This window comes from Phocoena phocoena, chromosome 2 (genome assembly GCF_963924675.1).
Source record: "Phocoena phocoena chromosome 2, mPhoPho1.1, whole genome shotgun sequence".
Taxonomy (NCBI): domain Eukaryota; kingdom Metazoa; phylum Chordata; class Mammalia; order Artiodactyla; family Phocoenidae; genus Phocoena; species Phocoena phocoena.
The window spans coordinates 101,162,689-101,306,867 of NC_089220.1; the positions used below are offsets into that span (position 1 = coordinate 101,162,689).

General features: G+C 40.1%; 1 protein-coding gene across 4 annotated transcripts; it reads right to left on the reverse strand.

Moving 5' to 3' along the window:
• Window positions 1-15,762: 15,762 nt before the first annotated feature.
• On the reverse strand, window positions 15,763-109,745 carry ALDH1A2 (aldehyde dehydrogenase 1 family member A2). 4 transcript variants are annotated; one of them, XM_065872343.1, is made up of 13 exons: window positions 109,546-109,662; window positions 73,769-73,873; window positions 73,446-73,586; window positions 70,460-70,589; window positions 55,508-55,569; window positions 53,380-53,508; window positions 53,140-53,253; window positions 27,790-27,892; window positions 25,946-26,130; window positions 23,657-23,821; window positions 22,816-22,973; window positions 22,427-22,501; window positions 15,763-15,835 (listed from the first exon to the last, which is right to left on the reverse strand). In XM_065872343.1, exons 1-13 carry the CDS (start codon window positions 109,660-109,662, stop codon window positions 15,763-15,765), a joined length of 1,557 nt encoding a protein of 518 aa, XP_065728415.1. The 4 variants fall into 4 exon arrangements, with proteins under 4 accessions (XP_065728415.1, XP_065728416.1, XP_065728418.1 ...); XM_065872344.1 differs by lacking the exon at window positions 53,140-53,253; XM_065872345.1 differs by lacking the exons at window positions 15,763-15,835; window positions 73,446-73,586 and having other exon boundaries at window positions 21,872-22,501; window positions 109,546-109,745.
• Window positions 109,746-144,179: the final 34,434 nt, after the last annotated feature.

Below are 144,179 nucleotides of genomic sequence, written 5' to 3' on the forward strand. Positions count from 1 at the left end.
GAGTGGTCCAGGGAGCAGTGGGAGCCTGAAAGATGGCTAGGCTGAGGAGCCCTCGCTCCATCCATCACCTTCAAAGCAGCAGCCTGGGTGGGAGTGCTTACCAGGGTGGGCTCCGCTGGGCAAACAAGTGTCCCATTTGCATTTCTTTGTTGCACTGTTTGCATTTTGCACTTCACCACTTGTCAGTACCCAAAGGTAGAAGTTCATTAAAATATCCTCCTCCCTCAGGAGACAGGGTTTCACTTTTCCCATAGGAAAAGACTTCAGGGAAGTCCAAGGTGGCCCTTTTTCTTCAAGACAAAGGAACTTGGTGCTCAGAAGCTTCTCCTTTGTTTTCCGAGCCCCTTCCTCTTCTCATTTATATCTAAATTTCATGTCTCCTTGGACATATCTACCCCACTCTAATAAGCCTCCTTAGATTAACTTTGTGGGTTAGAGAGAGTTAAACACTTGACTCTATTCACATAAACTTTTGTATGGACAGTGGGCCTGACCAGATGGAGTGGGATCAACCAACACTTCTCTGCAGATACACACCCTGCGTTTGAGAGCTGAGCATCGTTGTTCCCAGAGGCATCTTCTGGAGGCGCTAAGCACTGACTCCCACAGAGAGGAGTATTTTTCTTAATATTTCTGTCATCTCCAGCTACTTCTGGACCTATTGACAGTTGGCACCCTGTGAAGGGGCGCCCCCTCGCATGGTTCACAGCATGTTTGGATGAGTTTTTGAAACTTTTCTTTAAAGGTTACTTGGCTCTATTTATCTACTTATGCTTATTTGCCACCCAAAACTAAGATAAAAGTGAAACAGTTGGAAATTATGATCACTGTTTCATAATGATATTTCTGACCTTTAATGAATCTTGGATTAAAATATTTCTCCGTAGGAAAGGTAACTACTTTTTCTTTAAAAGATACCAGTATGCAAATTCTGCCCATAAGGCAACATGTTTGAAAATGGCTCTGTTAGAGACTATCTACACAAATATATATTCTCATAGAGGATGTTTTAACATGTTTCTATCCCACCTCTGTAAAAACAACAAAAACTGTATTTCAAACCTTTTTCATTGTCTGGTTTTTAAAACTTAATTTTAAAGTTACCATTTAATTTAGTAGAAAGTTAAATCCTCTCTAAAACTCTTGGGCAAACTACTTAAACTCTCTGAGTCTCAGTTTCCCCCTCTGTAATTTGGGGATAATAATGCTACTTGCCTCCCTGAGTCTTAGGGACCAAATCAGATAATATGTGAAAGTGCTTTGGAATACAAATATTAATTGTTAGTGATTTCCTTGGAGCATTGATTGGGAACAAGAGAACCATCATAACCAGGATGTGTTTTGTCTTTGCCCTCAAGCAAAATATTCATGCCATGAGTTAGCCTTTTACTGGGGCTGCACTTTTCCTAAGGAAGTCTGGTGAGATGTGTGTAAAGAAAAAGACATTAACATTTTACAGGCACAGAAATGAAGCTGATTCTGAGTGCTTTTATGCCTTGGAGAATTTAACTTTGTATTATTAGAGCACTAAGCCTTGGAACCAGAATCTGAACCAGAAGCGTAACTGAATCTCTCTGGTCTTAGTTTCCTTATCTGTAGAATGGCATTAGGCTAAATGTGGGCCTTCCCATCTCCCATATGGAATGATTTTTGCTGACCCATTGTAGGAAGGAAGGTAATGACAGTAAAAGCTACATTACTGAGCCCCTTCTACATGCCAGCCACTAAGTTGTTCACATGTATTATTTCATCTATCTGCACAACAACTGCCCTTGGCAAGTACTACTATTATGCTTATATCAAGAATGAGGAAACTAAGGCAGGAGAAGTTAGATGACTTGGCTAAGCTCAGACAGAGTAAGTGGTGGAGCCAAGGTATGCACAAGACAGTCTAAGTTCAGAGCTGGAAATGTTAACCATACAACATGTTGAGATAAATTCTTTCATATATATGTGTATATATATATATATATATATAAACTAATCTACAAACACATTCTTATAAAAAATTGAAACTTTCCTGATAGAGCTAAAGTGCCCTTTGACAACTCTCCCCTACCAACCGATGGCAGGCCTCTCCCTGGAGGTAGCCACTGATAAACATTTGGTGTGAATCTTTTTCAGTCTTTTTCTAGACATTTACAAAAATACAAGTGCACTATGGACATATATAGTATGTTTGTGTGTGTGTTTCAACCTACATGGTATCATGCTTTATGTATTATTCTGCAAGAAGCTTTCTTCACTTAACATTATATTTAAAAACACATTGTTTTCCCTCTTCCCAGCATGTGCAAAGGAGTCAGTAAGTGTAATTTATTTCATGGTAGAGCTACATAAAAGTATACTTAACCAATACTGATGACATCTCACTGTGAATCTGCACTGCTGGGATTACTAGTAAGAATGAGGATCTTTTCATATGCTAACTGAACAGGACTTTATGTTTATTCTTCTATTATTTTTCTCTTGAAGAATATATTTATTCTTCAATAGTTTTCTATTGGCTTTTCTTTTTCTTATTGATTTCTAGGAGCTCTTTATATATTCTAAATACTGATAATTTGTCTTTTACATATATTGCAAATATTTTCTCCTAGTTTGTTGGGTACATGCTTTAAATCCTCATAGCACTGCAAACTATATATTACTCTCTCTTCAGTTTTACAGGAAAGGAACATGAGATGCAGAGGATAAGCATCTTGCCTCAAGTCATACACAGACAACAGAGTCAGAATTTGAAGCCTACCTGTCTTATTCCAGACTCAGTCTTACTATCACTCTTGACTTGTCTATTCTAACAGTTCCACTTGGCCAAATGCAAGGATTCTTATAACAGACAATGAATATACACTCTTTAATTCAACTAGTAAGTTCTCATCCCTTTTCCATTAATGTCATTTGGTGTGACAATATGCAAGCAGGTCCAAGAAGTATAAATCAAACCACAAGCCTCTTAAGGCCGGAGCCTAATCTTGCTCACGGTGCTACACCAGAGCCCACTGCAGTGCCTGGTATGTGGACGTGCTGGGAATCCATGGGGTGAAAGTTTCTATCTCTAGCAGGCAGAGTTTTACTTGCCTGGTGTTGCCACCCATGGAAGGATTTGTGTTCTTCGGTGTCCATGGGGATGTCTTTCCACCAATGCATCTCTATCCTGAAGCCTGGGTTAAGAGCTGTGTGACTAGATCTTGCCCTGTAGTGGGTTCCCTCCTCCTGACCGTTCACTGCTCCTCCTGGATTCCAGCAGAGCAGCTTTCAGTCCACTTGCCAGCCTGCCTGGTACACTAGACCAGGGGCTAAAGATCACAGAGCAAAGGAGAGTGGACCTTGAAATTGCATTTATCTTCAAGAGCCCCTCTTCCAGAATGTGCCCCATCCACCTCCTGCAAGGTCCATTTAGAATTTCAGAGAAGAGTGTGCAGTCACCCCTTCCATTTGTTGCCTTCAGTTCTTGGTCGCTTTCCCCTCCCTTTCTGAATCAGTCTTCAAGGCTCTGCCAGCACCTCACTGTGCTGCTTATGCACACTTAGAATCTATCCCTGTTTGGCAGACAGATATTTTCCCCTTGAGGTTGATTCCATGTACTTTGGGTTTTCTTTTGTGGCTTATATCCGCACTTTTTTTCCCCCTAGAAGTTACTGTCCCAGAGTCAGTATGAGGTTAAGTAAGATTCTGGGCTTTGGATATGCCTCTTAATCTCCTAGCTATGTGCCACTGGGCAAGTAAAAAATGCCTGCTATGTAACAGGCTACATGGTAGATCATAATGTTCTCACTCTCTGATCCCTACCCAGTATTCATCCTTCTAAAATACTTTTGGAAGCAGGGAGGTATTAAAAAAACGAAAATGTCACCTTCTGCATACAACGTCCCCCCAAACTCACCCTAGCTCCTGCTCAAATCAAGGTTTATCACTTTCTTCCGCTGCCTTCCCATTGCAAATTTTCTCCTTCCTAGTACAGCACTTATGATATTACAGTGATTTATTTATTTCTCTGTCTCGCACGTTAGACTGTGAGCTCCAGATGACCAACACTTCTCACTGGCTAGGTATTCCCAGCACCTACTATACGCCTGAAACCGAGCACAGGGCAATCATCCTGCTGAAAGTATAAATAAATGACAGAAAGAAAGGGGAAGTCAAGGGAAGTGGGGATGGGTTCTGGGTGGGTGGCGGCGGGAAGTAAGTGTCAGCGAGCAGAGTGGGAACAATAACAAATGGGTGAGCTGGGGATGGAGGAGGAGATGAGTGGGGGGATGTGGTGATGGAGATGTGTGGCTGGGCAGAGGCTGGGGGTTAGGGTCCCATCACTTCTGATACTCCACCCCAATGCCTGGAACTCTAGTTCATATACTGCTGCTCCTGAGCTCCTCTCAAATCTCACTGCCATCAACGAAATGGGACTCACGTACTTCCCTCTCAGGGCAGTGGTGAGACTGAAGTGGAACAACGCAATGTGAAGAAACTGCGCAGAGGAGAGGCGCCAGCACATGCAGACGAGGAAGCTGGCTCCAAGGGTGTGGCGTCAGTACACAGCCGGGACCAGAACCCAGGTGCCTGGACTGTTAGTCAGAGGTCCCTCCCACTGCAGAGGGCTGCCCCTATGGGAGTTCTAGAGTGAGGAACGTTGGATTTTAAGTAATGCGAAGGAATTCTTCGTATGCTCACACACAAAGCCCATACTCATGGCCAGCTCCAAGGCAAGCCAATTGGATGCTGAGAAACAGGAAACAACCAAGCTATGAAGTAAACTGATCCAAGTGTTGAAAAGATAATTTGTCCAAAAACAAGACCCCTCGTGAAGCTTCACTGTGTAATTTATTAGCTAAGGGCAGGAGTATGTGGAAATGGAGGGTTGCTGGGACCACTGCTAGAAGAACCTTAAGGCCATTACTAACTCAAATATCAGGAACGAAGGCTCTTTACTCTCCAGGATTTCCACCTCCTTTTCTGGGAAGATTTTTCAGATATGAAATCAGTCAACTTTGGGAAAAAATTCCTGCATTTAAGTTCCTGATGCCACCAAAGACAGAGAGAGGAGGGAAGGAGGCAGTGCCCATGGTGGAGCTCTTATCTTCCCAGGGGCCTGGGGAGATGCATTTTTTCCACCTTGCCAGGCTCCCTTCTGAGGCAGCACCTGGGGGTCCCAGTCATTCATCCAGCAATTCAGAAGCCCAGCCAGGTGTCTAGCTCTGAGCGCGGGAGACCCTTCCTGGCAAGGTTCCATGCTAGGGGCAAAGTCAGCTCTCCCAGCTTCAGGAGAGGAGAGAGAATCTGGGGCTGGACACACCATAGCCCATCAGTCCCATACAGCAGTGGCCTTCAGCAAGGCAATGACAACAGCAAGCACAGGCCTTAAGACACGCCAAGCACAGATTCAAGGGCACCGTACATCAGCGCTGCTGTCAGTTCCCAAACACTCCATGAGGAGTGATGTTTTAATGTCTGTGAGCTTTAGTGCCCCCATCTGCAGTAGGGAAGCTCTAGAGGAGACACCCCAAATACCTATAATCAAGCCAGCTGTACCACAATCACTTGGGCTACATGTTAAAAGCACTGATGACATCTTTGGAAAGATACCAAGAAACTGATATCAGGTCTACTTCTGGAAAGAGGGATGGGGGATGAGAGCAGGGCATTGGAAGGAAGCTTTCCAGTACACAAATACTTTTTTTTTTTTTTTTTTGTCTTTTGAGTTTTGAATGTACCGCATGTAATTATTCAAAAATAATTAAAATAACTCACATTTAAAATAAGATGAACCACAAATATAGATTTCCAGGTCCTACCTGAGTCCAGAGGAAATGGGGCAGTGTTTTTAACCAATTCTCCAAAATGACTCTGATGCCAGATTCAAGGACTCCTATCTTCGAGGATGACACTTCCCTCCTGACGAAGGACCCTGTTTTACAGATAAAACTGAGTTCTGAGAAGGTTAAGGATGAGGCCAAGTCACACTGTTGCTTAGAAACAGAACAGTAAGTAAAATCTAGGTTTCCAGTGCCCAGATCTTCAAACATGCTATCCCTTAACCCTCAATCCCACTAGGGCCCCCAGCATCTTCTCCTCTCAATTCTACTTCTCTACACAAGAAAGACTTTTCTTGTCTCAGATCCCTTGCCCTTCAAACCCTTCCTTCAAGCTAATCTGGTAAACTGAGTGATGATGCGTTTAGTGGGTAATAATGGGCAAATGCGCTCTATTAAAAGACACTCATGAACCCTTCTGGAAACATTTGCAATCAATGACTGCGTTTCACTTCTGTAAAGTAATATGGGGGATTCAGTATAACAATTTTTCTAAAATTCTATCCCAGGAGGCAGGGGAGAAAAAGCAACAGACTTAAGTTCCAAGACCTGGGTTGAAAGGTTTACCGTGTGGAAGTCATCGCTCTTTTTGGCTCATTTTCTACATCTGTAAAATGAGGGCAGTAGACTGAATAATTCAAAGGTCCCCTTTAATGCTTAAAATTCTATTATATAATCCCTGCCTAAATCTGTCTTTTCTGTTTAAATCTATATTTTCAACCATAGGCACTAGAAGATATAATTGTCCTTTTGGAAAAGAGCTCTCAGTAACTAAATACTTTGTAGCTCTGAGCACGAGTAGCATGGTTTTAGCCATTTCAGGATTAGGTGGGTGGCAAAGGGGACCATTCAGTGCAAATTCAGTCTTGATCACGAGAAAGAGGAACAGCTTGGGATTCGCTAAAAGAAACTGAAACCAAACAAAAGTTAAACATGGAAAACAGCCTATTAGAATAGGAGAAGACCCAGCACGGGAAGCTGCAGGACAGCATGGACATGCCTGATCTCTAGTGATTTCTGCTCCTGCTGAGGGAAGGAAGAAAGCCAGGTATACGTCTGAGAAAGAATGCTCAAGAAGAGATGCTCTATTTTTCATTCCCTTAGGTCCGCCTGTACCAGCTGGGATAAGGAGCCTTGATCTAAGGCTTCTCTCCTGCTAAAATGCAAGTGTCCTGAGAGCCAGTACTCTAAGTCTAATCAGCCATATAATCACCCCAAGTGCGTTATCAAGTCTTTTTATGAGTAGGGCTTTTAAAATTGTGGTAAAATATACATAACATAAAATGTACCATTTTAACCATTTTAAAGTGTATAGTTTAGTGGCAATAAATACATTCATAATTGTGCAATCAATACCACCATCTCCAGAACTTTTTCATCCTTTCCAGCTGAAACTCTGAACCCATTAAATAATAACTCCACATTTCCTCCTCCCCCACTGCCAGCAACTGCTACTCTACTTTCCATCTCTATGGATTTGACTATTCTGGTACCTCGTATAAGTGGAATCACGCAATCTTTGTCCTTTTGTGACTGGCTGATTTCACTTAGTACAATGTCTTTAAGGTTCATCCATATTGTAACATGTCCTTCCTTTTTAAAGGCTGAATAATATTCCATTGTATGTATGTAGCACATTTTGTTTACCCATTCAAGGACACTTGGACTGCTTCCGTCTTTACTGTAAATAACACTACTGTGAACGTGGGTATCCAAATATCTGTTTGAGTCCCTGTTACGACCAGGTTTTGGCAGAGTGGGAGAACCAACTCCCTACTTCAGGGTTTCTCATAGCCTTCTCGTGGCACAGGTCCCCCACCCTCATTGCTTTAGGTCTGTTCACACCCTGGCATCTATCACAGCAGATGGAGCCCCACACACCAGTGAGCCCTCGCTAGTTGGCAGCTGTGTCCAACACCCCCCCGCCCCGCCCCGGCTCTCCTTCCTAACCAGGAAGGGCCTGGAACAGCACAACTTGGTGGCCCTGTGGAACGTTTTCCTCACAAGCGTGGACCTTCCTGCCTCTTCAGCTGAGGACACGGATTCATGACTCAAACTCACGTATAAGAATATCTTCCGAAGTCTTAATGACCTTCAAAATAGGAAAAAATTTAATTGAAGGGTATGGGAACCTCTCTCCTAGAGTAGGACTTTAAAGGTTACCAAAACATTTCTGAACAATGTGTTGAATAGACAAGACTAAAACTGTGGTTGAGTTTCCTGAAAAGAATTCCTGACAAGCTTATTTATTACAAAGCCCTTGATGTCTCTGAGCCTTAAGTGGAAAAAAAAAAAAAAAAAAAGACAAGTGTTTCCAATATGGATGTGGCTTTGTGCATTAATTTATTTGTTATCTTTGAGAAGGAAAAGAAAAAAAAAGCCCAATCAGAATCCTGGGTCATCATGCCCCAAGCCCAGCCCTTGCGATTGAGTTTCCAGGGTGGTTTTATTTTCCCTAGGTTCTTTAAGGTTATTGATTCTTCTTGTGGGTAAGCCTTGTAACCAGTTTGTAAGAATAACAGTTTCTTGTGGGAATGAAACAGACAAACAGGCAGCAGAAGAATGTGTTCTGGGCATTTTTCAGGTTTGCTCTCCGTGGCCCTTTAGGCTTAGCTGATTTGATCTAGGTCCCTGCTTGGGACAGGGTTCCTGTTTCCAACATCTGGGCCTGAGCTCCTCTGAAAGGGCCAAGAACTTGCAGAGAGTCATACTTTGTAGCTTCAGGGAAGAGATCTTTCAGATTGTCACTCTTCCATAGGGGTTACCATCCCCTTCCTGAGAATCACTGCTGGGCTTCAATTTATATATTTAAACCAGACAAGTGATTCCCCTCCCAGGCAAAAAAGCCACCATGTTCCTTGAATTAGAGAACCATGACAACAACAATAATAATTTAATAATATTCTATTATTTTGTTACTATATATAATAAAATAATAACGTCAATACAGCTGCCATTTATTCAGCACAAGGTGGTAAAACCCCCTTCTGGGTTAACACTGGCCTCTCTCAACCCTGTGCCTCTTCTTGCTACCTGTGCTTTTAAACTAACGGGAGCCATGATATCCTGTGTTAAGAAATCCTTAGATCTCGATGACTCAGCAAAACTGACTGGGCACCGATGTGATTTTAAGTGGTGATTATCCTTCCAGCTTCCCAGCATTCACCAAGATTCCTAGTTCCAATCCCACCATCTAACACAGGTGTCCTCCTGCCTGGCTTCTGCACAAGAACCCACAGCCCCAATGTGCTAGACCAAGGCCGAGGGAAAGTGAGATTTACACCTTCTTTGGGACTATAGCGCTAGTGAATACTTACATATTTATTCATTTTTAATAGTTGCTAATTTTTTTTTTTTTTTGCGCTCTTACAATGGGAACTATTCAGCACTTTACATGTACTTTCTTTTTTTGCGGTACGCGGGTCTCTCACTGCTGTGGCCTCTCCCGTTGCGGAGCACAGGCTGCGGACGCGCAGGCTCAGCGGCCATGGCTCACGGGCCCAGCCGCTCCGCGGCACGTGGGATCTTCCCAGCCCGGGGCACGAACCCGTGTTCCCTGCATCGGCAGGCGGACTCTCAACCACTGCGCCACCAGGGAAGCCCCTACATGTACTTTCTTGTTCCACTCTTACAACAACTGTGTGAGGTAGATAATTTTATCACCCCATTTTCCATGTCAGGAAACTGAGGGTTGGGATGGCTAACTGATTTTCCAAGGGCACACAGCTGGTGAGCTGTGGAATACTTTAGGATTCTGCTCCTTTGGCCATTGGAGAAACTCTTCATGTTACTAACAGGCTTCCCTTTCCGGAATTAGTGTGTGAAATCTGAATTTAAAAGACTAACATGAGGGCTTCCCTGGTGGCGCACTGGTTGAGAGTCGGCCTGCCGATACAGGGAACACGGGTTCGTGCCCCGGTCCGTGAGGATCCCACATGCCGCGGAGCGGCTGGGCCCGTGAGCCATGGCCGCTGAGCCTGAGCGTCCGGAGCCTGTGCTCCGCAACGGGAGAGGCCACAACAGTGAGGGGCCCAAGTACCGCAAAAAAAGAAAAAAATAAAAGACTGAAGAGCAGGACAAAAGACAGAGGAGGGACTTGTCACCGGCAAAGCCCATTAACCATTCCCAGGAAATAAAAATAGAGTTTGGGTAATAAAATAAAGCCTAACCTTTTTTCTTTTTCTTGGTGCTTAGTCTGGTTGCTCTTGCTTAGAGGGGGCCGCGTGCAGAGGCCTCTCACCCGGCCCTTCACACCAGAGCTCCTAGTGCAAAACGGCGGCGCCCAGCACCTCAGCTCCGGGTCGTGAGCTGAAGCGCCACGCGCAACACTGCAATTCAAGGTGGCGGCGGCGGCGGCGGCGGCGGCGGCGGCGGCGGGCTGTGCGTAGAAACGCTGCCCCAGGCACTGAGATCTGGAGCCCGGAACTGCGCCTGAGCCTGAGCCTGCGCCTGCGCCTGAGCCTGCGCCTGCGCCCCACCCCACCCTAGAACCCCACCCCCTCCCAGCTGATAGGATCCCTGTAAAGCAGCCCCAGCCCGCCCCTGGCATGTCGGGGGAGGGCTTGGACTCCAGAGTCCGATCCCGCACCTTTCCCTTCTCTGATCAAAGAACAGAGTTCCCTTTGCTTCTAAACCTAACTCAGTCTCATTCTGTTGGTTCAGACGACACGGGGCAGGAAGATCCTTGTTGGGGACTGACTTGGGAGGGTCGGTAACAAAACCATGTAGTAAACGAAATTAGTCAACTCGAGCCGACTTGGCAAATAACATATATTTCATTCACGAGAAGGAGGACAGGGACCTGCTCTTGAGAAACAAACCAAAAAAGCAGGGCTAAAAGACCTTGAAACCATTCAAGGGCGTTCCTGCTCCAGCAGTAATGGCGCCTGGGCCATGCTGGTTTCAAGTTCCTCCTTGCTTCATAAATAGCCAAAGGAAACATTATCCAAGAGTTCCACATCAAAGGCTAAATGGCAGGCTGATTTTCCCTTTAATCGGTCCAATAACCAAATGAGGATTAGACAATGTACATGTTTAGGAAGAGGACTTCATGCCTTTCCAGAGTGGACTTCCCTGCATTCCCATTCCCAGCTGGTCCCCACTGAGGAGCAGTTGTTGTGTAAAACATTCAGGGTGGCACAGACAGTCGGGCCAGAGCTTGGAGGTCTTGTAATCACCCTATAGAATGTCGGAACAATGTACTGAATATACACAACCAAAACCTGGGGAACAGTTGGAGCTGTATTCACCGCCTTACTCCCAGCTGGCTTGAGGAGTTCAGATGAGGTCCACCTTTGGGAAAGGAGGCCTCCTGGAAACCACAGGAAACCCACCCTAAAGAGTCAGGTTCTACATGATGGCCTCAACACTGGATGAGAAATGATGGATTCTGATGTCCTATGGACTGAGCAGCAAAGCAACAGAGTCATTTTGTTTGCACTTTTTGTAGTTGTTTAGAGTTGTATGTGTGCAGCATGACGTCTCAGACCAACAGAAGAGATACATCATCCGTGATGTTGTTTACTCCTCACACAACGTTGTGAGGTAGGCAGGGCAGGAATGATCATCTGGATCCTACAGAGGAGGAAGTGGAGGCCCATGAAAGTTAAGTGACTTCCGCAAAGACACACAACTTGCAAATGGCCAATAAGGGACTTCAAGTGAGGACTTCTGATCACTTCCCTGACCCTCTGATGCTTTTCACTCTGCGATGTTGCTAATCGGCTATTTTTGTGTGCAAAGTTGTCACTCTGGATTACCAAGAGGACCTGGAAAAGGTCCTACATTATCCTTCCACAAATTGAATGTATGTGCCTGGCAAGGAGTTACAGCGAGATAGCAAAGCAAACTACCAACTCTTGGCTCTGAGTTGCCATATGAGACCATGAGCTTCACGAGGGCAGTAGCCATGCCTGGCCCGCTCTGTATCCCAGCACCTGTGCCAGCATCTGGCATAGTAAACATTTGTGGAGGTAGGGAAGGGGAGAGGACAGGAGGGAGGAAGGGAGGTTAATTTCTTAGGATCACTGGCCTGCGGTGTTGGCTCTTCTCTCACTAGATTATCAGATTTCCCTAAGATGAGTGATGATAGGACTTTGTAGAATGTGTATTTTCTGGTCTCATTTTGGCTGCATTTGCTTCTCACCGTGGTTTTGTTTTTTCCTTTACTCTTGCTTTTTAATTCATGTGATTTTGTTGTTTTCATTTTTTCTCTTATACTTTAAGCATTGTTGTTGCTGACTAAATATTTCTGGGATACTAGTCAACCAAAAAAAAACAACAACAACAACAAAAAAAACCCCTAGAAAAGTGAATAGCTATATAAACACATGTAAGTAACAATGGGCATTTCTGTTCTATTTGTGCCCCTCCCCCTGCCAAGAATGCAGCCCATGTGACATTAACAAATTCTGTGGGGAGATTTTTTTCCCCAGCAGTCTTGCTATCCCTCCTCTTCATACCTTTCCAAATTCTACTCACTCTTTAACATCTATTACATGGACAGTTTCCTCCTCCCTGACCTCAGCTAGCTAAATACAGCTCTAGTTTCTTCTAACTGAATGTATAGCATGTGCAACTTGTGAGCTCTGAGGAGCTCTGAGGCTGGCAGGAGCATGGGGCGGGGCAGGGCAGTGCCATGGAACTCTCTGGCCGACCCCCATCTGACCAAGTTACGGCACGTGGTACCTGCTCTTGCTGGTCCATCCCCTATCACAAAAGCATGCCTTGGCCTCCCTCACCTCTGTGCCTCTGCAGGTTACTCCTTTGAGCACGATTGCCTTCTTCTTGCTCCCTTGCCTATTGAAACTACATTCCTTCCTCAAGCCTAGTTCAAAACCCACCTCTTCCATTCACTTGTCTCTGACTGTCCTCTTTTCTTGGGTGCCTTCCTGTTTTAACGACACACTCCAGTAGAGTCCCTGCTCCTTTCTGTTCTTTACTCCCTACATTGCAATATTTTTGTCTTTTATTATCTAAAATGTCATTAAAAAGAACGACACTGTCAATATGAATGCACTGAGGGTGTTTCGGAGGAAAAGGTACAATGAAAATCTCAGGGGTTAACAAAAAGACTGTAATTATGTCGTGCTGATGACAAATCACCAATTGGTGTCTCTGTGTTGGTCTCATTAATGACACCTAAAATGCCACCTCTCTTCATTTTCCTTTATGTCAGCATCATAAATGGATGAGGTCTGACGGACTTTATGCCTTGAAGAAGTATCAAATCATGCCTTACCTTATTCCGGATTCCTGCTATCTATAACATCTACTTGGCACCTAACAAAGGACTTTTACATGATTACTCTGTGTCCATCTTGTTCTCATTTTCTCTCTGATGCCCGAAATATTGAACACAAGGTAAATTCGCAGAAAGCCTACAGCCTACGTTTCAGAGTTCACCCCATGCCCCAGGGACGGCATTCTCCGACGCCCAGTTTGTTCCTCTGAGGAACAAGATACCAGCAGTCAGAGCAAGGAATCCCAGTCCAGAGCAACATGTCTCTCCCCGGGTCTCACTTCCTTTGTGTCTAAGTCATCAGTTTTTGTTTTTGCTTCACTTGACCAGGACTTGGGTGGGGAAGCACGGTTGGAAGGAGGGGATGTGCAGGTCTAAAGGGTGGAAACTGCTCTCCAAAAGCACAACCCTGAGAACACACAGAAAGCAAACAAGCTCTGGCTGGTCCTATAGTCACCATGTACAGCTTCCTTTCTACAGCTGCAAAAATATTACATCAGGTTGTCAGTTTTTGACTTTGTTCCACTTCGGTAAATAAAAATAAAGCTACCGATAGATGCCATTAGCAAATGTGAGCTCTCATCACGTGGTCCATGTTTGTGAGAACAGGCCTGAAGACTCCTCTACGTTAGCTTTCACAGAGGCTCCTTTGGATGAAAATTGTCATTTCATATGTTTCATACATGGTTATACTTGTTTGCCACACAGAACTGTATGTATGCCTGGATTTTAAACAGTGTCAGAAATAAGGGTCTTGTTTACCTTACGGCAAGAATACCCCCCAAATTCTGCTCAGTAGCCAGAGGCAGCAACATACCTGAAAAGCCCAGCAGCTGAGAGAAGGACCTAGATGGACTCGGTATGACACAAAGACACTGATAAACACAGCCAAATGATCCCGAGGAGTACACAATATAAATGCTTTATTGCTAGCACAGAGGTTTCTTTTTTAAGTAAATTAAAAGAAATAAATCTTCATTTTCACATTCTATATTGCAGTTCAAAGGTAACTATCTGGTTAATGGATATGTTCACTGGGACACAGGCTATAGGAGGAGAGCATGACATTCACACGAAAGAACTCAGAAATGTGGCATCTCTCAAGGCATCTGGCCACTGTCCTTTGTCAATAACAGCAAGGAGAGGTTTCTTTAAAACATCATGAATAGTCAAGGGTTATAAATAGAAAACCAGTATGGTTAGAAAGCAGAAAACCATTAAATACAGAAGGCTATATATGTGTTGCCCATATTTCATATATTCTAGGTTATGTTGGTACTTTTAAATAAATGATCTTCATCTAGGTTAGAGAACGAATTGGATTTGGCAGCTGGAAAGAGGGAAAAAGGAAAGGAAGCTGACACTGCCCATGTCAGAGATGGAGCCTTCAGTGGAAAGCAGAAGAGGAATGTGTGGCTGGAGGAAAGGGAGCCAGCCTGCTTCATGCTTCCCCCTTGGGAGGCCAAGAGCAAGAGTGGTGTGTGGACAAGCCACGGGCGTGACAAGTGGAGATCTGGTGCAGCGTGGCAGTTGTGGCACACCGGAACTCTACAAATGGAGAAGGAAACCTCTGAGCCTGGCCAGATTTTCCAAGGTTACTGCCAGTTGACCTAGGGCATGGGAAGCTGAAGTCACACCCACAGCACTGGGACTGGGAGGTGGCGTGCACCAGGGACAGGGATGGGGTGGGGGTGGGAGGTGGAAGAAGCTATAGATTCCAACTGCAGAGATAATTCATTTAGTATGAATTGTCAGCAGTATTGGAAGTGGAATTATTTCTACAAGGCACCCAGCATTACCTTTTTCCAAATTCTCAAGCCTGCTCAGATCAGTTTTTGGTTGATTTTAAAGACAAGCTTTGGAAAAGATTAATCCATGAAAAACCCACCCCCTGACTTATTCCAGAATACTCAAGAAGGAATTAAATGCACAGATGCCCGCGCGCACGCGCGCACACACACACATCCCTCTCTCTTACCCCCTCAAACCATGCAGTGATGAGCTCCGAGGCTGTGAACTACACATAATGATCGCTGGAGCTCCACCTCCTGATCTTTCACTTCTGTTATATATGGATGTAAGAAAGCCAGACTGGGTCAGGAATATCCCAAGTTCTTTCTCCTTAGGACATCTGCAGTGTACCAGCTCCTGGCATTTTCAGTCTGGTCTGGCTCTAACTAAAACCATTTCATGTTTTGCTTTGAAGAAATGGATGACATGAAATGGTAATTTGGCTGCAAAACCTTGGAAAATTGTTCCCGGCCCAAACATCTGCCCCAGATGAGCTCAGCTGAGATCTCCTTGGAGGAGCGGGAGGGGTGCGTGAGCAGGGAGAGCCTGGAAGGGGGAAATGAAGACAATGGAAAGGCTACCTTTGCTCACAAGCAAAGTCCTTTGTGACAGAAGGCATCAAATAATACAGCTCCCTCACCCCAGAAAGAAATACTGGGTATGCCCCACAGCTACTCCTCGCGCCTTTATCCCACGTTCCCCAATGTTTGGTACTGTTAAGGTGATCCCTCACAGGGTGCCAAGAAACCACGCCCAACTGGTTTGCTTTCTTTACGCAGCGAATGGCCTGGCCTACCTGCTGTCATTTAAATCTTAAGTAAGGACTGAGTATCAAGTTTGGATTCCTGAGAGCTGGGCCCCACAGGGAAAGCAGAGGGGGAGAGTCGTGCAGGCCGGCCTTCACCTTCCTTCTTGGCCATCTTAAGAGTTCTTCTGGGGGATCTTTACTGTCACAGTCTTAACTTCGGAGTACTCTCGCAAACCAAATTCTCCCCTGAAAAACAGAAACGGGCTGTATCAGGTACCAGAGGCCTAGACAGCTCAACATGGGCTTTCCTCTTCAAAAACCCTGTTCCAACCACTGGACGCCCAGGATGTGCCTGTGCTCTAATGGCTCTCCTCGAGACCCAGTCCACTTTACCTGAAAGAAAACCACGAGGGTCCTCTTGGCTTGATGTTCTACATTCCTTCTCACTGGTCCTTCAGTTTAATAAGTGGCAACAATACCCAAAGGCCCACCACAGAAGAGTACAGATCACACGCAATGCCTTAAAGACAGAACCCTGAACAAATACCGTCTGCGGCCTCCACAGAGTCAGGGGAAAGAGGAAATCAAAACCACGGATGGGAAAGGAATTGGGAAGTGAGAGTCAGCTGTCTCCCGAGACTTGCCCTCGGCCACTTCCCCTCCTGGCTCATGGCACCCTCTGGGGCCTTGATCAGGGATTTCTGTCATCAGGCAAACGAACGTTTATCGCACTGTTACTATGGGGCAGCACCGTGCTGGGCCGGGTGCAGGAGAAACCAGATAATCGGCCCCGGCCTCTGAAGGGCCTGTAGGTGGCCGGGCCTGAGAGGGGGGAGGGGGAGCCAGGTCACCTGCCTCGGCGGCCCCAGGAGAAACAGCCCCTCCGACCACTGCCTGAAGGGTGCTGGCGCGTGGAAAAGCCTCACTGCTACGGTGCTCCTTTCCTTCACTTCTCTTCTCTCGTTCCTTCTTATTCCTACCTCTCTTTAATTGTCTTTCTTTCTTTTCTCGATTTCATTGTCACATCAAGCATGTTCTCTTAATTATTTTCTGCAAAATACTTGACATTTTCTTCTTCTTTTCTTTTCAAAGTCACTCCTCTGTGAAGCTTCTCCTCAAGTTCTCAGCAGAAGGAGTGCCCCTCCTGCTCTGTGTTCAGAGCACCTTGTACCCACCTCTACCACAGCCCCGTAATACCAGGAGGGAGGGCGGGGGTGCTCGAGTGCCTCTGTCTCCCCCACCGATCTGCATCTTCCTCATCCTGCTTTCTGTCCTCCCCCACACCTAGCATGCAGCCCACAGCATCAGGCTGAAAGAAAGCACTTGATAACTGTGGGAGCCAGGAAGGGGGGGCAGGCTTCTTCCTACGCCCTCTTCCCCAGTTCCACCCTGCTGACTGACCATCTCTGCCAGAAAAAAACATGAAAGAACGCTTAGAGATGTATTTGAATAAGAAAAGATTAAGACAGGCCGTTTTTAAAAACAGTCTCATATAAAAGGTATAAAGTCACTGCAACTGGGCTTTACAGCGAAGACCCGCTGTAAAGGATTCATTCTGCTTCCCTGGCCCGACACAGAGCTGCCCTTGCTGTGCCAGCAGCTCCTCTGAGTACCAGGGCACCTGAGTGGTCGCGCCCCCCTCCTCCCCCACAGCCCCCAGAACATCAGCGACTCAGGCAGCATGCTGCTCTCTCGTCTGCACTGGCCATTCTGCTTGCAGGAATGGGAAGAATAAGCTTGGGATTGCCCCACTCAGAATGTGGCTCCCTCACCGGCTCTGTCCAGGCTGTCTCTTTATTACCAGCTCAGCTCTGGCTCTCGCTGGCCTTTCTCCTGCCCTTGGGCAACTGTGCATGTGTCTCTTCATCACGGACACCATCTGCCTACTGTCTGAAGTGTGGCTACTCCCTTCTTGTTCCCTCGCTTGTGCACACACATGGGGCAGACCCTGAACCACTTTCCTCCCACTCAGATCTCTAACTAGGTTGTGAGAGATGTAAGAAAGTCTACAGAGCTAGAAACCTTGCTTTCGAGTGTGACTGCCGGATCCCAAATCTCTGGGTGCTCAAAGCAACGGAAAATTCTGCTGGACTGGAGGTGCTCCTCTCTCGGGTCCCAGGAGGCCATCTGCTGCATGGCCGGCACACAGCCTGCTCCGAGATGTTGGAGTGGACTCACATCTGCCGTGAAAGGAAAGACTGCCCATGGGCCCAGGCCTCAAGGAAAGCCAATGAGAGGTCTCAGGGCAGCGCGTGGAGCAGAACACTGAGGGTGGGGGTTGGCAGACAGGAGTGCCAACTCGGCTCTGCGTTAAACTGGCTGTATGACTCCAGCTGACTCTCTCCTTCCTCTTGGCACCCGGTCGTCTCTCTGACATCAGTTCCTGAACCTTAATATACACATATCACCCATGAAGCTTGCTTAAACTGTAGGTTCCTGATCATCTCCCACCAAAGATTCTGTTCCAGTAGGTCTGGGGAGGAGCCCAGGAGACCATGAGATGGGTGGCTATTGGACCCACTCTTTGAGCAACACTGCTGTAAGGTCTCTGAATCCAATCCCTAACATGTGGATTCTTCAGCTATTTCGCCATCTCATTCTAGGGTCCTTCTCTCAAATCTACTAAAATTTTTCTCAGTTAAATTCTGTGGCACATAGTTCCATAGTTAAGGAAGAAGTCCACTACTGCACAAAAGGCAGACGTATTGTTATTGACATGCCCCAATCTCTTTGTATAGTCACCTTTCCGGCGGGGCCACGTGTCAGGGCACAGCACATTTAGAAGCTTGTATTCCTGCTTCTTGGCCAGACTAGGTCATATTCCCGAAGATGAACCTAACTCGGCATACGTAAAGGTAAGGTAAGACGTTAGATTTGTGTGTCTCTCAGCCAGCCATTTTAGGAAGTCACTCAGACTCACGCATAAAACAAATAGGGATTTCTGCTTAGGGTGTATATTTCCCTGCCCTTTTCTTTGACTTACAGCAGCATTTCTCAGAGCAGCATCCCCAGACCACCTGCACGAGAATCATTCCAGAAGCTTGTTAAAAATCCAGGTCCTGGGCCCTAGCCCAGTTCTACTAAATCAGAATCTCTGAGAGTGGATCGCCAGATAGGCAGGGTTAGAAAGCCCCTCTCCCAGCTTTCAGGTGACTTTCTGTGCATACGCAATGCTGTGCACACACACACTGACTCAGAGCATCCGAACAACACTTCTCGTCTTCAAAGCGTGTGTCCTTAGTTTTTAAAATGCTGAGGTTCACAGCGTTCTTTCCATCCCCTAGGTTTGTGATACATATTTTATAGCTTGGACTCTATGACCCCTTGTCTCAGGAGAGCTTAAATGAGACGGAAAAGGATGGGAAGGCTGAAATAAATGGAATTAGCTGGACAAGCAGAACGGAGAGAAACTCAGCCCAAGTCTCTGACCCTGGGAATTAGAGGCCAGCTCATCAGATAACCTGTAGAGGGCAGCCCTCTCCACAGCTCTCTGTGGGGTAGCACTCAGGGGCTCCAACAGCCTTCCTTGGAGCTCATTTCCAGAAAATGCTACTTCCCTTCTCTGTTCCTCTTAGAGGTGGGCAAGGAGATGTCAGGGACCAAAGCTGCATGGAGCCTGCAGGCCATGAGATAAACAATTCTGTCCAAGTGGAAGGCTAAGCAGAGTTTCCAGGACTGTATTAAATGAGAAGAAGAGTGGGGAACCAGGACAGGGCAGGTTCTTTTATCTGAAGCATTTCCTACCACTCCAGGTCATTTAAGGAAGAGAAAACATGTTTTGGGGGCAAACAGGAACAAAGACTCATATAATTTAGATAAGATGAAGTGAGTCTCATCAAAGAGCACTGTTTCCTAATTATTTTTTAACTGCACTGGGAAGGCCAAATCACTACTGTGCCCATGGGACGAGTCGAGAAAGGCCACCGTTCTGTGTGGTTCTGACACAGCCAAACTGTCTCTTGGACCTTCTCTCTAGGCGAGGGCGATATTTCTGACAGGAAGAGACTGCGCCTGAACAACGTCCCAAGCCCGAATCCTGGTAGGAGGCTTGCCTGTGATGAGAGGCCAGGGCTAGCCTGAGATGAGAAACCACCAACCAGCAATTAGTTATTTTATGCCCATGATACACCCTGTTAATGATCTGTAACAGTCAATGTGAGCAGCATTCCCAGAGCCGGCGATGGCCCCAACATTTCAGAGACTGGGAGAGCACAAACACAGGGGCAGGAAAAGAAAGAAGTTGAATGCATCTTCAAAAGTGGAAGCAGAAAGTTAAGGCCATGTGCAAGTTAAGAAGAGATACTTAGAGTACATGAAGACTTTATAAAAGCTGAAGGAATACTAATAACTTAGCAAATAGGATCCAGACTGGGTATGGGTTCTGGCTATAAAGCAAGTGGGAGGTACTGAAGGCCAGAAGCAAAGGTTCAAGCAAGAGCAGTTTCTCCCTTTCTTAATACATTTATTAAGAAAAAGAAGGACTGCCTACATAACAGTCATCTACTTGATCAATAATGATGATAGTAGCTCACATTTTCTGAAGGTTTGCCAGATACCTTGCTGGCTGTTTGGCATACATGATTCTAACATTTAATCCTAACAGCAACTCTGCAGGGTAAGTACTATCTATCATTATTCCCATTTTATAGATGAGGAAACTGAGACTCGGTGAGATTAAATAGTTTGTCCAAGGCTGCACAGGTATTAAGCAGTAGAGCCAGGGTACATATCTGTGCAGTGTGATTCTAGAAACTCTGCTCTTAGCCTCAAAGCTATATCTACTTCATGGTTTAATGGCTCGGGACTAGAGATTACCAGCTACAGTATCTGAAGATGTAAATCCCCTGTGCTAGTCATGGGTTCACTGCCCTTCCCCCCAAACACCATACTTATTTCTCCCACAATGCCTCTGCTAACTCTTCCCCCACTGCTATCCTGTTTTGCCCACCAACCATGAAAAACGATTCCTCTCTCCTCATCTACTCAAATGTTCCTCTCCTTTAAAGGCCAATTCAAATCCCTATAAAAGATCACATCTAATGGTTTCCTGGACTTCTCCAGCTCACAATGATCTCTATCACCCCTGCATTCCTCTACCACTCCACAGGCTTTTCTGGAATTCTTTTGATTCTTTCAATGTTGTATATTTCATTTATCCAACAAAATTTTAAGTAATTTAATGAGCTCCACCTTCCCCTACAGCCCAAGCATCATGCTTTGCACAAAGTATGTATGTGCTCAATACTTTGCAGCAGATTGATTGCGAACTAAGCATTTGTTCAAAAAAGTATGCATTCAGTAATGCCCGAGGGAACAGGCATGGAAGATGTTTCCTCTTATGAGTCACAGAAAACATGGATCTAGCATGGATCTATCTCCTTTCGAAATGAGGGAAAATGAACGTTTTGGGGGATGAGGGGAGATGTCAGCTCAGGAAGACCCTAGCTACCATTCATTCTCCGAAAGCAATTCTAAAAATCCATTCATATGTGAAGTTGCAAATGCAATCACTCTAGTTTTCCTCTGCCACAGTCCCATTTTTCAGGTCCTCAGCATCAAAAGAGGGCAGCCCAGCTCTGATTCTGACCCGGAAGAGTCCTTATACCCGGTTCCCATGCTTCCTTGGCCAGACATAACGGAAACTAAGCCGCTAAAATTTAGGTTCAAAGCTCAGATCTGCCACTTACTGGCTGTGAGACTTGGGCAAGCTACTTAACCACTCCAACCCTTAGTTCCTCATCTGAACCATCTGTAAGATAAAGATAAATGTATCTATCCCATAGAATCACTGTGAAAAGCAAGTAAGAAGGTAAGAAGGCAGAATAAAGCCATATGCAGAGCAGGCATTTAATTAATACCTATTATTGTTATTGCAAAATCCTTGTAATGGGTCATCTTCCTGTGATCTCTGCCAAAACATCCTCTATACACCAAGAATGTTGGCCATAAGAACGTTGGTATCCCCTCAGCTCCCACAGCATGCCCTTTAAAAACCCTTTGAGATTGGGTTTAAAGCAACCTCTCCACTTGTATCTTCAGCAAGTCTCCTCCATGCATCCTGTACCCTAGGCTCTGCAGCCCCAGACTCAAAGATCCTATAGGCACTGAGCAGGTGACAGCGAGTGAATTGGCTATGTGTAAAACGAACACAGCCAATATTCAGTTCCCAGAAGCAGGCATGATGGGGAATAGGGAAAACTGCAGAGCTCACAGCTGCAGCAATTTTGCTTTGGGGGAATGAAAATATGTAAGAAATCTAGATTTTTATGGAAAGTCTCCCCATTTTGAATGTCAGGTAAAGGTTTTTAAATGTTATAAGGAAAAAAAAACCAAAACATTTCTCTAAGCCAGATTTGTCCCTGGGTGGGCAGTTGGTGACGTCTGTTGTAAACATGCCAAACTCTGTTTTGTGTCTGGACTAGTCTGTATTTGCTATGCCTTCATGCCTTTGTTCTTGCTATTCCCTCTACCTGGAATGCCTGCTCCTAAGAAACTGAAGTGTTATTTCCTCTGTGAAGTCTTCTGTGACCTCATCAGGCAAAATTGATTGATTTTTCCTCTGTACTTAACAAGATATTTGACATACTTGCATAATAGCACCTATTACATGGAATTATTGGTACATGAATTTTTCTCCATTCCCACTTAAGGTAAGGGTATTATTGTGTTTTATTCATCTTTATAATGTGTGCTTTGCTTATACATTTATGTTTTCAACCAAGTGTTTGTTTAGTGAATGGATGAAAGTAAGAGAATTCACTGATGCTGTGAGTGCCCCTCTATGCTGCTATTCGCAACCCTGTTTCTCTTCAGGCACCAGCAACTTTGGACACTTACATTTCTCTCCCATTTCCAGACATCTTGAATCCCCCAAAGGGACTCTGGGCATTTAAGGCATTGTAACAATTGATCCTGAAAGAAGAAAACATGGTACTGTTAGTGTGTATTCTGCTTACACAGAAACAATCCCACTGGCATGATATTTCTTTTATAAGTTCTATTTTTTAATTCCTTTTTCCCCACATGAAAATTTTATAATTTATAAGATTTACTTTGACTTCCTGATCTAGCCAATAGGAAGTATCCCTTCTCAGGGTGAAGTCTTCGGTCTCCCCCACCCTTCCAGAGCATATGCTTTTATTTCACGCAGGCTCTGGAGAATTACAAGCCCCCTCCCACCCTCATGGAATGTGTTATGGCCAGAACGAGACTGACTCTGGTCTTACCAAACAGTCCCAGCTTGCATTGCAGAAGACACCGTGAGGGCCTTGTTGATGTCATTAGTAAAGACAGCTGCTACAAGTCCAAAGTCTGAGTTATTGGCTCTTTCAATAACTTCATCCATAGTCTTAAACCTCAAAATTTCCTGAACGGGGCCAAAGATCTGCAGTAAAATAGGTTGATCCAACATGGTTGCTTCGCCATCCTTTCACCTGTTTTCTATGTTTCAAGGCAAGTTTATTCTGCCTTCATCATTTAAATGATGTTTAAGGTTAGCAGAACATAACTGTAAAAATATCCCAAACTTTCCCAGAATAAGATTACATAAGTCTACCCTTAGAGTTTAACTCCTCCGCTCCCCCACCCTGCCCGGCAACGCTTGATTCCACAGTGTGTTCTAAAGCTGTGTCCTCCATGATCCCCCAGGCACTGCTCCAGAACTGAGAACTACCGCTCTGGAGAGGTGGCTGATCTGCAACTGGTCCTCTCCTGCAGAAGTGTGAGGATGCTTGGGTGCTTTCTATTTCCTGATTAACAGCCTAATGACCCATATTTGGGGGAACTGAACTGTTGACAATGTATCACTGAGACCATTGATTGGCTTTTATGATGGTTCTGTTGGCTAATAACAATTGAGATCATAAAGCACATCACCGGGCCTCTGTCTAGCTTGCTTGCCTCTTTGTCTAACTTCTTTCTTGAAACTGGGGATTTTCATAGCCATGTTTATTGCTATTGTACAATGTATATAAAATACAAAGAACTAAACCTCTAATATTGTCTACTAGAAATGCCCTGGAAACCATCCCAAGGAAGATGTGGCTGCTGTTAAAATCTATGTGATACCTCCTCCTTGGCGATCCGCATGTCGTCAGTGACGTTGGAAAACACCGTGGGCTCGATGAAAAACCCCTTTCGGCCCAGCCCTTTGCCTCCACACTCCAGCTTGGCGCCTTCGGCCACACCACTCTGGATGAGTTCCAGGATCCTGTTGTACTGTTTCTTATCAATCTACAGAAGAAAGTGCCTGATGACTCCAAGTAAAATCTTCTATGAAAATGGAAATAAGCATGTGCTCAAGAATCTCTCTCATTTGTGATTTTTGGCCAAAGCTTCATTATACCTAGTCAAATCATATGGAACTGCTGTTAATTAACCATTTTGGACCTATGAAAAAGGGTAATTTTGTATGGTTCAACCTAATACATCAAGAATTCCAGTGAATGTACTGCTCTGATGATACTGACAAGTCATAAGTACCAGTTCAAGATTTAAGCAGTATTTCTAAATGATGGAGATACTGGCTAATTGATTATTCACTGTTTATATAAGTAAAAATTAACCTTATAAACAAATGAATATTGGGGTATATTTTTATGGAACTACTGTTATACCATCAGAGGAAAGGATTAAGTTTAAAGAGTGAGAGCTAGCATCCTAGTCCATAAAGTAAGGTCATTCTCGCCCCCCGCAAGCCCCCAAGTTATAGACTTATCACTCAATTATTATGGTAAATAAAAAAGAAACCTAGGGCTTCCCTGGTGGCGCAGTGGTTGAGAGTCCACCTGCCGATGCAGGGGACACGGGTTCGTGCCCCGGTCCGGGAAGATCCCATGTGCCGCGGAGTGGCTGGGCCCGTGAGCCATGGCTGCTGAGCCTGTGCGTCCGGAGCCTGTGCTCCACAACAGGAGAGGCCACAGCAGTGAGAGGCCCGCGTACCGCAAAAAAAAAAAAAAAAAAAAAAAAAAGAAACCTACATTCACCTGAGCTTGAATTGCTGTTACAACTTCAATCTTCTCTCAAATGGTCCCAAAACTAAGGAGATATTGCTTCTTATCAGGAAAACCCATGCTCTAGTGATCCAGATGAGATCTGGTCTACATATTCCTTTAAAAATTCTCAGTTCAAAACCAGAGTTCTAACTGGAAATATACCTTGATGACCATGGAGAACCTGCAGAGCTCAAGAGTGCAGCCAGCAGGGACCTTTGTGGCCCTCCTCATCCACCACAGTGCATGAAGCATTCAGCGTAAGAGAGAACCATATGGCAGAAGAGAGAGCAGACAGCTCTCCATTCCCTACACAATTACAAACTGCATGTGGTCATCCCAGAGTAGGTCAGTTTGGTGGAGAGAATCCCTGGCAGCTGGTAAAAGTATAAATGGGTTTCTGGGAATGAGAGATACCTGCCCTCCTTGACTGTGGCACCTGTGGGGATGTCTTGACTCCAGCAGTTAAGGACTGGGACTGGGTTCTAGTCAAGATCCATCTTGCCATGCCTGGGTCCTTTTTTGGAGCTGGGAGACTCCAACCTACCCCCAAAGTTCAAGATATCCTTAAGGCAATCCTAATCTCTTGGCTTTTCAAGGATAAAATTTAGAAACAGAAAGAGAAGCACAAGATGTAAGCAAGCAATGCCTCACTGGCTACATTTCCAGCCATGAAGACAGATGAGGAAGAAGAGTAAGGAGTCAGCAGAAGAAGGAAGATGATGCTTTGTCGGGTTCCACCAGAGTGTCTGGTTTCTGTGTTCATAAGAGATTAAGTAAAGAAAGGGCATGTCCAGGACATGGAAGCAACCTAAGTGTCCATCGACAGATGAATGGATAAAGAAGATGTGGCACATACATGCAATGGAATATTACTCAGACATAAAAAGAAACAAAATCGAGTTATTTGTAGTGAGGTGGATGGACCTCACTAATATACAGAGTGAAGTAAGTCAGAAAGAGAAAAACAAATACCGTATGCTAACACATATATATGGAATCTAAAAAAAAAAGGTTCTGAAGAACCTAGAGGCAGGACAGGAATAAAGTCGCAGACGTAGAGAATGGACTTGAGGACACGGGGAGGGGGATGGGTAAGCCAGGACGTAAAATAGATAGCTAGTGGGAAGCAGCCACATAGCACAGGGAGATCAGCTCGGTGCTTTGTGACCACCTAGAGGGGTGGGATAGGGAAGGTGGGAGGGAGGGAGACACAAGAGGGAGGAGATATGGGGATATATGTATATGTATAGCTGATTCACTTTGTTATACAGCAGAAACTAACACACCATTGTAAAGCAATGATACTCCAATAAAGATGTTTAAAAAAAAAAAAAAAGAACGGGCATGTCTGTGATTTTTCTACCTGGGGTCCCTGCTCGGTGGTGGGGTCAAAGGGGCTGCCCACTATGCGCCTCTTAGCCCGCTCCACGCTTCTTCTCACAAACTCTTCATAGATGGACTCCTCCACAAAGATGCGAGATCCTGCAGTGCAGCACTGGCCTTGGTTGAAGAACACACCCTGGTGAGCCTGCTCCACGGCATAGTCCACTACAGGAGGAAACAGCCATGCTCTCAACACTGCTTTGCCTGCGGAGGGGCCTAAGGGACCGACCCTCTTCCCTCCCCAAAGCCCCAAGTGTAATGTCATGCTCACCACAGAGCAGAACTGTGAGCAGCCCAGTGAAAAGCACTGGATTGAGAACACAACTTGGTTCTAGTTCTAACCAGACCCTGACGTTATTGGCTGTGTTAACTTGGACGTCTTCACTTCTTGGAAAACCTTTCTTCTGTAAAAAGAGGGATTAGACCACGTTATCTATAACAGGAGTCTCAAACCCCAATAACCAAAGGGGCTGTGTAGATAAGAGTAAAGCAATGTGACAGAGACTCAGAAGGAAAGTACTACCTTTGGCTGTTGCTATGCATAAACATAGCCCAGGGTTGCCAGATTTCCAGTTTTAAGAAAAAACGGAAATCAATATTTTGTGTAATACTTAGAAGTAAACATAGCCATGCCTTGCATTTGGCCTAGAGACTGCCAATTTGCAATCCCTAATCTATAGGACCTTGCAGCTATACTTTTAATTAGTATTTTGGCAAATTAAACTGTGACAGCAATGATCGTCTTTGAAGACGCTCAATTTCCTCTATATTTACATGGAATTGTATAGTAGCACATGGTAACTCGTTTTCATCTCATGTGAAAATAAGAGATACTAAGTAATACTCAATATAGTATTAATAAATCTGGTGTCTGCTAGTTGCTAAATGACTCACTGACTGAATGAATCAATGTACTGTCAGTGGAGTGCCTACACCTTAATAGGAATTTAGGTACAGAATTCTGATCCTCTTGACAACTAGTATAAAGCTGAAGCTGAACTTGCAAATTCCAAGCTGGGGCTGAAATTCAGGCAATCTGCTTTCTGTTCTCTGATCTCTCTAGTAGTGAAATTGAGGAAGCAGTGCTGCCTGGCAGGATGTGAAGAAGAAAAAGGATGACTGAAAGAGGTTTTGTAATTTCATTCCCTGGCAAGTTTTTCCAAACATGAGGAGCACACCCGTGCAGAGTGGACTAGAGAGCATCCTGCCTGGAGACGTGGGGTTTCTAGGTTATAGCTCTAGGCCTCTGTATAGTCCTACTGCCAAGGTGTAATCACCTCCAATTTAGGTCTATTCATACAGAACCGACCATAGTGTGTTGTCATCCTGACTAAGAGCCATGGGGGCAACAGAAAGGGGTGGGGATGGCTAAACAGAGAAGGGGGTGTGGGTTTGGGACAACGTTGGTAGAGCTAGTGAACTAAAAATTTTTAATGATCTACAAAGCCACCAGGCAAACATGAGACGTTTCAAGTTTCTCGAATCTAGGCAGAGGTTACGTTTCCAGTGTTCAGAGGCTTAGACCACTGCTCTTTCCACTATACAACACCAACCAGGCCTTCACCTCTTCTACCCTATTTTACAACAACACAGAGTCAAAATGGCTTATTATGTCTAGAAAACAAACTCTATCTGATTGTCAACTGATAAGTGGTCTTTACCAATATTATTTTGTCCTTAAAAGGAAGGGTCTAGATTTTTCTCCTTGAATGCCACTTAGCTTCAAAGACCTTTTTCTTAGTGTCCTGTTGAAAGTGGAGATAATAAAAGTGAGCACCGCAGGCCAGTATGCCAGGGCATGTAAGAGATCTGTGGTTGACTTACAATCAGCATCTGCAAAAATAATATTGGGACTTTTCCCTCCAAGTTCCAGAGTTACTCGTTTCAAATTACTTCTTCCAGCTGCTTCTTGGATAAGCTTTCCAACCTGAAAGAAGGGAAATGGAGAAAGGTTTTGCGCACCTTGCAGTTGAGACCGTCAGTGGCCAGAGCCAGCTGTGGGCAACAGTGGGACACAGCAGTAATGGATCCTGCAGGGCAAAGCACCCACCGGATACACAGGAACGAATCTGTGGTCAACTTGCGTGGACAAGAAATAAGTCAGTTGGGATGCAGGTTAATGTCTGTTCTGAAGTGAGCTGGAAGACTGCTTTAGTATCACGATGGAAGGAGCAAGGAAAAGGGAGTTAAACCTGGAATCTTAATCCCTGAAAGATTTCTCTAAAAGACAACTAGCAAGCAAAATGTAACTAGAGATTTTCCATCACTGCATTGTGGCTTTTAGCTTTGGACTCTGGCCTCCAGAAAAAGCCAACTGGCTCCACTTGAAAGACATGATGAGTGTAAAACAAACTCTTTAAGTGCCTCCAAAAATGCCAGGTATGACTTTAATCACATGGTCCAAATATATATATTGATGTGATACCTTTGCTTCTGCCTAGGGCTATAGTAAAAGGATTCCAGAAAGCTGAGGATCTGTCTTTATTTGTGCAATGCCTACTTATCTAGAATCCAAGCAAATAGAGGCTGAGTTTGAAGAAAGCATTTCCCATTGTGTAGATTCACAATGCTAATAAAATTGAAAGCGTCAAGATGGAAACACGGATGCAGCGCCTAGAGCCCCCTTTCAAGGAAGAACGCACTGCCTCAGTGACAAGGAGTGCTGTCAGCTCCTTCAGAGTCACCTCAGCTGAAAAGAGCTTCCCTGCCCAAGGGGATGCCCTCCTTCAGGTGTCCCACATCCACCACCTGACGGTGGCGGTGGTACCACCAGGCAGCTCTGAGAGACCACGTCCGCTCCACCACAGCCAGGTGCTTGGCTGAGGCCATCAGGCCTGCACTGCAGCTCAACTTCCCATTGTGTCAACTGCCCTTTGGCTGGGATCCCTAATAAATAACCTGCATGGCAAACTCCATCTCAGAAACCCCTTCCAGGGCACCTGGCCTGTGACAGGGTGCTGCCCTATTGGAGGGCAGAGGTCACTCTACGGCAAGTGCTGGGCCACCCTATAGCTCTTATAGGCAGTTTGCCGTTGTTGAGATGAAGACTGCTACTTATGCCTGGAATCCTACTGAAAATATTTTAAAAAGCTGGGGAAGAGAAATGCTAAACATATGCTGGACCCCTCTGGTCCCTGCGTGCGATCCTCAGGAAGGACGGGGTAACTCCTCAAGCAGTGTAGTAGAGCAGTGGTTAAGAGAAAAGGCTCTGGAGCCTGGGTTTTTTTTTTTTTTTATTGATTATATCACTTAACGACTGTTTGACCTTGGGAAATTTTTTATCTTCTCTGAGCCTCCGTCCCCTCCTCTGTAAATGGAGCTAGAAACAGTATCCACCTCAGAACTTAGGTGTCCTGAGGATGAAGTGATTTAGGGTCGACGGCCCTCAGAACCCAGACTGGCACGCAGTAAGCGCCTACACCAGTTAGCCGCGCACAGGTATGAGAGGCCAGGTCCCCTTCTTCCACGCTGGGCGCAGAGAAATGGAGGTGGCTGTAGGGGACAGAATCTTCCAAGGCAGGTCTCCTCCCAGGGCCCCTCCACTCTCTGTGCATGTCAATTACCTCAGGAAAACCCCGACGAAGCCTTCTGACTTGCCACCAGTCTCCAGTATTGCTCATTAGCAGGGCTAAATGCTTTACATGTTTTTATTGTTACTCTACCTTGTGCCAAAACATTTTTAGAAAATATACTCTCATTCTGAGGAAATCTAATTTTGGTGAAAAAATAGTGATGTCTCTGAAAGAGGTAAAATTAGAGTCTCTTAGATGCAGAACACTGTTACTCATCAAAGGTTTAAGAAACATCAACGTCTGGCCCTAAGGATTAATGGGCAGACATCAGCCCACAGCCAGACGGCCCTTCCCCACCGGGCCGGCTTGTCTCTCTTCGACCTCAAGGTAAACCCCCTAGGAAGATGGGCTAATAAAGGCCCCGTTCTCAGGCAAACACGCTCTCCTGCAAGAGGAAAGTATGGATACACAAAGGAAAGGAGAATCTAGCCCTCCATCCTGGCAAGAGAACAGCAGTCAGGTGAGATTAGGACTGAAGCCTGAGACCCTAGCAGAGGGGAACCCACACGAGGGCAGCAGGGCAATAGCACCATGGGGCGTCCCTGAGGAGGCTGTCGCCTGCAGCTGCCTGTTCTGAGCAATTCTACTGTGCTTGTCTCTCTCTGCCCTGAGGAATCCATATCAACTGAAGGGGACTCATTTCAAAGTCCAGGAAGATAAAGAGACAAGTGCTTTCTCAAAGAAGAGAATCACTGGACGTCATGAACATTATTATTAATTATATTTAAAAAACTAGCATTTATTGAGTTGGTTTATATCAGACATTTACATGTATTCATGCATTTAAGCCTCTCAAAAACCCTACGAAGTAGGTATTATCTCATTTTAAAGAATATTAAACTCAGGTTAGAAGTCAATGGATGTTACCAGGTTACCTGGCAGTTACACGCAGAGTCTGCTGGACTCTGTGCAGGTTGACTCCAGGGCCCAAGTGTGGATCACTTCCTCTCCTTCCCGTAACCTCCTCCCAGCACTCTGCCTTCCCTTCTATATTTACTGAGCACCTAATGCATGGCACATACCACCAAAACCTTATCCCTGAAACTCCAAATTAATTTAAAAGTGAGGAGGAATATCACTTTTTATAGACACAAATAATGATCACAGTTCATCAGTTACAAAAGGTATAGTCTGCCTTCAGACTGACATTTGAAAAACAAACAAAAGCAAGGAGAAATCACGGATTTTACACATAGGAAGATGCTGAATAAACGTGTGGAGTTGGTAAAGAGAGTGCCGACTCACTAGCATTGCATTTCTGTTAGCTCTGCTCCCTGACATTCATCAAAGTGCTCTATGGGTTGATATCTGTTGCATTAGGAATGTTGTCCAATGATTAGTATTTTCATGGCTACAGTTAACTATACAAAAATCTTGCTCAGTCTATGGTCATCAGAGAAGAATACCTAAAGAATAATTTTTCCTGCATGAATGCTTTGCCATTTTTTCCTTAGAAACCAAATTCGTGCTAAACACCGAAAGGCAAATCTCAGATGAATAATGATTTTCCTTTTCATCTTTGGAAGAAGGTCAAGTTGCAGCCCAACCTCAAGAAAGAACTGGATGTGTTACGCTACAGGAGAACCACTTCCATCTGGAGTGGCCTCAGGACAGGATACTCTGAAAAGCCCCAGTTGTTCACCAATCCCCTTCATTCAACACTTATTCCTGGTTCTCCTACTATGTGCCAAGTGCAATGCTAGGCACAGTTCCTCATCCACGAGGAGCTCACAGCTAAGAGGATTCCCATGTAAACCTAACAGGTGTTCAATAAGTACCGAAAAATCTGGACCTGATTTAATATTAGATCTGAACAGTGAAATCACGGTTGTGCAGCATTTTGTTATAACCCAGAGTCAGGCTCCTCTGGGCCTCACCCACAGAAGTGGGCTAGGTGTAAAAATCTTCATTAATTATGTGATTGGGTATCATCATCTGCCTTCCCATACATAATACTCTCAGTTTGCAGGTCAGACTCTCTTTGGAGAACATATTACTACTCATGAATTCTCCCTGTGAGTGGAACGAGGTTAAGTGACCCTGAAGGGAGGCACTCCTCACTGTTATTACCATAAGGGGGAAAGAGACAATAGGAAGAATAGATGCAACTCCAAAGCAGGGAATTCTTAACAGGGAAGAGTAATGTTTAAAAATAAAGAGCTCATGTGAGAGCCAACTCTTACAAAATATGATAGGTCCTGTGCAAACCAACCTAAAATATTACTTGTACAAATCCCATGCAAAGGTTTCCAAAGTTAAAATCTATGGGGTAGGAAAGTCCAGGAAAGAATGAAGTACAGACATCAAAGAAAGGCCTGGGATTAAGTGACCCATCTTAGATAGAAAAGTAGTAAGTTCCGCGGAGATATGTATGTGCTATGCCAGTCATATTTATACACGACTACAAGGTGGGAGCATGAGGTGAGATAAATGAGGCTGCCAGGATGCACAGGTCTTCTGAGTGGTTCAAGTCAACAGGGGTGGACTTCGTAACACCAAGCCCTATTCTGATAAATAGGCAACCTGTGAGATAAAACAGAGAAATACACAGTTTGAGAAATTAAATCTTGTATGTGAACACAGATTAAATAGAATAAAGCACAGAGAACAAATTTTGACCAAGTTCATCATTATCTTTTTTTCAAATCAGAAAAGATTTCACAATATACTCTTATTATACATCCTGTCCTATCTCTGACAACCTAGCTAATTATAACCATAACCAGGTTTATGGACGACAGTTCGGCCCACGGGAGTGAGAAGACCTAGTTACTATAAGTTCTGGCTTGGCCTCTAACTAACCTTTGATTTGGGGAAGCCACTTCACCTCCTTGGGCCTCAGTTTCTCCAACTGATGAACGAAGACACAAACCAAGCAGTTACTCTGGCCCTTAGTACCCCACTTAGTTGGAAGAGTTAAAAAAGACTCAGGGCCCCTGCTCATTCTGAGAGTCTGTCCAGAAGAATCCAATTCTTCTGGATTCTTCTTGTCTTACTAAGCAGACCTCGCTTTTCATAGAGGCACCACAGCTGCACTGAATGGTAGATAAACCTGATCTTTTTAGGTTTCCCACAAAGAGCTCATTATGAAAGAGTAAGTGATAATGTTCCTATCATGGGGTGTCTTAACTTGGCACTCCCTGCAGAGTCTCTCAGCTGTATCTGTGTACCTCAAACAGGCAAGGGCGAGGAACCAGGGGCTCGCCCACACATAATGGAACTGGGCTAATTCTCAGCAGGAATGTTGGCACAAATCAACTCTGACTCCCATCCTCATTCTGAATAGTCTTCACGATTGATATCAGGAGTATCCCTGGAAGAGCCACAATGTACCAGAATCATGCTCACAGCAATGCAGCAGGGTAGGAAATGCAATTTGGAGCTTTGCATGGAAAATAATTTGTTATACAGGACAAAAAGACCATGGAAGGCTTTCTGTGCCCTCTTTATTCAAGGCTGTTGCTCCCTGAACAGAGTTTCTAAAGTCTGGTAAAATTTTTCTTTTTATTCATTAGTTAATTACCCGTATTTCTAGGATGGGCTTCTTCTCAGAGATATTTCTTTTTCTTGATTAGTTAAGCATACATATTGGGGTGGATTCCTTCTCAGAGATATGCCACCTTTTTTAAAAGATGGAAAACTCTCTAGTAGAGATCTCAGTAAACAGGTTGAAGATGAATGCTTTTTCCAATATATTTTCCTTTCTTAAACCCCAAACAGATTGACTCTGTGCTTCTTTCCTCCTCTCCTTTCTTGATTTTCATTGTGCTACTGGTTCTATGATAGAGGTAGAAATGCCCAAAATATGTATAATTGGACATTTCTTGTCTTTCTGAAATATCCAGAAATAACAGACCAAATCAGTCTGTTCAGATCTGCACCAGAAAGTCACAGGACCAAGGCATCTAAGCAGTTCCTTTAATTTAAGGGATAATAGCAATTGCAAAGCTTGATTGTGAAAAACAATGCAGCCTCTGACTATGCTTCCAGCCCCTCTCCTCCACCACCATCCTCACCACCACACACTCATCACTACAGCACATGACACCACTTGCCCTTCCTGGAATGTGACCGTGTCTCTGTATTAGCTGTTTCCTCTGCCTGAAATGTCTTTCCTCTCCTTGCTTACTCATTTTTCAGCCCTACCTTTGCCACTTCCTCTGAGAAGCTAGCTTTCTAGATCCACCCTGGCTATCGGGTTTGGTTTTCCCACTTTTCTGATCCCACGTAACTCTCATACTGCTCTTGCTTAATAGCTGTCTTCCCGACCAGACTGACCGTCAGCAGAGGGACTCCTGTGCATGCACATGCACGCGCACGCACGCACACACAGACTGTCAGCAACATTTGATGAGCCGATGGGCCAGAACAGGACAGCTGCTCTTGAAGTCTCTGGAAATCAGAGACTATGAAGTCTTCAAGGAAACAAGAGGTGAGCAATTAGAACACGGAATGCCTATGTCCAAGGCTTTTGCCTTGACACCACTGGCAGAATGATTTTGAGCTTTCCTCTTCTTACTTATCTTTGGCTGAAATTTCCACATCTTTAATGAAGGGGATGGCTTCATGGTTCTGACATGACTGCACGTTGGAGCTCCCGGAGCACTTAAAATCGTTTTCTTTGTCTGGGCTCTGCCCCCAGAGATTCTGATCCTCTTCGTCTGCAGTGGAGCCCGTGGGCATGGGTAGTTTAATGTGCTGCTAGGGTTAAGAACCGTGGCATTAAAGAATCCTTAAGGGCGTTTCTCTCATACTGTCTCTAACCTTTCATTTTTGGTTCTGTTTTCCAACTGTCGAACATTATCATTTATTGAGCACCTATTTTGTGCTGCTTGTTCTCACAAACATTATTTAATCCTCATGGTGATCCTGTGAGGTAAGAATTATTACCCCATTTTAGAGTTGAAAAAAAAGCACGACTCAGGTCCAGAAATGACTTGCTGACAGGCACCCACTGAGTGGCAGAGCCAGGACTGCTTCTCTTCTCCAGATGTTCTCCTGGGGTTATATACCCTCTGCTATGAGCAGAAGTCTGATGGCTAAACACACCATCCACAGCTAACACATATTCCAGAGCGACTGCCCTGTACCCTTAGCCCTCCTTCTGTTACATAAGACTCTCCTTTTTAATCTCAAATAAATTTTAAAAAATCAAGATTTTGATTTTGGGGGAGGGGTTCTGCTTTGATGGGAAGAAGCCTGGAATCCTCAAGTCAAAGGTACTACATGTCCCACTAACCAGGTGGACTAAACGGATGGGCTTCTTAGGATCGGTTCATTCTCAGCCTGAGCTCTGAGGAGATAAATCTACTGCAGAATGAATCAAAGAATCTCAGCTAGCAGGCAAAGACTACAGCATACTGTTTTCTATTCTTCAGCACTCAAGGTTTTATTTAAGTATTAAACAAGAAAAGGAAGAAAGCACGTAATTTAAAACCTGTACATCCAAAGGTTTTGACACAACAAACTGGTATTTTTTCATTCAAATGCTGGATAGTTTACTAATGGACTCATACAACCTTAGAAAGACGCTTATAAATTGTTTTAAAAAAAATAACAAAAAACTCTAGCAGGCCACTTCTCCCCACCTACAAAGAGGGGTGAGGCTACCCAGAGGGGAGAGCTGACCTGATTCATTACTCAAGCAGCAGAGAGGGTGTCTGTATCATGTAAGATGACATTCATCTCACTTAGGAAATGAAAGGAGAACCCTGGCTGCGTAAATTAGAATCAGTGATAATACAGCTGTTAGCTACAAACATTTGTTTGGCACAGATCAATCCGGACTCTCCTGTAGTTTGCTTTGATGGTCCCTCTACTATCTTGTTGACTAATGATGAAATCATGGTTTGTTAATTTAACTGAATAAAGAAAACATCATACCAAGCAAAATGCAAACTGTTTTCCTGTACTTTGTTGAGGTTGTTTATTTACTCTGTGCTTATAAGAGCCCTTTTATATTCACTTATCAAATATTTACATTCATTGCTTATGTATTTAGCTGCATAAGGAGAAATTAATCCTATCTTTGAGTAACTTTGTTTTCTTTCTAAAGGCCTTTTGCTAAAGTAAAATGGAAAGCAGCCACCTCAAATAAGCTTCTTGTTGCTGACTGTTCCAGACATTTTGTGATGTATAAACAGGTCCCCTCTACTAGGATAATCATTACTGGAGCCACATTCAAATCCATATTTAAGTGACATGTACCCTCTGGAAGAACCTATATGGTTTCCCAAGTAGCCTACAAAATTAAGAGAGGGTAGATAAATAAAGAAGTAAAAAACTACAAGCTGTAAAGGGGTTTGGTGATTACATGATCATTAGATTTGCCTGTGAAAGTTCTCCACCTGCCACCATTAATATAATTATAAGGTGGCTTTTGTAGCATAGTCAAATACTTCGCCCTCTGGTCCTCTATTATCTGTCAATGATATCATCCTAGAAAAGAAACTTGGAGATACTCAAGATGCCACAGGACTTGTTTCCCTCCTAGTGAATGTAAACCCCTCTAGAGAGAGAAATATCAATAGACTCCACCAGAAAACTTTAGGTGAAACTTGCTCTATGCACAGTGCTATAAGCTATCTCACTGTGTGAATGTTCCTAACAGCAAAATCCTTCATGGGGCCACCTTCCGTCTTATTCTCTTTCCCCAACTCTCCCTTCTCTCTCAGCTCCCCCATTGGATATCTGCATTGTTGAAGATAACATATTTAGTTGTTAATATTCTTCCTGTGAAGATAAAGAATTTCCTGTGTTATATAAAGCAACAGTGAGATAGCACTATACCCCTATTAGAATGGCTAAAATTATAAAGACTGACCGTACCAAATGCTGCTGAGGATGTGAAGGAGCTAGAAGTCTAATACATTGCTGGTAAGATGATACACCCACCTTGGAAAACAATTTAGTAGTTTCTGAACCTAATAAGATCCAGCCATTCCACTGCTAGGCATTTACCCAAGAGAAAAAAAGAATCAATCAATCTAACTATCCACCTACATGCGCGCGCGCGCGCGCGCGCGCACACACACACACACACACACACACACACACACACACACAAAAGGACTGGCATATAAAATGTTCACAGGAGCTTTTATGTATAGTAGTTCCAAACTGGAAACAACCTAAATGTCCATCAACAGGCAGATGAACAAATTGTGATGTATCCATAAAATCGAACACTACTCAGCAATAAAGAGGAATTAATTTTTGACATATATGCAAAAATGTGCATGGATCTGAAAATAATTGTGCTGAGTAAAAAGTCAGACAAAAGAGTACATACTGTATGTTTCTATTTACATAAAATTCTAGAAAATGCAAATGACCTACAGTGGCATAAAGCAGATCAGTGCCTGGGAATGGGAATGGGGGGAGGAGCAGAGCGAGAGTCGCAAGCGAGATTACAAAGGGGCAGTAGGAAACGTTTGAGGCTGATGGATGTATGTACTATGTGAACTGTGGTGATGGTTTCACAGGTGGATACATATGTCAAAACTTACCAAACTGTACACTTTATGTGAAATTTATTGTATATCAATTATACCTCAATAAAGCTGTTAATAAAGATATATTAAGCAATAAAAATGTTACTTTATTAGAGTCATTATGCCACACTTCTTTTTGTTGACCTTTGTGAATTATTGGTGGGGAAATGATATTGAATCCACATGACTATTTAAAATATGATTTAATGGTTTTAATTAAGGTTAAATGCATTAGAATACATTAATTAAATTTTAAAATAATTAAACCCTGAAAGGGAAAGAGAACAAGTGAAGAGGAAAAAAAACTAAACTTAAGGGAAAGCAAAAGGTGGTGAAAACAAAGAACAGATTAGAAGCCAATAAAAGAAATTATTGGAAGTAAAAGGGTGGTAAAATTTGAGATCAATCTAAATAAGAATAAAGCATCATACTCATTACAGAAATTGACCAGTTCTCAGTTATCTGCACAGATAGAACAAAATCGTTGAGCTAAGATCTCATTGGGTAGACAAGGGAAGGGTGGTCATTTTTGTCAAAAGAAATGACATGTGCAAAGTCACAGAACTGTGGGGACTTCCCTGGCGTTGCAGTGGTTGAGAATCCACCTGCCAATGCAGGGAACCGGGTTCAATCCCTGGTCCGGGAAGATCCCACATGCCGCGGAGCAACTCAGCCCGTGAGTCACACTACTGAGCCCACGTGCTGCAACTACTGAAGCCCACGTGCCCTAGGGCCCACGTGCCGCAACTACTGAGCCCACGTGCCGCAACTACTGAAGCCCTTGCGTCTACAGCCCATGCTCCGCAACGAGAGGCCACCACAATGAGAAGCCCATGCACCGCAAGGAAGAGTAGCCCCACTCACCACAACCAGAGAAAGCCCATGCACAACAATGAAGACCCAATGCAGCCAAAAAAAAAAATTAAAAATCAGTTTATTCAAGCAAGCACCCAGGCAATCTTCCAAAAACGTGAAACAGAACAGCAAAACAAAACAAAAATAAACATTTATTAGAAGACAAAAATATTTGTAAAATATTTATAAAAGTCATAAAACAAAAGGAAAGTAAAATTTCTAGAGGAAAGCAGGAATTAGTTTTCGACAGACATATCCTTGGCAAATAGATTCAACTAGAATCAATCAGATTCAACTAATATTCACTGAATTCTTACAATGTGACAGCAATAGGACTGGAACTTTCAAATACACTATCTCCATTAATCCACAAGTAAACATGTAAGCAGTTCTTCATAACCCCTCTTAATAGATGAAGAAATGAGAGATCAGAAAGACTAAATAATATGCCACAGAGAGCTGGGATTTGATCCAAGCTTGGCTGAACCCAGCCCCCTTCTATATTACACCACATTTTCCCAAGACTACATTGTTATACAAATTTCATTTAACAGTAAATAGAAAACAGTAACAGCTACTATTTATTGACACTTTGCTAAGGGCCAGGCCCTGTGCTGAATACTTTAGATACACTAGCTTACTTCCTCCTCACACTCGATGAGTCAGGCACAGTCATCCCTTATCTACAGACGGAATCTGAGGGTGGGAAAGATTACATATTAACATGTACCGTGAACAGATGCACACTACCATGAGAGAGGTTTAAATTATGTCTAGTTTTCTCATATAGATCTGATGTTTAATCTTGATTGCTTTTAGTATGATTTGAAGACTATGTTTGGCATTTCTTACTGAAAAAATACTTTCCTCTAGTTTTCTTAGAGGTAGTGTGATGCAGCATTCTTTCAAGCTTCCATTTTAGCAAAGCCATGAGGAGTGCTTTATTTTTCTTTAAGAGACTCTAAATAAAGGACTGAAAGAAATAAACTCAAGGTGAACTACATTAAAGCTCTAAACTCCCTAATGTAAAATTCTGTGAGGAGGTCTTTGTTGATCGTGAGATGGATCAGATTGATTATTAACCCTTCAGCTCAGTTATTACCTTTGCTTATCATAAACCACTGGATAGTTTTGTAGATGGAAATTAACTTGGCCTGAATGTAGGTGACAGTAATATAATCTGAGCATTAGAAAGATGATTTATGGAAAATGGGTATATGGGAAAACCTAATATTCTTCCTAGATTTTGCACACTTCTGTGTCCCTTAAAATAAAAATACTTCCACCAGAACACTGGAATTATGTGTTTAGCAGTCACTGACTGAACATCTGGTGTCCAGCACTAGATCACTCTACCAAGTGTTCAGGGCACGAGGAAATCAGACACCCACTAACTCCTCAACAAGTCCCATCTGTTGTTATTTAGATTCATAGGGCTATTTTTTCCCCCATCTCTATTAGGCTTTTCACTTTAGAAGAGATTTTAAGGATATACTGAATTAGTATAAAATCTACAGCTCTGGAGTTAAAATGCCTGTTAAAAGCAGAGCTGACTAAAATGCAAAAAACAAAAACTGCATTTGCTATTGAGAGGCAACAGTGAAACCTAACATCCCATTTTACATTCCAACAAAATATGTATCAAGCCTTTTAAAAGTGCTGGACTATCAGGCATGGGAAATGATTCTGAGAATTGAATGATACCAGTGTTTGATGATTCTTCGCCAATATCAAGCAATACATTACTCACAAGGGTCCCCACAGTTGGGGTTCCTTTCCCACAAGTCCTTTTCGTACTTTGGCTCCCATACCATACCACCATAATTTCATTTTCTCCAAAGAGAAAAGGAAGATAGACCTATATTTTCCACAGTTGTGAGTATTAACAACTGTGGAATTAAGATGTAGAATTATCTTTTTCTTAAACGGTGTTACCTTTGAATGAAATAGCTTTTCGTTTGAATTTAAGCATCTTGAATAAATTATATTTCTCCTTAATGCGCAGATATAGATACATCTGAAAACCATGTTGAGCAAAAGAATTTTAGTTCTAGCCTTGGTCTTAGAAGGCATCTTCAATAAGGAAGTATTAAGAGAAATGGTGCAGAATTATTCTTCTCTTTCTCCATGCTCCCATACACACCACACTATACTAGTTACATATTCGCAGACTATCACTGGGTTAGACTGAATTGCACAATTTCTCTAAGGTCTAACATTGTACCTGATATTTAGTAAGTGCTCAATAAATATTTGCGGAGTGGGCAAGACAACTTAGGTTTAAAACTGTAAGTTCTATGCCAGAGATCATCCACTGGAAGCCCTATAATGTATCGAATAAGATTTCAAGAGGCTAAAGATGCGATTTAAAAGTAAATTTTAGAAAAAAGGAAAAGAAGTTGAGCTAGAATAGTGTCCATGACCTTTCAGAATTACATACGTTTGACCATGCTTTGAACAGAATATGTTCCACTGATATTATCCTTCCTAAGTATCCCCTTTGATATGTCATTCCTGATTTTAATGGCTCCCTCCTTCTATGGTACCGAGTACAGCCCCTTAGCAGCATAGCACTGTCATTTGAAGTATAAGCTCTGGGTATGATTCTCAGACCCACAACTTACTAGCACATGACTACGGGCAGGTAATTTAACCTCTCCTAGCCACACTTGCTCAACTGTGTATCTCCTAGAGCTACTGTAAAGATGTAGTGAGATGATATATGCAAAGCACTTAGCAGGTACCTGGCATACAGTAAGTGCTCAATCGATGTTGGCTATTAATATCCACAATTTTAAGCCTTATATACTTCTTTAAAAACATCCATTTTTAACAGCTTTATTGAGATATAATTCATATACCATAAAATCTACCTTTTGAACTTTAAAATTCAATTTTAGTATATTCAGACAATTGTGCAATCATCTCAATGATTACTAGTATCTAATTCCAGAACATTTCATATCTATTAGTAGTCATTCCCCAGTCTCCCCTTTTTCCTACCCCTGGAAACTACTAATCTACTTTCTGTCTACAGATCTGCCTATCCTTGAGACTTCATAGAAATAGGATCACACAACATGTGGCCTTTTGTGACTGGCTTCTTTCATTTAGCATGTTTTTAAGGTTCACCCATGTCAGCCTCTATTGGTACTTCCTTCTTTTCTGTGACTGAATAATATTCCACTGTATGGATATGGATACACCCACATTTTGCTTATCAACTCATCATTTGATGGCTATTTTGATTGTTTCCACTTTTGGGGAATTAGGAATAATATTTCTGTATGTTTCTGTGTGGTATTTGATTTTGTCAAATGCTTTTTTCCATGTCTATGGAGATGATGGTGTGGTTTTGTCCTTTATTCTATCCATATGGAATATTACATTGACTGATTTTTTGGATATTAAACTAACCTTCCATTCCTGGGATAAATCCCACTTGGTCATGGTATATAATCCTTTAAGTTGCTGATTTCTGTTTGCTAGTATTTTGTTGAGGATTCTTGCATCTATATTCATAAAGGATACTGGTGTGTAGTTTCCATGTGATGTCTTTGTCTGAAAGGTCTTCTACTATCTGGCCTCAATTTTTAAACTGAGAATTATTTTCAGTGGCTTGATTTTCAGAATATTACTTTCTAGTTCATCTGCCTCCCAACCTTTCTCCCCAACCCCTTCCCTATCCCTATTCTACTCCACTAAGACTTTCTGTACACTCCAGCCTCTAGTTGTTGACTAATTCTACTTCTTCTCTGTTCACTCCACTTACCCATATCTTACAAAACCTGTATCAAATCCCTCTTTCTCTTGAAGCCTTGACAGATCATCCAACTCACAGAGCTCTCTCATTTTTTAGAATGCTAATGACACATTACAAACTAACATTTGCTTGTTGCTTACAACTTATAAAACTCATTGTGCATTTAATTCTCACAACCCTGAGAAATGTGTGCTTACTATTAAGCAAATTTTGTACAGAATTAAGTGGTCCATAATTATATAGCTACAAAGTAAAAAACATTAAACCCTAAGCTATTAGTGACACTTTGAAGAAAGTGTTCCACTGATATATCACCTTCTAGCTCTGAGATTAAGCTTTTATTTCTCAAATTCAGTCTTTCCTCCTTCGTGTACCTAACAAATACTTATAATTCATGCTGACTACACATCAGATGCTACGCGGGGTAGTGAGAAGAATGACTAAAGGATAGACTCCAAAGAGAATGCAAACCACCACCATCCCAAAATCGGTATGTGTGACCAGAAACTGTAATCTTCAAAAATTAATGCTAAAAAATCACCACTAAACTGATAAGCAAATTATCTCACCCCAAAAGATGAGAAATTAGTGTTTTATAGGCAAATCTTGCATAGAAATGTTATCATTATTAGTATTAAAATAATTCTTTAAAAGATTAGAAATTAGTCATTTATGGGATTAAAATACTTTAAAAATATTCTACACTGAAGAAACCAATGACTTTTAAATCCAAACATCGTTAGGGTTGTATTCTTAAGACTTTAGTTGTATCAACAGAAGTATATAAATTTGTAACCTCATTGAGTATAATATATTCAATTTGAGACAATGATAAACTATGAGAATCGGTGACCTACCTGACACCTACCTAACCAAAGGCAATTTAGAATATCAGTGGTGATTATAGGAAACTTTTGAAATCCTCAAACTTACACAGCTCTAAAATTTCCCAAACTGAATGGAACACCTATTTCAATTGGTAATTTGATGCTTCTAAACATTAACAGAGCTTACTTTCAGGAGACCCAAAGAGCTGTGGGAAATAGAGACTCCACTCTTAAAGGGCACACAAACACATGTTCTGAGACCAAAGGCAGCAGCAGTAATTTGAAAGGAGCCTGGGTCATACCCACCTGCTGATCTTAGAGAGCCTACCAGAGAGGAAGGGGGCAACTGGGGCTCACCCTGGGGACACCAAACGCTGGCAACAACCATTTTGGGGAGCTCATTCTACCACAAGGGCACTGCTATTGGCAAGTGCCATTTTGGAATTCACCCTCTAGCTTATTAGCACCAAGACCTGGCCCTGCCCACCAACCAGTAACCACCAGTCCTGGGACACCCCAGTCCTAGCACATAGTGGTGCAGGGACACAGTCCCACCTACTAGCAGGGCTGTTGCCATAGGACACCTGAGCCCCAAGATGCCCTGGAACTGGCCCCAGCCACCAGAGGGCCCAGGACCCTGCTATACCCACCAGTGGGCCAGCACTAGCCCCAGGCCCCCAGGACCTTGCAGCCAGCTGTCGGGACTGGCCCAATCCATCAGTGGGCTGGCACTAGCCCCAGGACCCAGCCTCACTCACCAGTGGGTAGGTACCAGCTCTGGGATCCCTTGGGCCCAGCCACACCCAGCACTGGTCAAGACCCAGACCACTCACCAGCAGGCTGACACTAGCTCCGAGACTCCTGCCCCTGCAACCTGCCACCCCCTCCCCTGGGACCCAGCTCTGCCCACCAGTGGTCCAGCACTAGCCCCAGAACCTCTGAAGCTCTGCAGCAAGGTGCCCTGTGACCCAGTCCTGTCCACCAATGGGCCAGCACCAGGACCACAAATCCCAGGCCCTGTGTAGCCAGTTATGCCAGGACCTCACCCTGCCCACCAGCAGCCAGCAGCCTCCACATTAGGCAGAGCCTATCAACCAACCAGGCCAGGGGCCAGCCATGCCTACAAGTAGGCTAGCAGTAGTCAGCTCACCACAACAGAAGGACCCACAAAACCCAGACAGAGGGCCCCCTAGAGCAGGTAGCTCTGCTGAACAAAGGGGAATGTGCTGCTGGGTCCCAAAGGATGTCTCCTACATAAGGCCACTTTGCCAAGATCAGGAAACACAACATACCAAATACATAGAAATAAAAATAGGAAATTAGGCAAAATGAGGTGACAAGGAATATGTTCCAAATGAAAGAACAAGATAAAACACCAGAAGAACTAAGTGAACTGGAGGTAAGCAATCTACCCAATAAAGAGTTCAAGGTAATAATCATAAAGATGCTCAAAGAACTTAGAAGAAGAATAGATGAACACAATGAGAATTTTGACAAAGAGTTAGAAAATATAAAGAAGAACCAAACAGAGCTGACGAATACAACAACTGAAATAAAAAATACACTGGAGGGCATCAACAGTAGATTGTATGATACAGAGGAACAGATCAGTGAACTAGAAGACAGAGGAGGGGATATCACCCAAGCAAAAAAGAAAAAAGACTTTTTAAAAATAAGGACAGTTTAAGAGACCTCTGGGACATCATCAAATGTGCTGGTGGCCCCAGAAAAATAAAGAGAGAAAGGGGCAGAGAACATATTTGAAGACATAATAGCTGAAAAGTCCCCTAACCTGGGAAAGGAAGCACAGAGAGTCCCATACAGTATTAATGCAAAGAGGAACATACCAAGGCACATTGTAATTAAAATGACAAAAATTGAAGATAAAGAGAGAATATTAAAAACAGCAAAGGAAAAACAACTAGTTATATACAAGGGAATTCCCGTAAGACTATGAGCTGACTTTTCAGCACAAACTCTGCAGGCCAGAAGGGAGTGGCATGATATGTTTAAAATGATGACAGGAAAAAACCAAGAATACCCAGCAAGACTATCATTCATAGTTGAAAGGGAGATCAAGAGTCTTACCGACAAGTAAAAGCTAAAAGTGTTCAGTGGCACAAAACAGGCTTTATAAGAAATGTTAAAGGGACTTCTCTAGGCAGAAAAGAAAAGGCCGCAATTAGAAATATGAAAATTATGAGAGGGAAAAACCTCATTGGTAAAGGCAAATATACGATAAAGAGAGCAGATCAACCACTTATAAAGCTAGTAGGAAAATTAAAAGACAAAAGTAGTCAAATCATCTATATCCACAATAAGTAGTTAAGGGATACACAAAACAAAACTTATCAACCTGGTTTCTCTGATTCATATCTGCTAGTTCATATGCTTGCTGGTGAAGGCTAGGCCCAGCATTGGATGAAAGCTGCTAATTGGGAAAATCCTGAAAGGTCTCTAGAACTAAAGCTAGAGACCAGCCCGCTAAGTTATGTGATCAGGCTCAGGCAACTGCTAGACAACTTCATCAAGCAATTCCTAGGACTTTTCCAAAGCCTGTTGACTGGGACAAAATTCAAGCTGGCATGCAAATCTGATGAATCTGTTCATGACTATTATAATTAGCTCCAGATTGTTAAGGAAAATTCTGGTCTTCCTTCAAATGTTGATCCCACCTGGGGAGCCTCTAATTTTATGTTTATCAATAGGCTGAACCGGGACCTTTCCCTTCTGGTAAAAAGGACCAGGATGGAATGGGAAACTATGTCCACTTCAGATTTAGGTAATCTGGTAAACCAGCTCTCTCGCACTCTAGAGCAGTCACCTAAAGGGAAGACCAACAAAATTCTTAATCTTCAACTCCAGCAAATGAAGGTCCCTAAATGAAATTAAAACCGTCCTAAGTTTCTGCTATCTTTGCAAAACAGCCGGGACACTGGAAAAGAGATTGTTATAAATTCGAGCACTTCCGGCACCTTGAGGCCTCTAACCAGTTTTTCCATTGCTCTCCCAGTCCTCAAGGAAGTGGCTCTGAGGAACTACAGGGGATCTTCCCAATCCTCCCTCTTAACCATCTTAGGGAAATGTTTCTCCAGATTGAGGCTGAATCTCCTCCAGTCCTAACTGACACCAAAGCCAACACACCCGGTGCCCAACTCTGCTACTATAAAGCAGCCCCTGCCTCGGAGTACTGAACAGTTCAAATATCTGAACCACAAGAGGTTCCTGTCTTTGAACCTATACCCTTTTGTTTAGACCCTTTGAGAAATACATACTCTTTTCTCCTTAGTTCCTCCACCCCTATCCATTTTTAGCTAAGACTTCTCAGGGAAGTATCATGCCAGAATTTCTTTCTCCCAAAACAGGAGAAAAATTCATTACTGCCACTGCCCATTTGGTGAAAGCCACCAAGAAAACTATTATGGGATCCCCTTTAACCATCTTTGTACCTCATGCAGTGAAAGCTCACCTGAATTCTCATCATATTCAACAATTCTCAGTCAGCTGCCTCACCTCCTCTGAAGTCTTTTTGTTAACTGCTCCTCACATCACTCTTTTACAGAGTGACGGTAACCCTGCTACTCTTCTCCCCTCTGTCACTGATGAAGTCCCTCATGACTGCTTAACGCTGATAGATCACCTCGCGACTCCTTGAGATGATCTGCAGGAAAATGCTTTGGGTAACACTGATTTCTCATGGTTCACTGATGGTTTCTATTTAAAAAGTAACAATGACAAATACTGTGCTGGACATGCTATTACAACTCCTTTTACTGTTGTTGAAGCAGCATCTTTACTTATGGCTACTTTGGCGTAACAGGCTGAATTATGTGCTCTTACATAGGCTTGTACTTCAGCCAAGGACAAAAGTGCCACTGATAGTAGATGTGCTTTCAGAGTAGCTCATACTTTTGGAATGTTGTGGAAGCAGTATGGCTTCCTTACTTGTAGTGGAAATAAAATTTAAAATGGCCCTTATATTCAGGAATTGCTAGATGCAATACTTTCATCTGCTGCTTTAGCTATTATTAAGATTCTAAAGTTGACTTTCTGGAAGCTAAAAGAAATCACCTTGTTGACATTTCCACAAGGAATGCTGTCCTTAAAGGAACCAACAACAGCCAAACCTCTGGCATGGTCCGAAGAGATATTTCCCCAAATTATAACTTAGAAAAACTGGTTAGAGAAGCCGAACACAATTGGCCTCAGAGAAGGAAAAACAAGACTGGAAGTTCAACAATTCTTGGTTTGACAAAAAGAGAAAGCTCTGGTTTGGACCAAATAACAACTCAGTCCTAGCAGTGATTCTAGAATTCCCAATCCTAACCACTGTACATACATTAAACCATTGGTCTACTGACATAATGATAGCATTCATGAAGCAATATTGGTGAAGAAACATTAAGAAGACTGCAAGAAGTTCCTACCTCACCTATCCCACGCGTCTGAAATATAACCCAGAGAAGCCTGTTTGCACTGCTCCCGGACATTTCAAACTGCCTAATAACCATTTGAGGTCTGGAAAAAGCATTTCATACAACTTCCTCTGTCTCATGAATATAAATATGTTTCAGTCCTGGTCTGCCTGTTTTCACACTGGGCTGAAGGCATCTCTTGCAGACAGGCTACTGCCTCTTCTGTGGCTGAAGTCCCTTTGAAAAAGATTATCCCTACCTGGGTAACTCCTCTTGAACTTCATAGTGATCAAGGAACTCATCTTACTAGTCAGTACTTTGACAACTGTGCACTGTTTGGCCAGTTTTACAACGCTTTCACCATGTGTACCACTGTTAGCCCTCTAGTTTAGTCAAATGCACTAATGATATTATTAAGACTCAAACAGCAAATTTGTAGAGTCCCTAAAAACACCTTGGCCAAAAGCATTGCCATAGGTCCTTCTAAATCTTAGATCCATCCCTTTTGGAACTCATAAACTCTCATACTTTGAAACAGTCATAGAATACCCAATGAACTTGGCTCCTGCCCCTTTTGACTCACTGATACGAGAGATACTGCAATATTGCAAAGGCCTAACTGCTTCTATTAAAAATAACCATGTTTTGTTAGAGCAATCTTTTTTACAGTGTGCTCTTGGGAGACAAAGACGTTCAGCATCACACCTTACACCCTGGAGATTTTATCTAATTGGAAAAGACCTCCAGAAAGACTTTCTCCAACCTTGCTGGAAAGATCCCCTATCTGGTACTGCTAACCAACCCCTGTGCCACTGAACTCCAGGGAATAGACTTGTGGATTCACGTGATACACTAAAAGAAAGCACCAAACCCTGACTGGACCTGCACATCATCTGGGGACCTGAAAGTAAAAATTTTCTAGAATTGAAGCAGACCACACCTGATGAGATAGCTTTCTCAAGATAATCTGAACCAGTCCTGTTGGAAGCTTGCCTGCCAGACCTTTAATGATGACATAACACTTCAGAAGATCTCCTATGCCTACGATCTTGATAACACATGGATTTTACACAAAAAGTGCCTGAGAGTTCTCCCTCCTATCCCTCCTTGTTACTAGAATGTGACCTCAATACGTTTTCAATCCGTGTACTTTCCCTCTGACATGGGAAACTACACCCAAGGTCCTTCCGGGCATGGAGAGACAAAAAGCTGCTGAAACCAGAAAACTGGACTCTTGATCAGCAATGCTTTCAGAGAAAGCTCTTGATCAAAAGGGGGAAGTGTAAAAATTAATAAACAGAAACCTCAATTAAGATAGAGTTGGGAGACCAGAAAGGGGAGCTCTAACACCTATGACAAGAGTAGAGCCTAACAGGAAAAAGAAAGACTTCCTCTTCTTGCCTGGCAAGAGCTCATCCAATTAGAGGAGACTGTCACAACCTCAGCCAATGAAAAGCCACTATACTTCAAACTGTCAATTTCTCCAATGGACTCGGTTTACCATAGCCCTCGAATTTCCCTTTCCCTTCTTTAAGAGTCCTCTCCTTGCTGTGGAAGGACTTGCATGTGGTTTGCCATGGTTGCAGACCCCAAACTGCAATTCTTTGCTGATTCTGAATAAACCCATTTTGGCTGTAGGAATAACTGGCAGTCTATTTGTCAAAAACTGTCACTGGACTTGCCCTCTCATGGTAAACTAGAAAGGTACAAGAAATTGCTTTCTTTACATGAGATATCAGGCAGTATGGGACTGTGATTCTAGAGATAAAAGAAACAAACAAGGGAAGACCTTTCTGCCAAAAGACTTTCTAGATTGCAGCATGGGATGGGGAGACCAAAGTAGAACACGGTGGTCTCACTGAATTGATGAAATAGATCAGAGTTTAGAGAGGATAAGGTGGTTAAAATGTGAGGGGCTTAGTACCAGAGGGAGACAATGCAGTCAAGAAACCTTATGGGGGTCCCACCAAGTCTTTGGCTGAAGGCTAAACTGGGTATACATATGGTGAAACTCCACAAGACTGGATAAAGAACAAAGACCAGGTAATTATGCTGAATAATCCCCAGAGCTCATACAGAGTTGGGGACATGTGAGTTCTGACTAGCCAGAGTGGAAAGACCTAGCTGAACACTGAGAATATTCAGTAGAAACTCCAGAAGGATCCCAACTTAGTAATCTTAAAACAGTTTAGTATCTTAGTAAAAGATAAGCTAGTACTTAACAAAGCTTAAAATTAAGTGTCAAAAGGGTCAAGCTGTACTGCAAGCGACTTAACCACTTTACAGAAGAAAGTCCAGCACTCTTTAAAGAAAGAAAACAAAATCCACATGTTCAATAAGGTAATGGTCACAATGTTCAGCAACCTTTCAAAAATTAACAGACATGAAAAAAGCATATATATTTGAAAAATAACTGCCAAAGTTTTCCAAATTTGATGAAAATATAAACTCACAGATCCAAGAATTTCCAATGAACCTCAAATGGGAAGAAAAACAAAGAAAACTACACAGAAGCACATCATAATCAAATTGTTGAAGATCAGTAAAAAGAAAACTTTTTAAAGCCCCCAGAGAAAAAAAGTTATATACAGTAAAACAAAGATAAGAATGACTGCTAACTTCTTATCAGAAACAGAGCAAGTCATAATAAAACAGAATGACATCTTTCAAGTGTTGAAAGTAAAATAAAATAAAATAAAAACTGTTGAATCCGAATTTTATATTCAGGAAAAAGTCATAAAAAATGAAAACAAAATAAAGACATTTTCAGACAAACAGAAGCTGAGAGAATTTTTCACTAACGAACTGGCACTATAAGAAATGTTAAAGAAAGATCTTTATATAGAAGGAAAATGATATCAGAAAGAAACATGGACCAAAAAAAACCAAAAAACAACAAAAAAAGAAGAGGGTCAGAAAAGGCAAGTATGTGAGTAAATGTAAAATAATTTTGTCTTCTCATTTAAAACATTTTTTGAAAAGATAGTTGAATTTTTAAAACAAAAAGTGTAGCAATGTACTATGGGCTATATAACATACATCAGTAGTGAATTATAGAACAACAGTAGCATGAAGGATGGGATGAGAAATAGAAGAATTCTGTTGTACTGTTATTACATTATATATGAAGTAACATAATACTTTTAAATAATAGACTGTGATTAAGATGCATGTTGCAATTACTAAAGCAAGCACTTTAAAAAGAGGCTTAGCTGGGGCACCCCTGGTGGCGCAGCGGTTGGGAATCCACCTGTCAATGCGGGGGACACAGGTTCGAGCCCTGGTCCGGGGAGATCCCACGTGCCGCGGAGCAACTAAGCCTGTGAGCCACAACTACTGAGCCTGCACTCTAGAGCCCATGAGCCACAACTACTAAGCCCATGCACCACAACTACTGAGCCTGTCCTCTGGAGCCCGTGAGCCACAACTACTGAGCCCACGTGCCACAACTACTGAGGCCCACACGCCTAGAGCCCGTGTTCCGCAACAAGAGAAGCCCTGCAATGAGAAGCCTGCGCACCGCAACGGAGTGGCACCCGCTCACCGCAACTAGAGAAAAGCCTGCACACAGCAATGAAGACACAACACAGCCAAAAATAAAAATAAATAAATTTATATAAAAAAAGAGGCTTAGCTAATAATCCAAAATAAAAGATAAAATGGAGTACTAAATTCATCCAAAATAAGGCAAAAACAGAGGAGAAAAAGAACAAAAAGCAAATGGGACAAGTAGAAAATAAAATCAAAATGGGAGATTCAAACCCAATCATATCAAAAATTCATTAAATACTGAACAACAACCCCCTCACCAAAAAAAAATCAGGCACAGGAGAGTACATATTGTATCAGTCCATTTATATGAACTAACAGAATAAGAAAAATTAATAAAAAGGGTCAGTGGTTGCCTGGGGCCAAAGGTATGACAAATCTTTTTAGGGTATGGAAATATTCTATATCTTAATTTGGGTGATGGTTACCTGACCGTGTACATTTGGTACTTAAATGGGTGCATTTTACTGTGTGTAAATTATACTTCAATAAAGTCTCTTTAAAAGTTTAAAGAACTTTTTAAATGGCAAAACAGAGATTTAAACCCAGGCAACTTGGAAACAAGCATTTATGTTCTTAATGATTCACTATGTCACTTCTTGTCTGGCCTGAAAGATTAAGTCATCATTTCCATACAACTTTCCAATACACGGTACTGTGACTTAAAAAAAAAAGTGCTCAGTTTTTAAACTGAAATATCCTTGGAACAAAAAGTTAAATCCCCAGAAATTAATTTATCAAGAAAAGCCTAACACGTAAATGATGATATCAGTGATGAATATTATAGGACAAATAGATGAAGAGCTTTATATTATGTTCCTAGATGAGTAGTCAATCTTCTAGAGGGAGCACTTATCCCTCAATTTAATATAGACAGGTAATATGACACCAATCAAAATTCCAATAAGAGTTTTGTAGAGGAAGGTAAGATACTTGGAAAACTAATTTGATATTTTATCTGAAAGAATGGGAAAGAATAGCCAAAGGGTTATGAAAAACCAAATAAGAGGGCACCTTGCCTACCATATTACAACACATCTTTTAAAACCTAATAATTAAAGCAACCTGGTACTAGTGAAAATACTGAGGACTGATGATACAGAGATGGCAACATAGGTTGTTCCAGACTTTGCTTCCCTTCACGAGAAGCATAACTATTAAAAATAACAAGACATCACTGAGAGAATCCTAGAACACAAGGTTAAGCCTGAAGCACTCCCCTGCACCACAGAGACCCAGACAGACTCCACTAGAAGGGTTATGAAAAGCGGCCTACACTGTGACCGCATTGCCCCTCCCCCAGGCCATTACAGCACCATGTGGAGAGATCTCTCTTGACCCTCTGGTTCCTCCAGTGGGAAAAGAGAAGCCAGAATTGTGAGTTAATTTGTGGGAGCTACTACTCTGATCTCGTACCACAGGGATTGCAGGGGACTCTGCGGAGCTCAAGCACTGGGAACGTGACTGTGACAGTGAAGGGGGTAGGGGCTTGCAGCACACAAATCTTGGCAGACTGAATTCCTACCTGCGGTGACCAAGCAGTAATCCCAACCAGTGACTTTGCTCATCTGCAGAACCAAACTGGGGGCACACTCTGATCAGGGAACACAGAGGGTTGCAGATCTGCCTGATTCAGCTACTCAAATAAGGACTTTTGCTAGCCCTAGAGCCCAGTTTGCCCTGCCCAGACAAGGAGCTGAATCACGGCACCACCCACTGTAGAGTGTCTTCCGGCCCCATATGACCAGAAGGGCTGATAACTCGTGAAAGCTGTGTGGCTCGGTAGTGCTTGAGCCAAGAGGCAGGCAAGCAGAGCTGACTGCCCCCAGAGCAAAGCCAGTACAGGACATGGAGTGCTGGCCTGTAGCCTTGTTCAGCTTATACATTACCTATGGCTACTTCGTGCTCCAGGGGCAGAGTTAAGTAGTTGCAGCAGAGACCATATTGCCGGCAAAGTCTACAGTATTTGCCATCTGGCCTTTTACAGAAAAAGTTTGCTGACCTCTACTCTATACCACCCTTTATGGCTCATGGCCATAGTAAGCCGCAAACTGCATCTACAGGATTTGGTGATATAATAAGACCAGAGATTAATTTAGATCTCCAGTTCTTTTTATTTTTTTTTTTAAGATTTTTTTGATGTGGACCATTTTTAAAGTCTTTATTGAATTTGTTACAATTCTGCTTCTATTTTATGTCCACGAGGCATGTGGGATCTCAGCTCCCCAACCAGGGATCAAACCCGCACCCCCCTGCATTGGAAGGTGAAGTCTTAACCACTGGACTGCCAGGGAAGTCCCTAGATCTCCAGTTCTTATCTTATGATCTTGATTTAAGAAAGTGTTCAGAATCCCAGCTTCTGGGACACTTTTGTGGGACAGTTTGTTAGTTTGTTTTTGCCTCTGATATGTGTTCCTTTTATTTCAAAATATAATAGGGTTTTGTTTGTTTTTCTGGGACTGGTCTCACACAAACGGCATACAAAAAAACCTCAGAGATCTGTGGCATCAAATAGTCAATGTACACCTTTACTTTGACATTCATCAGTCTTCCAGCTATGATACCAATGCTGCTCCTTGAGACCTTGGGTATTCACTGCTCTTTAGGTGTTCAGCCTATGGGTAACATTTTCAATTTTCTCTTAAACCCTCTACTCATTTGCAGAACTGTTCTTCAAGCTATGGTTTCTCAGGCACCTACCTCAGTAGACCCTGTGAACGCAATCTTGTCTATGCCAACGTGAGAAGCTATTGCTGCCCCGGCCGTTGGCCCGTATCCTGGCAAAATATTGATGACTCCCGGTGGAAAGCCAGCCTAACAAAACAGAATTGGAGGAAACGTGGCTTGTGAAAGCTGATGAAGCACGTTAAATCGGATATGCTCCAGTAGGCCCCAACTGTAAGGAGAGTGGGAGCCACTCCTGAAGTCAGTTTCTCTTACCTCCTTGATGAGGGCTCCCATGTAGAGCGCGCTGAGTGGTGTTTGTTCTGCTGGTTTAATAACTACTGTATTGCCACAGCACAGAGCTGGAGCAATTTTCCAGGCAAACATCAGCAGGGGGAAGTTCCACTGAAAGGCAAAAACTCAAGGTTGATAGATGAACAATATTCCTCCATTACTTTGTTTTCAAGCTGTGACTTCTCAGATGTCTCAGACTAGTCCTCAACATAAATCTTCTCCCACCAGAGTATAGATGTTTGGATTTTTTAATTACTTCATTAAGAACAGAATAGGATTAACCGTGAAAATCTCTCCTGTTCTCTCTGGTCAGCAAATTACTATTTCCAGCTACGCACAAAAAGAAATCTCATGGTAAAAAGGGAGTCTTTGTTTCTTCTTTGTTTTGTTTTGGTTTTTCATTGGTGTTACTTTATATGTTTTTAAAATTAGCCTTTGGTTCCAGTAAGTTCTTGTGTATGAAAACTTTTTCTTGCATTTGTGATTTTTACACCAGGATTTCAGACTGGTACGAAAGCTCTTCAGCGTGGAAGAACTAGAAGTCAGTGTATATTTCCAGGCAGCACCTTTTTCTTTACCTACATGTATTGTCACAAAACAAATGATTACAAAAAATAAAGTGCATCTACTGATGAGTATGCAAAAGTTTTAGTTTGTCTCTTTGACACTGCAAAAAAAAGCTAATGGAGACTAAAAAATATATGTGAGTATCTGAGTCTGCAGCCTAAAATGGTTTAAACTGATTTTAAAAGGATATTAAGCTTGTATTGTTATAAGTGCAGGCATGAGCCTCAGTACTATCAGGTGTCGTTGATAATTTCATTAAGAAAGAAAACAAAAATCCTGGTCCCCTGGCTTCAGCCCCTGACCACAATGTGTTTCTGCCTGAAGCATCTCAGCTGCCATCCTTGAAAGATTCTCACTGGCCCTGGCAAGCTTGCAAAAATATACAAGTGTCTTGCCTTCACCAAACACCCAATTTCTTTTCCCCTTAGTTGTTTATAAACTTGGGAGTACACAGTGATGTTTTAATTCCATCTACAGTATATAAATCTTGGAGTGCAGTAATTGAGCCGAGCTGGCTGACAAGCGGCTCTTGTCCTGTCAGTGAAAGCTGCAGCTCCAAGAGTCTGGGGAAGGGCAGGAAAAGCAGGTTTGAGTTCCTGCAATTAAGGTGACAGACCTCAACCCTGCTCTGAGCTGAGTAGGATTTCCCTGGGTGGTTTAGGAGCAGAAGAAGTTAAATCAAATCTCTCATCTTCCCTTTTCATTCTCTAATAAATCTCACAGTAACCTAGAGCTTATGGACCACTAAAATAATATATTAATACTTCTCAAAAATCTTTGGTTTCCAAAGCCAAAGATTATCTTGAATTGTTCTCCTATATTTTGAGGAGAGAAAACTTCTTGCCTATACTGTAAGAATTTAAATTGAGCCTCCCCTGAAACCCTTGCCAGAACGATTAGCTAGAATCTTCTGTTGGCAGATTCGATGATGTTTTGTATAGTGCCAAGGCTGTGTATGAGACAGAGAGAAAAAAAAATGTTTAATGTTCCAATCCAAACACTAAGCACTACATATATTTCCCTGTACAAGATACACAACAGCCCGGCATGGTTTCAATTATGACTGTGACGTTAATTGTACTGCTGTGTCTTCTGTAGAGTCTTCTATCTAGATTCTTATGAAAAGAAACAGTGGGAAAGAATGGGATTAAAAGACCATATAAAACAATATGCCTGGAAAAATGGTGAGTCACAGTTCTAAAAAATAAACAAGCAAATATAACAAAGTATTAATTTTCCATAAGCAGAATGGACATCCATAACCAAGGGCAGGTTATTAATACACTAGACTTTGCTTTGCTTATTTTAATCATGAGAATTCCATGACTTGAGAACTCAACTCCTGGTAACAAAGCTGAAACCCTATTAACCTGTTCAAATAAGCATTTGCAGGGAGGCTGTTAAAGATATGTCAACAACATGAACTCAGTTTTTTTTTCCCCCAGTAATGGAAAACACACATTGCTGAGGTCCATGTTTTATGTATCTTTAAGAGAACTGGTTCAAATGAAAATAAATACGAGGCGTGAGGAGATACACTCACTGGGATGATCTGTCCACACACTCCAACAGGTTCGTGTCTTGTAAAGGTAAAATAGTCTCCATCTGAAAGAAACGAGCACCGTCACTACCACAGAGTTCAGACTAGAAGAAAAACTGCAGAGGGAGAACTTGGGTGGCAGCAAAAAGCAGAAATAAAGTTGAGAAAACTTTTTTTTCCATGGTTCCTACTCAACTATGTATGAAAGCTGGTAGAAGAGCTGTCACTTGGCAAAGGGTTTCTCCAGATATGGTCCCCAGACACCCAAACAGAGTACTGGTAAGAGGCCCTCAAAGGCAAAATAAAAGACAAGTTTATGACACTAGATGCAGTCCTGGGGGTGAAGGGTGGGGCAGGGACAGGGGCAGGCGGGCCAGGGAACTGGAAAATATTAAATATTATATTAAATATTAAAATGATATTTATATATAGAACAGTTGAGTTAAAAACTGAGATACCTCAAAATTTTAAATAGTTTTCTGAAAGTACTAAAAAAAAGAAACTAAGTAAAATGCTATTGGATAAATTTAAAATGCTAGGCAACTGGAAAAGGTGAGGTGTAAAAGTAGGATCTATTTCATAACTCAATCCTGGTGTCCAAATGCACTTCCAGGCACTGGGGGAACCCAGGCACGTCTAGGTCTATTTCAAGAAGGCAAAAGTTCACTTCAAAGAAGATTACATCGATAACCCAAAGCCTCCACCCTCAAACCAGCCATGGAAATGAGGACAATTTAATAAGCAATGGGAAATTGGAATAAATACCCAGGAAATCCAAACCAAATTCTTCTTTAGGAAAGTACCATTATGTTTATCTGAATTATTTTAAGTGGCTAATTGAGCCACTTAAGCCAAAGAATGGCTTGTTTTTCTTAGCATAAAGCTTTCCATTTCTGATGTTGGGTCTTTGTTTTTCCCTCAGTTGCCAACCCTTTGGCTGCTTCACTGATACTTGTTTTCTCTCTCAAAAGCGATTCACTAGGGAAAGTGAAGACCCTCAGTTAATACTCAGGAAGAGCATTACTATTAGGGATGGGAATGAAAGGGGGGACAGGAGGAGATGCTAATTCTTCCTAGAATTAACAGCTATCTGTTGCTGGTACATCTTTTCGAAGAACTTTTTCTTCCCACATACATTAGCATCATTTTATCCCTCTCTTTTTTTTAAAAAAAAATACAAATGGGGTCATATTATTCACAGTCTCCTATACTTTGGTTTTTCCCACTTTTTTCATATAAATCTAACACATTTTTTAAGCTGCTGAATGTTATTCCACTGGCTCAATAAACAATGGTACCACTGTAAACTGTCCTGAAGGACGACAGAGGTTGCTTTCAGTTCAAGCTATTATAAATAATGCTGTAACACTATCATTTTATATCTCTCTGTGTATCTGTGAAATTTCATGGTCAGAGTGTACATGCATTTCACATTTTGATCAATATTGCCAAATCACTCTTCAGAAAAATTACACAATTCATAATTCCAAAACAACATGTTTTTTTCCCTACCCTTCAACACTGGGGTTTTTCAAACATTTTAATTTTGGTCAACCTGATAGGTAAGAAAATGACAACCTGTTTTGATGATATACGGATTGAATATTTTTTCATGTTTAATGGTCATTTAAAATTTTTTTCTTCAGGTTTATACCCTTTCTCATTTTTCTACTAGGTTATTCTTTTTTAACCATTTAGAGGACTCTGTGTATATTAAGAAAATTAGGCCTTTGTCATGTGTATATGCAAAGTTTTACCCTAGTCTGCTACTTGTCTCCTAATTTTGTTTCATGTATATTACTTTAAATGGAAGAATTTAGGAAGTAGGTAAGCTCAGCAACTGTAGGAAGGAAATTACTTTAGAATGTATCTCCACTACAACAGAAAAAATAGCCAAAACGTGGAAACTGTCCACAGGATGACAATAAGAAGTCTGAGTAATATTTTAAAAATCAAGTTTAACTATCTCAGCTTTGTATGCAGACAATTCAAGAACTTTCATAGGTATCTTTGTTTACAATAGTGCAAGTTACCACCCTTCTTCAATTTATAAATCTCTGAAAAAGCTTTTTCCTATTAATAAGTTTTAATGTTTCACATTTTTTTCCCAGAAGATATAAATGCAATATTAGGCTCCTCTTCCTGGGAAGGTTTTTCACGGGGAGCAAAAACACTGATCAATAGGCTAGAGAGTTTCACATGCACAGAAACCCTTCTCAAGTAAACTCCGTAATCTGGCTAAGGTGATGGATTCGGGTATTAATCAAAGACCATAGAAAGAGAGTATAATGTCAAGATGGAGTACAAATGACCTGAGAAAAAAATGGGAATATGAAGAACCACACAGGTGTTTATTTTAGCAGCACTAGAATGGTTCAGAGAGAATTCACAGGGCACTTGCACAAGCACAGCATTGTAATTCATGAAGCGTCTCCCCCCTCTACATTCTAAATGCTGAAGAATTTAGTTGTATTACTTTTATAATTTTGAAAGTTACTGAAGAAATGAAAGAGAAGAAAAAATATAGGAAAATCTTAAAAAGCTGACCTCATAAGGAATTGAACTCGACTCCATACTTGATCCCAAGAGAAACTTGAGTTATGGGGAATGAAAACTTTCTTGGATAAACTGTTCACAGATTTGACAATGGCTGGCACAGCGAAAGAAATCGAAGAATCTTCCATCTAAGTTCCTCTAAGCAGTAGATAAATAAAGGGTACTTTGGTGCTTGAGCTCTTCCCAAAACACCGCTGAGTGAAAGAGATAAAGAAAGGGTCCCAGACCTTGTACTCAGTCCGTATCCTCATCTGGTTAGTGGAAGAGGATTCTGAACACCCCTAGTCTGAACAGGGTGCCCAGAACACACGAGAACTATACCTCCTACGTGCACCCTTGGCCGGGGCTGGAGGCACCTCAGAGGTCCCACACAGCTACTATGACCCTGCTCTGGATCTCACCAAGCTTCTAGGCTAAGGTTACCCAAAGGCCAATCACTTAAGAGCCACCTTCTTAATTTTAGCCATGTTCAAGTATCACTTACCCTATTACTTATAATTTCTTAAATTAACTCATCTTTTAAAAGCTATTTGTTAGCCTCACCTTAGGGAAAATCTATGAAATAACAGATTTCATAAGTTAGCAATATTTTCTTCTAATATTCTTCAAACCTAATAAATTAAAATAAAACATGCTTACTGCATTACTGTAAAGAATCATCTTTAATTTTTATTTTTTATTGAAGTATAGTTGATTTATGTTTCAGGTATACAGCAAAGTGATTCAGTTATAAATATATATATATTCTTTTTGAGATTCTTTCCCATTATAGGTTATTACAAGATATTGAATATAGTTCCCTGTGCTATACAGTAGATCCTTGTTGTTTGTCTATTTTATATATAGTAGTCTGTATCTGTTAATCCCAAATTCCAAATTTATCCCTCCCCCACCTTTCCCCTTTGGTATGTTTTCTATGTCTGTGAGTCTATTTCTGTTTTGTAAATAAGTTCATTTTTTTAAGATTCTACATATAAGTGATATCATATGATATTTGCCTTTCTCTATCTGATTTACTTCACTTAGTACGATAATCTCTAGGCCCATCCACATTGGTGCAAATGGCATTCTCTTTCTTTATATGGCTGAGTAATATTCCATTGTGTATATACACACACACGTGTGTGTGTGTGTGTGTGTGTGTGTGTGTGTGTATATATATATATATATATATATATATATATATATATATCTCACATCTTCTTTATCCATTCATCTGTCGATGGACATTTAGATTGCTTCCACGTCTTGGCTATTGTGAATAGTGCTGCTATGAACACTGGGTGCATGATTCTTTCTGAGTTAGAGTTTCCTCCGGACCTATGCCCAGGAGTAGGATTGCTGGATCATATGATAGCTCTATTTTTAGTTTTTTGAGGAACCTTCATACTGTTCTCCATAGTGGCTGCACCAATTTACATTCCCACCAACAGTGTAGGAGGGTTCCCTTTTCTCCACACCCTCTCCAGCACTTACTGCTTGTAGACTTTTTGATGATGGTCATTCTGACCGGGGTGAGGTGATACCTCATTGTGGTTCCGATTTGCATTTCTATAGAATCATCTTGCAGGCTACTGGTGCCACATGGTATGCCATATTGCGCTTCTCAAATTTAAATGTGTACACAAAGCACCTAGAGTTCTTGTTAAAACGCAGATTATGAATCTGTAAATCTAGGGTGGGGCCTAAGAGTCGGCATTTCTATAAACTCCCAGATTGTGCCAATGCTTCTGATCCACAGACCACACTCCAAGTAGTGAGGTCCAGAGGAACCAAGCAGGTAAAGGGTAGCCCATGTGTATTGTGATGACCTACAGCTGCTGACTTCATTTCTATTTACTTTTTGCCTCTCTGATAACTAATTTGCCCGAAAGGAGTTTGAAGTGTAGGAGAATCTAAACAATGCTTTTAACACTTCTAAAATAGGAAGATAAGAACAAAAACATATATACTTCTACAGAACCTTACAAAATATTTTTACATTCTTGCCTCATTCCATGGTCAAAACAACACTATGGAAAATTAGGGCAAGTACTATTATTAGAAATTTACAATGAGAGAAAATATGGCACAGAGAGGTTAAGTCTAAAGTGATATCACTGGTTAAGTTGTGGCTCCTGCACTTGAATCTGCATCCTCAGACTTCAAATTCACTTCCCTTAGAAACATATTAAAGGCTCTTTTGTGAAAAAGGTATTGGATTTAGGTGGCTATCACAAACCATAGAATCAGAGTGTAACGTCAAGGAGTGCAAATGGCGGGAAAAAGACAACCCTTTTACGAAGGGTGAAGATGATTCTTTGAGGATGTGGTGTGTGGACAGAGAACTCACATAGACTTCTTGTATCTAAAGTTATAAAGGGAACGCTACAGAGCAACAGCCCTCTCCTCAGGTGGGGGAGCCGAAGGCTGAGCACCTCTCTGCATCTGGGGTGAGTCGACTCCAAGAGGGTGCGGACTGTTACTTCTCCCTCTCTTCCACACCTAAGATGATGTACAATGAGTACTGCTCTCTGCCTAGAAGAAAAATTGCAGCCCATTTTTTCCCATCTTTTACATTAATAATGCTCTCTAAATATGGCAAGATGATTAAAAAGATTGTTCCCTTCATTTCTCTACCTTTGTGCTATAAATCAGCCTGACATAGAAAAAAATCTCCATCCAAACTCTGATACTCCATTTTAGGTTATGATGATCTTAGGTCTTTTTACGAAATATGAGGCATTACAGAGAGAGTTCAGACTCAGCAAGAAAGGACTGCCTGTGATGAAAATACTAAATAAATGTTCTGAATATCACATTCTGAGACAACAAGTTAGCATATATAACTATGGTAGAGAAAACGAAAGAAGTGATGGCACACCAAAACAGAGATACTAATTCACATTTAGAACTTTTTATCTCTCAGCCTCTTTTCCATTTCACTCAAGTAAAATATACTTTCTTAAAAGGAGTTTATTTTAAGACACACCCAGAGACAACTTCTCTTACGTGTTTTCATACCTGAATGTTGTACCCTTTATGAAGAATATAAAAATCTTACAATTAAAAACTCTATTTTACCATGAATTTGGTTGAACTATGGATCAAATTTTACTGAGTATGTATAGATTGAGCCATTTCTAGAACTAAACTAAGAAGAGTCTTTGTCTCTAGAGATGAGTAATAGAAAATCCCCTTCCACATTTGTGAATGTCGAGGCACTATTCTACATTCTTTGATGGGGGCTCATTAAATTACACAAGCAATATAGCAATTACTTAGTTATTTAGAACAATTTAAATATTTGGATTATTCCTTCAGGGTAAACATTACTTCTTAAAGCAGATTTTATAGTTGTTTGAAAAAAAATTTGACAGAATTATTATTCTCATAAGAATATCTGGCATTGACATCATCTACATATAAACTAGACAGGGTATATGATTAGGTAATACCTATGGTCAATGAAATCAGAAGAATCTGAAATGTGCCAGAAATTGAGAAGAAATTTATCAAATATGGACCCCAAGAAATGGCTCACAGGAATGCATGGATTCTTCAATATATGCAAATGAATCAATGTGATACACCATATTAACAAATTGAAGGATACCATATGATCATCTCAAAAGATGCAGAAAAAGCTTTCAACAAAACTCAACGCCCATTTATGATAAAAGCCCTCCAGAAAGTAGGCATAGAGGGAACTTACCTCAACATAATAACGGCCATATATGACAAACCCACAGCCAGCATCAGTCGCAGTGGTGAAACACTGAAATCATTTCCACTAAGATCAGGAACAAGACAAGGTTGCCCACTCTCACCACTCTTATTCAACATAGTTTTGGAAGTTTTAGTCACAGCAATCAGAGAAGAAAGGGAAAGAAAAGGAATCCAAATCGGAAAAGAAGAAGTAAAGCTGTCACTGTTTGCGGATGACATGATACTATACATAGAGAATCCTAAAGGTGCTACCAGAAAACTACCAGAGCTAATCAATGAATTGGGTAAAGTAGCAGGATACAAAATTAATGCACAGAAATCTCTTGCATTCCTATACACAATGTTACTGTGCATTCCAGCTAGGCCAAGGAAAGGGGGTGGTTGTAATGGGGAAAAAAATTAAAGACAGGGACCTTTTTTTTTTTTTCTATTTTAAAAAGTTTTCCCTTTTTGGAGCTATTTACTTAGTCCTCTTCCCATTTTACTTCCTCATATCATTTACTCAGCAATGCAGAAATATTTTCATAGAACTGATGAAATTTTGCCAAAGTTCTCATCAAAGTTTAGGGTTCACTTACACTGAATTGCCATTTGATTTCTGATGCAAGCTCTCAGGACTTTGTTTGGGCCATCTAAATGTGAAATCTTTCATTTTTTAAATGAATGGCTCCAAGATAAAGGTAAACATTAACTATTAAATGCTACCAAATAGTTCTTCCATTAAGGATAATGTATTGTGATCTATACAGTAAAACTCTGGCCAGCTAAAGTGAACACACTTAGGGCCATTTGTGGGCCTAATGATGGAAAATCTGAAAGAGAAATTAAGGAAACACTCCTATTTACCACTGCAACAAAAAGAATAGAATACCTAGGAATAAACCTACCTAAGGAGACAAAAGACCTGTATGCAGAAGACTATAAGACACTGATGAAAGAAATTAAAAGATGATACAAACAGATGGAGAGATATACCATGTTCTTGGACTGGAAGAATCAACATTGTGAAAATGACTCTACTACACAAAGCAATCTACAGATTCAATGCAATCCCTATCAAACTACCAATGGCATTTTTCACAGAACTAGAACTAAAAATTTCACAATTTGTATGCCAACACAGAAGACCCCAAATAGCCAAAGCAATCTTGAGAAAGAAAAATGGAGTTGGAGGAATCAGGCTCCCAGACTTCAGACTATACTACAAAGCTACAGTAATCAAGAGAGTATGGTACTGGCACAAAAAAAGAAATCTAGATCAATCGAACAGGATAGAAAGTGCAGAGATAAGTCCACGCACTTATAGTCACCTTATCTTTGATTAAGGAGGCAATAATATACAGTGGAGAAAAGACAGCCTCTTCAGTACGTGGTGCTGGGAAAACTGGACAGCTACATGTAAAAGAATGAAGTTAGAACACTTCCTAACACCATACACAAAAATAAACTCAAAATGGATTAAAGATCTAAACGTAAGGCCAGACACTATAAAACTCTTAGAGGAAAACATAGGCAGGACACTCTATGACATCAATCACAGCAAGGTCCTTTTTGACCCACCTCCTAGAGAAATGGAAATAAAAAGAAAAATAAACAAATGGGACCTAATGAAACGTAAAAGCTTTTGCACAGCAAAGGAAACCATAAACAAGACGAAAAGACAACCCTCAGAATGGGAGGAAATATTTGCAAATGAAGCAACTGACAAAGGATTAATCTCCAAAATATACAAGTGGCTCATGCTGCTCAGTATCAAAAAAACAAACAACCCAATCCAAAAATGGGCGGAAGACCTAAATAGACATTTCTCTAAAGAAGATATACAGATTGCCAACAAACACATGAAAGGAGGCTCAACATCACTAATCATTAGAGAAACGCAAATCAAAACTACAATGAGGTACCACCTCACACCGGTCAGAATGGCCATCATCAAAAAGTCTACACAAAACAAACAAAAAAAACCCATAAAAAACCAATAGGGGCTTCCCTGATGGCGCGGTGGTTGAGAGTCCGCCTGCAGATGCAGGGGACACAGGTTCGTGCCCTGGTCCAGGAGGACCCCGCATGCTGTGGAGCGGCTGGGCCCGTGAGCCATGGCCGCTGAGCCTGCGTGTCCGGAGCCTGTGCTCCACAACAGGAGAGGCCACAACAGTGAGAGGCCCACATACCGCAAAAAACAAACAAACAAACAAACAAAAAAAGTCTACAAACAATAAATGCTGGAGAAGGTGTGGAGAAAAGGGAACACTCTTGCACTGTTGGTGGGAATGTAAATTGATACAGCCACTATGGAGAACAGTATGGAGGTTCCTTAAAAAAACTAAAAATAGAACTACCATATGACCCAGCAATCCCACTACTGCACATATACCCTGAGAAAACCATAATTCAAAAAGAGTCATGTACTACAATGTTCATTGCAGCTCTATTTACAATAGCCAGGACATGGAAGCAACCTAAGTGTCCATCGACAGATGAATGGATAAAGAAGGTGTGGCACATACATACAATGGAATATTACTCAGCTATAAAAAGAAATGAAATTGAGTTATTTGTAGTGAGGTGGATGGACCTAGAGTCTGTCATACAGAGTGAAGTAACCGTATGCTAACACATATATATGGAATCTAAGAAAAAAAAAATGGTTCTGAAGAACCTGGGGGCAGGACAGGAATAAAGACGCAGATGTAGAGAATGGACTTGAGGACACAGGGAGGGGGAAAAGTAAGCTGGGACGAAGCGAGGGTGTGGCATGGACATATATACACTACCAAATGTAAAATAGATAGCTAGTGGGAAGCACCCGCATGGCACAGGGAGATCAGCCCGGTGCTTTGTGTCCACCTAGAGGGGTGGGATAGGGAGGGTAGGAGGGAGACAGACACAAGAGGGAGGGGACATGGGGATATATGTATATGTACAGCTGATTCACTTTGTTATACAGCAGAAACTAACACACTATTGTAAAGCAATTATACGCCAATAAAGATGTTAAAAAAAAAAAAAAAAGAAGAAATGGCTCCCAACTACAATATGAAGAGTATTTCAAGAATTGCTACAAATCTTATATATCGGGTAACACTAAAAATGAGTTTACTTAACAGCATCAAAATCTGTTACAGAATTCAATGAACGGATGGCCATCTTCTAATCTCTAATTTGTATACAGAATTACCTTTCAAGGAGCTAGCAACCCTTCTGGTGACCCCAGTATTAAACAATTAGACCGACTACAATGAACTAGTTCATTTTGTCCTCTAGCAGATTCCTATGTATTCTGAGACTGAACAGACCTCACTGAACATTTTACAGCTATAAGGATAAACTTTATAAATGCTTATACAGACACCGGAGACGATATTAGCATACAGTGGTGCTAACACTATTTCTCCCAAGAGGCTGCTGGTAGCATCTCAGAAGTTAAACTACATGCTCCTGAGTCAGTTATGAAGGTATCTTAGCTCTACTACTACTCCATTACATCATCTTGGAAAGTTACTTTACTTCTCCAGACCTCAGTTTCTCTGTCTGAAAAATGAGGAGACTGGCCTTAGTGATCCCTGAGTTCTTCTTCAGCCTTAACCTCTCAAAGAGGTTACATGTGAAGCAGACTTTGCGATCTCCTGCCACCACCAATTCAGGTAACTACCTACCCTGGGTTCTTAGGTGGGCACAGCAAATAGCTCCTCATTCTCATTCTGAGTGAACAGTAAGATCTCACCATATGGGTTACCTGCTGACAACGCTAAATTAGATCGAGCTGTTAAAGGCAAAACCTTAGGATACGAGTCAATTTCCGCACATTTTTAGCCTATTTAGTTCAACAGGTAAAACTGAAAGGAGGTGAAGTAGATAAATAATTACAGATGGCCTGAGTAGCTTTTTAAACTTTTCTATATGCTAATGTATCATAAGGTCATTTTTATGTCAGAATTCAGCTTAAAGCTGGACCACATTTTCTCTGCTTACGTATCACAAAATAAATAAAATCAATACCGTTAAAGAGAAAAATCGTAAGTAACGTAAATCAATTATCCTCTATTTTTCCTTCAGTGAACTAAAAACAATCTTTGTTCCTTCCCCCATCACAAGGAGTTTGTGGCCATGAGAGGTTAAAAATAATACAGGTTAAAAATAATCAAAATGGGGATAAAACTACTTCCCCTGGAGGGCTTCTATGAGATTAGAGATATTGTAATGGGCACAAAGAAGGTGTATAATAAATCATAATAATGATTATTATCATCATAATTAGCAAATGTTATTACAGAAGGGTCAAAGCATAGGATTTATGGTCAGAAAGAATGGCTCCATCGAGTACCATGGCAGGAAGTAATAGACAATGTTGTAAAGGGAAGAACGTCAAGACCCTTGTGAATCAAACTAATACTGCATGATTCTGTGATAACATCCACCTGTGGGCCTTGAGGGGGGTGTGACAGAAACGGATGGGAGAATCTTTCAATTCAGAGGGAGAAACAGCTGTCCAGTGGATGGCTCAAAAGTGGTCAGGCCATAACCCTTTTCTCCTCCTCCCAAATATTCAAGAGGGTGGCCACCCTTCAGGGGGAGAGGAAAAAGTACATACTTGCTCTCTCCAACTGATTATCCATTATGTAATCAAAATCTCTTTCTAAAACACAATTCTGATCAATGCATTCATTTACTTAAAATAATTCAGTGACTCACCATTACTGTGGAATAAAACTTGCAGCACGGTTTCCCCAGGCCCAGAGCCCCTCTGTCTTCTAAATCTGGCTATACTTTCAGATCCACTAGCACACTGTACTCTCCTCCCTCCATACTTCGCACAGGTTATTATCACTGCTGGTGATGGCCCTATCTCCATCTTCACTTACCTGCCCTTGTACAGGCATCACCTTGTACATCCCACTTCCTTCTCCAGGTAGCCTTAATACTGGGTGAGATGCCTTTTCTATGGAGTACCACTGTACTTTGTACTTCCATATGTGAATAAGCCACTCTGTATTGCACTTGGCTGTCTACCTGTTTGTTTTCTTTACTATACTATGGACATCTTACTTGTTCACCTTTGCAACTCCAGTGCTTAACACAGGCGCTCAAAAAAAAAAAAATCTGCTGAATGAATGAATGTATGAAGGATGAGGGGATGCCTGAGAGACCGAGGTTGAAGCCTGGTAGAGCAGGTGAAGGAAGAGCTCTTCCTATTACAAGGCAGAATGCCCAGGTTTCCTAAATGGGAAGGAGTCCAAGAGACAATAGCATAATTCTTCCCACTCTTTCTGGTTCTTATCCTTTAGTGTCAGGGATACTAAGCTGGATGAACTATGGAGTATGATTCAATGTAACAAAGCAGCCTTATATTAAAAAAAACCTTTCAGGTTTATTTTTATGGGTGACCAGGCAGAACTGTGCTTTCCGTCCTTGTATTTCTCCTAGGAGCAATGGTTCAGTATTTACTAACTCAGTGTCCACACCAACTTTATAGAACATAACTACCATGAATAATGAGAATCAACTGGATGTTAATCTAAAAATCGGAAGAGGGTGACTGGCCTCTTCCTCTTCCCGCCCTGCTGTACAGGTCTCCACAAGAGGGTCTACAATGGCTTAGGCAGAAAGAGACTTGGGTTTAAATCTCAGGCCTGCCACTTACTCCCATGTGACCTTGTTCAAGACACTAAACCCTCGCCGTCTCATTTTCTCACCTGCAAAATGGGTACAATACCTTTTAAAATCTGACCTGTTTCACAGGATCATACACAGAATCACACAGATCCTGTATGTGAAGGAAACTTTTACATGCTCAAGTGCTTTGCAAACATAAAGTACATTATCCCTTTACATTATAATTTCAAACAAAATTAGGGTGTTTCACAGGGAAATGTATGTAACACAATAAAGACCTCATGGTTAAAGGCTAACAGCTTTCCTATATTCCACATTTCACTGAAAAAAGCCAAGAACACAGAGACAAAAATCAAGCCGATGTTAAATTATAAAGTTACAAATGACAAATAAAGCACAAATGGATTGATTGAACACATTTGAGAATAAATAAGTAAATAATAATGACGCTCCCTTTCCCTGATCCTCCACTATCACCCCTCTGGCTTAGCCAACTAGATTCCCTAAGCACTGAACTAGCCAAAGGGGTTGTGAGATGAATTCTCAGGACATGTCCAAATGTATCTAAAACTCGAACAGAAGGGAAAGCGGCCAAGTTCACGTTTGCCGTCATCCTTCCTTTCAACTGCTTGAGGCACCACAGCAAAAAGGTCTTACATCCCAGACCCCCAGCTTCCTAGGAGCTCTGCTTTATGACCTGAAGCCCTGGAGAGTCCCTCATCCTGGTACCCCTCTAAACGCACTTTAGGAAAAACTGGGGAAACAAAAATTACTTGCCATTTAAGGGAATTCCTCACTTTTTTTCCTTCACAGGCTGGACACCAGTTTATGAGTAAAGGTGGCAGAGACTACTGTGAAAGACTTTTCTAAGCCCTGTATTTCTAACTCAGAATCCCCAAAGAGCATCAGATGAAAACAGTGAGACTTATAGACCAACCACCTCTGCCAGATAAAGTTACAGTGAAGTATCAAACATTATCGGGAACTCCAATAAATCTTTATCTAATCAATCAAGGTCTTCTCTCCTAAGGAGGCCAAAGAAAACCAAGATACCGTTAGGTGAAATACCAGGTCAAATGTGTACAGCCTTCTGTTTCACCTTATTTCTAAGATATCTCTAAATCATTTGAAAAGATGTTTAAATATCTGAAACATATTTGTTGTCTTAGTGAAATGGCAGGTGGGGTGGGGCGCAAAACAACCAGGGCCTTTGATCCTGATAATTTCCTTTCTGCACTGAAACAGAAGAGGTCAACCTGAAAAGGCTGGCGCATGTCCTGCTCTTGACAACGGTTTTCGTTCCCAGGCCCTCCCACAGGTATGCTTATGCCAGGCAATGACTCTGCCTCACTTAGGCCATTCCTCGATCCTACAAATGAGGCCAGAGAACAGTGGTCTGCAATATCCCAGAGGCAGGAGTGAAGCAAGATTCTGACATTCCTTAAGAACAGTCTTCTCCATCCTTCTGAGTCTGCTGAACGTGGGAAACTTCTAGATGGCAGGGAAGAGTCCCTATAGCCAGAAATGCATTTTCTAAAGACTAACATTCCACGTGTCACCATCATTCACGGAGGTAATTTTTAAATAGTCCTTTGAAGCCTCATCTCTGTCCCTTCTCCCTTCTCACTGTGACTTCTTCTCTTCTTGCTAAATGAGGCATCGCAATGGCCACATGGTTGGTGCTGGTCTCTGTATCGTCTCCTCACTACGCAAGGCAGAGAACCCGGCAGCATAGGCATCACCTGGCAGCTTGTTAGGAATACAGAACCTCAGGCCCCATCCTAGACCTGCACTTGAAGAAGATTCCAGGTGATACATATGCACATTCAAGTTTGAGAAGCACTGCTCTAAGCCAGCTACAGTATCAGCCAATCATCCCCTTTTCTGGTAAACCAGTCCTCCTGAGCCTAGGAAGGCCCGAACTGGGCACTCCAGAGTCCCCAGCATCACTTTCCACTCTTCCTAGTGTGTACACGGAAAGCAGGCTGTTTTCCAAAGAACACGGGTAGAGTACCTGGCACGTGACTTAGCAGCACCCAGAAGCCACTCAAAAACATGTATCTTCTTTCTTTATATGTATTCACCACTGACAATATCGTCCTATCTCTTCCAGTTGGTCCCTTTCCTGCCGTGATATCTCTTCTACCCAGTATCTAAAATGGATCTTCTAGTGAAGTGATTCACCAGGCTCTAATGTCAAAGTTTCAGCTCTACAATTTATTTGCTGGGTGAATCAGGAAAACTAACCTTTCTAGACCTCAGTTTTCTCCTCTGTCAATGAAGATGTTAATAATAACAGTGCCTTCCCCTTGGGGCTGCTGTGAAAGCATTTCATTTGATCTTAGCTACAACTAGTATTCATGCTCAGACCGAGACCTTTCCCCCAACGTAGTTTGGATACTTCCCCTCTCCTTTAAAGGGCTACAGCACTGACAGGCCAAGCCACACGACTTAGCACCTAACTGTAACTCTCCTGTAGGGCTCTTTGTTTTGTGTTACTGGTTTTGTCTCCAAACCTGGATCTTAAAAAAAAGTGTCAGGATGGTGGTTGTTTTTACAGACTGTGAAAGTAACTTATAGGAAATACAGAAAATATGGAAAAATATGAAAAAGAAATAATAAATAATCCATAATCTCACCATTAAGAAAAAACAACTGTTAACATTTTAGAGGATTTCCCTCCAAACAAGATCTTAGTTTCAGGAGAGCAAGGGCCAAGTCTTAATCTTCTCAGAATCTTCCCTGGCTTCCCCACACCTAGCGCCTCTCCACACTCCCAGCACCCAACCTACCACAGTGCTAAGCACTTTGCAGCTGACAAACACACGCCTGTTCCTTAGCTGAGAGACGTACTGATGTGGCCTGCCCCCACACCTGTGTGTGGACTGTCTGCATATTGAAATAAGTACACTGTCAGAATTAGTGACATAATCTGTTTAGTTCTTTGTTCGGTTCAAGCTGCTGTAAAAGTGTGCTCAGATCTGTACTCCATGTGACTGCTGTTTGTGTTTGGTGGCGAAAGTGTGTTTCTGGTGAAGCCTCATGTTTCCCTTTTCAACATACTCAGATTACACATACCTACAGGAATGGTCATCCCGTGAATTTTATCAGCCCAGCCTGCGTAATACCGAAGGGTTTTGATGACTCCTTGCAAATCGACGTAAAAAGCTTGCAGGAACGGTTTGCCACCATTTAGGGATTCCATGGTCTGTAGGAAAAGAAATGGAGAGAACTTTCCAGTGATACACTAAGTAACTTCTACAGCAGAAGAAAACAGGAATAGAGAGAATACAAATGAATCTGAACAATGATGCATACCTGGTCAACTCTGATTTCCCAAATGAAAAGATTTTTAGTACCATCTGTTTAGTTTAGTTTCCAGTAAAAACCACAATGAACTTATATGTGTGTGTTCTTGTGCCTGTGTGTTTCCAGTAACCACTATCCCAATATATAAACACAACTGGTGATAAAGAAGTGTTCTGCTTGTCAAACCAGCTTCTGTTGTATTAATGATCAGAGCTGCGTGGGGATTTTTCGGAGTCTACACCAGTATTCTGAATCCAAAATGAGGGGCAGGGACATGGGCTTTTATGCAGTTGATGGGACTATAAAACGTTCTCCACACTGCCAAGACCCCTGCTGAGAAATGGAATAGCCACGGTGCACGGCGAGTTTATTTATTACCACCAAGTAAACAAGATCTCCTCTAGGGAAGATCATACTATTAACAACTTGAGGGCTGTTTTTTCATAAATGTTTATGTTAATAACCATGATCTATTAAGAGAGAAGTATCTGGTCCATTTAATAAAAATAGAGTTAGAGTTATTAAGCAGTTTTAGATGATAAATGTTATTATTTTAATGACACATTCCTAAATAGGGTAAATCTGTAACATAAAGAATTACAAATGAACACAGTGAAATGAGAAGAGTATTTCGACCTGAGAAATAGTAAAGGTGTTACATATTTAACAAATAAAATTAAAAAAACATGTTTGTAATCTCATGTCCTTCTCTTCAAGGACATTTTACAACACATACTGGTACGAAAATTATTTGAGTGCTGACAAAACTAAAATTGAAATATTTTCCATTCAAAGACATGAAAATATTATCTACAGAGCAATTTTTCCACTCACCATGTGTATAAGATGGAACTCATTTTAAAATATCATGTGACCTATTCACTGTATATTGGCTCACCTTTATTAAAGGAAATCAAGTTATTTCCCAGTCCTTTTTAGGATATTTATACGTCTGTGAGATGAGCATTACATTCTCCACACAGCAGGCAGAGAGCCAAGGTCCTGACAGCATAGACTGAAGTAGAGTCAATAACCAGAAGTGGGCCACCTAAATGGTCCATCCCAATGAGCTGCTGACACCAGCTAAACTTACCTGAGAGTTGCCAGCCCTAAGTTTATTTTCAATTGTGTTCACCTGGGTGCAGTATTAACTTCAGTATTCTGGTCAGGAGCTCCCCCTATATTCGAGAGGCTACCTCTTAACAAAACTCACTCCTCTCATGGCTTGGGAGTGTTTAAAAGTAGAAATCACATTTAAATGTGATGGGAAAAAGGACTTGACCACAGTGAGACATATGTCAGAAACAGGATGGCATATGAATTTTATGACATGAAAATACAACAGCAGAAATTACCTATATCATCATCTAGTAAGTACTGCTAATCTAATGTTACAAATATTCTATGGATTTAACTCAATTGAACAGATACTTACAGACCACCAATGTGCCCACATTCACCGTTTGTGTCACAAACTATGCTAGGATTACAAAAAATGGAGTAAAATATAATTTTCACTCTCAAAGAAATCATAATCCAGCAAAGAGACAGCATATAGACCAGCACTCCCCCAAGGTACTCCAAAGAATTCTGTTTTGTACGATATTGACAGGTCAGCCAGAAAAATAGTGTTGAGGCTCCGACAGGTTTGAGAAACACTGAGAAGGGCTTGTCAGAATCTTTAATATGCTAAGTGTCTTATGAATTTCCATGGAACACCTTTTCCCAATATATATAAACACCTCATTGGAAACAGTATTCCTTGAAGTACCAAACTAGAAAATATTTTTATAGATAAATGTTATATATAGCAAGAGTTCTAAACCATCTCCATAAAGGATTCATTTTCGTTTCCACACTATGAACAGACGCATGAAAGGGATGGTAGGAGGGAGAGCCATGGTAGAAATGACACTGAGGAAGAGTACTAATGCTTCCCTCTCCCAAAGCGAACCCAATAGTGCTCTGATTTCCCAAGCAGAAGGTAGAATATAGTATTCATGGCTTTAATGCCCTGACTCAACGAGGATGCCCTAAATATTAAATGATCAACTATGGGTCATGCAGGTGGAGATCCCTGCAAGACAGGTATACGGCACAGGCATTCCTAAATGGTTCCAATTTCCAAAAAAGTTGGTATTCTCTAAGAAACTGACTTTTATTTCTAAAATAGCAACAACAATAAACCACTAGGAGAGGGGACATTCCTTATGTGAGAAAATGATTGTTTTAGTGAAAGCAAGTTGCTGTCTCCTTCTGTCTCTCCTATTAGTTCTAAAAGAACAAAGGGAGCAGAAGGATATGAGAGGTCCATATCATGCTCTCTGCTTCTGAAGGATTCTCTTTAGTCAAGAGGGGCTAACTCTGGAGAGGTAAAACTCTTTTGACTGCCAACAGTAATTTGGTATTGGTTTCCTGCAAGGAGCATGGAGACTCTCCTGTTGCTTGACTGTTTTTGTTCTTTTTGTTGAGGGTGGGAGGAAGGGGGACGAGGAAAGCAGGAAGGTCCTTACCAGTCATGGGAAGCTATAGTTTTGTTCTTCAAAATTCAATAAGAAGAGACTCTCAGCTGGTCCTCCACTTCCCCATCTGATCCCAAAAGCCAAACCTCTCCCATTTTTCATGTGTATTACGTACTCCTTAGCTTGTTCCCAAGGTCTGCTTCACATCATACTTTCAGAAAGACTGAGGAATCTAAATATCAATGGAATGGTAAATTTGGGGTAAAGACGTGATGCTTTCTTAGGTCACTTACTGCAAGGACTGCCCTGTCTCGTTCCACCAAGTCTGCAAGCTTATCCAACAGACGTCCTCTTTCTGAAGCATCCATCCTTCTCCACACTGAGCCAAGAGAGAAAGCCAGGCGGGCTGCCTGCACTGCTTTGTCTATATCTGCCTGTTAGAGAGGAAGAGGCACAAGTGAAGAGAGGGATCGCTACAAATAAAGGTAGAACCGTCTGCTTTCACAAAAAAGGTGATGAATGAACGTCAGTGGTGATGTCTGGAGAGCATAAGTTTATTGCTTTGTTGTCTGAAGGTAGTTATTTCATACGAAATTTTTTTCTAAGACAAACATACCTTGTCTGCTTCTTGAACTTCACACACCTGTTCTCCTGTGGCTGGATTATAGACAGGGAACACTCTCCCACTCTCCGAGTTCTGCCACTCATTGTTAATAAAAATCTAAGGGAGTAGACAACAGAATGGGATCCATGAGACAGGTGACAGGAAGTCAGTCAATGGTGCCATATTATATGGAAGTACCACAGTAGTAATACTGGCTCTGTATGCTTGCTGCTATATAATTAAAGTATAGAATTTGAAGTGTTACAAGAAACCCTAGATCATTATGCAGTCCAGCCTCACCCCCAATTCAGAAATTTCCTTTGTGATATTTTTAACTCAACATCAGCCAAAGATTAAATATAATTCTTACCTTTAGTGAACCTGTCAACTACTCAGAGAGTTAAACAAGGAAGGAAGGATAGACAGTCTCACATACCTACAAACCACACACTGAGATTGAGGAAGTATTTATTATAGTCCAAGCTCTGGCCAATATCCCAAAAGGGTAGATCGTGGATCAAACTGACAGTCATCCAGCCTTAGCTACTAGTTTCTCTGTCAGAGGAATAAGTGACTTCACAAGGAAATCTGAAGGGTGCTGGAATAAGCATTTGCCTAATTTATAGTCAGATCCTGAACTGAGCAATGACTCTGACCAAACCAACTGGTGAGTTAAACAACTTACATGTGTAAATCCAAGTTAGATTTCTTCCCTTTGGCTGGGTAGGCTATGTGGCTCAGCAAAGGGAAAAGGTCTATAACTTTCAAATGCGTCTCTCTAGGACTTCTTAAGAGCCTTGGTTTCTTTATATAGGAAATAAAGATTATATTAAAATGGCAAAGAAATGGTTTAAGAAATTATTCAAGTCAATTTCTCAGAAGATTTGTAAGATACGCATTAACGAAGGAGGGAAAATATTGGCAAAAACATTAAAAAATTTTTATTGATATTAAGAGAGAAATCCAAACTAATATTTTTGGACTATGAAAGCCCAAAGAATACACAAAGATATTTTACTCTATAAAATTTATGGGGCTTCCCTGGTGGTGCAGTGGTTGAGAGTCCGCCTGCCGATGCAGGGGACACGTGTTCGTGCCCCGGTCCAGGAAGATCCCACGTGCCGCGGAGCGGCTGGGCCCGTGAGCCATGGCCGCTGAGCCTGCGCGTCCGGAGCCTGTGCTCCGCAATGGGAGAGGCCGCAACAGTGAGAGGCCCGCGTACAGCAAAAATATAAAATAAAATAAAATAAAAAAATTATGGCACAACAGTGAAAATTTCTGAACCTATGAACCATTCAGTAGTCAGTCAGTTTAGAACAAACACAATGATAAACTGATTTACTACTGCCTGGCATTTTAATAATCACAGATGAGGCTGAGTGTAGATCTACAATTTAAAAAATTAAGTTCTAGATTATGCCAAAGCTTTGCTTTTTCCTTGATTTGATAAAACAATGAGTCTGTGTTGAACGAGTCTTCTTTTCCTGAAGGCTTTTTAAGATAAAGGGGGGAGGCGGGGCGGGAAGACCTTAAACCTGTAAAAGCACTTAATACAAATGTATTGAGCACAAACACAGTGACCTTCTAATTGAGTAACAATTTTTTAAAGTTTTCACTATGAATGTCTAAACATGCTTAACATACTGTATTCATTTGCATAATGTATTCAATAAATGCATAGATATTTCTAGAAACAGGAGAGGCAAAGATGATTAAGAGTTCCAGCCTTCCAGGGTCAACAGTCTCTAGTAGTTCATTAAATACTCACAACAACCCTAATGGCAGGATTTTATTATCTCAACTGAAGATGAAAAAATGGAGAGGTTAAAAGTCCGAAGAAGCAGGTTCTCATCATGGCTCTGATTCAAAGTCTGCTGCTCTTTCCACTACACCGTGGTTTCCAGGACTGCTCAGCCCAAAGAAACACAACTAGTTATGTCCAAGCCTAAATTAGATCTATAGTTCTTGGACTCCTGATCTAGTTCTCTTTTCACTCCATTTAACAAATTTCCTATCATTTCACAGCTCATCAAATCTGCACACTCCTTTGAAATACAATATGATCTCAAAGGTAGCAAAAGAAAAAAATTAAGAGGTTAGTTTCATTAAAGATTCACTTCCAGAGATTATCAGGTTTAAAGGAGAATGGGTCTTGGCAATATTCCTTATTCCTTTTATTCACTATTTGACTGAAACTTCTTAACCCTTGGAACATCAACAGATCCAATTATAGTTTTAAGCTTCTTTGTTGAACAGTTCTAAATGTATGTAAGGATTGATATTTCATGACTTTTATTGTTTCTTAGAGGTCTTCCAAAGATCAAAGAGAAAAATTACTTATTTTTTAATAGAATAAAATTCATTCTCTTACTGTTATCATTTAAATACACTGATCATTTTATCAATCTAAAATACATTATGGGATCTTAGTGAGCTTTTCCTGTATCTTGAAACATATTGCTAATTTCATCATTCTCAGAATTATTTCATCACTCATCACTTATTTCCAACTGTGCTTAAAAACACCTTAAAATAATAAGGAAACAAAAACATTATGGAACTGTCTAGAAATGAATAAACACATCCCCACTATTTTATCATCCTTTGGTTTTATTATTGTATTATCCAAAGTATGCATTATGTCTCAAAAGGGTATAAATAAAGAAGTGTGGAGACACCATCTTTGTCATATTCTTTTTACCTTTCACTGAACACAGTTAAGAATTCAGAATTTTTCATTTCTGTCCATAATGAGAAAGGGAAGAAAACTAATAGAAAAAGACATTTCATAACTGTTAGATGAGTCAGAAGCTGAAGGCAAAGAGACAGAAACACTAGAGACTGCTGATGAGAGTGAAATTGACTGTATAAGCAAAATCTTGGACTATGAGTCTTTAGGATAAATAAATGCATTTTCTCCAAATTAATAATCAGAGAGCAAACAAGATACTTATCAATACAAAAAGGAAATATGACAGTCTAACCCAACTAGTCATTAATAGGAAGGACTTAATAATTTAAAACCATCCTGTTTTGATAAGAGAACATGTAAGAATTCTTTTATCTTTCATGATATTTGTGGGTAAAAATTTACTTGATGTGATTCAAAAATGGACAAATGCTGAAGGTAGGGGTATACACCAAGGTGACTGGAGTACAGATATTACGTAGAAATTAAAAAGTTCATTGGATTGATCAATCTAATTTACATTTATAAAACTAAAAATGAAAATGCTTTTGTAATTATGGAACAAAAATGGCCATGCTCTCTTCTACAAAATTATGAGCCTTCAAAGTTTTCAACAGTATTACATTATGATAATGCAAATGCAAGAAGAACCAGAAGTAAGAGTAAGATATAACCTATAAGAGATGTGTTTAAAATCTGCAATCAGTATTTATGGCATAAATATTTCCAGTTTCAAACATGATGGCTGATGAGTAGTTAGTTGTATTCAAAGGCCATTGCTCACTTCATGTACATATACCTCCAATACCAGGAAAATATGGAAGAAAAATTGGTTTTGTTATGTTTAAATTCTTGTTCTGTTGTTTTCACTGTCTCTTTACTTTCACTTTTCTAAATTTTTCATAAAATAACTTTATTTTAAAACTTTATAGCCTCCATTGGACCCAGATGGTAAATGTGATGACTATTTTTCCTGGTATGCCAAACATTAAAATATTTGATAGTTTTACTATACTATTATTTCTTATAGACCTAGCCTTATGACACTTAAAAAACAAAGGAAAGCAAATTCCTCCAAAATACTTGAAGGTTTTCATCTTCTCTGAGCAATTTCAAAAGTTTTGAATGCTGTCTAAAGTGTTCTTCTCTGACCAGGGCTCCTTAAAAAACAATATATCTCAGGGCTCTAGAGGGAAAGGACAAGATGATCCTGGAATACTATGGTGCCAGAAATCAAGTACATGCTCAGAAACTGATGGGGACATATCAAAAGGACACAGGAGCCAACATGAAGGGGCTCCCAATGGCCAATACTGGGACAATTTAAGCAACAAAACAAATAGTGATAGTAATGGATCATTACCCAAAGAATAAAAAAGGCATCCAAGAGTCCAAAATGACATAAATTTTTTATGAATAAATAAATGGGGGATAAGGAAAAGCTGTTCTTAACAGTAGAATTCAAACTAATAGCTGTCAAAGAATGATGGAATTAGATTACCACCAATGTGTCAACCCCCACAATTGTAATTGCTTAGGCAAATATCATCAATGGATGGTAAAATTAGTGGGTAAAAGTATAATGAAAAATTGGATGTTTATGTAGTCTCAAAGTATCTCCCCTCAAGATGCTTATTAATGACAAAGTAGAAAATAGTAACTTATCATTGGAGAAACTTGGCAGACAGCACCTTAATCAAGTGATCAAAGTTAACATCACCAGTAATGGGAGAAACTGATCTTTCTTAACATTTCATTTGCTTGTCCTACTGATAATTAGAAAGCTGTGTTGAAATCTCCCACTTTGGTGGTAGATTTGTCAATATATCCCTTAGCTCTATCATTTTTATACTTATAAATTTTAGGTTATTTTATTAGTGACTTTAAGTGGAACTATTAGATTCTCTGATAAAACAAAACCATTTATCAATATGAAGTGACCCTCTTTATTACTAATGAAGCTTTGTGTCTTAAAGACTATTTTGTTTAATGTTAGTAAAGCCATGTAAGCTTTTCTTTAGTATTTTCCTGATAGATCTTTTCCCATCATATTACTCTCTCTCAATTACATCTTTATTATTTTCATGTGTCCCTTTAAATGATGTATGGCTATGTTTTATTTTATTCAATATGAAAATCTGTGTCTTTTAACTGGCAAGTTTAATACATTTGTATTTATTGTGATCATATTTTGTGTTAAATAATGTACCGTGTGATATTTGGACTTAATGCTTTTTATTTGTCTTGCTTTACTTTACTTCCTGTCTTCTCCCATCTTGCCTCTTTTTTCAACTTGATTAATGTTTGTTGTTTGTTTTATAATTTCCCTCTTTTATTGGTTTGGAAATTGTACATGACCTTTCATGTACATGAACACGTACATCTTTCAAGAACATGAACATCTTTCATGTTCTTTCACTGATTATCCACGATATTTTATCATGCATATCTAAGAAAATTAAGTATAAAGTTAATATATATCTTAACATTCCTCCCAAACAATTACGAGGGCCTTAGAACACAAAATCTAATCACTCTTCTCCAGGGGCATGTTATAAAATTATTATTTTATACAGAGAAGGATTCCTTATATTTAATAAGATTTAAAAATTTTTATTCTCATGATTTCTTAGAATTTCATTTAGTAAATATTTGTTGGGGTAAAGTCTCAATTCTGAACATATATTTATTGCACCCTCATACTCAAAAGATACTCCCAGAAGGTTACTCAATTCTAGAAAGACAATCATTTTCTCACAATACTTTGAGAATATTATTCCAATATTTTCTATCTTGCAATGGTGTTTACAAGAAATCTCTGCTGTAAGTCTCTGGTTGTCATTTCTTTGTTGATGATTTGCTTCTTCTGTCTGGTTGCTTTTCAGATCTTGTCTTTGTCTCAGTGTTTTAAGATTCATCACAATATGTCTATCTATCAATTTCTTTTTTATTTTGATAGTTAAGCATTGTGCTTGCAGCATCTCTGAGTTTTTGTCTCTTATAATTTCTGGATATTCTTAATCACTATCATCATTTCCTTATATCAATCTTTCTGTTCTCTGCTCTGGAACTCCAACTCCATCCTCAATGTCTTTAACCATTCATATTTTCCATCTCTTTTTAAAAATATTTTATGTAAACATAGCTTTGTTGTGTTTGTAAATGTGTGAAAAAATACTCTTCTGAACAATTCCAACTATACAGGAAAGCAAAGAGAAGGTAAAAAATCAACTCAAATTTCATCATCCAGAAATAACTAAAGTTCACATATTCATGACCATCCTTCTAGACATGTCTGTAGGCAGATATACACACACACACAATTTTACGGAACAAGATCAATTGTACATGAGCTTTAGAATTTGCTTTTTAAAAAGTTAACAATATGCTATAGACGTTTTTAATGGTTTCTTTGGACTCCAATGTGTATTTCTGTGTGTATGTATATAGGTGCGTGTGTGCACGCATGCATGTGTGTGCATGGGTGTAGCTTAATGTATTCAATCAGCCCTCTACTGAAAGACATTTGTTTCTGTTCTCCTTTTTCCTCTGTGCTGCAGTTGAATAATTTATTCAGATCTATCATTCAGCTCTCTTTACTAGGGTCTAATCTGCTAATTTCAATGTTTATATTTTTATTTCTAAAAGTTCTGCTTTGTTCTTTTTCAAATCTGCGTGGTCTTTTTGTTTCTGTATTAAAACTTAATACTTTAATTTTTAAAACAGTTTTAGGTTTACAGAAGACTGAGCAGACAGTACAGAGAGGTTCCATATACCTGCTATTCCCCTCCTCAGTTTCTTCTGTTTTTAATATCTTGCTTTAGCGTTGTACATTTGTTACAACTGATGGACCAGTACTGATAAAGTCCATAGATTATATCAGGCTTCACTCTTTGTGTTATACAGTTCTATGGGTTTTGAAAAATGCATAATATCATGTATCCATCATCACTTAGCACAGAATAGTTTCTTCACTGCCCTAAATATCCTGTGCTCCACCAATTTATCCCTCCCTGTTCCCCCTAAACTCCTGACAAACACTGATCTTTTTACAGTCTCCTTCATTTTGCCTTTTCCAGAACATCATATAGCTAGAATCATTACAGGAGGTAGCCTTTTCAGACTGGTTTCTTTCACTTAGCAATTTGCATTAAGGATGCAATGCATAAAAAATATTGCATCCTTCATGTTTTTTCACGGCTTACTAGCTCATTATTTCTTAATGCTGAATAATATTCCATTTATGGATGTGCCACAGTCTGTTTATCCATTCACTTTTTAAAGGACATCTTGGTTGCTTCCAGTTTGGAGGAATTAAGAATAAATTTGCTATTAACAGCCATATGCAGGTTTTTGTGTGAACATAAATTATCAACCCATTTGGGTAAATGCCTAGGAGAGTGCTGGATCACATAGCAAGACTATTCTTAGCTTTGTTAGAAAGTGCCAAACCGTCTTCCAAAGTGACTGTACCATTTTGCATTCCTACCAGCAATGAATGAGAGCTCTTGTTGCTTCACATCCTTGTCAGCATTTGGTGTTGTCAGGTTTGTTTTGTTTCATTTTGTTTGGATCTTAGCCATTTTAATAGATGTTCAATGGCACCTCATTTTAGTTTGAAATTCCCCAATGACATATGGTGTCAAGAATTTTTTCATATGCTTATTTGCTGTCTGTGTATCTTCCCGGGTGAGGAATCTTAGATCTTTTGCCCATTATTTAATTGAGTTGTTTTCTTAGTGCCGAATTTTAGAGTTCTTGTTATAATTCGGACACAAGTTCTTCATCTAACATGTGATTTGCAAATATTTTCTGTCAGCATGTGGCTTGTCTTTTCTCTTTTGCAGTACGTTTTGCAGATCAGTTTTTCATTTTAAGGAAGTCCAACATATCATTTTTTCCTTCCATGGATCACGCTTTTAGTGTTGTATCTAAAAACTCATTGCCAAACCCAAGGTCACCTATATTTTCTCCTATACTATCTTCTAAGATTTTTATAGTTTTGCATTTTACATTAGGTCTATGATCCATTTTGAGCTAATTTTTGTGAAAGGTGCAAGGTCAGTGTCTCGATTCATTTTTGCATGTGGATGTCTAGTTCTAGCACCATGTCAAAAAGACTATCCTTTCTCAATTACTGCCTTTACTCCTTTGTTAAAGATCATTGACTATATTTGTGTGGATTTACTTCTGGGTTCTCTATTCTATTCCATTGACCTATTTGTCTATTCTTTTACCAATAGTACATTGTCTTGATTACTGTAGCTTCACAGTAAGTCTTGAAGTTGGGTACTGTCGATTCTACAACTTTTTTCTTCTCCTTCAATATTATTGGCTCTTCTGCCTTTCCATATAAACCTTAGAATCTGTTTATTGATATCTACAAAATAACTTATCAGGATTGTGACTGGGATTGCATTTAATCTACAGATCAAGTTGGAAAGAACTGACATCTTGACAATACTGAGTTGTCCTATCCATAGGATATCTCCCCATTTATCTAGATTTCCTTTAATTAATTCCATCAGAGTTCTACATTTTTCCTCATAAAGATCTTGTACATATTTTGTTAGGTTTGTACCTAAGTATTTCTCGTTTTTGTGGCAATACAAATGGCACTGTTTTTCTTATTTCAAATTCCAAGTGTTCATTGTTGGTGTATAGGAAAGCAAATGACTTTTGTATATTAACTTTGTGTCATGCAACCTTGTTATAATCACTTATTAATTCCAGAGGCTATTTTTGTTTTTCTGGGTTTTTCTTTTTTTTGGTCAATTCTAGGGATTTTCTACATAGAAACCGTATCATAAGCAAAGACAGTTTTATTTCTTCCTTCCCAATCTGTATACCTTTTATTTCTTTTTCTTATCTTAACTGTATTAACTAGGACTTCCGGTACAATGTTGAATAGGAACTCAACATTGAAGAGAGAATATTTTGCCTTGTTCCCAGTCACAGAGGGAAAGCATCTAGTTCCTCACCATTAAGTATGGTATTAGCTATAGGTTTCATATAGATGTTCTTCATCAAGTTAAGGAAGTTCCCTTCTATTCCTGGTTTACTGAGAGTTTTTAACATGAATGGTTGTTGGATTTTGTCAAATGCTATTTTTGTATGTATAGATATTATCACATGATTTTTCTTCATTAGCCTGTTGATGTGACAGATTGCAGTAATTGATTTTTGACTACTGAACCAGTCTTGTACACATGGAATGAATTCCAGTTGGCTGTGGTATATAATACCTTTTAAACATTTTTAGATTTTATTTGCTAATATTTTTGAGGATTTTGTATTTATGTTAACGAGAGACATCAGTTTGTTGTTTTCCTTTCCTGTAATGTCTTTCTGGTTTTAGTATTAGAGTAATGCCGGCCTTATAAAATGAATTAGGAAGTGTTCCTTCTGCTTCTATTTTCTGGAAGAGATTATAGGGATTGGTATGCTTGGTAGAAGTCACCACTGAAACCATGTGGACTGATGGATGTTTAATGGGGGAGGTTATTAATTACTGATTCAATTTCTTAAACAGGTATAGGTCTAACCAGGCTTAGCCAGTATGAGTCTCCATCCTCAGCTCTCACCATCAACTATTCCTTCCTTTTGTGTCTCTTAGGTCAATCTCAGGAGAACGGCAGTTGATTGGGTTCCAGTACATCTTTTCAAGCCAGTCTTCAGATGTAAATTAAATGACTGCCCTTGGGTCCAAACACCTGGAACCAGGAAGCAGAAAGTCAAGCAGTACGGTTTGAGGCCATTTAAACTCTAAGTCCTGGGTCAGGATAAGTTACAATCAAAAGAACCATGGAGGGGCAGGCAAGAAGTGATGACTATTTCAGGACTGGGTGCCAATTTGGTAGATGTTGGGATTTTAAATATATATTGGTAATGTCTTTGGTTTTGGTGTCAGGGTAATGCTGGTCTCAAAGAATAAGCTGGGAAGTATTCTCTCTCTTTAATTTTCTGGAAGAGTTTATGTAGTAGTGGCATTATTTTTTCCTTAAACATTTGGTAGAATTCACCAGCAAAGGCATCTGGGCCTGGAGTTTTCTTTGTGAGAAAGTTTTTTAGCAATAATCTCTATTTCTTTAATAAATATGGAGCTATTCAAATTATCTATTTCTTCTTGTGTGAGTTTTAGTAGAATGTCTTTTTAAAAATTTGCCCATTAGTTATCAAATTTGTGAGCATGGAGTTGCTCATAATATTCCTCTGTTATCCTTTTAACGTCCATGATGACTTCTCTCTCATTTCTGATATTAGTAATTTGTGTCTTCTCTTTTTTTCTCTTTATTAGCCAGGCTAGATGTTTATCAATTTTATTGATCTTTTCAAAGAACCAGCCTATGGTTTCATTTATTTTCTCTATTGTTTTCCTGTTTTCAATTTCACTGATTTCTGGTATAATTTGTTATTATTTTTCTTCTGCTTAACTTAGGTTTATATTGCTCTTCTTTTTCTCGTTTGTTAAGGTAGAAGCTTAGACTATTTACTTTCTAATATATGTACTCAGTGCTATAACTTCCCCTCTAAACACTTCTTTCATTGCATCTCACCAACTTTGATAAGTTGTATTTTCATTTATTTCAAAATATTTTTAATTTATCTTGAGACTTATTCCTTGATCCATGTGTTATTTAGAAATGTGTTGTTTAATCTCCAAATATTTTGGGATTTTTCCAGGTTATCTTTCTGTTATTAATTTATGGCTTAATTTCACTGTAATCTGAGAGTATATTTTTTATATGATTTCTATGCTTTCAATTTTGCCAAAGTGTGCTTTATGGCCCAGAATGTGATCTAACTTGGTTGAATGCTTCATGTGAACTTGAGAAGAACGTGTATTCTGCTGTTGCTGGATGGAGGTTTAGTTTACTATTCCTAGAACTAGTATTGGCATTTTGCTTCTAGAGAAAACTCAGCCTTTGCATTTTCCTTCAGCCCCTTGATTTGTTTTCAGATCACTGTTCTTTTAAGTAAGCAATACATTAAAAATAATATATGCAAGGATAGCTGCTCCCACTATTTCTATTTAATATTGTAATAATATCTGATATTATGAGGCCAAAAGATTGAAAATAAAATAAGTTTTTATTTTCTTTATTTTCAGACGACATGATTGTGTAGAAATTCCTAAGAAATCTACCAAAAAAGTACTAGAAGTATAATTTAGCAAAGTCCCAGGATACAAGATCAATATACTATCAACAAATCATTGGAAACTGAAATTCAAGTACATGTATTTACTCACACACATGAATTCATACAAGAGCTAGTTGCATCGTGATTGAAGGATCCTTTAGAATATGATAGTTTAATGCCCAAAGTGGAAATCCTGGGCAGCAACTATTAATCTTTTAAATGATGTAAATTAAAAAATAATAATCTAAAGAAGAGTCTAAAAAAGAGTTAATGGCTCTAAGTTGCAATGCAACCACTTCATAAAATTGAGGGAGCTGCTAAACCCTATCAATCCTCCTCTGTGAAACAGGTTTGATAGAACAAAAACAGCCTGAGTTCAAATTAAGTGGGAAAGGAATAGCTGAGCAGAAATTTGATTTCACAGAAAACAACTGCAAAATGTTCATTAAAGGCCTATTCTAAACAGGGAGCTGTTTATAGGTACCACTGAAAATCTACAGAAGATGTGTACTCTGCTGTCCTTGGGCTTATAATCATGCTTCAAAGACAAGATTACTTTCAGGAAAGTTAAATAATGTTAAGACACTCTATGATTTAGTGCCAAGATGAATGGTAGAGATAAGCACTGCAGGAGTTTGCTTCAGAGAAGGGAGATATTGGTGTGGGCTGACATGTTAGAAGAACACTTCAGGGAAACAAGAAATAATGAGGGAGTATGACCTGGGGTAGGGAACGGATAAGGTAGAAGAAAGAAACTCTATCCCTAATAAAATTATTCAGCTGGCCTCATCAGTCCCTCCTCCTTGACTTCAGCTCCTCTCAAAGATTATCTGATACCAGGGTTGAAGATGTGTGACAGAGAAGGAAGAAATACAAGTGTAGTTTCTCTCCTTCCCACCTAAAGTCCCTGGACGCTACAAGTAGCTCCAGTGGCTGAGGGCCCCAGCACTCTCAGTACTGGCCTCTACCACAGCACTGTCTTCAGAGTGAGCAGGGTACCTTCAGGCAAGCAGGGCCAAAAAAGCCATGAAAACTCACAGTCAAGAGTAAATAGGTCAGAAAAACATAAACCTAGTCAAACAGAGTCATATAAAGAAGGAAGACACGAGAAAAGAGAGAAGAATTTTTAAAATATAAACTAATCACATTTAATAGCAGCAATTAAAGGAGTGAAAAATACTGTAGAGGAGACAAGAAGAGGAGACTTTTAAAAGATAAGGAAATGAATATTGAAAAATAGTGTTAGAAAACATATTTATTTTTTAAAAATACAGTTCTGTTTGAATAGAAGAGACTAAGAAAAATAAGCCTTACTGATTTCATACTGAGAAACAATGAACTGAGAAGGGAACCAAGGATGAAGGGAGGTGGGGATGGAGGGAAAGGGAGAGGTACGACAGGGAAAATAGATAGAGGTAGAGCTCACCTGTCATGAAAGTTCAGGTATTCAATATTTTGAACTATTCAGTGCTGAATGACTAGCTTTCTTTTCTTTTTGCACCATGAAAATACTGTTAGAAAAAGCACTTAAGGCAAGACCAGCTAGAAAACATGCATAGTCTGTGTCATAAGATCAATTTTATAGCCATATACTTGCATCATCAGAATCCTACTATTTGCAGACATATACCGTGCTGGTGGTTCTGGTCAATTTCTGCATTTCGCTAGTATCCCACGCAATGGAAAAGGAATTATACTGTAGGGGAAGTGTGGTATTCCTTGGGTAGCATAATCCAGATATTCATAAGTACGTGTACTTGGGCCAAAAGGTTCTCAGAAGCCACGCAAAGAAACGCAGAAATAAAGACAAGGAGTCCCTGGCGATCAGTAGGGACTTTTTTGTTTTAAGAAGTCGATTCTAAACACAGCTGAACTCATGAGGATATGTCTCTTAAAATATGGGTTTCCATGGTATCTTCCTATTGAACACCCTCCCTTCCCTTCTTCCCTTCTTTTCTTATCTCCTTCAACAATGTTTATTGAGTGCCTACTCCCTTCTAGGCACTGTGCTCACTAACATCTCCTTAGATTTCTATACTTTCTTTCTTTTCCAGGCTGAGCAAATTATGTCTTTCAGGCTAAATATATCTGTCTGTCTCCAGTATATGACCTCAAGAGTACGAAAGGGCTAAAGGGGTTCCTGTGCCAGTCATCCCCAAAGATAAAGGCCAATGCTTCCATGTAGAGCACCAAAACACAGCCAAATAATTTGTTTAGGAGAAAATAAATGACTCACATTACTGATTTGCTTGTAGAAAACAGACCTGGCTAAAATAAACTCAATTGTGTATAATCAGGGTACCTACCTACTCTACTGTCCCATGATTCCCATATCTGGGAATGCTTTTCACATCTGTTCTAGGAAAAATAGTAACCCAACAGTCAACTGGTCTGAGCAGCCTTATCAGAGCCACAGTGGATTACAGCATTTGTTACTCTGTTACATGTTGAAGCAACATGGCATTAAAGCCAAGTACACACCAATGTCAGTTGTGACATATTCTCAAATTGGAAGAAACTTTGCTTGCCATCAGTGATATGGCAGAAGGCAACGGGAATTGCTACTGGTAATGGTTAATGTTCATTTCTTCCTGTTCCACTTTCTATAAACAAGGTAATGCCTATACAAGCTCATTACTGTAAACTGAGCACATTTAAATTGGCAGTAAAACCAGAGTATTTACTCTAGTGCACATATAAAGTGCCTCATCCAATGTTTTGGAAATGTTTCAAGTTTTGAAACCAAGCAGCTGGCAGCTTTACAAGCCAAACCTTACACTTAAATCACTCACTCTGGAAAGTTTTTTGGTGTCCCGTGTCAGGTAGTACCATTCAGCAGACATTCATTCCCCACCCCTTGGATTCTTTTGCAATAAATTTGCATTCATGGGGCTCTTATAACTGTTCCAGCACCACAGACTCCAATGGCTGTTGATTAAATGTATATATCCTGTGCGTTTAATCTGACTTTCATTATGGTCACTTCATAAAAATGCCACAGACTGGACAAGCGATGACACATAGCAAGAACCTGGAATCCCTGCAAAGCCTCAGATTAGGTTTTTTTCTCCTTCTTTATTAATAGTGACCATTTTGTGGCCTAGCTCTAAATCAGCAAAAGTATTTGACAGCAAATGTTCCTATCTATGGATTATATATAACCCGTCCTAAACACTAGATGAAAAAGGGATAACCCCAGGAAAGGAAGGGCTGGCTTCCATGTAAATCATGTTACAAATTGGACAACACCCAGAGAGTTCATTGTTCAGCCTCAATTGTGAAGGCCATTCCCATTTACTATTCCCCTAGAATCGATGTTAATTAAGGCAGACTGAGACCATAAATCAGCCTGGGAGTTTACAATGTAATACAGCATTAAACATATATATTTAAATTAAAAGTAACTGATTAACCACAAGAGTTTTTCCAGAATCGGCCGAGGCCATTTCTTTATATGAAGACATGTCACCTTTCACTTTTGTGAAAAGGGGAAATGAAGGAAATATTATCTTCTAAAAAGGTGAATTAAGGCTAGTAAATGACTCATGACACTAGTTATTGGGAGGAAGGGAGGAGCTGAAAAGAGAGGGAAAAGAAGAAAAAGGACAGTCCTGTGTGAAAGGGAGTGCCTTTGTCCTGTCTCCCGTAAAGTTATTAATTTTTCTGTTACTCACAATCACTATATGGTAGGCACTATGCAAGGCACTAGGGATACAGAAATAAATAGGGTCAGCCCCTGCCCTTGAAATAAGTGTTCAGCACTGTAGTGGGGAAAGACCAACACAGGAACAGCTCCAGTGGTATGATGGGGTAACAACATTCAAAAGTATTATTGAATACCTACTATGAATATGCTTTAAGGATAAGAGATTTTATATTCTAATTTTATCAAACACTAGACAAGTAATTTGTGTGCCTCGGAGAAATCCAACCAAAGAACCACACCTGCCTGACAGAAGCCAAGAGAACATCCTTCTGAGGAGAGAACTTGGGCTTCATCAAAGAAAGCACCAGATCTCTGAACCCACAGATGAAAACACAGAATTGTTTGATAAGTAAGTCCTTCTCCAAGAGCTGTGCTAACAGAGCACACCTACACAGGCCCAACTGTACCATGAAGACCAAATTTGTTTTAACCCCAAGAATATGGATAATACACATTCAAAAAATAATTCTGATTATTAACATTATTAGGTACCCACCATTTACTGAGCATTTTCACTATTTCACTTAATCTATATAACAAATCTGTGATGTAGGTATTTTCCTTCCAGATGAGTAAACTAAGATTTATGTTACAAGTCCAAATTTACACTGCAAATAACTTACAGAGCAAAAGTTTGAACCTAGGTCTCCCAAAGTTAAGTATAGAGCTTTTCCATTCCTCTTAACATTACTGGTTCCCCCCCACTTCTCTGCTGAACTATAACAGTAAGTTAAAGATCTGTGTTCAGTTAGGCCAAAGGCAGTAGAAAGAACATAATTAGGAAATTTACTGTAAAGTCAGAATTGAAAACCAAATGGATCAAGAGAATAATGATGAAAGTTAACATGTGAGTGCTTACTATGTTCCAGGCACTGTTCCAGACACTTTACATGCATTAACTCGTTTAATCCTCAAAATTGCCACATGAGGTAGGCACTGTCACCATTTCCACGTCATAGGCGAGGAAGTGGAAGCTCAGCTATGTAAAGGAACTGGGGCATGGCAGTGGTCCTTCTTTGACCACTACCAATTATGTAGTTTGGCCATTTTATAGTTCATTATTTAGGCTGATTATGCCTGGGGGTTTATTTATAAGAGGATACCACTTTAACAGTTCTATTTTCTTCCACAGCAAAAGGAGGAGGAGGAGGTGAAGTGCTTGTGTTCTGGTCTTGGTTTCACACTAAATGTTCGGCAAGTCTCCCACCGTCCCTCTTTTATCTATAACAATACCAGACTTGGCAACTGAAGACAGGTTCATCGATGGCACCTGTGATACAAATCTTCCTTCCAGTCCCTTGACAGACATTGATAATTGATCATGACACTTTCCAGTTAAACTCTTGAATACTTCTCAACATGGCACGTTAGAAAGCTACTACCAACTGAATGGAAGATGCCATCTCTAAGGACTTCTAGTTCTAATACTCTGCCTGTCTGAGGTACTGGGTATAGAACACATGTGACCACCAGTGGGCGCTCAATAAGAGAGTTTATCAGAGGTTCTGTGACACTGTAGATTTGTTTTGTTCCTTTTCTAAGTGCAGGTTGATGTTTCATAACTACTTGAATCATATATCTCCATGCCCATAGCCTACTCTATCCTCCAGGTTCAAAAGTTACTGCCTCCTTTTCCAAATTATGTCTTATACTTGAATGTGCAACTAATGTGCTAGAAATATACCATTTGAAAAAAGTGAAATTTAGGTGGAAAAAAGTCCTAGAACAAACATGTTTAAACTTATGCAAAGTGATCACCAAGAACAACTGGAAACAGCTCACCTCCCCCAAAATTGGTTTTAGTTTCTTATTCTGAAACTATGCAGGATGCCAAGCTCATACCTTAACAGCTAAGCCTTATTAAAGTACTATTTTTAAATGCACTAATGAATGAATAACTTTTTTCTTGGTCTAAATATAGTAAAGGCTGCTTTAATCAGGAAGAGCTAGATTCAAAGAGCTGGAAAGGGCTTTAGATACAATCTATGCAGAAGGAAAGTGTTATATAAATAAACTTGTCAAAAGAAGTCCAATGACTTGCCCATGGTCATACAGCCCATTGGTGGCTGAATAGGGACTGGAACCCAATATCCTGATTCCCATCCCAGGGCTTTTTCTAAATTTAAATTTTGTTGATGTTTCTTTAAAAAGAAGATTTGATGGTCGACCAGGAAATATGAGCACCTCTTTCACAATGTCTCTTTAAAATTATTCAGCACAAGGAATTCTGTTTGAGTCCTTTTTTCCTTCAGCACAATCAACACGGGTTGACAGCAAAATACTTTTTCATTTTCTTTCTTGAAGGCAAAATGTGTTATGGAAACAGTAGTGATTTACATTCCTAGTGGATTCCACTCAGAGGTGAGGTCCTGGGACATTTTCTGCATTCTCCTCACATGCAGAAGCAAGAACTTCTGCCAGAGGACAGCAGTCACAATACTGTGATCCTCAGAGAGAAAATTATTTTCCTAGGCTTATTAAAGAAAAGTTTTGTGCTCTTACAACCACAGGGCTATATTTGAGGGTCCAGGAAGGGGACTTCAAAACCAATCCCTATCCTAACGACCTTCCACAGAAGGGTTGGTTTTGGATGCGCAGAAGAAAAAGGGAATGGCCAACCTTGCCTGATTTAGGAGCTGGTTACAAATTCACTGCATCAAAGTGCTTCCTTTTTCATATGTTCCTTTCTCTGAAGAATCTAGTTATCAAAACAGGTATCAAATGCCAGTCTTTATGAAACGATCACAGCTACCTGGCTCTCAGTTACCTCACCCAGCTAAGGGAATTAAAATTAAAATTCATAATGGCAGTTAATTAGGGACATGCCACACAGGCATTTGGAAAAAATCTGTAAGTACAATTTCCTTCTGTAATTACTTCATAGCATCCTAGAATTCTGAGAACCTGGTCAGGAAATGTCATCTATTTCCCCATCTCACAAATTTTATTCCCTTCCTGGTGGAATGCTTTTAAGAACTCTAACAAGGACAATACTCCACATGCCTTCTGCCAAACAGAAGTGTCCCTTCCCGAACCTGAAAGGAACAGACATCTCATAGCATCCAAGAGAGGTGGCCTGAAGTATGAATGAAATATATGGTTGTGTCCCTGGCTTTAAACAGTAAAGATGATAAAGGCAGGCTTTTTGAAAGCCAATTCAAGATGACTAGGTTGGTTTATACAATTTTTTTCAAAACATATCACCAGGATAACAAAGTAACATGCAAGTCTGTTCTCCCCAAGACAACTAGAGAGACTGAAGTTGCTTAATTATTCAACAGTAATGGTAAGATGTCATGAGGGTCATGTCTATGTATGTAAAACAAAGTAGGAAATTCATTGAGCACTGAGGTGATTAATCTTGCATGTACTTCTTTATCTTCCTTATAGAACAAACTAGAATGGAAGTACTAGAGTTGAATCTCCATTTAAAATCAGTCTTCCTTTTACCACTTGTGTAAATCCTGAGCCATCTAAAATAGACTTTGAAACTCTTTGAGCTTTGTTTCCTTTTCTATAAAAGCAGAAATAAGGCCTGTTCCTTGCGGGGCTATTGTACAATTAGGTGAGATAAAATGTGAATGTGCGTAAGGCTTAGTTGGCTAAAACGGAAGTTTCTGCCTTTTCTAAGTTCCTTGAAGAAAGGTCTCCCGGCATCATTTGGATTCCCCCACATTCTAACACAGCACTTAACATGCAGACAGTTTTCAAAAGATTTAATAAATCATGCTACTGGGGAAAGAAGCAAAGGTGGGATAAGGAATTCAGGACTGGCTGTCAACAGGAATTTGATTCTTCTAAAAATTGCTTTAATTTGTTTTATAAATCTCAGCAGTTACTTGGATAAAGATTCAAAACAGTGAAGCTTAGCCATGCAAGCCAAGCCACATCACTTGGCCACTTCTGCAGCAGGAAGACAGTCAAGGACAAATCAGGCTTACCACACTTCCAGCCCACAGCAAAGTGGCCGTGACAATACAGAGAGGCTGCCATGAATTTTCTAATTGGAGAATCTAAACCCCTGAGGAGTTCTCAAAGCAGCAGGCATTAATAGGAGTTAGGTGTAAATAACTTCCTATCCTCAATGAATCTTTGACATAAAGCTGCCATGTTTTATTTCAGTAATAAAATGTTTTGTTTTTTTAATAGTAAATGCTTCAAATGATTTGTATTAAATCCTGCAGTAGATTATGCCTTGGAGGGTTGAATTTTACTCGGCTTGCCGCTAAACTGCTTTTGGTTCATCAAAGGAGAGTACCAGACAGCAAATCAATAACCAGACTGATCTATTTATAGGAAAAAGTTCAATTACTTTTAATTAAGAGTGGAAAGAAGTAGTTTGAGGACTTGTCATACGTTAGTTATCTCCTTTTACATGACTGTTCCATTGTTTCTGCTGATGTACTTTAAAGAGATTTACAGACAACAAAGTACAGACAGCACTATCATTTAACTATATAAAATTAAATTTCTACTGTTATAAAAAATTATTTATATTGATGATCACCTCAGTATGCTACCTTGTAAAGCTGGTAGCCTTTAAATATTATAATCAAAGGCAATAAAGGTATTTTTAACTTTAATGAACAAAAATCCCCACCTTATTTTACTTCTAATTAAGAGGCCACCTATATAAAATAAAACAAAGAAGCAAATGTCCAGATCACTTATGGGGTGAGAGGAGAAGCTTCCTATTGAAATATCTAAGGTAGTGAGAGCAACAGTGGTTCTGTTGCCTTCCATTCTTCGCTTTGCTTCACGCCAAAACATCTGGCTAAAAAGTGAAAAAACACCCAAATGGCATTGTATAGGAAAACACCTAGATGATTGATTGCATTTTTCGCTTTAAAGTCAATGTTTTGATATTATCGAGACGTGGCCTTTGTTCAATAGGTGTAATTGTTTCCTGACAAAAAGCATGGTTTTACAAAGCCTGCTTTGACAAGGACTAGTTTATCAATCTTAATTTTAATCAATTAACAGTTTTAAATAATAGACTCAATATTGTATGCCTTGAATCCCACTCATCCTGAGTCTTAGGCTGAAAGGCAGGAGAAAGGGAAAGCCTTCAACAGAAAAGACTGCAAACTAGACTTTGAAAGTATGTAAATAGCACAAAGTCAAAGAAATGAGAAACTAGAGGCAACATTTTAAAAGAGCTTTAAAATATTAATCTAAATTGATTGTGCCAGAGTATTTTAAAATAAATGCTGTATGCCCAACATATTACATGCCATGATTATACAAATTGTGTTAACGCTGTAAACAGAAATAAGTTAGGATATTAGCAGTTAGGTAGCCAAGATCCACCCAGCTTCTCACATAGCCATCTAACCTCAAGGTCTGTTTCTGAAAGTGAAAGGACACTGATGAGAGTACAGAGACAAAAGATCATTAGTCACATCCCCCAGAGGACAGTTCAGTTTGGCCAGACTTCAGGGGATGAGGCTCCATCCAAATGAACTAGGAGGCGAAGTACGGGGGGTAGGGGGCTGCCTTCTTTCCCAGAATGAGGCAGCTAGGATTACTGAGATTAAAGGGCTCTGGGGGTAATTCCAAGAACCTGTGACACAGATTAGAGCAGACCTAGTGATTCAGGATCCCAAGGGTTATGGCAGGTATCTCTACCACAGACCTAAACTGTGTGACTTTCCCAGCCTCAGTCGTATCACCAGGTTTGACTAGCACCTATGTTGAATATCATGGAGGTCTTTTTGGTCTCCTTAGGTGTCCTAAGATCAAATTCTGCCTCCCCATTGCTCTCAAACTACTTCTTTACGGATCAAATTTCTACATGTATAAAGATTACTAAATGGTGTGACTTAGGTGTGTCATTTAATCTTTCTGTGGCTCAATTTTCTCAACTCTAAAATAAGAAAATCACCTCATCCAGTGGTTGTAAGGATTAAAGTATTGGATTACTGAAAAGTCTGGTATAGTGTGCACTCAAACTCTTAATTGATTCTGATTCTGAATGTAAACCATCAATTCAAGGCAATTTATTAGTGCTCTTAAAAAGCTAGACACTAAAAAAAAAAAAAGCTAGACACTCCTTGTTCTGTGTTTATTTGTTCCATTTATTCTTCTATTGCCAGTAAGACCCCTTTGCCAAACCACGAGAGACACATAGGGCAAAAGGATGGGAGAAGAAGGTAAAGATGGTGAAGGTCATCCCACACTCTGACTAAGTCTCTCAGAATTTCTGATTGTGACCCTTGCCTGATTCGGCCATGAAGACAGACTAATGCAGGTCGGTTCAAACACACTACTGTAGCCTGGCCCTGAGAGGGTCTGAGCAGTGGTGTGGGAAATACGCTTGGAGAAGAAGGAACTTCAGGAAGGACTTTAAGGCCCTCCTGTCAGTCTTGAGAAAGCAGAATGTGACTTGATTTCTTTTTGACTTCTGCTTGGAAACAAATGTTCCTTTGCCTATCTTTCCCAGGTTTAATTAGTCTTCTTGCTCAGAATTCAGCCTGTTCATTTGCAAATGGAAGACATCAGAAAGGCTAGTGAGTGTGGGTGTGGGCGTTGGTGGTGGGGAGGAGACTGAAGTGTTTATTTTCAAAGCCACAGGGGTCCCCATTTGAAAAAGCACCCAGCTTATCTCAATGTTTTTGTTTGTATGATTTTGAATTAAAAGGTTGGGGCAATTCATTTAGGAGATTAAGCTGTCTTACAATGGGCCTAGTTGCCCTATTTATTTACTAGTACTGATAGGGTTAAAAAAAAAATCTTTCTACGACATGCCTTTTCATTATTCAAGTGCAATAATTTTAAAGGATTCCTTTGGTCTTTGATTTTACTGCCAATTAATTTTCCATTAAAATGATGTTTATTTGCTGGTCACAGATAAAAATCACAAACCATGTGTGTAACAGTTTAGGGTTGCCAGTTTTAGCAAGTAAGAATACAGGATGCCCAGTTAAATATGAATTTCAGAAAAACAGCTAATTAAATTTCAGAATAAGTATGTCCTAAATCACTGGCAAATCATGGGGCATACTTATATTTAAAAAGTATTCATTATTTACCTAAAATTCAAGTTCAACCAGGCACCCTGTATTTTACCTGGCAACCCTACCAGGTTTTTGTGGATGTTGTACACACTCCAAGGATGCCAAGGATGAAAACTGGGAGAAAGTCCATTTTATTACTATATTTAAACTTGCTTCCTGCAGATTTGAAGTACTTCATCAGTCAGAATAATAATTCCCAGTTAATAAACAGATATACTGACACCTCAGGAAATCAAGTGAATTTTGACTACTGGATGAGACCCAGTTCTAACTACCGAAGCCCATTCCATTTATAGTAATTTTTTTCATTAAGAAAAAGTAAAACACAAAAGGGACAACTGATATCTTCAGTTGAATTAGAAGTTAATGTCATGAACTACTACATTTAAAGGCCAATATCATCTTTCATTGATGTTACAAAGCAAATATCCTGTGCAAAGAGGGGCTGAAACACCCCAGTGCATATCCTAAGGTTGAAGAGGCCTTTGAACCAATAAATGAGTGATTTCTCCACAGGAGACTAAACATTTCCTTGTGACAGTAAACAAACAACAAGCTGAATTTTATGTTGCACAACTATTTTCATGTATCTGTTGATATAAATAGTTAAAAGAACAGGCGGATTACTGAATTTTTTCTATCAATTAAAATTAAAATTTTTGTCCTTGACTTAAATGTTAGCAAATACTTTCAAACATAACTATACCTATTTTGTACTTAAATAATTAATTCCTTCCTCTTTGCTCTTGGCCATTACAAATATACAGAAAGGTCTACGTGATACCTTCCTTACCCCAGGAACTGGATTGTAATATTCATAGTCATTCATTCCTAAAGCCCTGAGTTAACAAAATGTGATGAACTAATGAGCCTAATTAAGCAGAGCTTATAGAGTCAATTTCATTACCTTCAAGTCACATCTAATATTTAGGAAGAAAGTGTTTTTTTGTAGACCTCAAATCACCTTAATTTTTCTTTTCCTTTCTTTCTTTCTTCTTTTTCGTTTTTTAATAGTTACCTTCCCAGAAAAAGGGAAAAAAGGAGACATCAAATGAAAAGCTCCAATTAACCTTCAAATATTTGGTTAAGAAATCCTTTTTTGCTATTTACATAAACCATAAGAAAATATCTTGCTAGGACGTGATTTTGAAGTAAACCTCATGTTGGGGGTAAGGCTTGCTAAGAAATGCCACTGAAAGCTGCCACTTGACCCGGAATTCCTCTACAAGAAAAACTAGCCATAACTACATGTGAGACTTATAAGAGAAACTGCCGGAATGTCAACTTCATTTGCAGCAGCCCCATATGGCCTGATCACTCTCCTTGGCATGATAAATCACTGGCAGAATCCTTACCTTCCTACGTTTGATCTCTGCTCAGCAAGATGTGGTTTTGATGTGAAGAACTCCAGATCTCTTGGGTCAGAGACAAATAGCAGTGGCACTGACCTGCAAAGTGCTAAGTCTCTATTAGACTCAAGTGAAAAGCCGTAGCTTCTGACAAGTTCCCTCTCCACAGAGTTTACCCGACCCACCGTGGTTTTCATGAGCTTAGGTTGACAAAGAAGCTGCCAAAATGGTTTGGAGGAAAAGTGCCAACAAACCTTTTCTTTCTACCACTATCACCAAGTATTAAAATCAATGTTCCCTAAGACTTAAAGGAGGAATTCTCTTGGGAGTCACTGCTCTAATTTCTAGTACTCTAAGTGTTCAGTGAACACAAAAATTTTTATTTCCAGTGGATCTTTATGACACTGCTAATCACTCATTTACATAAGGAGAATCATTAACAGAGATTTCTGTGGACTACTTTTTGGTAATTATTAGGACATCCTTGGGAAAATATTTTTAAAAAACACTGTTCTGAGTGAAAATTTTGGGCCCCAGAAAGACTGTAACTAGATATACAAACAAGTTTGGTATTGTCCTTCCGATCTCATGATCCCAGGTTGGGACCCAGGAAATTAAAGAGTTCTGCCGAGTCAGGGTGGGATAAAGAAATCTTACAACTTTTCTAATCCAGTCATTTTTATAAGTACTAGGTGGGTTAGTAAATAAGCAACTCATTCTGTCCTATCACTTTATAAGTAATAAAAGTGATGTCTAAGGAATTTAAGTAAGTTACCCAATATCACAAAGCATTTTCATATCCTGAGAGCCTAGCGTACGAGGAAGTGCTAAATAAGCAATCGAGTAATTTGTTCATTCATTAATTCAGTGACTATTTATCGTGTGCCTACATGTACAAGGAACTGCTAAATGAGCATACATCCCTGGCAGAGCTGGGACCAGAACACAGGTCTTCTAATGCACAGTCCACTGCCTTGCTCACTACTCTACAATGTACCCTGAGGGCTTCTATTTCAAAGGAAGGGGTAAGTGGGAGTGGAGGAAGGGAGTTCTCCTTGAGAGAGACAGAGAGAGAATATGCATGAGCTTTCTTTAAAGAGAGAAAGCTATTTATTTCAAAACACTTTACCCTGGAATTCACTTTCTAGTCCCAGCATTCTATTAGTAACTCTGCAAATGGATCAGACAATATTATTTTCTAGTATTCATCCATTTACTCATTATTCAAACACAAAAATGTGTGGACCACACTTTGTGCCAAAGGTGCGATGATACCAGCTTTCATGAAAATTTGAATCCAGGAAGATAAGTAGCCCAGGCAGTAAGCAATAATTGAATCCCTTGATGTGACATTATCAAAACACACAAGTTATTTAGCAGTAATAATAAAGACCTTAGATAAACCTAAAAAAACACATTTGAAAGATTTCTCACAAGACAGTTGGTTTGTTCAGAAGTCATTTGTGACTATAAAAATAACAGCAGAATCACCCCAAAAATTGTAAGACAAAAAATAATGTGAAATTTTAGTTGGCTGTAATGATAAGGAGTTCTGAGAAAGCAAGAAGTGTGCTATCATGTTAACAGCTGCATTATTTCAATAGCTGTCCAACTACACCCTCACAATTAAAGACACTCATAAATAAGCTCTTCATTAGCTCTCTATAGAACTAAGTCACTGACTTTGCCAGTGTTCATAAAAGCAGAATGTTTGGTTTCTGTTTTAGCTAAATGTAGTTTACGTACTCATATTTATACATACGTGACTATACTTAATGTTGAGCAATCATCTCTCTCCTTAATTTGGATCATCAGGAGTTCCAAAAATCACTCTGAAAAAAACTTCTTTTCTTTCTTTCTTCTCTTTTTCTCTGTTGGAATTCCTGGTAATGATACCAGAATGTGGGCAAACCTCATTAGTCTCCCTGCTGTTTACAAGACAGGATTTATGCTCAATGTGCTGAACACAATGACACACATCACTAAATGGCTACAACTACCACCCAGGCTTTAATCTGAGAAATTTTTCACTCGGTACAAATACCTATCAACGTGGAGAAACATGGAAGAGCAATTACAGCCAACACATGTAGTCTTTTAAGAGTACCCAATAAATACCCATTTGTGAAGGTTAATTTAATGCAACCTAGGCTGTTATCCGGAATAGTATATGTCACCAATTCAATCCATTAAGTAATTACTAAATTCTCAAGAGGGCTCACAGAAGTTAAATGTGGTTATTCCAGGTTCATTGCTTCTGGTCTCCCTAGGGACCATTCGGGCCAACAGCTGGAAGAGCTGACTACAAAGGTTCCCAGGCAGAGCTAACCACTTTATGAAAACAGGTAAATGAGTCTAACCAAGGAATGAGGGTCATCAAGGGCCTGTCTGAGAGAAATACTCAGGGAAGGAGAAGAGAAGCACAAGTGCGTAAAAATTTAAAAGGAGATGGGAAAGGTGAGAAGAAGGGATGTTTGACTGGGAAGTAGAGGAGAAAGAGCAATGTGTTCTCTCTAAAAGTGAAGACAGAACTCTGGAGATTATAAAATCTGGCTTAAAGGCAATAACTTGACAGTAGTTTCTTTAGACAGGATTTTTGAGCCATTTACAATGAAACATTAATTGTGCATCCCAATCACCACCACGCTCTGTCACTTTAACTCTGTTAAAGTTTGGTTATTGCATGAATTCCTGCGGACCACTGTTTCTCTCTTCTGCATCCCCGCTGAGGTTACATGTAATAGATGGATCTAACAGTAGTTAAGCCTTAGTGAGAAACGGTTGCTCATAAAGGCAAGACAGAACATACCCACCCAACTCTTTCTGGCAAGTGCCTCTCCCACACAATTTATAGTCAAATAACACAAAATGATGGCCTATGGGGAGAGAGGAAGATTTGAAAGACTATGAAATATATTTGCTTTCAACAGTCTCATTAATCCTCACTCCCAAGTGAATCTGAATAACCATACCAAAGAAAAGCACTCTTTTGACTGAAAAAACAAACAAGCAGGTGTTATTAAGGGCCACGTGTGACTACCCAACCAGTGAGAATCCAAAAATACAGTTCTTTCCCATAGCCTAAAGAATCACACCTACCCAGGTGATTCATACCTAAAGTGTTGATTATATCAACTTTTTTTTTTGTTTGAACACACACTCTCATCTTTATGTCAGGCTGAAATTGTTGCTAATGATAGCTACAATACCAACTGGACTTAAGGTTGGGATTTGTAGTCAGAGAACTGGGTTTGGGATTATCCTGCAAAACATTTAGCAGAGCTTTAGGCTAATAATCCAAAATGCTTTGTCTTTGTTGTGGTTTTTGTGCTTGTTCTTATTGTTATGAGGAGAGAAGGAAAAGGATTATTTGAGTCTTGGAATTGTCACCTATAGCTACTGATCCTGGAAAAATTAATTAACTTTAATATACTTGATTGTATCACTTATAAAATGGGGATATTAATATAATATTCACATAATAGGACTGCCACAATTATTAAAAGCAATCATATGTGAAAAGTACTTTGGAAACCATAGCATTAATAATGAAAGGATAATATATTAATTAATTAAGTATTAATAAAAAGATAATTCATTGCTATTAGTAGCTATTAATAATAAAATATAACAAGTATTCATTCAACAAATATGCCCTAAGCATTTACACTGTAAGACACTGAACTAGATGCTTCCAAAATACCAACATGAATGAAAGTTTATAATCTAGCACAGTTTAGGAGTAGAAGATTATGCAGAAAAATATAATACAAGGCAAAAATTGCACATTTTAGTAGTAGTGCAAACAAGTAACAAGGGCTTTCAGAGAATATGTTCATCTGTTAGGTATTACATAAGTAACATCCACAGAAGGGCTAGATTCAGTTTTAAAGTTGGAGAATTTCATTCTTCGGTAGGTTCTTTAGAATTAGAGGCACACATGCACATATCAAATAACTTACGAAATCCAAATACGAAGGTGAATGTATAACACCAGCTTTGAGTTTAAAACACAATAAGTTCAAATATTAACAAAAAACAAAGTAATGCTATTTTCAAGCCTGGTGCTAAGGAATAATTTAAATTCTCTAAACTAACAGGATGACGTATAGTACTGAATTAGTTAGCCAAGATATAAATGGTACCATTTATATTAAAAGGTTTAGCATGCGGGACAATAACATATATCATTGCTAACACATATATATGGAATCTAAGAAAAAAAGAAAAAGGTCATGAAGAACCTAGGGGTAAGACAGGAATAAAGACACAGACCTACTAGAGAATGGACTTGAGGATATGGGGAGGGGGAAGGGTAAGCTGTGACAAAGCGAGAGAGTGGCATGGACATATATACACTACCAAATTAAGGTAGATAGCTAGTGGGAAGCAGCAGCATAGCACAGGGAGATCAGCTCCGTGGTTTGTGACCACCTAGAGGGGTGGGATAGGGAGGGTGGGAGGGAGGGAGACGCAAGAGGGAAGAGATATGGAAACATATATATAACTGATTCACTTTGTTATAAAGCAGAAACTAACACACTATTGTAAAGCAATTATACACCAATAAAGATGTTGAAAAAGAAACACATAGAAACTCGAAAAAAAACAAAAACAAAAAACTCAGTAATATAGCATATTTAGTATTGTTTTAAAAGAGTGTTTTATTTCTGGAATAATAATATTGATAGTTGCACTAGTAGTAATAATAATAACTTATTGAGGCATTACCGTCTGGTACTTTTCTAAGTGCTTTCCATGTATTAAATCATTTAATCTTCACAACACCTTCCTTATCTCACAGATAGTAAAAGTGAGGCACACTTTTGCTCGCCCACGGTTACACAGTTAGGCAAGTGACAGAGTCAATGTTGAAGTCCAGGCTGCCTGGCTGCTGGACTCGTTATTTTGCCAGGAAATATGTGATTATTAAGTACAAATTGTTTAAATGGTTATTTTATTTATTAATGGGATCCAGCAGAATAACCTCCATGGACAATATAAGAAAGCATGAATTAATTCAATAAATATTTACTAAGTAAAAATAAATAAATAACATATATCATTTATGAATGCATATACATGTATGAATACGTACACCAATGGGAAAGATAAATGCCAAATACCTCTGAGAAAGGAAGGAGAGGAGAGAGGGGAACGGGAGAAGTTCATAGGGGAAGTGACAGTGTATTTCTTTAAAAAGATTAGAAGCAAATAGGGCAAACAGTTAAGAATAAACAAACTGGGTATATGTATGCATGCTTGTTATATTGTCTATACTCTGCTGTATGATTGAAATATTTGATTTCGTCTCAAGTATGTCTAACAATACAATGTGCTGTTGCTGTGCTGAGGTTGAAACATCTCTTTACCTTCTGAATCATCATGGTGCTTTAAGTGCATTCATGTCAAGAATTTAGCATCTTCTATCACGCACCATAGTTATCTGTGTGCATGTTCTCACCCCACACCCAAATAGGAATCCTCTCCAGCCTCTTCAGGACAGGGTACACATCTATGTATCTTTTTGTGCCAGACAGTGATTAACAATGCTTTGTACACAAGAGGCTCTAATAAACATCAGATGAAGAAACAAGCAAATAAATTCAGGGGAGCAAAAGGGTAGCTCTGACTGAAGTTAAAGATAAAAATAACCCCAAGATAATACAATTAGATAACCTTCCCTGTGAAAATCAAGTTATATTGGTATGCTGGTTATCAGACTCTAAAATATAGATAAGGTAGAATTCACTGGTTTCATGTTCCACCAATCAGTCTCATACTATTTCCTAATTTCCTCCCAAAAAGGATTCAGTGAGAGAGTCCAATTTTCACACCTGGGGAAATAAGACTTTAAGTTATCCTCTGCAGATCTGTAGAGACATTTCATCATTTTGTCTTCCCGGGGAAGGTCTTCTTATTTCCCCTCTTCCTTCACCCTAAACCCTCCATCATTACACACACCTCAATCCATATATTTGGTGTGTGTCAATGGTGGGGGTTGGAGGAAGAGGGAAATAGGTGATTTCTGCCTGTTAGTGGGTTTACTAAATTCACACTACTTTGGTAGATCCACTTACCCGGGGGTAGGCTCCATCCTTACTGAGGGAAGAACCATACATCTTATACCATTTTCTGACTCAGCTTAATCTCTTAGAAATCCCTAGAAATGACCCAGGGCAAAATATCCTAAGAGTCATTGGACTTGAAATCTGAAGACAGGCTAGACAAACTAAAATTATGTATAAGAAAATGTAAAAAAATATAATCTTTAATTATTTTGAATTTTCCCCCTATAATCAATATTGGAAAGTGTTTTGGTACCCATGATATCCTAAATTCTGTCTAAATAAGGTGTTTCCAGTTTCAACTGGACAATAGGTTTTATCTTTCCAGAGATCTAGGGATAAAGAAACTGCTACTTTGGCTCTCCAAAGGTCAGATTGTGGTAAGGAAAGGAAATAGAGCAGGTATCTACTTCTGGAGGTAACAGAGCTGAACTGCAGTAAAAGGAAAGATTCCTTCTATAATAAAAATTAGAATGTTCACTCACAGACATTCTAATTTTTAACCACATTCTACAAAAGTCAATAAACCCCCATGTTTAGCCCCAGGGAAGTTTTGTTGAGAGCCCCGCAAAAGTCTAGATGGTGAAAGCACTCAATTATTATTCCAACTGGAATTTTCAAAGGCTGGAAGTGTTTTCAAATCATGTGACAAAACAGAGACTTACTGTAAATAAACTCATTAAGATTTTGAAGGGAAACAATTTACACATAACTCCATCATCTTACAAGTAGACAGACTAGCAATAGAGAAATGCCAGAGATAAGAAATTCCCAATTTGGGTTATCTCATATATCTGAAAGGTAAAATGGAATAAAGCTCAAAGACATGTCTGAAAAGGCACTTAAAAATTAACCAAGGTGACACTATGGCAATCATTTCTCTGCATTGGTTTGGTGTTTGAGGGGAAATGACTGGCTTTGAAATTACCTGTCACAGCAAACAGAGAAATTAAAGAAACGCTAGGAGAACTTTCAAAATAGTCACCACATGCGTGCTTTTACTTTTTGGAGGGTGAAGTGCCCCCAGACTGGGCAATCAGGACCACTGAAAGACTCTTCAATTTTAAATTTCATAAACTAAGATACCTTCCCATTTCCAAAAGGTATCTTCTGAAAATGTCCTCCTGTGCTGCCATACTTCCCAGATTTTTGCACCAATGACTTGGCAAGATCTTTCTTCAAACTACTTAAAATACCAGAAATGACTCTTTGCCATCTAACATTTAGGCCCAGCCAATTGGGTATACTGAGGCATATGGATGCACAATTTTGGCACAAGTGTCAGACATCTAATTTGATTATTAAAATACTGGCTGGGAAATTGTTTTAGTAACTTTTTAGTAAAGAGAAGTCCTTGGTAGGGAAACCTCCAAGGGATCCCATTTGATGAAAATCCAGTGTAAACATATAAGGATTCCACAGCTACCCAGAATATTAAACTCATACTTAATTAAAATTATAAACAATGGCCTGTTTCAGAAAACTTTATTGGTCATACATTTCTGATCTTTCTTAAAATGGGCATCCATTAATTTGAAACAACAAATGTATTCATCACTTCCTAAAAATGAAATGGATCTAGTCCTTAGCTGATTATCATTATATGCCACTTATTTTCACACACCTGCTCGCCTAGTCCTGACAATAACCATCATGTAAGGTAGGTACTACTATTACCTTTAATTTTGACAGATGTAGAAATTGATACTCAGTGAAGAAACTCCCTGAGAAGAGACACTGTCCATACCCTGCTTACTATTGCATCTCCAGAATCTGGCACCATACCTGGCATTGTGTGGTGAATAAATGTTATCTGTGCACATAGCTAATAAGTACAAATCTGACCAAGATTTGAACAAAGGCCTATTTTTATTCAGAGCCTTTCTTTTTTCTAAGTAAGTCAAGGGCTTATAAACTTTTTCTGAAATGTGAGTCATACAGTCCTGTTGTAACTACCTGGCTCTGCCACTGTAGTAACAGCTACAGACAATATGTAAGTGAACTGGTGTGGCTGTGTTACAATAAAGCTTTATTTACAAAATCAAAGAGACAGTCTGTAGTTTGCTGACCCCTACAAGCTGTCACTAAGATAACTAAAAAGATAAAAATAGACATTAGTATTTGTATTTTATTATCCAACTGAGAAAGACTTGAGACAGAACTATATTGGTATTTGAGATGTTTTTGTTTTGGTCATGGTTTGATCATCATGCTAACCATGGTCTAATGCAACAGAGAACTTGTGCATGCCTGGCTTCTCTTAAGCCAGGCTGCAAGGAAATCAGACCTCACAGAACACGCACCTCAGAGAATCTTCTACCCTTACATAGAGAAACTATAATTCCTCATTTTATAGAAATAAAGGACAAAAGCACCTCAGCAAATGATGATTCCATATGATTCCTGCCTGTATAGTAGAAGGCATCAGGCAGGACCCCCGAAAAGTTATCTAATTCAAATCCTACAATGAAGTTGTTTAGCTTTCCTGGGTTAAATGGAGATGATACAAACATCAAAAAGCTGTCCAATTATGAAAAAGTATAGTTCTGAAAACCTGAGGTCCCCATTAAACGCGAAATTTGATTAACAACTAATGATCAAGCAGACAATCTTGATTAGAGCTTTGGAAGTAACCAAACCTGTACCATCTTTTAAGAAATAATCCCTGGTATAGGCAAGAATCTTGCCTCAAACCTATAAACCCCCCCCACTAACTCACAGAAATAGCAAATATAGTAATTTAAAGCCAGGGAATCAGAAGTCACAAAACGTAGCTCCTTCTTAAAAGAAGTAGACCAGTTCATATTCTCTCCATGTTTGCAACAGAAACAATATACAAAAATAAAGATTTAAAACTCTTTCTCTCTCAAAAAAAAGTATGTGACTGTTAGGAAAAGCAAAGTGTATGGTGAGGAAAGCTCTTATCAATTTTTTATAAGTCAAGGCCAAGGTCTTCCTTATCAATTATTCCTACTTCTTCCTACTCTGTCTCCTTCAAAAGGTTTTGCAAGGATCAAATAAGATACATATGAAAGTGCTAGGTAAGCCATTAGGTCCCATACACAATGTAAGTGGCATTATAAGTATTATCATTATTGTTATTATTACATTGATCAACTGAATTACTGCCATACTGGTAACCAAATTTTGGCATTCCATCTTTCTAAAAAGACCTTAAGCTCCTAGGAGGCCCATGCTTCCTCAGCCCAACTAGCTTAACGAAAAGCGCTGTTGTCAGGAAGATGCCACTTAAAAATCCTTCGAACTGAACTGAAATTGATCCCAGAAAACAGTAGGTGTTCAATAAAAGGTTGTTAAATGAATAAATAAAAGAATAAATAGTAGTTACCCAATGCACATTAGCTCTAATTTTCAGTTAATTGCCTTTTATTTTTTTCTCTTCTAGTTTAGTGGGTCAGCTCTCCATAACCCCCTTATTCCCTATGTCTTAGCTCCTCACAGTATCAAATGCTAGAGGAAAACAAAACCCTTTATGTTAGTGTTAGTTATGGGCATAAACTCTCACTGAAAAGTGATCAACAGAGAGACAGCACAATGCATGTGTGTATAGTGGGTGGGGGGAGGAGGGACTAGTAGAGTCAGAAAAGATGATAGAGACAATAGAGAAGGTCGGGGTGGGATAAAGTCGGAAAGTTTTCAAAGATCTTCTGGGAATCTGGAAGAGATCTCCCTTGTAGTTAGGGGCAGTCAGCAAAGAGCAAGCCTTGATTTTATAATATGTGTACTCCTATAATATATTCAGATATACAAAAATTTAAAAACCAGACTGATAAAATAGGAACAACTCAGAAAATCTTTAATTCATAAAAGCACAACTAAAAACAATGACACTCCTATGCTAGCTGTTAAGCAGTCTCCTTAGAATACAAGGAGGAGAGCGCACATTCTCCCGGCCCCAAAGTGGTCCCCTCGCTACTTGAAGTTGGTGGAGTTATCAGTCTTTCCTGACTAAGGCAGTCTGCAGTTTTTTGTTTTGTTTTGTTTAAACATATTACTTAAAAAAAGAATCACTTTTAAAACTTGGGGTCTAGCTTGCTGTATTAGGAAAATAAAAATAGATATATTCCAAAAAATGGTATTGCTATTGCTGATCAGTTCTAAATGGGTGTTGGAACTTCAGAGAGGAAGGCTTATTTGAAAAACTAAATGTAATTGCCTGAGAGTCAATACAAAACCACGAGTTCAGCCCTTTCAGCGTTCTTTGGGATTGAATTTTAATTTTGGAGTATTTCCATGGATGGGCAATAGCAGTAACTTTTATTTCTTATGATCTCCCCTATTCCCCTTTTATAAAAAATGTAAAATACTTTTAGAAGAAGAAAGAAAATGGTGAAAAATACATCACAAGTGCAAAGTTTTCTGAATGCATGCTACTTGAAATACTCAAAATATCACCACTTACATAAAAGTAGTGACTTTATACTGGTCCTCAAGTCATATTTTAAAGTCCTGTCATTATATATCCTTCACTAAAGAGTTTTTATTTAACAAGACAAAAATTATTAAGGATTCATCTATATTTGTCTTGTACCATTTTCTGACACAAATACTGTATTTCTTTCCTACATGTTATTCAACAATCACACTAGCATAATAATGTTTTAGCTATTACCCTTTTTAAAATTCCTAATGAATGTGGGTAACACTGCTCTAAAGGACTGTGCACTGTACCTTGTTCATTCTTCTGCTTAAACTCACTAATATAATTTCATGATCGTAAGTGAATTTTTTAAAACTCTCCATTAATCTTACTTTCCTTTTAAGTAAAAAAAAATCATTACCCATTACCCTCAGTTACCAAAAGAGCAGCTTCTGCTCTTCATGTTAAAGATGCTGCTTGCCCATGCCGCTTGTCTCAGAAAATTCAGAAGTCTCACTAAAGAGCTGAGGAGGAAAGCTGCTGGGAATGTTCGCAGATACCTGATTTTACAAGGTTTTGTGAAAAGAGCTTGCCTTTAGATTAGTAATACTCAGTGTTTATGAGGGTTGTTTGCCAAGCCTAAAATAAGGTGCCTCCTCCCCACAAATTAAAGAATCAAGTTACAATCCATTATTTCATTTTTGATTGTTTTTCTTTGTAATAAGTGGGAAAGTGGATACTGGATAAAAGTCTCCCCTGAGCTAAAAGACTCCACATTAAAGGCTTCAATTAGCTATAAATCAGTTGTCTTTCCTACTGGGGGAGAACAAGAGAAAAAAAGAGAGCGAGGGTTGTCAGAGTAAAAGAGAACTGGAAGAGTTTCAAAATTAAATTCCTAGATACCTAAAACTCCTTTCAGGGGCTGTGAGGAAAATCCAATCCAAAGTAAGGCTAAAATCAAACCCTCCCAAATCTGAAGTCCTCTCTCCAGCATAGCTCTTGCATCCTAAGACCTTTAAAGAAAGCCTGAAGAGGTTAGGGACCCTCATAAAACAAAACTCTTTTGCTGCATGCTTTCCCTGCTTGTTCCTAAACCCGGAGAATTGCCACACATTGGCACCATTGTTATGCAAACAATGCCTATATGGTTGTAACCATTAACGACCTCTCCTTAAAATGGCTTTCAAGAATTTGTCACACCATCTAAAAAGCTAACAGGTACATTAAATCCATCTAAGTTGGCATTCGAAACACAAGTCACCCTGATTTTTATCCTAAAACTTAGCAGGTAAAATTTCAATATTCTGATGGATTTTTTATAAATTTCACTTTCAACCCTTAAGCCAAAACCAAACTATTTACTTCTGGACAAAATTTAGTTTATCTCGTAATAAGCATGATAGAAAACAACTTTAACCGTATTGTGTGTGTGCAGTATGTGTTTAAGTTGATTGGGCGATGTCTGTAGTAGAAATCAACTAAAAGGAATAGAAAATCAAACAGGACAACTGTAAAAGGAACTCCAAGAAACATTATTTTAAATCGCATCTATTTCTCTCTCTCTCCCACCCCAATGCCATAACATAACCGCCCCCCCCCCACCGTGTGTGTAATCAATGCATTTTTTTCCATGTCGAATTTGTGGGAAGTAAATTCTATTTACATTAAGGTAGCGAACTCATTTCCTTTTTATGTTGTGGTCCAACAAAAAATTCCTGCTTGGCCAACCCGAGATGTCAGAGTTCATTATAAAAAGTAATTTTTTTTTTCAGTTCAAAAGCGAACCCGTTAATTTGCACGAATTTAAAGACTTCTCAAGTTTTCCAGGAAAACTGCCACTGCCTACAGAATTCGAATGAAATGCTGACATCGGATCTACTGTACTCAGCAGCCAGGTTTCCATGAAATCTGCAAAGGCAGCCAGAGTGCTGCGTGCCGGACGATCCTACGCGAAAGCCGCTCGCGGCGCACCGTGCGGACTGCCGAGGACCCGAGCGCGGCCAGCAGCCCTGCGGCCCCTGAAGGTGGACGGCCAAGAAGAGACGGCCAGGCTGCGTAGCCGACCTGGCGGGGAACCCTTCTTACCCCTTTGAGGAGTGGAAGCGGTGCCGACGCCTTCCCCGCAGCAGTCGGGACGCTGAGAATCCGACCAGAAGGCAGCGGCAAATGCGGTTTGGGAAGGAGCCGTTGACGGCGACCCTCAGCACCGCGCGGCAGGCTGGGGCGAGTCCCCGACGCGTCCCAAGATCCCAGCAGGACTTCAGAAGCCCCAACGCCGAGGATGGGGTGTTGTCTCTCTGCTGCGCGGGGACGACACACTGGCCCGGGAGACCCGGGCCCCAAACCCCGTCACGCCACCCTCTCCCCCTAACAGACCATGGAGAGGAAGGAAGGTTCTAGAAAGTCTCCGTGGACGGCAGGCCCTCTCGGCGCCTTACCTTGGTGTACTTGATCTCGAGGTTGGGCGTGGGCGACGGCAGGAGGTGCAGGGACGCCATGAGGGCGGCGGGGTCGGCCTTCACCTCGCCGGGCATCTCGATCTTACTGGAAGTCATGAAGGCGGGCCGAGGTCTCGCTCGCCCGCGGCGTGGGCTGTGCGGGATGTGCGCTCGGTCCGCGAGCCAGGGGCGCGCTCGCCTGTATATAGGCAGGTGTCAAGCTGGGGCTCTTCTTATTGGACGTGAGGGCCGAGGCGCGGGGGGGCTGGTCCATCCTACCTAGGACGCCCCGGCTCAGCCCCGATTTACATAAAGCCCGCCGCCGGCGCAGCGCGGCTCGGACGCTTGGGGCCCACGGTCAAGTGCGCCTGCCGTACCCCTGTCCCCCCTGGCCGCAGGGACTGGCCCACGCCCACGCGGCCGCCGCAGTCCTCGACGGCGGGAGCGCAAACCTGCGCCGCGGCCGCGCGGGGCTCAGCTGGCTGGACTGGCCTCGCTCCGGCCGGGGCAGTGTCAGCGGAAAGCACACCTTGGTGGATATGGGGCGCGGGTCCCGGAAGCAGAGCGGGGGCTGGCGGGGGACCCGAGCGGCCCGGTGCTGACGCGGCCCCGTGAGCGGGGCGCGGTGTCGGCGGGAGAAGCCTAGGGCGCTGAGGGGGCCCGGCAGAGGATGGGGCGAGCGACGCTGCAGCGGACGCGGAGATCCCCTACCGCCTGGCGCCCGCGGAAGCCCGTCCCCCCTTCTCTCCCGGGGACCCGCAGGACACCCTCCACTCTCCTTCCCCGGGCATGTGCGCCCGGCCCTCCGCAGCGACCCCAGTCCCCGCGCACACGCACTTCCCGAAACGCGGGCCGAAGCGCGCAGTGGCCACAGGGTAGGGTACGAGTAGTGATGGGCGCGAGTCTCTCGCCCCACACTCAAAATGAGTATCCCCGCGAGCCTGTCGACGCCGCGCGGCCCTCGCCAGGACTCTCCCGCCCAGCTGCTGCCCTCTGCTGGCCGGGACCACCCCGGGCGGTCTGGGCTGCGCTGGGAGGATGGAGCCTTGGTCCTGGTACGCTCTGGGGAATTGCAAGTTGCATTGACCCCTCTGGTCTTTCTCGCATCCCTCTTTCCAGCCCGTACTCTCCTCGCCCCCAAACACACAAGGATACACCAGTTTTGCTTTTCTGTTGTTCTTCACGCTAACAGCTATCATCTCGCCAGACACTGGGCTTCTCACTTAATTGCCCCTTTGGGGTTGAGCTCCCATACCTATACCCCCCCTAATTTAAGCGTTTCTGTAGCTCTAACAGATCTTCTAGTTTGTGGGACGCTAGAGGTCAGTATGTAGGTCTACGTCAAGAACACAGATACCCCATGTCAGAATGGGCTTTGGGCTCTATGCGCTAAATCTGGGGTCCAGATAAAAAGACCTTTATAGGTCGCTTCCCTTCCTAACTCTCAATGTAAGCCTGGCGGAGGCCTACTGATTCTTTGGATGTTAAGTGTCAGCCAGAAAAGATCCTGCCTTAGATACTTTCAGTAACTAAAACTGCCCTATGCTCATTGCTTGGATACTAAACAACAGTAGAAATAGACCTAAATATTTCATTTTAGTATTAAGTCTAAAGAAATAACTTCCAGCCTCGCAGAACCCAGAGTATCTACACAAGGTTACCAGAGTGAATTGGGTTTTTGTTTTGTTTTGGTTTGGTTTTTCTTGAGAAACTAGGAACCTTAGCTTAGGCAGTTACAAGATTTCAATTCACAGGGGATCTCTATGGCCAAAAATTATGCCTTAATAATAACAGTATATGTTCATGAAATAGATGAAAACCTTATAGGGTTAGAGATACAACTGAGAGATAAAAAGTAAGGTTAGTTGAGGAGAGGGAGAAGTCTATAGCAAGGGAAATCAGTGATGCTTGTGGAACAATTCTACAAACATGTTTGCACCTTCCAATGCAAGGCAAGGTGCTAGAGACTTGTTTACAAACAAGATGGACAACCCTGGACGTTAGTGAGCTTAAGCCCTTCTCCATGGAGAGGGAGATCACTGACTATGAGAAGCTGTGGGGAAAAGTTACAAAAGAGCATCAACAACATGATCTGGGTGCCCCATCAAGGAAGAGGCCAGCTCTCTGGGGACGCTGACCTTTGAGCTAGGCCTTAAAAGGTCAGGCTTCAACAAGGGAGAGAAGGACAGTATAGGAAGAAGAGTCCACGAAAGCAAAGGTGCAGAGATGTGAGAATGCTTTTTACAGGACATCAGTGGTGCTGGGGGAGCAGCAGATGAGGCTGGCAAGGCAGATGACTCAAGGTTGTAAGGGCCTTTATTCTTGAGGCACTGAGAAGGACAAGTCATCAAAAGATTCTGAGGAAGAGAAAAGGGAAACCTGTATAAATTAAACTGATAAATGAATATTGTCAAGAAAGACTATCACAGGGACTTCCCTGGTGGCACAGCGGTTAAGAATCCGCCTGCCAATGCAGGGGACACGAGTTCGAGCCCTGGTCTGGGAAGATCCCACATGGCACAGAGCAACTAAGCTTGTGTAGCACAACTACTGAGCCTGTGTGCCACAACTACTGAAGCCAGCGCGCCTAGAGCCCTTGCTCCACAGCAAGAGAAACCACCGCAATGAGAAGGCCACGCACTGCAGCGAAGAGTAGCCCCCATTCACCATAACTAGAGAAAGCCTGTGCACAGCAATGAAGACCCAACGCAGTCATAAATAAATAAATTTATAGAATGAAGTTTAAAAAAAACTAAAAAAAAAAAAGAAAGACTATCACAAACCAGAAACCATTGATTTATATTCTCCACAAAGTATATGACAGGGTGTGTTCACCCTTGACCTAACTCTGGTGTGCTAACTCCAGTTCCATCACCATGGCTGGAAGGAATAGGGTGATAGAATTATTAGTGTTTTTTATACAGTGAGGAAGAATAATAAGAGATTCCCTTCTTGTTCAGGCAAGAAAGTTAGGATCTCTTGGCTTCTTCTCCTAAACATATCCAAAACATTTCTTCTCCTAAACATTTCCATTTCCGCTGACTACTTCAACCGTAAATGAATGTAACTTTCCTAAGCTCTCTGATTGAGGGACATTTTCTCTTCCTGATCTTAAGTTTTGTTTCACTTTTCCCCATCTTTTACTATAAGCTTTTCTGTTCATAGATTTCTAAGATTTTTTTAATTTGCATGATCATTCTCTTTTCCCCCTACCTTCAGCTCATGATTGTGGCCATTTTTTTTCCAAACTCTAATTCAAGATGCAGGACAAGACTTAGCAGAAAAGAATAGTGAATTATAACTACTTCAGTCTTCTTGGTTTCTATTAGTAGAATTTATTCTGCTGTTACTTTCAAAGCTGCCTTAAAATCTCTTCTCACATTCTTCTTTCCTTTTCTCTCTCTTTTGTCATCTTGTTTTGTTGTCCTCTCATTTCCTCCATAGATTTCAACAATGGTTGAAGTAGCAGTCTTTATCTTCAGGTTTCTAACATTTTGAATTTCAGTCTTTTCCGTGATTTGGCTAAGAAACGTATTTTTTGCCCACCCTTATAATGTTTCCTTCTCCCACCCTCCCCCACTTGTAATTATCTATTTTTTAGGATACATTTGTTTAAAACCCCCTGCACAAGGGAACATAAGCTACAGCATGCTCTATTTATTTCCTTGTGAAAACATTTTATTAGGCCTGGTGGAGCCAATATCTTGGGGTTGTAGGGAGAAAAATAAATTTTTGCTTCATATTTCCTCACCTAAATAGTAGAATTGCAAAGTTGTAATTTTCAGGCATCAGCTTTATGTGAAGCTTGACTTTAGGTATGAAACCATAGCAATTTAGGCTTCTCTTCAGATTACAGTTAAAGGGGGAAAGTATTTGTTAAACTGAGGAACATGTTTTAGAAGTCAATGAGGGAAACTGAGTAGAGCACAAAGACTCCTTCCAACAAAGGAACACTTTTGGTTTTGACAATAACTGAATGTCCAGCTTGAACTTCAATCTTTCGTGTTTAGGGGCTATTTCAGCCTCAGGTAGCCCTGCTTAATTGCCATCCTGTTCCCATCACTAACCACGATGACAGCCTACCTTTTCTAACAGATACACTTGCATTTTAATTTATCTGCCAAAATAAATCACACATTATAGCATTGCCTTCTTCTGAGTTAATTGAACCAGTTCCTTAAATGTCTCTAAGTCTAATGACTTGAAAGAGGCATGGTGTTTGACATATTTTAAAAATTAGGGCCCTTGGGTTGTATGCAGAATGATCTCAGTGCTCATTTCAGATATAAGTGTTTCCTAACGATCTCATTCATCTCAAATGGGATACGCCTGGCTACTTTATTTGAAATGTTTCCTGAAAACTCTAACAGGAAAGCTTAATGTAAGGTATATTTATAGAGAAATGGTATTTAATATATTAACAAAAGCTTATAAGAGCTTTACATATTTTTATCCAGAAATGCCTAATGAAGTATTTTCGACCCATTATGAAAACTTCTATAAAATAAATTCACTTATATTTTTAATTTAATGTGAATGTTAACTTTTTATTGGGATCTAAATGCTCACTTAATTATTCTTTTCCTTCTAATATCTAGAAGAAAAGAGGCTGAGATTATGGCATTTATTAACCATAAAAATTCTCTACATATTAAGTCCCCATGCCCAATGTGGCCTCTGGTCACTATATTCTATGAAAAAGAGTATTTATGGTTGCAGGGAGTAGATTCCTAATTGGTCATGACTCCAAAAATCATGTTTTCTTACAAAACACAATTCTTTCCTTTTAAAATATATCCTCCACCTTTTCAGAGCCTCAGGAGACTATTTTAAAAGTGGAAACTAGATTCCTCTTTGTTGTAAAGCCCAGTTCCGCCTCATATATGTTTTAGAGGCTTAATTTTGGGTGCAGAGATGAGCTCAGTACATTATCAATAATCACGCTTAACAGGCGTAGGGAGAAATTAAAATCCCAGCTCTGCAGCCTTTTCTTATGAGCCTGAGGAAAAAGGCATTAGCTCCCTCTGCAGTTGATGGTATGTATGTGCATGCGAATACTGTCATTTAAAAAGCAACAGCTTGGATTCAATGTACATGTCTAATACTGATAAATCTTTGTTAGATGTTACAATTTTAGTCTGAATTACTTTAGAGGAAAAAAAAACCCTCAAGATCCAGACAAATTTTACACTGCAGTTAGTTTAGGAGAAGGACTTTCATTAAAAGACTTTGTGACTTTTAAGAAAAGATAGGGTTCATTAGCAAATTTACCATAAAAGGTGCAGTACTTAGAACCCTACAGTCCCGTTCACATTATAGTTAAGGTAATATCACAGAGCAAGTCACATGGGTGTGTCTCAGATTGGAAACAACTATTTTTATCATCATGAGTGAGGAAGAGTTACTAATAGGCAAGCCCCAGAATTTACTTTTTTCCTCACCCAGATAAGTGGTTGGCATGTAACTAAGTTTGCTCTTCTGTTTTTCTTTTGTGTTCCTTAGTTTGCATTTTTCTTTTTACTTTAAAAATTCTTCAAGTCTACACATAACTAATTCTTAACCATTACTACTACTCACTTTAAGACTCTCCCGTTCTTAAATATAAACTTCTTCCCCAACTCTTTCTGCCCTTACACAGTCATTTACCCAGAGGGTCTTTGGGCATAAGTAATCCTCATATGAACTTTGGTGATATTTGGGGCAGGGATCCATGTTCAGGTTCATTAGAAAATGAGGCTAAATGAACAGTCATTGTTCTCCTTTACTTGCTGGAATGAGCCATTGAGAAGATAATGAGGAACACTTTAGATGTCTTGACAATAGAGGGGGAATGCCAGCATCTTTCTTCTCAACCCCACAGTTCAATCTGTGAAAGGCACAGGGCAAGAATGGGAGGCATTCAGAACCAGGATATAGACATCCAATTTGGACATCGAGCCCCAGACTACAAAGGAAGGGTCTCTTGCTTCAGATATACATACTCCCCCTTTCAGAGCATCTGTGACTCCTTGACTACATTGCTAAACCAGGACTTTTTTTCTCCCCCTATCAATCAAATAGCTTCAATTGAACAAATATTCATTGATGATACATTATGAGCCAAGCACTGACATAGAGTCTGTGAAGAACAAAAAGAAGTGTGTGGAATGACAGTAACTGCATATGTGAAATAATTCAAGGGCCATATGAGACAGGAAAGAAGTGAGAATATGCAGTGCAGAATGAGAGTGAAAGAAAGTGATATCAGAAAGGAGACAACCTACTACAAATAATTTTGTTGGGGCTTTCCATAGGCCTAATACTCTTCCAGGTGCTATGAGGGACATAAGACACAAGTGATAAAGGTAACATTTTCCAAAACATGGCCCAACAAAGAACTCCTTTGACATTTTTTAGTGTAAAGATAACTAATGTTATCCAGTAAGTAACTACTTGTAGAACTGGAACTCCCAAAAGCAAATACCTGGATTGCCTCCCACTTCCCAAATCCTAGTTATATGTTCTCAAGTAAGAGACTGGCACAGGCCTAGCCAGAAGAGAAAACACAGTAGGGACTAAGGGCAGTTCATTTTTTTCCCCACTTAAGAACAAAAGAGAGCATTAAATTTGACACTACTAATGCTTACATACCTGCCATCGACCTGCCACTTTACTCCTGCTATTACATTCATGGAATAGTCCAATGGTTTTCAGCCCAGTTTCCAATTATAATAATTTAGGGAGCTTTTAAAAATACGAATGCCCGGTCCAATCTCCAGAGATTTCAATTAGTCTAAGGTGGGGCCCCAGGCATTGATATCTTTAACAAAGCTTTCTGGTGTCTATAAGACACAGCCCAGCTAGAGAACCACTAGTTAACCCACAGAATGTTAACTCTGTGGGGTTACTTGAGTCCACTCTGCAGCCCCTGGATTGGAAAAGTGGACTCCATGCTTCTCACTTTGTAGTGCTCTTTGATTTGCTATTTTTAATTTACTATTTGAAAAACACATCAAGCTTCAAATGGATTGACCTTTCTGCTAATGTAATTCACCTAAATTAACAGAGGCAATTAACTAATTTATATTGGAACTGTGCACTTTCCAGTTCACATTTATCAACCCTTAAATGCTTGATCTGGTGTTGCAGTTTAAATTTTTTATTACTACCCTTTAAATCTGAAGAAATGTCTTACATCTAATTAGCCAAACTTACATATTCAATTAATAGATTCATTACAGGCTAATGAATATGGAGGCAGCACCAGGGTAACATCTGCTTGACAGTTGAAAAGACGCAAACTTTTCTACTACCAAAAAAGAAAAGTGTCTGTTATATAACTGAAACAGCTTGAGCTTTCAGTGTTAACATTTCTGCATACTATAATGCTCTTAAGGAGTTTTATGGGCCTGCTAACCTACCAAAAGCAATATGCTGTCCAGAGATAGCTGCCTTTCCAGAGAAATATGGAAATCAGAATTGCAAAAGAAATACATATCCAAATATACGTTTCAATATGAAAATTACATGTCTAGATTGTAATCTCAAATTATTGTTTTTCTAACCTGTGTTTTTCATTAAAAATGCCTAAGATAATGAACTCAATGAGAAAATTAATATTGCAAATTAAACAAAACGTTTAATTTACTATAATATACTTTAGGATCATCCCAAATTCATGTGGTTTTATATATTTAAAGATATGGCCAGACATTATTTTGGGAACTAGATGTTCCAATAGTCAGTTATATTTGTTGTTGTAATTGTTACTTTTGATATGGACCTTTTTTTTTGGTCTTTATTGAATTTGTTATGATATTATTTCTTTTTTTTTTTATGTTTTGGTTTTTTGGCTGCAAGGCATGTGGGATCTTAGCTCCCTGACCAGGGATTGAATTCACATCCCCCGCATTGAAAGGCGAAGTCTTAACCACTGGACCGCCAGGGAAGTCCCTGTCAGTTATATTTGGATTCTAGATAATTCAGAAATCTAAAATGAATTTCCACAATATTTCCAGTTATTAAAATTCGGTTTTTACTTCTCTGGCTATGCAGGAATAGGCATTTTTAGTAATTATGAAAAAAAACGTGAGTTTCAGGAAAGGTGGGTGAGAGCTAGAATTCACTTGAATTAGAGGTGGCAAGAATGTGAGGAAAATATTCAGAAATCACTTCTAAAGCATGTGATATCTTCCATGTCAAAGCAAGAATTAAACAAGTGACTTTGGACCTATGTCTGCAGGTAAGAGTATTTCAAGACATGTGTGTGCTACTCTACTGGAGCCTTGAAAGTCTTTTTTCTTTCTTCCATTTTACTCCTTATATTCAAGCTGACACTTGGACTATTAAAAGACCATATTTCTTACTTTCAATTATACAAATGCAAAGTCCCGATATCCTTGCTAGAGTATCAAGTGCACACTAATCAAATATTCTAAAAATGAGCCAATGCAATATTCGCATGTCTAATATGGATGGCCTCTTATGTACCCAGCGCTGGCAAGACTCCCTGGGAGTATGAAAAAGAAAACTATAAGGTCACACCTCAAGAAATTCACAACTCCATCCTTGTAAGGAAAATCTTCAAAACTGACAACAAATGTACTTAGGTCCACAAGATTTAATGTGCTTCAAGGGCAGTTAACACTTTTCAGTATCTGAAAAACAGTGCCAATGTGAGTAACTCTTCCCTACACTATTCTCAGTGATGTAAGGAGCACAAAAAAAGACAGAAGGGGGAAAAAGTTCACCTCATGTGCTCAGGGGGACTGAGAGGAGACCATATAAGCAATATCTGAGTAAGAGGAATGTCTGCCCTGGTACTCATGCTGTAGAGGGGCCGCAGTTACAAATACACAAAAAACAAATTCAGTAAAGAATACACAAGCAGCTCTGTCATTCAGGATCTGACTCTCAGTGTTCATAAACCTAAATACCCACAATCACAACTAACACCATTCAGGTACGGAGGAAATGCTCTTCCTCATCTCTTACAAAAGACAGCATTCGCATGCTGGAAGATTAGTGTGTTAAGTGGCTGTCATCATTAGAGTGCAGGCAGATTTGATCAGTGCAACACAGAGATGAGAGGAAAGACAAATGAATTCACTTACCAGATCCTTTCTCTCAGAGAGCATGAATGCAGTAGATTCTCTGAAAGTGGAAGTATTGTTTCCCAAGAGTGCCAAGTGTCCGTTTTCTTGCTTCTCTTTGTGTTCCAATTGTTGGCTTTTAAGGTTGTCACAAATGAACATGGTAGGTATTCTTAACAGTTCTATGAACGGAGGAATATTTTGCAACAATAAATAATTTATAATACTCTAAAATTTGTATAATATGTAGGTCTAGACATAACATGCATTAAGTATGATAGTGCTGCTTTAACTTGGCAACTAGACGGACATTATACTCTAGAATTTCTAATAGTTTTATTTCTATAAAAATATTTTATGAGACATAATTATATATTTTAAAACAATAATTTTACTGTTTGATACTCATTAATTTTAATTTCTATTTTGCCTTTTAATTTTAATTAAAAATTTTAAATATTTTAGAAAAAATAACTTTTTTGAAAATATAATACTTTAATGTTTCTATTTTCATTTAATTAACATTTTTGATGAAATATATTCAAATGCGTAGACTTCAAATTCTTTTTTAAAAGAAACTTTTAAATTATTTCTGTCAACATCACCAAATTACGTGAAAATCTTGGTTATAACAATATAGTGATTTTGATGAAATAAAGGCAAAAGGTGCATTTTTGTGGAATAAATATATAATTATGAGTCATGTATGTCTTTACTGTATTACTTACCCAAACACTGCTGGCACATCAACAGAACACTAAGACATACCCAATAATAATGAAATTCAGTAGTCTTGATATTTTGCTGACTTTCAGTGAAATAAAAAGTATAACTTTACATATTTAAACATTTTGCCATCATGAAGGTCTACTGGTTAAAGCAGAAGAGAACCTTATAGTTAAGGATTTATAAGTCTAGTTAAAAATTGTAAAATATTTAAATGTACAGTGGTTGGGTCTTCATTTCTCTTCTTTATATGGGTCTTCATTTCTCTTCTTTATATGTTAGGGGTGGGTCCAGATACAGGGAGCTGCTTTTCTCTATGGGCTTATGAGATCACTGTTTCTTTCTGTTCTGACTCTATGGGACTTTGCAGAGACACTTGGTTGGTTTGCACTGCTCTCTTATTGTTCATTGTGCTATGATAATCCTCCTGCATATTTTTAAAGTTTCCTCTGAAAAAGGCATGTAAATTATTTCCAGAAACACTGTTTTAATTTGAACTCAATACATTAATTGGCTGTTCATTGTAAAGTGGTTTTCATGTACTGTTAACAGGTTGAGTCGAGGTTGTTAGAGTTTTCTCTATACTGTAATAATTTTCTGTTTGGTTACCTTATTTCAATATGGAAAAGGCACTGGATCCGGATTCAGGAAACGCAAATTCTAGCCCTGATTATTCCCTTACTCACTGTGTTGAGCCACTGAACTGTCCCCTACTTCCTCCAATAGAAAATGTCCATGCTAATGTGACTGTATCCTCATGAAAAGTGCCAAACTTCGAATTAGGAGATCTGCATTGTTATTTTTTTAACTACAAAAGGAAAACAATTCCAATTTTTAATCTATGTTACAAAGCTATTCTCACAACTGTGGAATAAAGAACTAGGGCACGGTTGAGCTAAACAAGTTGTGGTTTCAGTAAAATGTGGTCATTACATCTTCATAATCCAACAAAAACAAGCATAGAATTCCTAGGAACTGAGGACTATAAAAGTACATAAACCAGTGTCTCACAACAAGGAGCTCTGTGTTCAGGCCAGCAGGGAGCATAGTTGAGGCATTATGCTCTAACAGGTGTACAGAGCTATAGAGATCAGAAGAGAGAGTGGTTATGTCTCCATGGGAATCAGAAGGATGGCATTTGAGCTGTACCTAGACTAGCATTTTGGCAGGAAGAATGAAGTAAATCGTGGAAAAGAAAAGTCTAACACGCCTGTAAAGGAAGGCTTAGGACATAGCCTAGATGATAAGCTAAGAAATTGATTTAGTAGAATGGGGAGCTAGAATAAACCAGCTTTCTATCTCGCCTTTTTACTGTGGGATATTATACGGGTTAGGTGGTAGCAAGCCCTAGAGAAACGTGATATGCAAGCTATTGCTATTCAACATTGTAAACAGCCAGGAAAAAGCAGAGAAAGGTCCAAAAGGTCTATGCATGAATCAAAGGATTCCCAGGAATGGGAGAAATTCCTAGGGCCATTGCAGGAGGAAACAAGATGATGAAAAAGAAAGAGTGGTGAGATGCCTGAAGGTGCTACTAAAAAAGAGGTAAGCTCTCACTCTCACTCCACTGGCTACAATACCTTACAAGGCAGACTGGTCTCTGTGTTAATCCTTTCTTCACCAAGTTCTATATCTTCTATCTCACTATCATTCCCCTGTCCTGCCCCTTCTCTCCACCTCTACTGCTGCTGCTTTGGTCCCGGTCCTCCCCATCTCTTGAATAGCATATGTAGCTGTGCATGATAACAAAGAATTTCAGTTAAAATTAAGTGATACCAGATGAGTTCCTGTGGTATAAGGAGAGCAGGATTGCTCCAAGCCACTAATTGGAAAAGAGGATTTCTGGACTATTGTAATACTTTTGTCCTTACTGCTTCTCCTTTTGTAACACCCTTTACATTACATAGAGTGGCCTTTCCACATCTTAAGTCTGATCATGGTACTCTTCTCATAGTGACTCCCCAATGCCTACAGGATGAAGCCCAAACTCCTTGATCAGAGCTGTGACTTTGGAGGGTTAATCGTATAACCATGTGTTACAGAAGAGATAATTTAGATGAAGACCATTTATTGAAGCCCAACAAGGGAACTGGCGGTCATCTAGTCCAGGCTTTCCTAAACTCTTCTCATCAGTTGTAAATATAAGAGATTCCTAGTTTCCTCCCAGGCTTGCTGGATTGTCTCCCAAGGAAGGGTCCAGAGTCTGTATGATTAAAAACTTGGGCTTCCCCAGAGCATTATCGTGTTCAGGTGGTTTAGGGGCCTGATGAAGAAACTTAAGTCCAAAGAGACACACTGATTGCAGAAGCCCAGAAAATGAGGGCCAGGACCAGAATGGAGGGACCAGAAAGGAAGGTAGCTGTGAATGGGACTGCAGACCTCTTGGCAATCTCATGCTAGAGCCAGATATTAAGGGCCACCTGGGGGCTCCTGGGAGTAAGTGATCATGCAGGGAGGGCCTCCCCCCGACCCTCATCAGCCCTGTGGGCACAACAGCAGGGCTGGAGGGGGCAGTGGAAGGGCGAGAGAAGGTGAAAAGTCCTGGGCTATGTTCCTGCTGAGGAACCAGGCAGAACATGGAGTACTTTTGCCCCAGGCTTCTAGTCCTCCAGAAACAGCTGAAGAAGAGCAAGATTTGCTTGACGGCAAAATTGTGAGTGAAGCAGAATTTGCCCCCTAATTCTTTCTCTTCCCCCAAACACTCCTTTGGGGTTTCCCAAATCTGTGTCTTCCCAATTGGAATTCTTAAGATCCCATGAATAAACTCTTTTGTTATTGAAAAATAAAAAAGTAAACTATTTCAGGCAATAGTAGAAATGGAAAAAAGTATTTGCAATAGAAGTTCAAGGGAGCCACCTTGCCCTTGAAACGGCAATTTTCTAAAGTTTGCCTTAAAGTTTTGTTCTGCCATTCAAGTCACATTTAATGAGCGAGGACCTTGTGTTAAGCACTGTGTTAAATATTTGGCATTCAGGAGAGAACAAGGGAAATGTGAAAAAAAAAAAAGAACAACAAAAGGAAAAGAACAAGTCTTGGTCCTTTTCTTTGAGTTGCTCATAGTCTGTTGAGGATAAAAATTCAACCAGATAATACTGTAAGACAGAGAGGTACATACCATATATAGAAGCCTAGGGAAGACAATAGTTAACCTTCTTTGGGTGGAACAAGAAGGCTTTACAGGGATACAGCTTGAATTTGGACTTGAATCATGAGAAGATTTTCACTAGGGAGTTAACAGGGAGAAGGAAGGACATTCCAAGCATAAGGAATACCATGTACAAGGGTTCAGAGGCATGGAAAAGTTCATCATCATCAAAGAAAAAACTAAACAAAATACATCAGTATGGAAAGTGTAGGGTGAGTGGCAAGGAGTAGAGGGAAATGACGCTGGAAAGGTAAGCTGGAGACGAAGGGTCAGGTTAAGCCATATGGCAGATTGTATTTTTCAAGTGACCTCACAATTATATATCCCATTCCACAGGATCTTACTTTCCTCCATCTGGAAGCAGGGTCTCTGTTCCCTCTCTGTGAACCTGGGCTGCCTCTATAACCTCCTGACCAATAGGACATGGCAGGAGTGACGCTGCATGACTCCCAAGGCTGGGTCATAAAAGACAATATGGCTTCTGTCCAGTGTGCTTCTTCTTCTTCCTCCTCCTCCCCTTCTCCTCCTGCCTCTCTCCCTCTCTCCCTCTCTCTCTGAACCCTTGTCTTTAGAAGTCAGCATGTTGTGAGGAAGGCCAGGTCAAAAGGAGAGGCTTGGTGTAGATGTTCTGGCTCCTGGCCCCAGCATCAGCCATCAGACGTGGGATGAACAGGACTTCAGATGATTTTAGCCAGTGAGTCTCTTTGCAGGGCCCTGGATACTGCAGAACAGACCACTCTTGCAATATTCTGCCTGGATTTATACCCACAGTAACCATGAGAGACAATTAGTGATTATTGTTGTTTTAAGCCACTAGGTTTTGGGGTAATTTTTTATGCAGCAGTAGATAATGGATACAGTCATGCCAAGGAATTGCAGTCTATCTTAAAAACACCAGGGAATAAGAAAACCATAATTCAAAAAGAGTCATGTACCACAATGTTCATTGCAGCTCTATTTACAATAGCCAGGACATGGAAGCAACCTAAGGGTCCATCAACGGATGGATGAAGAGGATGTGGCACATATATGCAATGGAATGTTGCTCAGCCATGGAAAGAGGCAACGTTGAGTTGTGGTGAGGTGGATGGACCTAGAGTCTGTCGTGCAGAGTGAGGTGGGTCAGAGAGGGAAAGACAGGTACCGTATGCTGGCACGTGTGTGTGGAATCTAAAAAGGGATGGTCGTGAAGAGCTTAGGGGCAGGACGGGAGTGGGGACGCAGACCTACTAGGGAATGGACTTGGGGATGCGGGGAGGGGGAAGGGTGGGCTGGGATGGAGTGGGGGAGTGGCATGGATGTGTGTACACTACCAAACGTGGGGTGGATAGCTGGTGGGAGGCAGCCGCGTGGTGCAGGGAGATTGGCTCCGTGTTTTGTGACCCCCTGGGGGGGTGGGATGGTGGGGAGACACAAGAGGGAGGAGATGTGGGGATGTGTGTATATGTATAGCTGATTCACTTTGTTGTGGAGCAGGGGCCAACACGCCATTGTGGGGCAGTTATACTCCAGTGAAGATGTTTTAAAAAAAAAAAACAAAAAACCACCAGGGAACCAGTGAAGGTATTTCATCAGTGAAGTGGCAAAAGAATTTCGAATTAGAAAGATAGCCCTGGTGTCAATATGGAAATAGGACGGTGGGGGAAGGGTGGCTTAGAGGCTGGGAAAACAAGGCTATGCCAGTTGTCCAGGCCAGTGGGAACCACAGGGCAGGAGAGTATCTGTGATTTCTTAGGAAAACTCTGAGTTTGGTTTATGAACTCTTTTACTTTTATGTACCCAAAAGGTGAGAGCCAGTAAGAACAGCAAAATTCTTGAGCTGATTCTTTCCCACCCTCCCTTACCACAACCTTTTCCTCTGCTCCCTTATCTCCAGGCCCTGGACTTTTAGAGTCAGTTTTCATGGTGCCCTCATCCTTCCCTATTGATGTCCACTGGCTAACAGTACACTCCTAGCTGGAGTCTTCTCCTTGCTTTCTCTCCAAGTATGAAGGTCCTGGTGCCAGTCTCATAACCTAGAGTTTCTTTTGCCTCTAGCTCATCAGTATTTAGGGTCTTACAGGGGTGTGGGAGGAGATGTTTGAGGAAAAGATGATCTCAACTGTTGGGGAGGTAGATCCTGGCCTTTTTAACATAGGTAAGTGAAATAATCATGAGATTTATATGACTTATACTATTTCATACTATTTTGCCACCAAAGATGATTGTAAATACTGAAGGAGTAACAACATGTTTATTAATACAGATGGTTTGATTATATAGTGTTAAATGCATAATATCATTCACCACTTAGAGCAAGACTCACTAACTGTTACCCACTGTCTAGCATATATAGTAGAATGTAAAAGTCTAAGAGATATTTAGGAAAGCAATGTAAGCTAAAAGTAAAATGAATTAAAATTCTTCCTTCACTTCATCTCTGCTTCATTCTTCCTACTAAATATTAGGCTCATCTCTAGATCTATCTAGGAGGAGTTGGCAATAATATCTTACATGTACTGTCATGGATTTAATATTATTCACCTTGGTAAGATTTTTGACTCAGTTTTTTCAGAATTACTTTATTGAGCAATTTGTTTCTATCAGGATCTTTTATATTCATTGTCTTACTCAATCCTCACATAAATCCACAAAGTAGTATTTTACCTCTATTTTAGTTAGGAAAACTTTTCTGATTTGACATGCTGAAGGTTAAATAGCTCACAGTGATAAAGTGGGACCTTGAAGCTAGGTATTCTGATGCTCAAATTCAGAATTCTTTTCACTGTGGGCCAGAAAGTATGGAGGACTCAGGCCGTATCTTTACAATAGCAGTAACTGAAGGCAAACTGCATTTGTTGGTTATAGCCATATAACTTTTTTTTATCCACACAGTGACAAACTGACAGATGATACTCACAAGGGTGGGTGGATGCTCCAATCTTAACTGCTAAGCCTTTTCATACGTAGAAGTTTTCACTAGCCTTGTATGAACATCTTCCCTAGCATCTCCATCATTCTCTATCACATTGTCAGAATCTGGCAGGCAGTCATGGTGCTTAAAAATCTCAGATTCTGGAGCAAACTATTTGGATTCAGATCCTAAATCGGCCTCGTGAGTTCTGTGATCCTGATCAATTATTCTTCCTCCCTGGGCCTTAGTTCCTTCACCTTTGAAATACAGATAATAACAGTGTCTATCTTGTGAGTTTGTTGTTAGGATTAAATGAGTTAATATAGACAAAGTACTTAAAACATTACCTGAAACATGCTAAATGCTATGTAAGCATTAGCCATTATTTTTATCACTATCGTTATTATTACCACAATTCCAGGAACCTAAAGGCAATCGATAAATAATTATGAAATCAGTATGGCAGTTTAACAACACACATTCATGTGTATATGTATGTGGGGATGTGTGTGTAGCTGCTTTTTTTCCCTAATTTTCCAACCAAGATTTAAGGGTTCCCACTGTCCGGTACTTGAAAAATCTCTTTCTCTCTTTGATCATAATGATAACTTAACAAAATAAGTGCTGTCTTGTATTAGTCTGCTAAAGCTTCCATAGCAAAATATCACAGACTGAGGAGCTTACACACAGAAATTTATTTTTCTCACACTTTTGGATGCTAGAAGTTCAAGATCAAGGTGTCAGTTTTAACTTATTAACCTCCTTTAAAGGCCTTATCTCCAAATATTGGCTACATTCTGAGGGAGATGGGTTAGGTTTAAAACTTTAATATGTGGGGGACACAATTCAGCCCTTAATGTGATTATTTAGATTATGTTTACATGTCTACTGGGTAGGAGCTGTGGTCCCCCACTAGAGTTATGTAAGTCCCAACAATTTCCAAGGATATTGTCCCAGGTAATAGGAGATATATATAGACATGTGGTTTAAATATGGTAGCTTATAAAATCCTCTTGGGCTTTCAGTTGGATTGCCGAGTTCTAAACGAAAATACATGAGATGAAAGCCACCTCTGAGGGCCCCATGTGCAACCAGTCATCAACCTGCCAGGGGCTGCTGCGCATATTTGCAACACAGAACCCTGTGGGACCCAGAAAGTGGATCTGCTGAAAAATGCTAATGTTGATCAGAACATTTTCTGTGGGTTAACTTCAAAAGTTTTTGATAAACTTGAAAATAAAGTTAAAACTTGAAAATAGCTATACTTGGCCTTTTCCAGGAAGTCAATAGAGGACCTGAACAGAAAGAAAAGGGAGAAGACTGGCCAGCAGGATGGCAGAGTAGAAGGATGTGAACTCACTCCTTCCTTCTTACAAAAACACTAAAATCATAACTAATTGCTGAACAACCATTGACCAAAAAAAAAATGCTGGAAGCTACCAAAAAGATACCCTACAGCCAAAGACAAAGAAGAAGCCACAACAAGATGGTAGGAGGGGCACAACTGTAATAAAATCAAATCCCATACATACCAGGTGGGCAACCCACAAAATGGAAAATAATACCACAAAAGTTTTCCCACAGGAGTGAAAGTCCTGAGGCCCACATCAGGCTTCCCAGCCTTGGGGTCTGGCAACAGGAGGAGGAACCCTCCTGGGAATATTCCATACAGGGAATATGGCTGTAAAGGCCAGTGAAGTTTGATCACAGGAATTCCACAGGACTGGGGGAAATAGAAACTCCACCTTGGAGGGCGCACACAAGGTCTCATTCACACTAGGACCTAGGGAAGAAAGCAATGACCTCATAAGAGACTGGGCCAGATCTCCCTGTTAGTATTGGAGGGTCTCCTGTGTAGGTGGGGCATGGCTGTGGCTCACTGCAGGGACAAAGACACTGGCAGCAGCAGTTCTGGTGAATACTCAGTAGTGTGAGCCCTCCCAGAGGTTGCCATTCCTCCCCCCACCCCCTCCCCGACACCAAGACCTAACCCCACCCAACAGCCTGTAGGCTCCAGTGCTGGGACGCCTCAAGCCAAACAAACAATAGGGCAAGAACACAGCTCCACCCATCAGCAGACAGGCTACTTAAAGTCTTCCTGAGCATGGCCCTGCCCACCAGAGGGACAAGACCCACTCCACCCACCACTGGGCAGGAACTCTCCCACCAGGAAGCCTGCACAAGCCTCTGAGACAGACTCATCCACCAGAGAGCAGAGAGCAGAAGCTAGAAGAACTACAATCCTGCAGCCTGCAGAACAGAAACCACAATCATAGAAATTTAGACAAAATGAGATGGCAGAGGAATATGTCCCAGATGAAGGAACAAGATAAAATCCCAGAAGAACAACGAAGTGAAGTGGAGATAGGCAATCTACCAAAAAAGAATTCATAGTAATGACAGTGAAGATGATCTAAGATCTCGGAAAAAGACTGGAGGCACAGATCAAGAAGATGCAAGAAATATTTAACAAAGACCTGGAAGAACTAAAGAACAAACAAACAGAGATGAACAATAAAACAACTGAAATGAAAAAATACACTAGAAGGAATCAATAGAAGAGTAACTGAGGCAGAAGAATGGATAAGTGAGCTGGAAGACAAAATGGCGGAAATCACTGCCATGGAACAGAATAAAGAAAAAAGAACAAATAGAAATAAAGACAGTCTAAGAGACCTCTAGGACAACATTAAATGCACCAACATTCACATTATAGGGGTCCCAAAAGAAGAAGAAGAGAGAGAAAAGACCTGAGAAAATATTTGAAGAGATAATAGCTGAAAAATTCCCTAACATGGGAAAGGAAACAGTCACCCTAGTCCAGGAAGCACAGAGAGTTCCAGATATAATAAAGCCAAGGAGGAACATGCCAAGACATATAGTAATCAAACTGAAAAAAATTACAGGCAAAGAAAAAATATTAAAAGCAACAAGGGAAAAGCAAAAAATAATATACAAGGGAATTCTTATAAGGTTATCAGCTGATTTCTCAGAAGAAACTCTATAGGCCAGAAGGTAGTGGCATGATATATTTAAAGTGATGAAAGGGAAGAACCTACAGTGAAGAATACTCTACCCAGCAAGGCTCTCATTCAGATTCAACAGTGAAATCAAAAGCTTTACAGACAAAAGCAAAGCTAAGGAAATTTAGCACCACCAGACCAGCTTTGCACCAAATGCTAAAGGAACTTCTCTAAGCAGAAAAGAAAAGGCCACTACTAGAAACAAGGAAATTATGAACGGAAAAGCTCACAGGTAAAGGCAAACATAAAGTAAAGGTAGAAAATCATCTGCACACAAATATGATATCAAAACGAGCAACTGTGAGAAGAGGAGAGCACAAATGGAGGATACTGTAAATGCATTTGAAATTAAGACACCAGCAACTTAAAACAACCTTGTGTATATATAGACTGCTACATCAAAACCTCATGGTAACTGCAAACCTAAAATCTACAGTAAATACACACACACAAAAAAAGAAAAAGGAATCCAAACACAACACTAAAGTTAGTCATCAAATCACAAGAGAAGAGAACAAAAGAGGAAGGGAAGAAAAAAGACCTACAAAAACAAATCCAAAACAATTAACAAAGTGGCAATAGGAACATACATATTGATAATTACCTTAAATGTAAATGGATTAAATGCTCCAGCCAAAAGACATAGATTGGCTAAATGGATACAAAAGCAAGACCCATATGTATGCTGTCTACAAGAGACCCACTTCAGATCTACGGACACATACAGACTGAAAATGAGGGGATGGGAAAAGGTACTCCATGCAAATGGAAATCAAAAGAAAGCTGGAGTAGCAATACTTATATCAAATAAAATATAATTTGAAATAAAAACTGTTACAAAAGACAAAGACACTACATAATGATCAAAGAAAGCAGATATAATAACTGTAAATATATACACACCCAAACTAGGAGCACCTCAATATATAAGGCAAATACTAGGAGTCATAAAAGGAGAAATAGACAGTAACACAATAATATTGGGGTCTTTTACACCCCACTTTCATGAATGGAAAGATATCCAGACAGAAGATCAATAAGGAAACACAGGCTTTAAATAACAGATTAGACCAGATAGACTTAATTGATATTTATAGAGCATTCCATCCAAAAGCAGCAGAATATAAATTCTTCTCAAGTGCACAAGGAACATTCTCCAGGATTGATCACAAGCTCGGCCACAAAGTAAGCCTCGGTAAATTTTTAAAAACTGAAATCATATCAAGCATCTTTTCTGACCACAACGCTATGAGCTATGAGATTAGAAATCAACTACAAGAAAAAAACTGTAAAAAATGCAAACACATGGAGGCTAAACAATATGATACTAAGCAACCAATGGATCACTGAAGAAATCAAAGAGGAAATAAAAAAATATGTAGGGACAAATGAAAATGAAAGCACAACAATCCAAAACCTATGGGATAAGGCAAAAGCAGTTCTAAGAGGGACGTTTATAGTAATACAAGCTTACCTCAGGAAACAAGGAAAATCTCAAACAACCTAACCTTACACCTAAAGCAACTACAGAAAGAAGAACAAACAAAGCCCAAAGTTAGTAGAAGGAAAGAAATCATAAAGATCAGAGCAGAAATAAGTGAAATAGGAAACAAAGAAAACAGTAGAAAAGATCAATGAAACTAAAAGCTGGTTCTTTGAAAGGATAAACAAAATTGATAAACCTTTAGCCAGACTCATCAAGAAAAAAAGGGAGAGTGCTCCACTAGGAAGCCCCCACACTTGCAGGGATGGGGGTAGATTTGGAGCCTCAGAGGAGAGCGCAGCAACAGGTGTGCATACAGCAAAGCAGAGAGTCCTGCACAGAGGGTCGGTGCTGACTGGCACTGCCCAGCCTGAGACACTTGTCTGCTCGCCTGCCGGGGCAGGTGGGGGTTGGGTGCTGAGGCTTGGGCTTTGGAGGTCAGACCCCAGGGAGAGGACTGGGTTTGGCTGCTTGAAGACAGCCTGAGGGGGCTAGTGTGTCACAGCTGAGGGAGTCCAGGAAGAAGCCTGGGTTCACCAAAGAGACAAGGGACCATTGTTGGGGGGTGCACAAGGAGAGGGTCGGGCCCACTATAAGAGCTTCTTTCTCCGTGTGTTCACAGGCAACCAGGCACTGCTTACACGAGATCCAGAGGTGGGCGCAGACCACTACCACTGCCGCCACTACCACCAAGGGTCCTGTGAACAAGTGCAGGTAACTGCCCACACATTCCTGGGATTCTGCGCAGCCCGCCACTGCCGAGGGTCCCACGATCTGGGCCCAACTACCCCGGGAGATTGCATGGCGCACCTCAGGCTGTTGCAACTTCCCGCTGAGCTCTGCCACCTCAGGCACTCCCTGCACATCACATTTGTGGCTGCCATATCCATCCCTCTCCTCGGCCTGAGAGAGCAAGTGAGCCCTAATCAGCCACTGCTTTTGCCCCCTCTCTCCTGGGTGGGGAACAGATGCCTGAGGGTGGCCCACATGCAGAGATGGGGTCAAAACCAAAGCTGAGCCCCAGGGGCGCTGTGACAAAAGAAGAGGAACGGAAATCTCTCTGTGCAGCTGCAGGAGGAGAGGATTAACTCCTGGCCGTTGGCTTGGTAAACCCTGCACCTGTGGAATATCTGAATAGTCAATGAGTGTTCCCACAATTGAGGCTGGTCTAGCCTTAACAACTGTAGACATTGGGGGAAAGTACATGAGGGAACTTGGGCCAGATCAGAGTCTGAGCTGGCCCCACAGTGCCAACATCAAGTCCAGAGACCTACCTAGAGGTATTGGAGGACTTCCTGGGGAGGCGGGGATTGGCTGTGGCTCACTGTGGGGGAAAGGACACTGACACCTGAGGCCCCAGGAAAATATTATTATTACTATAATTTTTTGTTTCATTTTGTTCCATTGTTGTTCTTTTTAAATTAGTCTTTTGTTATTTTTGTTTTTTTATGCTTTTATTTTTAATATATTTTTTATTTTATTCTTTTTCTATTTTTACTTTACTGTTTTGTGATATTGTGTTTTTTCCTTATTTTTGTTTTTTGTTTTGCTTTGTTTTTATTGCTTTTTAAACTAAATTTTCTATTTTTACATTACTTTTTTGCTGTTTCATGTTTTCTCCTTTTTTCTTCTTTCTTTTGTTTTATTTTTATCTTTTTTTGTATCACTTTTGTGTGTGTGTTTTATGCTTTCTTTGCCTTTTTTTGTAGTTTGCTTTCTGCTTTTGATTTGTTTTTTGTTTTTGTTAGTTCAGTTATTATTGTTTGTTCTGTTTTTGGATTCATTTATTTGTTTGGTTGCTCTCTTCTCTTTTGTTTTCTCTCTTCGTGTGTGTGTGTGTGTGTGTGTGTGTTTCTTTGTGGGTTTTTCTCTGTTTGATTTTGCTGTTACCATTTCTCTTGGGAGTTTTGTTTGTCTGTTTGTTTTCCTTTTTTTAAAAAAATTCCATGCCATGCAGCTTGCGGGGTCTTGGTTCTCTAACCAGGGGTCAGGCCTGAGCCTCTGAGGAGGGAGAGCAAAGTCCAGGATGCTGGACCAGCAGAGAACTCCTGGCCCCAGGGAATATTAATCAGCAAGAGCTCTCCCAGAGGTGTCCGTCTCAACACAAAGACCCAGTTCCACCCAATAGCCAGCAAGCTCCAGTGCTGGACACCTCATGCCAAACAGCTAGCAAGAGTAATCCAGCCCCACCCATTAGCAGACAAGCTGCCTAAAGTCATACTAAGCTCACAGACATCCCAAAACACACCAACTGATGTGGGCCTGCCCATCAGAAGAACAAGATCCAGCTCTATCCACCAGAATGCAGGCACTAGTCCCCCCCACCAGGAAGGTTACACAGCCATTGGACCAACCTGACCCACTGGGGGAAGACACCAGAAGCAAGAGGAACTATGACATGGCAGCCTGCAGAAAGGAGAACCCAAATACAGTAAGTTAAACAAAATGAGAAGACAGAGAACTATGTTACAGATGAAGGAACAAGGTAAAAACCCACAAGACCAAATAAATGAAGAGGAAATAGGCAATCTACCTGAAAAAGAATTCAGAGTAATAATAATAAAGATGATCCAAAATATTGGAAATAGAATGGAGACTATACAAGAAACATTTAACAAGAACCTAGAAGAACTAAAGAACAAACAAACAATGATGAACAACACAATAACTGAAATTAAAAATATACTAGAAGAAATCAATAGCAGAATAACTGAGGCAGAAGAACGGATAATTGAGCTGGAAGATAGAACAGTGGAAAAAACTGCCATGGAGCAGAATAAAGAAAAAAGAATAAAAAGAATTGAGCACAGTTTCAGAGACTCTGGGACAACATTAAATGTACCAACATCTGGTTTGTAGGGGTCCCAGAAGAAGAGAAAGGCAAAGAGTCTGAGAAAATATTTGAAGAGATTATAGTCAAAAACTTCCCTAAAATGGAAAAGGAAATAGTCAATCAAGTCCAGGAAGCACAGAGAATCCCATACCGGATAAACCCAACTAGAAACACACAGAGACACAAATTAATCACACTAACTAAAATTAAATACAAAGAAAAAATATTAAAAGCAGCAAGAGAAAAGCAACAAATCACATACAAGGGAATCTCCATAAGGTTATCACTTGATTTTTCAACAGAAATTCCGCATGCCAGAAGGGAGTGGCAGGATACATTTAAAATGATGGAAGGGAAAAACCTACAACCAAGATTACTCTACCTAGCAAGGATCTCATTCAGATTCGATAGCGAAATCAAAAGCTTTACAGACAAGCAAATGCTAACAGAATTCAGCACCCCCAAACCAGCTTTATGACAAATGCTAAAGGAACTTCTCTAGGCAGGAAACACAAGAGAAGGAAAAGACCTACAATAACAAACCCAAAACAATTAGGGAAATGGTAATATGGATTATATGCTCCAAACAAAAGATACAAGCTGGCAGAATGGATACAAAAACAAAACCTGTATATATGCTGTCTACAAGAGACCTACTTCAGACCTAGGGACACATACAGACTGAAAGTGAGGGGATGGAAAAAGATATTCCATGAAAATGGAAATCAAAAGAAAGCTGGAGTAGCAATACTCATATCAGATAAAATAGACTTTAAAATAAAGACTGTTACAAGAGACAAGGAAGGACACTACATAATGATCAAAGGATCAATCCAGGAAGACGATATAACAATTGTAAATATTCATGAACCCAGCATAGGAGTACCTCAATACATAAAGCAAATGCTAACAGCTATAAAGGAGGAAATCGACAGTAACACTATAATAGTGGGGGACTTTAACACTCCACTTAAACCAAAGGACAGATCTTCCAGACAGAAAATTAATAAGGAAACACAAGCCTTAAATGACACATTATAGACCAGATAGACTTAATTGGTATTTATAGGACATTCCACCCTAAAGCAGAGAATACACTTGCTTCTCAAGCGCATACGGAACATTCTCTGGGATAGATCACATCTTGGGTCACAAATCAAGCCTCAATTAATTCAAGAAAATTGAAATCATATCAAGCAACTTTTCTGACACTATGAGATTAGGAATCAATTACAGCAAAAAAAACCAAACAAAAAACACAAACACACGGAGCCTAAACAATATGCTACTAAGTAGCCCAGAGATATCAAAGAGGAAATAAAAATAAATAAATAGAAACAGGGCTTCCCTGGTGGCGCAGTGGTTGAGAGTCCGCCTGCCGATGCAGGGGATGCTGGTTTGTGCCCCAGTCCAGGAGGATCCCACATGCCATGGAGCTGCTGGGCCTGTGAGCCGTGCCCACTGGGCCTGTGCATACGGAGCCTGTGCTCTGCAGCGGGAGAGGCCACAGCAGTGAGAGGCCCACGTACCGCAAAAAAACCCCAAACAAACCAAAAAAAAAAACCCATAGAAACAAATGACAATGAAAACAGGACGACCCAAAATCTATGGGATGCAGCAAAAGCAGTTCTAAAAGGGAAGTTTATAGCAATACAATCCTACCTCAAGAACAATCCCCATAAACAAGCTAACCTTACACCTAAAGGAACTAGAGAAAGAAGAAGAAGAACAACAACAACAAAAAAAAAACCTAAAGTTAATAGAAGGGAAGAAATCATAAAGATCAGGACAGAAGTAAATGAAATAGAGACAAAGAAAACAATAGCAAAGATCAATAAAACTAAAAGCTGGTTCTTCGAGAAGATAAACAAAATTGACAAACCTTTAGCCTGACTCATCAAGAAAAAGAGGGAGAGGGCTCAAATCTATAAAATTATAAATGATAAAGGAGAAGTTACAATGGACACCACAGAAATACAAGAGATCATAAGAGACTACTACAAGCAGCTATATGCCAAAAAATAGACAACGTGGAAGAAATGGGCAAATTCTTGGAAAGGTACAACTTTCCAAGATTGATCCAGGAAGTATTAGACAATATAAACAGATCAATCACAAGTAATAAAGTTGAAACTGTAATTAAATATCTTCCAACAAACAAAAGTGCAAGACCAGAAGGCATCAGAGGTGAATTCTATCAAACATTTAGAGAAGAGTTAACACCTATCCTTCTGAAACTATTCTAAAAGTGCAGAGGAAGGCACACTCCCAAACACATTTTATGAGGCCACCATCACCCTGATACCAAAACCAGACAAGGATACCACACACAAAAAGAATTACAGGCCAATATAGTGATATGAACTATAGATGCAAAAATCCTCAACAAAACACTAGCAAACTGAATCCAGCAACACATTAAAAAGATCATACACCACGATCAAGTGGGATTTATCCTGGGAATGCAAGGATTCTTCAATATACGCAAATCAATCAATGTGATACACCATATTAACAAGCTGAAGAATATAAACTATATGATCATCTCAATAGATGCAGAACACACTTTTGACAAAATTCAACATCCATTTATGATAAAAATTACCACAAGTGGGCACAGAGTGAACCTACCTCAAAATAATAAAGGCCATATATGACAGACCTACAGCAGACATCATTCTCAATGGTGAAAAACTGAAAGTATTTCCTCTAAGATCAGGAACAAGACAAGGATGTCCATTCTCGCCACTATTATTCAACATAGCTTTGGAAGTCCTAGCTACAGCAGTCAGAAAAGAAAAAGAACTAAAAGGAATACAAATTGGAAAAGAAGAAGTAAAACTGTCACAGTTTGCAGATAACATGATACTCTACATAGAGAATCCTAAAGATGCCACCAGAAAACTACTAAAGTTAATCAATGAATCTGGTAAATTTGCAGGATACAAAATTAATGCACCAAAATCACTTGCATTCCTATACACTAACAACGAAAGATCAGAAAGAGAAATTAAGGAAACAATCCCATTCACCACTGCAACAAAAAGAATAAAACACCTCAGAATAAACCTATCTAAGGAGTTAAAAGACCTGTACTCAGAAAAGTACAAGACACTGATGAAAGAAATCAAAGATGCCACAAACAGATGGAGAGACATACCATGTTCTTGGATTGGAAGAATCAATACTATGAAAATGACTATACTGCCCAAAGCAATCTACAGATTCAATGCAATCCCTATCAAATTACCATTGACATTTTTCACAGAACTAGAGCAAAAAATCTTAAAATTTGTATGGAAACACGAAAGACCCCGAATAGTCAAAGCAATCTTGAGAAAGAAAAATGGAGCTGGATGAATCAGGTTCCCTGACTTCAGACTATACTACAAAGCTACCGTAATCAAAACAATATGGTACTGGCACAAAACCAGAATTATAGATCAATGGAAAAGGATAGAAAGTCCAGAGATAAACCCATGTACCTATGGTCACCTAATCTCTGACAAAGGAGACAAAAATATACAATGGAGAAAACACAGTCTCTTCAATAAGTGGTGCTGGGAAAACTAGACAGTTACATGTAAAAGAATGAAATTAGAACACTCCCTAACACCATGCACAAAAATAAACTCAAAATGGATTAAAGACCTGAATGTAAGGCCAGACACTATAAAACTCTTAGAGGAAAACGTAGGCAGAACACTTTTTGACATAAATTGCAGCAAGATCTTTTGTGACCCACCTCCTAGTGCAATGGAAATAAAAACAAAAATAAACAAAGGAGACCTAATTAAACTCAAAAGCTTTTGCACAGCAAAGGAAACAATAAAGAAAACAAAAAGACAACCCACAGAATGGGAGAAAATATTTTCAAATGATGCAATCGACAAGGGATTAGTCTCCAAAATTTACAAAGAGCTCATGTGGCTCAGTATCAAAAAATAAACAATGCAATAAAAAAAAATGGGCAGAAGACCTAAATAGGCATTTCTCCAAAGAAGACATAACAGATGGCCAAAACGCACATGAAAAGCTGCTCAACATCACTAATTATTAGAGAAATGCAAATCAAAACCACAATGAAGTATCACCTCACACCAGTCAGAATGGCCATCATGAAAAAATCTACAAATAATAAATGCTGGAGAGAGTGTGGAGAAAAGGGAACCCTTTTGCACTGTTGGTGGGAATGTAAATTGATATAGCCACTATGGAAAACAGTATGGACGTTCCTTAAAAAACTGAAAATAGAACTACCATATGACCCAAAAATCCCACTACTGGGCATATACCCAGAGAATATCATAATTCAAAAAAAACACAGGGACTCTAATGTTCATAGCTTCACTATTTACAATAGCCAGGACATGGAAGCAACCTAAACGTCTGTCAGCAGAGGAATGGATAAAGAAGATGTGCTACATATGTACACTAGAATATTACTCAGCCATAAAAGGGAATGAAATTGGGTCATTTGTAGAGACATGGACGGACCTAGAGAGTGTCATACGGAGTGAAATAAGTCAGAAAGAGAAAAGGAAATATCTTACGATAATGCATATATGTGGAAACTAGAAAAATGGTATAGATGATCTTATTTGCAAAGCAGAAATAGACACAGACGTAGAGAACAAATGTATGGATACCAAGGGGAAAGGGGTGGGGTGGGAGGAATTGCGAGATGGGGATTGACACATATACATTATTGATACTACGTATAAAATACACAACTGATGGGAACATACTGTATAGCACAGGGAACTCTACCTAATGCACTGTGGTAACCTAAATGGGAGGGAAATCCAAAAGGGAGGGGATATCTGTATGTGTATGGCTGATTCACTCTGTTGTGCAGTGGAGACTAACACAACACTGTAAAGCAACCATACTCCAATAAAAGTTAATTAAAAGAAAAAAAAGAAAAACAAAAACCAAATGAACTTTTTGGCCAACCCAATGTATATATCATGTTGAATTACAAAAGTCTGAGATTCAGAACATTTTTTTCCTAGAATTTCTTTTTTTTGCACAAATCCGAAAATATGGTCAATTTCCACAACATGGTTTCCAGGCCCAAACTTGATTTTTTTTTTCTTTTTTTTTTTTTTTTTGGTAGAAAGCAGCAAATGAAGGAAAAATAGGAAATGGAAACACAGATGATCCTGTCAGGTAGCCATTTCTCCTTCTCAGCCACACCTGGTGATTCACTTCTCCTTCTCCTAAGGACCAGGGCAGTATTGAGTGGATGTCTGTACCTTTCCTTTCCCCTGATAATCCTTCTTCTTCACCTCCACTCCTCAGGCTTTTGTTTAAACCTCCTCCTCCAACAAATCTGTAGTGACTGTGACTTGTCAGTGTTATATTCTCCCACAATCTTAATTACAACCGTGGGAAGATGTTTTTCCCTTTTTGTTTAAAAGAATTTTGGCATCACTGAGCAGGCAAACTATATATTTGAGATAGAAAGACTTTTAGATACCCCTGAAATCCTATAATAAGGACCTGCCTACTCACAAGATGGGCTTTTCAGTCACCATCAGAAAGGAGAGGTCAGACATAGGAGAAAACATTATCTATGAAAGCCAAGCATAAGTAAATGAGTCTGTGAAAAGTGCTTGAGCTTTGGAGAGACAATTTATCTGAATTTCTAAAAAGACTAGAATCCCCATTATTACGGTGGCATAAGCTGGGGGAAATGTTCCATTACAGTGAAAAATATGCTCTAAAATATTGAGAAAAAAAATTCTGTCTTAAGCAGAACTGAACTGGTGATAAAGCATGATGCTTAAAAAAAAATTATCCAAAATTATCTTTTTAAAAATAAGAAGGAAATTTTTTCATAAGAAAAATGTGCTCCTATTACACAAAGTGTTTTTAATTTTTTTAAAAGCAAAATCTTTTCATATGCCTGATGGTTTTATTTTGATTGCTTTCTATTTACTTATTTTTAAAGATGCCTATATTGGTCCAAACAATTAAGATGAGATATGTTGGGCAGCGATTGGTATAGGATCTCCAAGCAAATGTTCAAGGCCCAGATAAAGGAAGAATAAAGAATTTTAAATGTTCATAGTTTCTCTTTATTACTCTAAATATACAGCAGCCTGGGGAAGAGAGGAAGAGACCCAGCGCCTGATGCACTGCAGAAGAAAGCTTTGCTAGGGCAGCCAGGAGTTAACCAGGCCAGGGCCTCTGTTTGGAGGGTAAGTTAAGAAAAAGTGCTGACACCTACCCCTCCCAATGTTTCCTTGTAGCAGGAGGTAGACTATCTTATGTTTCTCAAGCTGATCCCTAATATACCCTCACCTACAGCTCTTGCTGCTGAATAAGTATTTTATGGATTTCCATCAAAGTGCCCTTTTTAGTCTAGTAATTTATCCTTCTGAGAAACTTAGAAGTTCCCTGCACCTTTAAGATTGAGTGGAATTTCCACAAAAACAGGCATGAAGCAATGAGAAACAATGAAAAGTAAGTACCCACAATAATTTTCATTTCTTCTCTTCCTGTTAACTCCTCAAATTTACTTACAAACATCATTCATTCACTCATTCATTTATTCATTCAACATTTATAGGCCTAAGAGCCTGGCTTTATGCTGGGCAAAAGTAATATGAAGATAAGAAAAATGAACTCCTGGTAAGATGCTGATTGGATCATCAATGGGATATAAACATTAAAAAATAAATCTGATTCAGCACTAGAAACTTGTAAAGGGTGATGTTCAGATATTAGTTATTGTAGAAGAATTTCTCCTGATCATAGTTTATATAGTACTGGATTAAAGCAGGGGCCAAACTCTGACTTTCCTCATGTAAAACAGCAGTGAACTCTCTGGTCATTCAAAGGTTTGACAGTCTAAAATTGGTCAAAAGATTTGTAATCACTTGGTGGGGACAGTTCTACTCTAGCTCAGAGAAGCGGAGTCCCCATGAAGTGGCAGCAGTGGCAGCAGCAAGGAGACAGGTCTTTTATATTCAGTATAAAGCAGAAGCTAATAAAATTAGGTTCTTGATTAGTAGTTGAACAATTTTTTGTGTGTTGCTAATTAAATGCTTTGTATTTGCTTCTTCTAATTAGAAAACTGGTTTCATTTGCTTTTTACTTATTAGTGGTCCACAGTTAATAAATCAGTAGATTGCATTTAAAAAAATCTCGATGTGGGGCTTCCCTGGTGGCGCAGTGGTTGAGAGTCCGCCTGCAGGTGCAGGGGACACGGGTTCGTGCCCTGGTCCGGGAAGATCCCACATGCCGCGGAGCGGCTGGGCCTGTGAGCCATGGCTGCTGAGCCTGTGCATCCGGAGCCTGTGCTCCACAATGGGAGAGGCCACAGCATTGGGAGGCCCGTGTACTGCAAAAAGCAAAAAAAAAAAAAAAAAAAAAAAATCTCGATGTGATATGTATATACAATGGCATATTACTCAGCCATCAAAAAGAATGAAATAATGCCATTTGCAGCAACATGGATGGACCTAGATATTATCATACTAAGTAAGTCAGAAAGAGAAAGACAAATACTATATGATATCACTTATATGTGGAATCTAAAATATGATACAAATCAACATATCTACAGAACAAAAACAGACTCACAGATATAGAGAACAGACTTGTTCTTGCCAAAGGGGGAGGGGGGCAGGGGAGGGAAGGATTGGGAGTTTGGGATTAGCAGAAGCAAACTAGTATATATAGGATGGATAAACAACACGGTCCTACTGTATAGCACAGGGGACTATATTCAATATCCTATGACAAACCATAATGGAAAAAGAATATGAAAAAGAATATATATATATATATATATGTATAACTGAGTCACTTTGCTGTATAGAAGAAATTAACACAACATTGTAAATCAACAATACTTCAATAAAATGTTTAAAAATTTACATTTAAAATTTAAAACTTAAAAAATTTTTGAAAAACTCCTAAAGCAATCAGAAATCTTATCTAGGTGCTGGGCAAAATGGATCAAAGCCTAAGTAAATCATGCTAATATTTACTATCCAAGTAGCATTACAAAATACAAGTTTCAAAATTAAACAGAGGGGCAAAAGGACAAGTTATGCATTTATCTGTCCAGTTGAATATTTTTTCCATAGAGAAACAGCTAGTGGAACCAAAAGTAGTATCTTGTTGCTATTAAAGTCACCCTGTCTAATACAAAACTTACTTCAAAACTTTGTATCTGTGAACCTGGGTAAAGAATAAAATTATTAGATATTTTAAAAGTGAAAAGTTTAGCCCTGGTCTAATTTGACATACTTAACAGCAATTACATGTGAGCCCAGTTAATAAGAATGGATTATTTAATGAAAATAGTAAACAGTTAATGCTTACGATGTGCCAGGCATTATGCTAAGCACTTAATCATCACAACATCCCTCTGAGGTAGATACCATAATTACCTCCATTTTACAGACAGAGAAACTGAGGCATAGCAAGTATAAATTATTTGCCCGAAGTCATGCAATTGCTAAGTGGTGAAGATGGGATTTGAACTCACAAGATCAATCTCTAGAATCTGATCTCTTAACCATTTCACTTTGATAGCTAGGAAGAATATCTTATTTCAGAAACAACTACCACTATCACAGCATCTCAGCATAGCAAGGTAAGTTTGGGGATCTGCTGGCCCTGAATTCAAGCCAATTACCAGCAGTGTGTCTTTGGGCAAGTTACATACTCTCTAAGCCTTGGCTCTTATGAAGATTCAGTGACAACATATATAAGGCAGTTAGCACTTGGTAAGTAATCAACAGATGTCTGCTATTAGAAGCATTAGCTATTAGCGTGACAACTGGAAAGGCCTCAAGTTTATTGTTTAAGCAGTTCATTTCACAAATCTGGGAACCAAAGCTCAAAGAAATGAAAGCTATTCTTAGGGCCTCATAGCTTGTTAGACTTCTCATCTCTTCATTCATGCAGGCATTCTTACACTTACTCATTGAAATGAACACGTTAAACATTTATTTTTTAACAATTTACAAAAATCCACACAGATACAGAACACAAAACCACACACAGTGTGGAACACTTCTTAAACCATTACCCAGATCAAGAAAAAGAACCTTTGTACCTACCCTAGAAGCCCCTCCAGGTGCCCATCCTGATGACAACCTGTCCCTCTTTCTGTCTTGACTTTTACAAGTAATCTCTTCCTTGTGTTTGCTTTTGATTTTGTGACTTGAGTGTGTGTTCCTAGATAGTACCATGTAATCTTGCTCATTTTTAAAATTTGATATGTACTTTAGGTCTCTTTTACTCTACAAATTCTCCCTTAATGCTTTTCTTTTCCTTATAATTTATCTTTTAAAGAACCTGGGTCATTCAACCTGCAGTTTCGCAAAGTCTGGGTTTTGCTAACCTCATCCTCACACTGCAGTTCAGCTTGTTTCTGTCCTCTGTGTTTTCTGCAAATTGCTGGATCCAGAAACTGGACCAGATCCAAGTTGAATCTCTTTGGCAAAGTTACATGTGACATTGTGTTCTTTCATTAAGAGGCACATAATGTCTAGTTTTTACTCTTTCTTTTTTTTTTTCATATTAGCAGCCATTGTTCCTCTATGCCTAGATCCATTAATTCACTGGGGGTTGCAGAGTGGTGACAGTCTAATTCTATCACTTTATTTTCATGTATTAACTGGATTAAACTTATAGGGAGACACTCACCTCATATATTATCTACCCTGTGGTGTAGTTCATATTGGTGAGAAGGATAAATTCTTGAATTTTTTTTCTTTTATTTAACCAGGTTTAAAGATAATGAACAAATTCGGAAGATGGTAAATTAGTTTTTTTAAAGTTGTTTTGCATTCATGGATTTAAACATATTTGATAGAGTTCAATCCATTACAATTCTTATCTTCGCTGAGGCTCAACTTTTCCAATCTTTGCTGATGGGAACCTTTTCAAGTTTACGCCTAAGTCCTTCTGATAAATTCTAGAACTCTTTGATAGCATCCTTGCTATTTGGTGTCTCAAGATGTTCTATGCTTCTCTGGTACAGTTCCTGTTCCAGATCTGGAATCAGCCACTTCTCCAAGAAGTGATCATTATTTCTAAGCCTTTTCAGTGAGTAGAGAGTATACATATATATATACACATGCACATACACACATTCATACTGGTGTTTCCAATTCAGATTCAAGACTACAGAATTTTTACTTAACCCCTATTTAATCTGTATCCCCTTTCTTTCACACTGAGAATTTTGGTTTTCAAGGACACAGGTGATGATAGAATTAAAATTACAATATCCTATAACCACTCATTTACTTTATCCTGATTTACAACTCTACAGTCTGACACTACCACTACTAATTATGATTACTGAAAATAGTTACCAAAGGAATGGTGGGCATATGCTATCGCCATTCTTTCCCCATGTTTATGGTTTTATATATATATATATATATATATATGTTGTACACTGAAATATATATCTGTTATATACCATCACCTCTTCCTCTTAATCTGAGTTCTGTAAGAACTATATATTTAATGCTTACCACCAGTCCTTATGCTGATGTCTCCATAATTACTCTGGTTGTCTGAAGTTTGTTCTTGAGTACATTCCTTAAGAAGGGCTCATGGGAACAATATTTCCTGAGTTCTTGCATATTATCATGTGTTCTTTATATTTTAAGGTGAGTTTTAATAAGGATATAAAATCCTTGGTTCATATTTGCTTTCCTTCAGTATCTTAAATGTTACTCCATTTCTTCCTGGCATTTAGCATCATTGTTGCAAAAGTCTGTGATAATTGCATTTTATTTCCCTTATAAGTAACATGAAATTTTTAAATTGAAGGATAGCTGATCTACAATATTATATGTTACAGGTATACAATATAGTGATTCACAATTTTAAAGGTTATATGCCATTTATAGTTATTATAAAATATTGGCTATATTCCCTCTGTTGTACAATATATCCTTGTAGCTTATTTTACACATAATAGTTTGTACCTTTTAATCCCCTACCCCTGTGTTGCCCCTTCCCCTTTCCCTCTCTCCACTGGAATAACATACAATTTTTTTTTTACATCTTTATTGGAGTATAATTGCTTTACAAGGGTGTGTTAGTTTCTGCTTTATAACAAAGTGAATCAGTTATACATATACATATGTTCCCAAATCTCTTCCCTCTTGCGTCTCCCTCGCTCCCACTCTCCCTATCCCACCACTCTAGGTAGTCACAAAGCACCGAGCTTTTTACATTTTGGTACATGACTCTTTTTGAATTATGGTTTTCTCAGGGTATATGCCCAGTAGTGGGATTGCTGGGTCATATGGTAGTTCTATTTGTAGCTTTTTAAGCAACCTCCATACTGTTCTCCATAGTAGCTGTACCAATTCACATTCCCACCAGCAGTGCAACAGTGTTCCCTTTTCTACACACCCTCTCCAGCATTTATTGTTTCTAGATTTTTTGATGATGGCCATTCTGACTGGTGAG

Bases quoted from the DNA above. Each gene is read 5' to 3' on its own strand.
- ALDH1A2 (XM_065872343.1), bottom strand. From the start codon at position 109,662: ATGACTTCCAGTAAGATCGAGATGCCCGGCGAGGTGAAGGCCGACCCC. The intron at 27,893-53,139 runs GTAGGTGCCTGA...CCCTTCTTTCAG, and splicing joins CGTTCACAGGGTCTACTGAG to GTTGGAAAGCTTATCCAAGA. The intron at 23,822-25,945 runs GTAGAAAAATCA...TTTCTTCTGTAG, and splicing joins CCACCGAGCAGGGACCCCAG to ATTGATAAGAAACAGTACAA.